The following is a 118,159-nucleotide window of genomic DNA, read 5'->3' as shown; positions in this document are numbered from 1 at the left end:
GTACAATTCTGTTGCAGCCCAGGCTAATGGCACTTGGGAGGCCATTCAGATGGGGAGCAGAGAAGTTGCCTTGCAGAGTGAAGCAGTGCCCATTGGCCCCTTTCCATTCTCCATGGAATGATGGATTTGGGGGAGCCTAATGACCTGAGGGCTCCAGCACTGTGAACACACGGGACTTAGCCCTACTCTCTGGCCCAACACAGGGAGGTGACACTGAAGACACTCCCGCTTCCCCCCACAAAGTGCCCCTGAAAAAGTCTGGGCAACGTGTGTCATACAACTTCAGCTCAAAGGCTTAGATCTAGTCATCCCGATGCTACCTAGATGCTGTTTCCTCCTTGAATATCTTCAGTTCCTTCTGCCTCAGTCCCTGGCAGACCTTTCTCAAGGGGCGGGGGGAAACAGTTCGTTCAGGTTCCTATTTTCACCTTATATTGGGAAACATTAAAGAAATACTTATGGGCTTAGATATTTTCCCCAGATCCTCCTCTTTCCTGAAAACCTCAGCATCCCGAGAGACCAGCTGAGTTGCTCTGGGAGCCCAGCTGAAGCCACCCTTGGCTCTTCTGAGTTGGCCTTCACAGCCCTGGGGGAGGGCTGGCAGCTGCTCAGCAAGGGGGTCTTCTCCTTGGGTGAGGAAGGGGAAGCCACCCTCTAGACTGGAGGAGCGTGACCACCCAACACCCTTTCAGGCTGTGACCCTTCTTTCTCTTAGGCTGAATCAGATGAGGTGGCTGATATCCCCCAGCTAGTCAGAAGGCAGATGCAACAGGCCATCCTGAATAGTGGCCCTTTTCTAGTATCCACGGGCTACAGATCAGGAAGTTGTCCACTTTCCACAGAGACAACAGCAAGGCCTTCCTTTGCATAAAACCATTCTTTCTAACTCTGGAAGGTGAACCCAGTCCTCAAACTGAGCTAAGTCTTCCTAGGCAACATATACCATAATCCCTTTATCCAGAAACTGTTCAGAGTAGATAGTGGGGGTGGGGGGATGGGGGTGGGCTTGGGGACTTTGAACAGAGTCAGAACCCACTTAGGCAGCTTTCTACCAAAAGGAGCTTTATAACTTAGAACCCTGCAATTGACTTAATTTGCCTAAGTTTATATACATACATACCTATCCTACATATCTACTGTACATCAGTACTCCCCTGGCCTCACTCACACATTAAATTCTAATACCTCTTGAAGTATTAATGTTCTGCCTTGCTCTTTGTTAGTCCCAGCCTCTGGTTGGACAGAGAGATGCCTCCTGGCTGCTCCCCTAGGATGTCTCTCCATTCATGTTTGAGGTGAGCTGTCCTCAAGACCAAAGCAACAGAAGCCTGTGGCCACAGAGGAATCTAACAGGAAGAGTCACTCTGCTCTCTTCATTTATTCCACACCTTGCTCCCTGGAGACCTTGGCCTTGGGTGAATCTTCCTGGGCTCCTCTAGACAATGGTTCAGAGGCCAAAATAGAACAAACCCAAGCTCTACTCACCCCATACAGAAAGGGAGGAACAAATAGCCAGGCTAAGACACAGAGTACATCCTCTTGCCCCTTCCAGTTTCTAAGTCTGGCTCAGGGCCTTAAAGAAAGTAGCAGTTGCTACCAAGGTCAGGAGGGTGTGAGATGGTTGGGGTGCTTTCTTATAATCAAGCAGTAGGCCAGTGGGTAGAACTGCTGGGAAGGTAGACTTATCTTCAGGGAAGGCAGTGGCTTGGGTCCAGAAGCCAAGGATTGCCTCCTTCTAGAATCAGCAGGGGGCACTAAGCCACAGGTTCAGGGTGTCAGACTTCATCATGATATCTGCCTTAGAGCTCATGAGGTCTCTGGGCAGGAGCAATGGTGATGTATGGCGAGCAGGTGGCAGGTGGACATCAAACACAGAGCCTGGACATCAGTTACTGGGGTTGGGCGTGGGGGAGCTATATTTGTAGGAGTCTAGATTGTAGGTAGGAATAGTATAGAAAAACTTTGCTCTAGGACACAGAGTTCAGGGTCTTTGAGGCATATGCCTGCCTAAGAGAAAGTGAGGGCCCTGTCCTAGGGCTGTGGAGACTTACCTGCTCAGCTGGTAAAGAGGGCAGAGGTTATGAAACAATCTTACCAGGAAAGTCCTGGAAAATCCTTTTCATAACTGCTACTCCACCCGAGAGATCTTGGGCTGTTGAGGGCCTGTGGCAACTGCAGTGGGCCATGGTAGAGAAGACGTAGATCTCGTTATGTAGGATTTGTGCTATAGGTAGACTGAAGCAGCAAGTCAAGAGTTGAATTCTCAGTAACAGGGTCAATGACACTTGGTGGTCCTGGGTTTACCCTGATGCCCGAGGTGAGTATATCGCTTGAGAGGCCAGTGATAGTCACTGCAGCATGTGTGGACAGTTTTCCCGCAGTGAGGTAAACGGGTCTTTGGGCACTGTGAATTCAAATTAAGGTGGGATTTACTGAGATGTGTTGCATGTTGTTAAGCATCTGTCGTGTATCTTGTCTCCTAGAGGTATCGTGTGTGATGCTGCGTAGTTTTTGGCCCCGTACTGGAAGGTGGTGAAGGGAGTTGCTGGGTAGGCAACCTAATGAAAACCCCTGGCTTGTGGGATTAGCATCAGTGATAAGGAATGTGTTTGCTGGGGTTGTTGTCAAATAGTATCGGGGAACAGTTAGGATTGATAGGTAATGTATTCTCGACAGAATCTGGTAGAGGCCACAAAACCATTATGAGGGTGCCTCTGCTTCTAGTGAGAGCAGAGTGGAGTCAGGTTGACTGGGAAACTATTAAGGAAGGCTGGCTGGCTGGAGGACATCAGGCTGTTTGTTGTATGGTTCCCTAGAGAGAGTCCTACCCAGGAGGATATTCATCCTTCCCTCCAGAATGGAAAGGCCTTCAAATGCCCATTTCCTTCCAGGCCCAAAGTTTGGAGATATTTCCTTGTAGAGAAACCTGTTTGAGTTTGTTGTACTTTAGGAGCTGGCCTGGCAGGCCATGGTAATGCGAAACCCTGAGGCCAAGCAGAGGCAAATCCTGGGAGATGGTTTCCTTCCCGATGAATTTTAGGGAATACCCATGATGCTTGAGGTGTGTGTTTGGGATCTGGGCTCCATAGTCAGCTTTGGGCTAGAGCATTCCTCGAAGAGGCATTCTCAATAGCAGACTCACGGCCTCTGAGACCATTTCAGGCCAAGACTCTCATCAAAGTTCCCTTGACATAGGTGACAGATAACTAAGAAAGTAGCTACCTTAAGATGAACAGTCCTGGAGGAGAAAGTGGGGGCCCTGCCCTAGGGCTGTGGAGACTCACCTGCTCAGCTGGGCAACTCTGTCTCTGGGCCTTCCTGCCCAAATCTGGCCCTGAGAACAAAGGAATACTTCAGCTCCTTCTTGTTCTTTAAACACCAATGACTGTGGGAGAGGGAAAGGCTCAAGGCCAGGGCTCAGCTCCCAGCCTCCATCTCCTCCCACAGCTGCCGCCTTTGGAGGGGCACCTGCTCAATGTCCTTGCTGTCCCCAGGGCAGTCTTGAGGCCAGACCGAAGCCTGCGATGCTGCTCGCTGGCTGCAAGGACTGGTCACAAGGATGGGATTTGGGGAAGTGGCAAGGCTGGTGCACAAGTCTAGAAAAGTTTGGGATGAAGGGGCGGGGCTGGAGACAAATTAGTTAACTTTGCCACTCACTGTGGTGCTTTTCCCCTTTCCCTTAAATTCTGCTTTGAAAAGAATAAATTCGTATTTGTTTACTTTGGTTCCTCTGGTTACACTCTTTGACTCTGACACTCCACATCTTTACCTTATTTGGGTGTGGGAGAAGAGGGTGGGGCCAAGAAGCCACAGCAACACTGCAAAACATAGGCCACCAGAAGAGTCCAACACCTACAGGACAAGAAGACACCCCCACTAGCCCCATCCACCACTGTTACCTGGACTGTTCACCTCTCAAAGCCCCACACAGATTAGCTAGTTATCAGCTCATGGGATGAGCTCTTTATAGCAATTGTTCTTCAACACCATCCTCATCAATCTGAGGAATTTTTTCACCAGCCTAAAGCATTAAGAGAAAAATCTGGACAATGCAGTGAGTTCCCATAAAGTTACATATATTCAATTTAAAAGTCTAGCCTTTATTCTAGATTATGGTTATATATTTGGGGGGGATGTTAAAATGTCCCTGTGAATTGGTGGCGATAGTTTTTTTTTTTTTTAATGCCATTTTCTGGCAAAATAAAACCCTGTCAGTCCCTCCGCCCCAATGCCAATTTTTCTTTCTTCTCTGATCTATAATATCACTGTCCAACAGAAATATAATGTGAATCACATATGCAATTTTAAATTTTCTAGTGGTCATATTAAAAAGGTAAAAATAAACAGGTGAGATTAATTTTACGAATATTTCATTTTACCCAATATAGGCAAAATATTATCATTTCAACATGTAATCAGTATAAAACCATTATTGAGATACTTTAGGTTCTTTTTTTATTAAATCTTAGAAATTGTCAAGTAAGCTGACAGATTCAACTGGTAAAAAAGAACAGGAAACCCACATACATCCAGGCACTTTATTACTTAGAGACAGCAAAAGCAAGACCAGCAATGGGATCTGTTCTGTGTCGCTGTTGCACAGGATGACACTGAAACAAAAGGGGCCAGATGACATGCAACATGAATGGCAGGACACCATGTTGCTGAGTACCAACTCCACACTGCTGCTAAGCAGCTCTATGGCCTGCAGCTGGACCCTCTGGGGCAAGGGCAGGGGAGTGGGGAGGCAGGCAGAAAGTCTCATGCTCACCAGAATGAGGGAGGCAGATGAGAAACTGCCCCATGACAGCCTCCCTCAAAACAGGGAGGTGAGTGAGAAATGGTCTTGTCTCAAATCCTCGTGAGATTGCCCATCTTCCCGGGTTCCAGGAGGATCACAGGGCATTCTGCCAAGGCCTGGGGCCACCTGCAGTTGAGCCTTGCCTGGGTGGAAAGACACACCTCAATTTGGCCTAGCCATATGTCAAGTGCTCAAAAGCCACACATGGCTGGTGGATACCATATTGGACAGTGCAGTTCTGTAACATGCCAAAGTCACAATCACTGGGCTGTAGAAAAGGAAACCTTCATGATACGTGTGTGTGTTGGGGGGAGGGAGGGAGTCAGGGCGGCAATAAGCCTTGGGTGACTGGAGGGCAGTGGTGAAGCAGTTACCCAGGGTTACAAGACGTGGTAGTAGAGGGAACAGAAGGGCACCACAGATACACAAATTTGCTCCTTCCCGTTGTCTTCCCTCCCCCACTGCCTCTCAGCAGAGCTCTGGCTGCTCTTGGGCTCCAGTATTGGACAGAGGCTGGACTAGGGCTCTTCTACTTCTCTGACCCCTGGATGCCACCTGTGGTCTATGTGCCACTCTCTCCGGCCTCAGTCTCTCCAGCCACGTCCCCAGGGTACTTTTTATGTTTTTGCCCCAGTCCTATGCCATCCTTCATCTGGAAAGGTCTTCTTTTCAAACCCTGCCTCTTCCCCCACCTTCTGCCTCTGACAATTCCTTTTCCCTATTCTTTCTTCTCATCTTTTAAATTCTGGGTTTCTGGAAAAAAAAAACTTTAAAAAATCATCTTGGTTTTCAAGCTATCCTCCAACTTTTCTCCTAATCTTGGCTTCATTTTGTTTGTCCATGTCTCTCTCCCTTAGACCCACTTCTTCCCTGCATTTGTCCCCAGCATTCCTTCTGCCTTCATCCCTTCTCCATAGGCCCTGCCCGTGCATACTGACTTCCCCTTCTCTGCCCTTGGCTTATTACCTTCAACTTGGAATGAGAGCACTAAAAGTGGCAGAGAAATCTTGGGGGTTCATTTCCTAGAGTGGCACCGACTTCATCAATTGGGACCAGACCTGGGTCTAGCTGGGCTACTTCCAGAAAACCTTCAGATGTCTCTTGGTGATAAGCATTATCACCCTTGATTTCCAGATAAGGACATACAGGCTCTAAGAGGTGTAGGGACTTGCCCAAGGTAGGTAGCAGAGCCAGGATTCCAACCTTGTGTGCCTTCCACTACAACATAATTCAGTGCAAGTATTGGAGCTGCCATTTTTATTACTTCTCTGTACCTTCTCTCAAAATCCCAATGATTTATGGTGAATATGAGATGATCTGCTTAGTTCATTAGGAGTTATCCTAAGAGCTCTTTAGAAGGATGTCCCAGTGCTGACAGCATCTTCTTTCATTTCCTAACTGCAGAATTTATTGCTTGTCTCACCAGTTTCCTTTTGGATATGAATGTACGTATCATGGGAGCTGTTCAATAAAGTGACAGTAATCCAGTTAAGGAATTTATTTATTGCTTAAAGAATACAGACTAGAAAACCTTAACATAGCTGAAAATCACCAAACTGGTCCAGGGTTTTTAAGGAAGTTTTCACAGGCAATACAAGTATCTGCTTTTTTTTTTTTTTTTTGCCACGAGGCTTATGGGAGTTCCCAGACGAGGGGTTGAACCCAGGCCATGGCAGTGAAAGCCTGGAATCCTAAACACTAGGCAACCAGGGAGCTCCCACAGGTATCTTTTTTCTAACCTTTTCCGATGGGGGTTAGGAAGAAGAGGCTCAGAAGAAAGGTAACAGCTCAGAATTACATCTCTGCTCTAACTAGTCCCATAGCTGCCAAATAACCACCAGACACAATCCTAAAATCATTAACAACAGAACAAAGATAGCAGCAGCAAGAAATCATCCCTGAGCCGGAAAGCAGCCTTTAATGCCTGAACAGAGACAGGATACAATCTAGTATCAACTGCTGCCAGATAGGCACTTAAATCACTGTGGCAGGTCCTAGCCCTTGGTAGAAATGGTTTGACTCTATGTTTTAGGAAATATTTGAAACAAACAGAAGAAGAAAAAGCTAAAAATCTATGCAAACCAGATGGATAGCCTTCAGGTTAGACTGTCCGCCTTTGGCAAGCACGGGTGAATCATCTGAGACACCATAAAAGAGAAACAATTTAAGTTAATTCTCAAACTGATAAAGAGAAGCAAAGTCCCATAGTTGATTTGGGTCTTCAGGTCTACTACTTTTTAATACTTTGTCCCGTTCTACGTGGCTACAAACTTTGAATATAACTAGCAAAAAAAAAAAAAAAAGAAAAAGAAACGTTCAGAGAAAGAAATACAAATGATGCAACATAAGGCAATGAAAGGAGAAGAAACAGGTACAATATCATCTAGGTCTTCAGTCTGGATGGTGAAGCCAAGGTTTGTGTGCCAGGCTGAAGGCTCTCCTCACTCCTTCAGAAAATCGTTCAGTCTTTCCCGTAGAGAAATGATCTGTAGGGAGAGGCAGAAAAACACAAAAAATTCATCTGAAATCTTAAGTTCCATGACTTGATCTAGAATTTACTTATATAAACCAAAAAGACAGACTGTAATTTGGCATTTACAAGGTTATCTTAGTCTTACAATGTTCCAAAGAACAGTGCCACAGTCAAAAACGCAAACACAATGATGCTGTCCTTTATCATGCCAAACTTATAAAAGGAAGCTTCAAATTGAATATACTAAAGAAATTAAATATGCTTGCTGTTAAGAATTTGTACTTCTGGGAAGAGTGTACAGAGGTCACAGCTCACTGTAGGGGCAAAGGAGATGGGATCACTGTAGCCATAGTCTAAGACTCAGTAGATAAGGCAGTTGTGATAGCCTCTTGCCCCACTGAACACACCGTGTCTTAAACCGAGTCTTAGCTGCTGCTTCCTGCCATGTTATGAGACCCTTGAAAACTGGCTCAGAGTCCTAACCAATAACGAGTCTGATGACGTTCTACTTGCTCTGATGCTTTCTAAGTCAGAAGCCCTGAACATTTTGTGATGTAAGATTTAATTGTTTTATTTACTTGAAATGGCAAAGTGACCAATAACACTCAGGTATACCGTCTTTGAGACAAAGACTGTTTTTGAGTATTATTCAGTTTAGCTCGCCCCATATCAGTGTGGATTTTCATTTTGTGGAATGACAGGAATGGAGTATTACAAAATGATCCTGTGCTGGACATGAGCTACCAAACTGCTATAATTGCTAGCTGTAGTAATTGAGAGCATCTTTTCACTCAGATGCTGACCATGATTACGATCACTGACTTCTCCAGTTCTTTATCCTTTACAGGCGCTTTCTCCTCCCACCACCTCCTAAAGGGAGGTTTTTCCTTAGGTTCAGACTTCTTGCTGAACAGTCAACCTGGCTAACTCATCTATCCCCACAGCTTCAATGATCATTTCTATGCATGAGGCACTCTCCGATCTCCCATTTTAAAAAGTGTTTCCAACTCAACTGACCATCTTCTCCATCCCCCACCCCCCAAGAATCCTCTTCAAGTTGTCTTCATTCCTGTTAGTGGCTCACCATTTTCCAGTCACCCAGGCTCTGCACTACTCTTTGTTCCCTTTTTGTCCTGGAAATCCAATCGGTTTTTAAGTTCTGATTCCTTCTGTCACTCGCATCTTCCTCTAGTCTTTCCCCCCTCCAATTTCTCCTATATACTGCTGGCAGAGAACATTTCCTGAGTTACTCCCCAGGTGAAAAAGCTTTTAAGGCTTATTATGACCTACACCAAAAACCTAAACTCTTAAGCCTGGCATCACCACCTCTGAGCCATTGTGAATGCTACTTTCTATACAGAATGCCTTCATTTCTCTCTTTATTAGAACCTTACCCACCTCTTAAGGCCCCAAACACTATCTCTCTATGAAGCTTCCCCTAATCTCCATGGACAAAAGTGATCTCTCATTCCTTTAAATTCCTATCCCTCTCATGTATTTCTCCCCAACTGGAGGCAGAGACTGTGTCATAAGCATTTTGTAGTTCCCTGTGGAACCTAGCTTTAAGTAGGTGCCCAATAAATCTATGTTGAATAAATGAGCTAACATAAAGGGTTCTGAGTGAATAAAGCTTACAGCTGTAGTTCTATGTTGAAAATAGCACTCCCCCAATACTAACTACTTACATGGAGGAAAACAAAGATGTTTAGTGGGTGCTAAAGCAATCCTGGCATTAACTGTGCACATGGCTGTTTATAAGCAGTACTTGGATGAGTGATGTGCTGAGGGGAAGGGAATATACAGAACATAAGAATTCTCCTGGCCTTGTTTGTATGGGGATGAGCATGGGGGATGGCATCACTACCTTAAGAGCTCTATGCTCAGGAATTCCCTGGCGGTCCAGTGGTTAGGACTCCGCACTTTCACTGCTGAAGGTGCGGGTTCCCACAAGATGCGCGGCGTGGCCCCCCCAAAAAAGCCCCATGCTAAGTCCATCCTCATAATACGACCTCCAGTCTCTTTAAAACTGTTACCCTACCCTCAACAGTATAGGGCTGGAACCAGCATACATTTCTATACAGCTACTTGACCCTCACTTATCCCACGCTGCCCTCTTTTCTTTTCACTCTGCTCACTCTCTTGTGGCTTTAAATAATAGTCTTTCAAGTTAGAAATCTGGTATACATCCTTAACGCTCTTTTCTCCTTTGACACCCAGTAATTGGCCCAATTCCCATCAATTCTACCTTTAAAATACATTCTCTCATATATCAATGTTCACAACAGCATTATTCATGGTAACCAAAAAGTGGAAACAACCCAAATGTCGACTGATGGAAGAATGGACAAACAAAATGTTGTATATCTGTACAGTGGAATATTATTCAGCCATGAAGTGGAATGAAGTACTGATACATTCCACAACATGGGTTAACCTTGAAAACACTATGCCAAGTGAAAGAAGCCAGACACAACAGACCTTGTAGTATATGTTTCCTTTTTATATGAAATAACCAGAATAGGCAAAGTAGGCTAGTAGAAAGTAGATCAGTGGTTGCCTAGAACTGGGTGGGGGGGTGGTGAGTGGGAGGGTCAGAAGAAACGGGAAATGACTGCTAATGGGTACAGGTTTCTTTTTTGGGTGATAAAAATGTAAAATTGATTGTGGTGATGGTTGCACACTTCTGTGAATATACTAAAAGTCATTGAATTGTACAATTTAAATGGGTGAATTGTATGGTATATGAATTATATCCCAATAAAGCTGTTATAAAACATTTTTATTGCAGTTAATATATATATATATATATATATATATATATATATATATATATATATATATATATTCTTTCCAAATGAAATAATGTCATTTGAGGCAACATGGATGGACCTAGAGATTATCATATTAAGTGCAGTAAGTCAGAGAAAAACAAATATCATGATATCACTTGCATATGGAATCTAAAAAAAATGATACAAATGAACTTATTTACAAAACAGAAATAGACTCACAGACATAGAAAACAAACTTATGATTACCAAAGGGGATAGCAGGAGGGGGGAGGGGAGATAAATTAGGAGTTTGGGATTAACATATACACACTACTATATATAAAATAGATAAAAAATAAACAACATGGACCAACTGTATAGCACAGGGAAGTATACTCAATATCTTCTAGTAACCTATAATGGAAAGGAATCTGAAAAAGAATACACACACACACACACACATATATATATATAACTGAACCACTTTGCTGTACACTTGAAACACAACATTGTAAATTAACGATATTTCAATAAAAAAAGAAAAAAATATTTATTCTTTCCATCTCCATTGCCACCTCCTTATTTCAAGTTACCATCACCTTTTATTAGATGACCCCACAGCCTCCTAACTGGCCTCCCTGCTTCTAGTCCTGCCCTCCCACAATCCATTCTCCAGATAATAATCAAAGTGATCTTTAAAACTTCTAAATTAAATGTGACTCTCCTGCTTAAAGCTCTCCAGGGGCTCCCCATTGCACTTAAGACTAAAACCCATCCTCCTTATCATGGACTGCAAGGGACCATACAATATGGCCTCTGCCTACTTCTCCAACCTTACGTTAAGTCACTCTCTTCCTCACTTCAAATACTGCAGAGGTCCTCAAAGAAGCCAAGCTCTTTTCCAATGTGGGACCTGGCATACGCTCCACCCAAGAAGCTCTTCATACACTTTTTGCCTGGACTTTTCCTTCAGGTCTCTTAAGTATCACTTCCTCAGAAAGGCTGATTATGATCTCCCCAATTTAATTCAGGACTCTATTCAGATAGCACCACTGACTCTCTCTCCTTCACAGCCCTTCTTTATGATTTGCACCTTTATATTTGTATGATAATTTGTTTGCTGATGATCTTCCCTGCTAGACTGTTAGCTCCATGAGGACAAGTATTGTATGTGTCTTATTCAACACTGTGTGTACATCCAGTGCTTTCCACTTAATAGACATTCAATATCTGCTGAATGAACGAATTTTCACAAAGACTTTGTTCCAACCTGCTACCCTCATTTAGAAGATTTGGCCACTACTGTTCCTGTGAAAAGAACAGCCAGAAATGAGATTGGGGGGGTGGAGTTCTCTGCATCAGATGTTTTCTGGTTGATGTGAAAACACACTTCTCACCTGCTCATTTATTTGTTTTTCCTGTAGCTTAATCTGCTCCAGCACAGACTGTAAATGACCCTGGAAAACGAATTATATAAAAGATGAATGCTGAGTCTCAGAGGAAAAGAGAACCAAGAGAGACAAAGAGTTTGGCAAATAATTTGATAAGTAAGAACACTGTCAGTCGTAACAAAAGAGTACTTTAAAAAAAGGATTTAGAAAAAGAATGTCTCTATGTGTATAACTGAGTCACTTTGTACAGCAGATTGGCCCAACATTGTATATCAACTCTACTTCAATAACAAGACATTTGAAAAAGGATTTAGAGTATAAGAACTATACTCTCCAACTACAGGGCCATTCGATTTGATTTTATACACCCTACGTGGCATTTTTTTTCTTGCTCTAAAACAAAGAGTTAGAATGCCTTCATGTTACCTTTTTCTAGTTTAGCACAAATCCTTTGACTGTGGTGACCTACTTAAAGAGCTGGCTTGGAATCTGGTGCTGATTCCTTCACTCCCCTGCACTAGGGCAGAATATTACCATTCTTAACTAGTACTGCACACGACAACAACCATAATACCATATATCTGTATCTTTCAAAGTATGTCCACATCTATTATCTAACTTGGTTATTCTGAAGGACAACACTCTATATAAGTATAGTTCTGTGTCAAGTTGCTCCCCTTCGATGACAACAGCTCTACAGAAAAAGAAATCTGGCAAGGAATTCTCCAGATGCTTCAGAATTTCCCTCACTGTAAAAAGGGAAGCAAACATGGCCTAAACATACATTTTCCTTTTGCTGATATGTGTATTAATAAAATATGTATTAATGTGTATTAATAAAAGTAAAGCATGATATTAATTTTTGTTCAAGCAGGCATCATAAAAATTTTAAATTAATTTAGTTTCTCTTTCATTGTAATGAATATATTTTGGTACAGAGCAACAGGGTTCAATCTATGCCCGACCACTTACTGTGGTCCTTGGCAAGTTACTTAATCTCTTTGAATTTCAATTTCTTATCTATAAAATGGGAATAGTGCCAGCACCTATATTTCAGGGATGTCAGGATGAAATGAGATAATACACATAAAATGCTTAGCTCTGTATATGCCTTTCACATAGTTAAATGTTCAATATTGGCAATTATTATCTCAAGTCTCCTGGTCCCCTCCCAAAAATGCTTATATAAGATGATCAAAATTACTCAGGTAAAAGGAAATAGGGCTATCTTTTATTAGGGGTATCTAAGAGGTTGTTCAGGTTCATGAATGAAGCAGAATGCTGCACAGAGATGACATGAGTGGAAACACAAAGACGGGATTTTGAAAGTAAGATATCAGGATATATTTATACCAGCCAACCAGAATTTACCTTGAGCATTAGGTTTTCCACTTTCATAATGACCTTCTTCTGTCTTTGTGCTCTGTGCTTAATCTTTCGGAGCTTTTTCTGCATGTAACGAGTCTGCTTCTGAATTTCCATGACTAACAGAGATAGACAAAAACTTCATGTATCTAAACATAGCCTAAAGTAGTGGACCAAGATCCAAATCCACTAAAACTCCACTACACATCTGAGCAATAATTTCTCAAACTTAACTTTGCAACTAACACGTGTTTAGAGTCAGTCTTTAGTACTGCCACCCACTCTGTCCCACCCCTTTGTTTTTCCCTAACTTACCCATTGAGCTGGCTCCCTCCTTTGCCTCATACTGGCCAGATTCAATGAACTTGTCCTGAGGCTCCCTTTCCATATGCACGTCATAATAATCTTCCTCCTCTTCCTTGTCTTTATCCGCATCATCATAGTCATCCTCTCCCTCTTCATCTTCCTCCTTATCATGCTCAACTTCAACACTGTTACTGCTAGAGTCATTGACCATCTCCCGAAACACACCATATTCTATGGGTTTTAAGCACAAGGAAGGTGAAACCATCTGAAGCTTTTCAAATGACTCCCACTCCAGCTGCAATTATACTCCCCCTCAAGTTTACTGGGCAACCAATGAATTTTAAAAATAATTTTTCTCACAGGAAGATTATTCCTTTCATAAAACAAGGACAGGACAGGCAAAACACTGTAACATTCATTCACGTATTCAATGATCAAAATATTCAGAGAATCCAAGGGCCCACAGGAATTTAGAATAGCAGGGATGGATGGGATATTAGAACCCCAATCTAAAACCCCTAAACTTGTGGGACCAATACGAGGGGAGAAGGGGAAAGGCACCCTTTTTCTGTGATTGGCCTGTGAGTTTATGGAGAATGGTCCTACACACAGTCAACACCTGCCCTCTTGAAGCGCCTGCTTTGCCTTTATTAATGCACCTGGTGAAGTATGACGCTGCTTACAGCCACTCATTTCTGAGACTATCTCAAAGCCTGGAATGAAGCCTTCACTTTCTATTTCCTTGGTTTCACCTTCGGCCATGACCACCCATCCTGAAAGGAGAGGCAGTCAAGGAAAAAGCAGAAAGAAAGCAGAAGGCAAACTTGAAAGGGAAGAGGCTCTCTGGCTGAAAGCGCTATTTAATTTAGTCCAACTTCAGGCCATTTGTATGTGGATTCCTAGTATAGAAAAGTGCCTCATACTGAATTACGCAAGTAAATAATTTCTACTACATGAATGTACTGTTCCTAGCTAGAAAGTAACATTTCCAAAAATCATAAGTTCTGTACATTAACATCAGCACACAATATCAGAAATGAGAGCTTGTCACCAAGTGCATTTGGGGTGGAACAGACTACACAGAAAATATTTAGTGTAAAAGGATACGGACACTGATAGCTTCAGCATCTGAGCGCAGCAGTCTTTTCACTTCCTCTTCCACATCAGGAGGTTCAACGTGCTGAACCAAAGTTGGAGAAGAAGGAATACCAGTAGCCTTACTTAACACCTTGAGTCTTGCAGAAATGTCCTCTTCCTACATACAAATGAATTCAAATAATTAGGCCTCTTTAAGATACATCCAATCAAATTTCTACTTTAAACAATGCTATTTATGAAGGAAACTTTGTTCAGGGTCTATATTTTTGTACAGTAAGCTTACTTTTTCCCCAATCGAATTACTTGAGACATTTAATCTTTTCAATCTGCAACTCTATATTAAAGACCTCCTCAGAGGCATGACCCTTAAGCCTCAGTTGTTAATTATTTGCGCTGACCCACACTGGCAAAGAACTATAATTTTTTTGTTACTTGGAAGTAATTTGGTTTAAAGATCCAAAATCCCAGATTCCACTTCTGCACATCTTTATTATTAGAGAGTTTCCTATAAAAACTGGGTCTTAGCCACATATTCTCCCTTAAATCCAGTTTTAGACAATTATCTCCACAGCAACCAATTCATCATGCCACAAATAGAGATTAGAACTTTGAGGGGGAATAAGTAATTGCAAACAACTGCTGGTAAGAGTGAACCCTGGCTTCCAAGAAATGGTTTTTAAAAATAAATATCACAGAAAAGAAGCAGATTAAAATACACAGGGTCACTGATCAAATTGTATCTTTTGCTCTCGGAGTTGTCAGACATTAAACAATGAATTTATTTTTCAGTGAATCAAATTCAGTGTATGTGTATGGGAGTGGGGGTTACAGGTGAGAAGGAAGGCTTGAAAGTAATCTTTGTGATTTTTTTGATTTGTTTGAAATTAAAGAGCTGTGAAATAAAACACAGCATAGGTTAACAATAAAGTTATATTATGATTTGTCTACCTCAGGAGAGCGGACTTCTTCAATCTGTTTGATATCAGTGACCTATGAAATAAAACACAATGAGCAATGAAGTTATATTATAATTGTTCTACTTTACTAAAGCTTGAAGAGTTCTAGAACCATTCTTAATGTAGTTTTATATTTAGTAAGCACTCAATGAATGCTGTTGACTGACAGTATAAAGCCAAAGCAACCATGTTCATAGATTAAACATAGTAAAGCTACTGATCTATAGGTTTAATGCAATTCTTATCAAAATTCCAACAAAGTTTTCTATAGACATAGACAAACTTACTCTAAAATGTATATGGAAAGTTACAGACTCTAGAATGGCTACAACAATCTTGAATACAAAATAAAGTGAGATCAGTCTTCCTGATTTCAAGGCTTATTACAAAGCTACACTGTGGAATCAGTGATCAACACAGATTAATGGAACCCAGAAAAAGAAACTCACACAAATATGCCCAGCTTATTTTTTACAAAGGTGCAGAAGCAATACAATGGACAAAGGGTAGCCTTTTTAACAAATGGCGCTGGAACAACTGGACATGCAAAGGGGAAAAAAAAGAACCACCTTGAACTAACTCTCAAACCTTTTACAAAAATTAACTCAAAAATGGATCGCAGACTTAAATGTAAAACTTTAAAAAGATAGTTAGGAGAAATCTTCAGAATCTGGGCTAGGCAAACAGTTCTTATACTCGACATGAAAAACAAGATCCTTAAAAGGAGAAATCAATAAATCAGACTTCACCAAACAAAAAAACTTCTGCTCTTTGAAAGACCCCGTGATGAACATAAAAAGACAAGTTACAGACTGGGAGAAAATATTTGCAAACCACATATCTGAAAACTAGTATTTGGAATATAAAAAAGAACTCTCAAAACTCAACAATAAAAGCAATCCATTTAGAAAATGGGCAAAAGGCATGAACAGACACTTCACTGAACTGGACATATAGAGGGCAAACAAGCACATGAGAAGATGCTCAACATCTTTAGCCATCAGGGAAATGCAAATTAATACCACAATGAGATCACTACACATCTATCAGAATGGCTAAAATAAAAAATAGCGACAACACCTAATGCTGGTGAAAATGTAGAGAAATTGGATCACACGTACATTTCTGGGGCAAATGTAAAATGGTGCAGCCACCTGGAAAACACTATGGGTAGTTTCTTATAAAACTAAACATGCAACATACCCAGTAGTAATTGCACTCCTGGGCATTTATGTCAAATAGATGAATACTTATGTTCACACAAAAACCTGCTGGCAGCTTTATTTATAACATTCAAAAAATGGAAACAGCCAAGATGTCCTTCTACAAGTGAACAATTAAGCAAACTGTGGTACCTTCATAACATGGCATACCACTCAGCAATAAAAAGGAAGGAACTATTGATACATGCAACAATCCACATAGACCTTAAGGGAATTAATCTGAGTGAAAAAAACAAAGCCAGTCTCAACTGTTATACTTTGTATGATTCCATTTATATGACATTCTCAAAATGACAAAATTATAGAGATGGAGAACATACTAGTGATTAGCAGGGGTTAGAGCCTGGTGGTTTGGGGTGAGGAGGAGATGGGTGTGGCTTTAAAAGGGCAAGATGAGGGATCCTGGTGGTGACAATACTGTTCAGTATCTTGACTGCGTGGGTGGATACACCAACATACACATGGGATAAAATTGCATAGAACTAAACACATGCACACACATACACAGGAGAAAGTAAAACTGGAACAATTTGAATAAGATTAGTGAAGAGTAATAATGTCAGTTTCCTATTTGTGATATTGTACTATAGTTTTGCAAATGTTACAATGGGAAGAACTGGGTAAAGGGTACACAGTACCTCTTTTCTATTGCTAATAGCTGTATGCGGATCTACAATTATTTCAAAATAAAAAATTTAATTAAAAAAGAAGCCAAGGCATAGTACTCCTGTAGTTTGCCCAGGGTTCTACAAGTCTGAGGTAAGGTTAGAAATACAACCACAATTCCCAATTCTCAGGTTCTGGATGGGTTCACTTTAAAACAAGATTTTGCAGTTGGAAACTTTTAAAAGCATTAGCAGAAGTTTCAAGTTCATGACACATCTAGATCCCTAAGTGACTACCCTATAACTTCAAGGGTCAAGTCTGTTTTTGTTTGTTACATATTTCCAATTGTTAGCACACAGTGCCTGGCATGTTGCTCATACTCAGCAAATGTTTATTGGACATATAAATGACTGAACAAATGAATACCCAACTGACTGTCTCCCTTCCCCTCCATTCATAATCCTCTTCCAATCCAACCAGTAGACACAGAAATAGCATGCCACTAACCTTTTCTGTTGTTTTGCAGACGCTTCTCTTTCTGACATTCCTAAGTGGTGGAGTCACTAAAATAAATTCAACATGGTGAAATATATATATGACTGATGGTAGTCACAGATCTATCTGAATTTGATAAGGTCATGCTCTAAGCCACTGGCTCATGACACGACTCGTTCCTTTAAGAGCATCTGGATGTCTACTGAACCAAACACCTAAGTGTGGTAACAGGTCCCTGGCTCACAAGTAATTAGGATCCAGCAGATAAATGTAGTTAGCCAGAATGAGCAAGGGACTGATGACTTACTGCCACGCTTCCAGATATGTTTTTTCTGTCTCTCCTTTTCACTTTTCCTGCTTGCTTTAAGATCAGTAGAGGTAACCGGTTCTTCAGGATCAGAGTGGACATCACCATCAGCAGTGCACACAAGCATCTGCATTTAACAAAGACAAAGAAGTTGACGGTGGCCACAAATCTTGGGTTAGTAATGGATGATGATCATTCTTACCACCAGAAATCCTGGAGCACAAAAGTAAGGAGAATGCTACCTGGCATTTCCAGAAAACCAAGTATTACATACACTCATATGCATTCTCTCTCTATCTCGACAGCACAGCATATGGACTCTGAGGTTATTGTTGTTGTTTTTAGCTCCAGTGCTTACCACTGTGGAAGGAATGTGTTGAAAACAAGATATATCTTAGCACTTTGATTTATAAAGGAAACAAAATATCAACAGTAGAGATGATGAATAAGAACCAATGTAAACCTCCAGAGTTAACAGCACACTGCTTTAACAGGAATTTCAGATGAAGATCCCAGATGCTCATATTTTTCAAAGAATGAAAGGCACTATAAATGGCAAACAGGAGGCTCTAAAAGCTATTTGGATAAAATATAGTAGTGAAAAGTGATGGATCAAACACCAAACCAGAACATGACATTGTATTCCCTGTGCAATTGAGCTGGAAATTAGAAATGACAAGCAGGTGAAAAAAGAATTGAAAGAAAGAAAAGGAGGGAGAAAGGAAATCCTTGAAGGATGTGCGGGCGAGTAGATTAAGAAAACTTGTCCATACCTGGGAAATATCTGCTGTTTTATAAAAAGTTCTTTTATCCAGAGTTTTCAGGCTTTCAATAGCATGAGGCAAATCAACCAGCTTAGCAGATAGTGAGACACCTTCAACCCCAACAACTGCATGACATCCATCAGCTGAACAGAAGTAGAAAAGATTAAATCTGACATCTTCCCAATGTACTCTCAAGACTCCTGGGGTTTGAATAATGAAGACTTATGGGGGACAGACGAGTCTTTCATTGAAACTTACTATTTCTCACAATGTCATAATTGTGTACACAATTAGTAACTTCCCACAGCAAAGAAGGCAGGGTATATGGAGCTCTTTTTTTCTAGTTTATGTCATTCCATCAAAAGTAGCTAAGTTTCTTGGTCATGGTTGTGAACTAAAGTGAATGAAGTGGTAATTGTTTCATTCTCATCTTGAAAGGCCAACTCCATTCATTTAAACCCATTCGTTTGGACACCATTAGGAGCATTCGATCATGTCACTGTACATGGGTGTTTTCAAAGGGTTGGGTAAGGGGAGGGTTGATTCTAGAATAGTACTAATAAGTCTCAAGTTATAATCTCTAGTTAGTTTCACAAAGATAAAATTCTACACAATAGCCAGAGAGAGAGAGAGAGAGAGAGAGAGAGAGAGAGAGAAAGAGAGAGTCAGCCATATACTGACAACTCTGAATCCTGCCCAGATGTCTCAAACATGAATGTCTCTTGATACAAAAGGATTCAAGTGTAATCTTCTAATATTAAGTGAAAAAAGAAAGATGCAGAACTATGTTTGACATGATCCTTTTTGTGTAAATTATCTTTAAAAATATAGAGAGATTATTTATACGTTGGTATTATGCATAAAAGTTTTGTCTATAAGGAAACACAAGGAGAAAAGGCCAATATTAGTTATCCTTGGCATTGGGGTTGAGGCACTGTGAAGGAGAGTTTCACTTCTCCTTTTCAACCTTTCTGTTTTATTTGAGTTTTCTAGCCATGCATTTGTATTCCTTTTTTTTTAAAGTGTCAGTAAGGGCTACCAGAGTGCTGGGATTATGGGCCATTTAAAATTTTATTCTTCATATACTTCTCTGTATTTAAAAATCTAATAAATATTATTTAAAAGAGATAAAGGTATGTCACTTTTGTAAACAAAGAACAGTACATCCACCTGTCATTCCCCCGGACAGTCAGAAATCACAAAAGTTTCATATAGGAGACAATCAGCAGTATGCAAATCCCACAGTTGACCTCCAAGTTCTTCCTTATACACACCATGATAATTACCTCAAGTTGTTTAAGTTCTACTTCCTTTCCTCTAAAAGGAAGAGATGGAAGTGACTGAAGCCTCTCTTTGAGTCCATCAAGACAGAGACCACATTCTATTCTTTGTCACATCCTTGGTATCTAGTATTGTGCCTGACACACAGCAATCCCTTAATAAACTACTGTTCAGTGTACGGTGAATGGATATTAACTACTTACACGAAAAGTCAATGTTCAGTTTATCCTTCATGGCAGCACTTCCAGAACGTATTATCTTCCTGACAGTAGAAGCATGTTCCTAAAAAGGAGGTAGATTGAAAAATCAGAAGGATGTATTGTCTACTTAGCAGGTAATAGAACAGATATGTCAGAGACTGTCCTCCCTTAAATAGAACCTTAAACTTCCCAAACGTTAGGAACAATGCCATGTACCATGAGATACTGTGCACTGGGTAAGTCAAGTTAGGATGAGGTTGACTCTAATGTTATTGTTGTCTTTTAGCAGCTATAGATAATGCCTTCTCCTAGCTGTACATTCCTGTTTCTCACTGTTACCTTTCAAGTTGTAGTTACTAAGGGAAGGCTTAGCTGCAGTTTACTGGCTATATTAATTAACCCTAATTGGGGAAATACCTTTCTGAAGCCCATCCTTAATATACCTTTCTTAGACTAAATAAGACTTAAATACAGGTATCAATAGGGGAAGAGTCCCTAACACAATGCTGAAATGAGCTTCAACAGCCTTGCATGATGATGAATTTGAGGAGACAGTGCTAACCCCTCCATTGCCCCTTTTGAGGTGACAGAAAGGAACTCTCTTTTACAAGAGTCTTATCTTGGCTGTCCAGTGAGCAAGGCTGTTGGCATCTGTGATAAGTGACTGAATCCATCATGGTCCCACCTGTTTGCCAGGAAATCAACCCACACAGTAGGTGGCATGTGCAGGACAAAAGAAATGCTGCTTAAAAGAGTACACACTAGGATAGGACTGCTAAATAGAACACAACTCCTGGGAAACAAATGTTCTTGGTTTTTATAGCCTACCTTAAATAAACAGAAATGCTACAGAATCCAAGCAGGGCTGATACTTATGCACTGAAGATATTTGGCCTGAGATACAAGGGTTTCTTACCGGAGGCAGACGCAATATAAACTGGTCCTCAAGTTCGTAAGGAGGTTCATCCTGGCTTCTACTCATCTCTTGTTTTGAGTGCATGAAAACAAAAACAAAACCAACAGAAAGTTACCAAAAACTCCTCTTGCCCCCTCTAGTGACCACTTCTGGTAGTACTGGTTACATTATACAATATCTTGCTGATAACCCTCACTGCAATGATGTGTGTACAGCTTCAAAACACTTTATTTGACATAACTTGATTATTTATAAAGTCACCTTATGTCCCCTCCCATATGTGCAGATTTTCCAACGTTAATACTAATTACATGATAACAAATGAAGTAAGAGCTGTTACACATGATTTAGTCTTCTTGATATTCTTAGACTCTCCGGTAAAGGATTAACTCATCAATACAGTGGTGACTACCAAAGCAAGTAAGCTACATACCTCTGCAGAGAAGACTGCCAACCAAAGGCCAAAATCAACCCAAAAAACCACTGGCAGAAATGCTCTATGATGATTTGAATGAAACACAGCTTAATTTTCAGTATTTCACCTTAATGATCAATAAAATGGTAGGAATTAAACAGTCCGTGTGAGAGCAGGCAGCTTTTTATGACTCTAAAGCCAACATCAACAGCTCCGAGCTACCTCGGGGAAAAGTTAGGAGTCCCAGTCTTACGGCTGGGCTATCTATATAAGTACATCTAACTTCATGGAATAGACTCATTTCTGAAGGGATGATAATGGAAAAATGTAAAATCTAATTTGATTTATTCATCACTAACATTTACTCCATGTGCCAGGCTCTACATTGAGTGCATAAGGTCTGTTATTTCATTTAATCCTCACAACCACCACTTATTTGAAATACCCCTAAAAGCCATTTGAAGGAATCCTAAGATGAATCCATATATATACATATATATATATTTATATATATATATACACACACACACACACATACATATACACACACACACATATATATAATGCACATTCTGTAAAGTGAATAATCTCCAAGTTGATCTTCATTTTTTCACCTTATTTTCCATCTATTAGGGATATATCTGTAGTGGCTTGCATTTTGAGTTTTAGGGCCCACACTACTTCTGAGCAAATTTTTTCTCAAAAATGGAAAAAAGCGGGCTTCCCTGGTGGTGCAGTGGTTAAGAATCCGCCTGCCAATGCAGAGGATGCGGGTTCGAGCCCTGGTCCAGGAAGATCCCACATGCCGTGGAGCAACTAGGCCCATGTGCCACAACAAGTGAGCCTGCGCTCTAGAGCCCGTGAGCCACAACTACTGAGGCCCGCACACCTGGAACCTGTGCTCCTCAACAGGAGAGGCCACCGTAATGAGAGGACTTTGTGCCACAGCGAGGAGTGGTCCCTGCTCGCCGTAACTAAAATGAAGGTCCTTGCGCAGCAGCAAAGACCCAGCACAGCCATACATAAATAAATAAATAAATGGAAAAAAGCAGTGTACATATATGAAAAACTGACAAAGTTTTCTTACGTTCTAAGGACACTATGTTATACACCAAGTTATAAAATCTTATAATTTAAGTTAGATGAAAAGCTCCAGATAATGTATAGCTCCTAATACTCTGTAAACCATTCATTGAGTTCTGAGTTTTGAATTCGAATCTCACTTAAAAGCACTGGAACCTTTTTTTAAAAACACATACAAGTGAATATAACAAAAAAGAAGCAGACTCACAGATACACAGAACAAACTAGTGGTTACCAGTGGAGAGAGGGAAGGGGGAGCGGAAGTGTAGGGGTAGAGGATTAAGAGGTACAAACCATTAGGTATAAAATAAGCTACAAGGATATATTGTACAACACGAGGAATATAGCCAATATTTTATATTAACAATAAACAGAGCATAACCTTTAAAATTGTGAATCACTATATTGTACACCTGTAACTTATATAACATTGTACCTCAACTATACTTCAATATAAAAAACCGTAAAAAGTGGGGGGAGGACAAAGAATATTTAGCACTACCAGTTAAAATAGAGAAAAGGAAAAACAAACAAACAAAACCTCATACAAGTGAGTCTGAGACCCCTTTACAGGTAAATCATTCACCAGTTATGATTTCAGTCCTTTAGGCTGACTTCAGAAACTACCAGAAAGGCATAGAAAGCACAAGAGAGATCAGGAGTGAAAAATCAGACACCCAGGATGGGAGGGTGGGGCGAGGGTGGGGGAGGAGAGAGAGAGAAAAAGAGAAAAGGAGAAAAAGAGATTGATTATTTGTGATAGCCACCTCTCTCCTTTTCCTGCTTCATACAGTTATACACACATACACACACACACACGCACACACAAATACAAAAACTAGATGTAAAGGTAAGGAGTAAAGTTAATTAAAATAAAATAAATTGAATAAAAAATCTTGGGACTGGGTACACTGCCTAACATAAGAGTAACAAACATTTAAGTTTGGGAGCAGAAATACAGATTTGAAGAACTAGCTGCTAAGCAAGATTTTATCAGATCAGTAGTAACTTTTAGATTCCTCAGCAGAATTAAGACTAAGGCATTTTGTTCATTTCAGTGCCTTTCTGGCAACTCCTCTCTTATGAAGGAAAGAATGTAAGAACTGGAACCATTTCAGAGAAGGTAGACACCCCTGGTAGAAATGAGTTTTAATGATTTTTTAGATTTGCTATCTGCATTTATACAATGAACTGGTTGCATCATATTTCTTTTAAGAAAAGCCATCCACATTTTTCCAGCAAGCACTCTTTGATGCCGAATTAAATTAACAGGACCGCTCTCCACCACTCACCGCCCCCACCCAGCCAGCTCCATCTCACTTCATCAGAATTAGAATTGGAATCAGAATTATAACTAAATGGAGGGCGCCTGACCGCAAGCTCCCAGCACCAGAAGTCACCACAAAACTAAATGGGTAGTTTCTCAAGTTCATAGCCGCTAGCTGCAGTTTGGAGGCAATGACCACTCCATCCTTATCCCAGGGGCACTAAGCTCCCAAGGGAAGACCGCAGCCCTAGGATTTGATTGCATTTCCCTAGAAAACCTCCCACCAGGCCGAGGGGCCCTAAAGCCTTCGCGCCACCCCAGGTGGGCTGGGAAGGGAAGAGCAGCGCGCAGCCCTCGGCGCCAACGAGGCGCCAAGAGCCCTCCGACCGCCGGACTCACACGCTCCTCAGCCGACTGGCGCCGGGACGGCCTCTCTGCACAGGGTGGTCCCAGAGAGAGCGAGTGGGCTCCGGGCGGCCGGCGGACTGTGTGGCGACGGGTAGGAGCCTCGCGCGCCACCCCTCCCCACACTTCCGCCACCGCGGACAGGCAGATGGCCTCGAGGCGGCGGCCAGCTCGCCGCGTGCCCGGGCGGTAGACTCGAAGGGTGCTGATTGCGGCCGCTCGAGTACCTCATGGAGCAACGCTTCAGAACAAATACGCTTTACACAGGCACGACCCTTGGGTCGGCCATGGGAGTTTTACCAGCACACAGTGATAACTGTCAAAGGGGTGGCAGAATCGGTTGCTCTGCAAATCCGTTAGGTTGGACCGATTTGTTCCTTGGTGACGAGACCTCGCCTGGTGACAACTACACCGCCCACGCAAACCCATTAAATAACTAGAATCCGCGCCCAAACTACTCTAATTAGCTGATCTCTTACGGGAAAAAATCTTAAAAACCACTTACCTGTCCCTTCTCGTAAGTTTTCCACAGGGGTTCTGGCAGCAGCCTGGTTGCCGATGGCGGCATCAGTTTGGGCGCCAAGATGGCCGGCAGTTTGCGCGCCCCGACCGCCGGCAGTTTCAGCTCCATGGTCACCGGCAGTTTGGGAATATCGGACGCTCGTTACTTCTGATGTTGAATCTGGTGTTAAATCCTTTTTTGAGGAACGGCGGCGCCGTCCCCCAGGGCACTCCATGGTCTCTCTCGTTGAGATCACAAAATGGCCGCCTATTGAATCATGTGACGTAAACGTTTCCAGAACTTTCCTAAAATGAAACCGTTTAGAAAATGGCGTCCTTAAAGACACAGGGGTAATATTAGAGACATTAAGAGGTGCCTCTTAGAGATTATAGACGTGAAGTCTCTGTTGCCTTCGCTTATCTAAATTTCATGGTAAGGAATAAATATTTTTAGAAGACTAATTGTTGTACAGTCTTTTCTTCTGGATACGTGAGATTTTTTTTTTCCCTTCAGTGAAGCTAAATTGCCAGAGCTTCAGACCGAGGCAAAACCGTTTTTTGTCCCTTTGAGAATTCATCCACTGATCTTTACTTTAGCATAATGTGGTGAGGTACATTGAAGATTATAATACAAAATGGACCAATGAAACTCGTTTTTCATGTACTGTAGAAAATTCTTGATGGCATTTATATCAAAAATAATTCTTTAATAATAACCCAAAGGAAAATTTCTATTCTCAGTAACTGAAATACCCGAGTAATTGTGTCTTTTGAATCATTGGACAATGTGAATTATGTAATTAATTTTCCTTTTGATGGCTGCTGGGAAGCTCAGAATCAGTTTGGCAACCCACCTCTAACAACTGTGAACCTCACTGGCATATGTTGATCTCTTGTTTTGAATCATCACATTGTCTCCCAATCCCTAATTATTTTTATCTGGTGTGGTAAATAACACTGAAAACTGCTTCAAAACTTTTTGTGAAGAGAATCAGATATAAATATTAGATAAATAAAAATAGTGCTCTGACAGAAGTGTCACAAGGAGTATGCCTATGGGTGAAGGAGGGGAGCACAGTAAGTAACTGCTCACTTATAAACTCAATCATCCAACAAATGTTAATTGATAATCTAATATGCCAGACTTGATTTGAAATATTTATTAAATGCTTAAAATATCGTAAGACTTTCATGAAAGGAGGCAAAAATTAAGGCACAAACATACACATATGTAATTTTTTCCTTTACTGCCAGATTTCCAGCCCCTTCTTGAGGAAGAATGGAATGAAAAGTGAAAACAAGAGAAAGGCACGAATTATGGTTTCTCTTGGTAGGGGAGAGCAGAACCAAGAAGTAGCTCTGATGTACAGGTAAAAACCTGTCATATACATACTGTCATATTGTCAGAATATTTTTCTGGGTTTTGTCCTGTCATGTTGCTGTCTTTCTGACATCTTCTTCTGAAACCCCATCCCCTGCAAAGCCTTCCTCTCTCTCCCTTGACTATGGCTTCAGTCAATTTCATCATTATAGGAACTATGCAGTTGCATATATTCCTTCAACAGAAGTATGAGTTATGGGCCAGGAACTGTTCTAAGGTTAATAATCATTAAGCACTTACTAGGTGCTAAGCTTTATTTTTTTTTAACATCTTTATTGGAGTAGAATTGCTTTACAATGGTATGTTAGTTTCTGCTTTATAACAAAGTGAATCAGTTAGACATATACATATGTTCCCATATCTCTTCCCGCTTGCACCTCCCTCCCTCCCACCCTCCCTATCCCACCCTTCTAGGTGGTCACAAAGCACCGAGCTGATCTCCCTGTGCCATGTGACTGCTTCCCACTAGCTATCTATTTTACATTTGGTAGTGTATATATGTCCATGCCTCTCTTTCGCTTTGTCACAGCTTACCCTTCCCCCTCCCCATATCCTCAAGTCCATTCTCAAGTAGGTCTGTGTCTTTATTCCCGTTTTACCCCTAGGTTCTTCATGACATTTTTTTTTAATTCCATATATATGTGTTAGCATACGGTATTTGTCTTTCTCTTTCTGACTTACTTCACTCTGTATGACAGACTCTAGGTCTATCCACCTCATTACAAATAGCTCAGTTTCGTTTCTTTTTATGGCTGAGTAATATGCCATTGTATATATGTGCCACATCTTCTTTATCCATTCATCCAATGATGGACACTTAGGTTGTTTCCAGCTCCGGGCTATTGTGAATAGAGCTGCAATGAACATTTTGGTACATGTTTCTTTTTGAATTATGGTTTTCTCAGGGTATATGCCTAGTAGTGGGATTGCTGGGTCATATGGTAATTCTATTTTTAGCTTTTTAAGGAACCTCCATACCGTTCTCCATAGTGGCTGTACCAATTCACATTCCCACCAGCAGTGCAAGAGTGTTCCATTTTCTCCACACCCTCTCCAGCATTTATTGTTTCTAGATTTCTTGATGATGGCCATTCTGACTGGTGTGAGATGATATCTCATTGTAGTTTTGATTTGCATTTCTCTAATGATTAATGATGTTGAGCATTCTTTCATGTGTTTGTTGGCAGTCTGTATATCTTCTTTGGAGAAATGCCTATTTAAGTCTTCTGCCCATTTTTGGATTGGGTTGTTTGTTTTTTTGCTATTGAGCTGCATGAGCTGCTTATCAATTTTGGAGATTAATCCTTTGTCAGTTGCTTCATTTGAAAATATTTTCTCCCATTCTGAGGGTTGTCTTTTGGTGGTGTTTATGGTTTCCTTTGCTGTGCAAAAGCTTTGAAGTTTCATTAGGTCCCATTTGTTTATCTTTGTTTTTATTTCCATTTCTCTAGGAGGTGGGTCCAAAAGGATCTTGCTGTGATTTATGTCATAGAGTGTTCTACCTATGTTTTCCTCTAAGAGTTTGATAGTTTCTGGCCTTACATTTAGGTCTTTAATCCATTTTGAGCTTATTTTTGTGTATGGTGTTAGGGAATGATCTAATCTCAGACTTTTACATGTCCCTGCCCAGTTTTCCCAGCACCACTTATTGAAGAGGCTGTCCTTTCTCCACTGTACATTCCTGCCTCCTTTATTAAAGATAAGTTGGCCATATGTGCGTGGGTTTATCTCTGGGCTTTCTATCTTGATCCATTGATCTATCTTTCTGTTTTTATGCCAGTACCACACTATCTTAATTACTGTAGCTTTGTAGTATAGTCTGAAGTCAGGGAGCCTGATTCCTCCAGCTCCGTTTTTCGTTCTCAAGATTGCTTTGGCTATTCGGGGTCTTTTGTTTTTCCAAACAAATTTTGAAATTTTTTGTTCTAGTTCTGTGAAAAATGCCAATTGTAGTTTGATAGGGATTGCATTGAATCTGTAGATTGCTTTGGGTAGAAGAGTCATTTTTACAAGGTTGATTCTTCCAATCCATAAACATGGTATATCTCTCCATCTATTTGTATCATCTTTAATTTCTTTCATCAGTGTCTTATAGTTTTCTGCATACAGGTCTTTTGTCTCCTTAGGTAGGTTTATTCTTAGGTATTTTATTCTTTTTGTTGCAGTGGTAAATGGGAGTGTTTACTTAATTTCTCTTTCAGATTTTTCATCATTAGTGTATAGGAATGCAAGAGATTTCTGTGCATTAATTTTGTATCCTGCAATTTTACCAAATTCATTGATTAGCTCTAGTAGTTTTCTGGTAGCATCTTTAGGATTCTCTATGTAGAGTATCATGTCATCAGCAAACTGTGACAGCTTTACTTCTTCTTTTCCAAATTGGATTCCTTTTATTTCTTTCTCTTCTCTGATTGCTGTGGCCAAAACTTCCAAAACTATGTTGAATAATAGTGGTGAGAGTGGGCAACATTGTCTTGATCCTGATCTTAGTGGAAATGGTTTCAGTTTTTCACTATTGAGGACAATGTTGGCTGTGGGTTTGTCATATATGGCCTTTATTATGTTGAGGAAAGTTCCCTCTATGCCTACTTTCTGCAGGGTTTTTATCATAAATGGGTTTTGAATTTTGTCGAAAGCTTTCTCTGCATCTTTTGAGATGATCATATGGTTTTTCTCCTTGAACTTCTTAATGTGGTGTATCACATTGATTGATTTGCGTATACTGAAGAATTGAACTTAAATGTATAAGTTCAGATGTATAAATGGAGGATATGCTTACTGCCTCCCCCTCTTCCTCTCAACTGTTCTCCATCTTGGTAGATCCCATCTACTCTCTTTCCCATCTTTTTATCCCTCTATTCCTGTCTGTTGCTTATCACCCACCCATGCCTCCCCAAACTAAGGGCGAATCAGTAAGAGCCTGAAGGCAATTTCTGTATCAGTTGTTCCTCTTTCCTCTACCCTTCTCTATAACCCCTGCCACCACCCCCCCACACACACACTTTCCCTCTCTATTCCCTATTATCAAAGACCAAGCTCCTGGCTTCTGGTGGGTTCTGGCGGGGATGAAGAGTGTGGAGAAGTTGAAAGAATGCAGGCTCTGGAATCAGACAAACCTGAGTTCAAATCATCACTGTACCAGTGACTTAACTGTGTAACCTTGGACAAATTACTTAACCTCTCTGGGTAATAGCAGTGCCTACCTCACGAGGTTGCTCTGAGAATTAGTGGAAGCAAAAATGTAGGTAAAAGGCTTGGCCCAGGTGGTAGGGATGCAATGACTAGTTAGCACTGTCGGCTGAGGGGAATGGGCTCGATGGATGCACACAGCCTGGGCTGGCCTCTGGCTTCCTACCACTTGGACCTCAGCTCATGGCTCATTTGTGGGGGAAGGCAAGCAAAAGTGATTATGTGGTACCCATTTTCCTCCTTCCATATGTCCAACTTCTAGCCTATGTTGTCCTCATCCTTTGGGACCCCTGGGCTGCTTGTATTTGTATGCAGCCTCACACACGTGCGTGCCCAAACTCAGCCACCTGACACGCCCTTTCCACCTACTTCATCCGCTTCTGCTCAGAAGGCAGCCTCCAAGAAGCCTCTGAGGATGAGCAGCTTGGCATGACTTGAGGTCCTCTAGGACAACAAGGCAGCCAGACAGCTGTCACCTCTAATGGCCTTGCTCAGTTCGCCACCCTTCTCAGCGTGATGCTGAACACTCAACTGAATTAACTGACGTCTGCCAAGTGTTTTGGTACCGTACTCCCTCTGGAGGTGCCTTGGGAGCCTTTGTGGGTGGGTCAGAGGGAGGGCTCCGGGCCTCCTCCCACTTTGATCAGAGCAACACCTCTTTCATCTGTTTATATATTAAGGTTCCACATATGTATTTGTTGGGGAAGAATGTTTTGCAACTTAACAAGAGGATTGAAAATCACTGGTCTTACCATTGTGTGCAGCGCCCGCCTAGAGGCCTTCTCAGATCACAGTGGAAAGCTTCAGCTCCCTCTCCAAGAGATTATTGACTGGCTCAGCCAAAAGGATGAGGAATTGTCAGCTCAGCTGCCCCTACAAGGGGATGTGGCCCTGGTGCAACAGGAGAAGGAGACGCACGCGGTAGGTTAGAGTTACAGAGGCCGTGGTGTGTAGCCTCTCCATCGGGAAGGGATCTCTTCTGCAACACCCTGACTGATGGATGCCCAGTTTCTGCTTAGATGCTTAAAGTCACAGGAAGCTGTGTACAGTCCTACTGGTCTGTGGATAGTACTCCAGAGAATAAGTCAAATCTTTCCCCTCTATTCTTCCCATCAAATATTGACCTCCCTTAAAATTCTGCCCTGATTTGTAATGGGGACATGGGAAAATGAACATAATATAATACTGAGTGAAAAACCACAGGATCCAAAACTATATACAGGTGGATCTTAACTGTATAAAAATAGATATGTATGTATGTATACACATGTATACACACAGAAGAAGAAACTGTTTCAAAATCTTCACAATGGTTAAATCCAAGTGATGAAATCAGGGTTCTTTTTAATTTTCTTCTTCATACTTTTCCGAGATTTCTAAGATTTCTGTGACATATATTACCTCTATAATCAGAAAATAGCAACATGCTTCTTAAAATGAATCCAGAACGCACCAGAAGGAATGATAATCATGTGATGTGACAGAGGTGTTAGCTAATGGCAATCATATTACATAAATGTTTGAAATCAGTGTATTGTGCACCTTCAACGTCTGCAATGTTATAGATCATTTATATCTCAATTTAAAAGATGACTACAGAACGGAATACCATACAACAAGAAAATAGACTATAAATGTGGGCCACAGCGTGGATGCATCTTAAAGACAATATGCTGAGTGAAAAAAGAGCCCAATACAAACAAGAGCACACACTGTATGATTCCATTTATATAAAGTTCAAAAATGGGCAAAATTAATCGGTGGTGTTACACGTCAGGATAGTGGTTACCTTGCGGGAGGGGGGAATGAGAGAGTGACCAGAAGGGGTCATGAGGGAGCCTTCCAGGATGCTGGTGGAGTTCTGTTCCTTTATCTCAGTACTGGTTACAGAGATTGAATCACTTTATGGGAATTCATTGAGCTGTACACTTTTGGTTTGTATACTCTTATTAGTGTATATTTCAACAAAAAAACTTATTAAAATTTTAACATAAATCTTGCCCATCCTGGCTTTGATTTGTCTAAGCCCCTCACAGAGGACTTTCTGAGTCTTCCAGAGAGCCAAGATTCCCAGCACCGAGTCCCCACATTTCACTCTACCTTGTGTCATAGACAGACCCATTTCAGGGTAAATAGACCTTCCAGTGTCAGAGTTATTCTTCTGCCTAAGGAGAAGACTGCTCATCTTCAGTCTGAGTAGCCCAAAGATACAGGATAACGCCAAAGGATCAAGCTGCACTGAGGAGAAGAAAGATTGTCGATTGCAGGATGGATTTCAAAGCAATTGAAAGACTTTCCTTCCCCACTGACCACGTTGCTAACTTCACAGGCCTTTATGGAAGATGTCAAGTCTCGGGGCCCCTATATCTACTCTGTGTTGGAGTCAGCTCAGGCCTTCCTGTCCCAGCACCCATTTGATGAGTTAGAGGAGCCTCACTCTGAGAGCAAAGGTGGGTGATCTTCCCCCCTTTCATCTTCTTCTTGAGCTGTGAACCATTAAACACCTTCCTGCCCTCCCCAAACTCATTTTCTCAACTGTTACCTAGGAGGATAATTTTCTCCTGGGAGTCCAAAGTTGGGAAGAAGCCAGATTCACACTATAAGAAAAAGCAAAGAGAACAGAGCCCGGAGCAGGGGAGATGAGCGTGTGGCCTAAAGCTGTATGTAGCTCTCTGGAGCATCATGTGTGGCCATTTAATAAGGCATGAAAAAGAAAAAAAAAAGACTCAAATGCATTAAAGTAACTCAGTAAGTAAAAGTAGTAGTATGTCCTTTAAAAGCATACTGCTTTATTACAACATAGAGAGGCATGTGGCACTGCTATAATCAACCAGAAAATAAGAACCTTTAAAAAAAATCTAAAAGTTTTGGTGATTGCATTTGAAAAGAGAACTGATCATGACTCTTTAATTCTGACCCTGGTGAGTTCTGGCCCCCTTTCATCAATAGAGCGGGTCACTTTAGGTCTAGGTTTAAATAAGGCAGCAGGGTGGGATCCGTGGTGCTCAGGTCTGAGTGGTGGCCCAGCACGCCCTCTTCTCTAGAAAGAGGCTTCAACCTTCTGAGACTGGTTATGTATAGCCTGAAAGGACCCTTTGTTACTGCAGCCCTTTGTCAGTGCTGTTGACCCTCTCAGTTTACCTTGAGCCCCTCCTACTGAGTACTGACTAGTACTCAATTTACTGTCCAATGGGCCTCAGATAGAACGAGCTCAAGAGAGCAGGACAATTCCAATTAGTCTGGAGTTTGGGGGCTCTGAATCTACGTCTGAGGGGAGGTCTGAGGGAGGAAGAGGAAACTTACAATTTAGGAGCCTAGGTGGAAAGGCTGGGCAAATTATACTAACCTCTCCTTTGTTGGGTCTTCATAAAATACCTCCCTTTTTTGGAAGGAAGTGGGCAGCAGACACTAATGCAAAATCGCATTCCAAGGTCACGTGAATAGGACTCAATGACTTGCCTCACTACACGTCTTAAATATTTTGCTCACTCTTTACCTTGCCCATTTCTTAAGAATATGAGGAAATCCTCATGATATAATAAGTGGAAAACACCTGTATGGTCTCTTGACTGTGGTGGTGAGTCCATGAACCTACACATGTGATAAAATCGTGTATAACAAAACACACACACACACACACACACAGAGAGAGAGAGAGAGAGAGAGAGAGAGAGAGAGGGAGAAATGAGTACAAGTAAAATTGGGGAACTCAACAAAATTGGTGGATTATGTCAATGTCAGTATCCTGGTTGTGATATTATACTATAGTTCTGCAAGTAGTTACTATTTGGGGAAACTTGCTAAAGGGTACATGAGATCTCTGTATTATTTCTTTCTTTCTTTTTTTTTTTTAAGAATTTAGGCAGGAGCTGGAAGTGATGTGAGACCACAGGAAAGCTTTATTTATTTATTTATTTAAATTTATTTTTGGTTGCCTTGGGTCTTTGTTGCTGCGTGCAGGCTTTCTCTAGCTGCAGCGAGTGGGGCCTACTCTTCATTGCGGTGCGCAGGCTCTAGGCACTTGGGTTTCAGTAGTTGTGTCCCGTGGGCTCTAGAGTGCAGGCTCAGTAGTTGTGGTTGGTGCATGGGCTTAGTTGCTCCACGGCATGTGGGATCTTCCTGCACCAGGGATCAAACCCATGTTCCCTGCTTTGGCAGGCGGATTCTTAACCACTGTGCCACCAAGGAAGTCCCTCTGTATTATTTCTTATAATTGCATGTGAATCTACAGCGAACTCAAAATAAAAATTTTAATTTTTTAAAAAGCTGAATCTTCCAAAGGAGCTCAACTATGAAAAAAAATGTATTTGTGTGTGTATGAATATATATACACACGTACATGCACACACACACGCATTTTACAAAGGGCTATCTGTCTCTGTCTTTCCATGGCTATCCTTGCCTGGCTGGCCTGACCTGACTTCGTGCCTGCCCATGCAGATACCTCTCCCAGACAGCGGATCCAGAATCTTAGCCGCTTTGTGTGGAAGCAGGCAACAGTGGCCAGTGAACTATGGGAGAAGCTGACAGCCCGCTGCGTGGACCAGCACCGCCACATTGAACGCACTCTGGAGCAGCTGTTGGAGATCCAAGGGGCAATGGAGGAATTAAGCGCAACTCTGACTCAGGCCGAGGGAGTCCGAGCCACTTGGGAGCCCATTGGGGATCTCTTCATTGATTCACTTCCTGAGCACATCCAGGCTCTTAAGGTATGCAGGCCCCCTCCCGTGGCTACAGTCCACCCCGGGACCAGATGTTCCTCACAGACCCTGACAGTGTTCCTGCTGCTGAGGCTCCATTGTTGCCCTGGACTTCAATAGAGTCTGTCCCAGTTTCTGTGCTAGATCTGGGGGCTGGTTTAGCTGAAGTCTCCTCTGCCCTTCTACTGGCTTCTCTTTCCCCTGGTGTCTTCTGAAAGTAGAAAAGGAAGAGGATAAGGACAATGCCCCCCCACCACGCACACACCTTAGTCTGGTTGCCCTAATAGGCAAGCACTGAGGTTGCGCTATTAAAATGACTAATGGTTCCTCTTTCCTATTTTCTACCTACTGTGGCACTTGGGTTTTGGCTCTATAGCTATTCAAAGAAGAATTCTTCCCCATGAAAGATGGAGTGAAGTTGGTGAATGATCTGGCCCATCAACTTGCCATTTCTGATGTGCACTTGTCAATGGAGAACTCCCGGGCCCTGGAGCAGATCAACATCCGGTGGAAACAGCTACAGGTAAAAGAGAAGCCTGGAATGAGGCATGAGGAAAAGGCTTGGTATAACTAGGCTTGGGGGGCCACTTACCCAGGCCCGAAGGAAGTGAAGGGGCATTGAATTGGAATCTATGTGGGAAAAGAGTTGTGGAGAATTTGGGGCCAGGAAACAGGCTTCTCAACCTCTAAACTGCAGGAAGTGATTAAAATGGTCTGAGAGGGGCCTGTCTGCCCCTCAGGGTAGACAGGGGCAGATGAAGGGTGACTGTGGCCTGGAATTAGGGATGCTCTTCTCTGACCCCTGGGAGTGCCATGGGAAGGCTAGGATTTGGGTGAATGGTGGGAGGATCTGGAGCTGGAGAAGAGGCAGCCTCTGAGGGAATTCACAAAGATTGTCAGAGGCACGTGGAAATCCTACCCTGGATACCTGGAATGAGTCCACTGACTTCTTGCACCTTCTTTCCATAGGTGTCAGTTGGTGAGAGACTTAAGCAGCTCCAGGATGCCCACCGGGACTTTGGGCCTGGGTCACAGTACTTCCTCTCCTGTATGTGAGACAAACTGAGCTTCACTTGGTAGAAACTCAGCCACCTTCCAAGAGGGTCTACTCTTGTCCCTTGGGGGCCTGGTGGGAGCGCAGTGTACCTTGGCATCTAAGAAGCAGTAGGATAAAACAGTGTAGTGTAGTGGTTAAAAGGACAGGCTCTTGAGCCAGAGAGACCTGGATCTGAGTCACAGCTGCTCGACTTTATATCTGTGCAAGCTTGAAAAAAATACCTTAACCTTTTTGAACCTCAATTTTCCCATATGTAAAAAGAGGGAAAATATTACATAGCTGGTAGAGTTATGGGAATTAAATGACTTTATTGTTCCAGCAATATTTCTTGGTGGCCTACTGTGGGCCAGGTACTGTTCTAGGTACTGGGACTACATCAGTGAACAAAATAGACAACAATCCTTGGACGTGGAGAGCTTACATTCTACAGGAGGAAGCCAGACCATAAACAAATAAGGAAAATATATATAAAGTCAATCGGTGACAAGTGCTATGGAGAAAAAAGGAAAGCAGGGAAGACGTGAATTAGGGAGTGCTGGACTTAATGAGGGAGGCAACTGAGTGGAAACCTCAAGGAGGTGAAGGAATGAGCCATGTGGATATCTTAGGGAAGAGCAGAGGGAACAACAACTTCCAGGACCGTAAGGCAGGGGCATACCTGAGGAACAGCAAGGAGGCCAGTGTAGAACTGAGTGACGAGGGGAGAGAGCAAGAGGTCAGAATGGGAGCAGGAGGCCAGAGCATGGAGGGCCTGGAGGGATTGAGCAGAGGGATGACATGATCCGGCTTATGTTTTAACAGAGTGTTGGGGGGCAAGAGTGGGAGGAAGGAGACCTTTCAGGATGCATATTGCATACTGCAACCATCTAGATGAGGGATGATGGTGACCCAGATCAGGGTGGCAGCCGTGGAGATAGTGGGAATGTACAGATATGAAAATTAGATATGCACACAGAGCATTCAGCAGAGTATCTGGCACATAGTAGGAACTTAACCAATGTTAATGGTAATTAGAACTATTGAATTATAATCACTGGCATGCAGATACACCTGCAGAGGGCTCTTGTACCCAGGGAAACTGCAATGAGGAAGTTGGCCAGGTGACTGAGCCTCTCCTGGAGCATCCGTATGTTAAAGACACAGAGCAGAGAGAGACACCTTTTCGAGAGTTCCTCACCGGAGAGGAGTGAGCAGTCCCATTCCCCATTGTCCCACAGGACTGAGAAGCTTGACCTTCTGGGGGAAGGGCTTTGAGCCCCATGAGGAAAGTAGGGTCCACTTCATATACACAGCAGCACACTAGCTGCCTTCTGCTGAATGGATAAAATGGCAGACAGCTCAGGGAGAAGATAGGGTGGCCAAGGCCACCTGTTCATGCCCTTGTCATGTCTCTGGCACATGAGGGTACCAGTGACAACCTCTTCTCCTTCCCTCACCCAAACGTCAGGGAGAGAAGTGTGTTCCTTAAAAGTGTTTACCCCATGCTCAGGGGCTGTTAAGAGCTGGCAATGAGAGTCAGGCATCCCCTTTTGGGCTTAACTATTTCTTTGAGAGGATAGAGCAGGGGAGTAACCAGGGGCCTGAAGAGCATTAGTAGTCAGCTTCTTTCTCTTTCTCTTCTCTCTCACCAGCCTCTGTTCAGGTTCCCTGGGAAAGAGCAATTTCACCCAATAAAGTTCCCTACTATATCAAGTGAGTGATCATCTGAATCGGAAATGGGTCAGTCACCTGCCCACCCCCTCCTTTTCCTGTCTTTTTTTCTATCTATCCCTCTCACCCCTTACCTGTTGGGATTCCTCCATTCACTCCAGTTTTTCCTCCTACTCATCTCAAGAGCTTAAGATTCTACCTGGTAAAGGTGAACCCTTGTGCTTTGGGATCCTCAGGGTTCACCCTCAGATCCTGCTCCTCCTTGCATCCAACCTATCGCTGAGGGGTGTGTGCATGTGTGTTTGAGGGGTTGGGGGGTGGTATAGACCCTGGCACTATTGATGCTTCTGTTTGTAGCCACCAGGCTCAGACCACATGCTGGGACCATCCCAAGATGACTGAGTTATACCAAACCCTAGGTAAGAATTCAAGTTTCCTGTATAGTGTGGAGGTCTATACAGTTGCCTTTGTCCTATAAGAATATAAGGGAGGGCTTCCCTGGTGGCGCAATGGTTGGGAGTCCGCCTGCCGATGTAGGGGACACGGGTTCGTGCCCCGGTCTGGGAGGATCCCACATGCTGCGGAGCGGCTGGGCCCGTGAGCCATGGCCGCTGATCCTGCGCGTCCGGAGCCTGTGCTTTGCAATGGGAGAGGCCACAGCAGTGAGAGGCCCGCGTACCACACACACACACACACAAAAAAAAAAAAAAAAAAAAAGAATATAAGGGAGTAGTATTCCATTGTGTGGAATACACAATTCCATTGTGTGTGTGTGTGTATGTGTGTGTGTGTGTGTGTGTGTGTATATATATATATATATATATATATATATATATATATATATATATATATATATATACCATATCCTATTTATTCATTCATCTGTCTATAGGCACTTAGGTTGTTTTCATGTCTTGGCTATTGTAAATAGTGCTGTGATGAACATAGGAGTGCATATATCCTTTTGAATTAGTGTTTTTATATTCTTTGAATAAATACCCAGAAGTGGGATAGCTGGATCACACACACACACACACACACACACACACACACAGCCATAAGAAAGATGAAATCTTGCCACATGTGACAATACGGATGGACCTTGAGGATATTATGCTGAGTGACATGAGTAGAAAGACAAATACCATATGATTCCATTTATATGTGGAATATAAAAAGAGACAATCAAAATAAATGCACAAAAGAAAAACAAACACATAAATACCGAGAACAGAGTAGTGGTTACCAGAGAGGAAAGGGTAGGGGGAAGTTGAAATGGGTAAAGGGGTTCAACTGTATGGTGACAGATGGAAATTAAATTTTGGTGGTGAGCACTTTGTAGGGTATACAGCAGTAGAAATAAAATGTCGTTCACATGAAAGTTACAAAATGTTATAAACCAATGTTACCTCAATAAAAAATAAATTAAAAAAAATAGAAGGGAATCCTATTCAACAAGCAGGTGAGGGTGGAAGTGAGTCCTTGTGCTTTTTCCAGTAGCCTTCTTTCCTTTCCCCTCTGCACCTCCCTCAACTGGAAGCTCTATACTCTCCCTGAACGATTTTATCATCACATTAGGTAATCATGCTTATAGATGTGTACTAGATCTTCTTTGAAAGATACTATCCAGGCTACAAATATGACTCTCATGCACCTTATCTTTGACTGCCAAGAGAGACTCACTATTATGTGGTAAATTTTACCCATGTTGATGCATGTGACTATAGTTCATTCATTTTCACTGCCATGGAGTGTTCCATTGGATATACCACAGTTTCCTCAGCCATTCTACTACTGATGGACATTTTGGTCGTTTCTAGTTTGGAGCTAACAAGAACTGTGCTGCTTGGTCAAACAAACAAGCAAAACATGAGAAAATCACTGCTCTAGGATATATAGCTGGCTGGGTCATAGAATATATGAATGTTCAATTTTACTAGGTAATACCAAGTTGTTTTCCAGTGTGATTGTATCAGTTTACACTTCCACCAGCAATTCTCATTCATCCACATCTTTGCTGACGCTTGCTATTGTCAGACTTTTACTTTTGCCAATCTGGCAGGTGTAACATGGTATCTTGTTGTGGTTTTAATTTGCATTTCCCTGATATGAGTGGGTCTCCTTCCATTCTCTGCAGCTGATCTGAACAACATTAAGTTCTCAGCTTACCGCACTGCCATGAAGCTACGCAGAGTCCAGAAGGCACTGCGTCGTAAGTCTCCCATTACACTTCCCTTATAGCCTTCACCCCACACCTACCCTTCCTCATCTGTTGACTGTTTCCCACTTTCATCCCACCTGCCCAGTGCTGTAGATTGGCTTTGTGGGGACTCTCCAAAGGCTGAGATATGCTGGCTGTGGGCACCTGATTTTTCCAAGGCCCTTCTATTTTCCCCAACCCCCAGACTTATTTCCAAATTAACCCACAGCTATCCTCTTCCTTGTCCCTTCTTCCCTGCCCAAAACGGATAATCAAGCAAGTGTTTTATGGCAAGAAGTATCCCAGCAAATGGTTTGGAGCCACTGGAGGCTTGTGTTCTTTCACCATCTTGGGGTTATTGGATGTAGCAGCAGAACTGTTGAAGCGAATGCCAGTGGTTAGGGGACAACATGGCTGCATATATAATGTGCCTTCTGTCTTTTCTCTGAGACACTGTCCATTCAGTCTTCCTGGACCAGGTTATCTGGCTAGGCTGATTCCAGCATTGGAGGTAGTTAAAAAAATCCTCCTGGGCTTCTCTGGTGGCGCAGTGGTTGAGAGTCCGCCTGCCGATGCAGGGGACACAGGTTTGTGCCCCAGTCTGGGAGGATCCTGCATGCCGTGGAGTGGCTGGGCCTGTGAGCCGTGGCCGCTGGGCCTGTGCGTCCGGAGCCTGTGCTCCACGGCGGGAGAGGCCACAACAGTGAGAGGCCTGCGTACTGCAAAAAAAAAAAAAAAAATCCTCCTGAGTTATGTCACATTTACCCAGGCATACCTGAGCCTTCATAACCAGTGACTAGGTTTTCAGAACGAGGTTCACAGACCAACTTATTTGCAGTTGAAATGCGTGTAAAGACAAAGAAAGTTAAAAAAAAGTGGTATTCAACCCCTGGGAGTTTACCCAAATCCCACCATCTTCTTGAAACTGATGTCAAGAAACATTTGGGTATAGAAACATTTGGGGTTAATTTAGGGGGCCTTCTGCTGCCTTCTCCTTACTTGGGTTGAGGGTCTTGGTAAAGGGCAAGCTTGTTTCATACTTACAGATGGTTAGTCTGGAGATTGAGTCAGATTTGGTGATGCTGGTGGCCGTATCTTCCTGTCTAGTCCCTGGTGTTCTACTTTTGGCTATAGTTTCTCCTTCTCTCCTTTCCTTCCCAGTGGACCTGGTAACTTTAACCACAGCCCTGGAGATCTTCAATGAGCATGATCTGCAGGCCAGTGAACATGTAATGGATGTGGTGGAGGTCATTCACTGCCTGACTGCCTTATATGAACGGCTGGAGGAGGAAAGAGGCATCCTGGTCAATGTGCCACTCTGTGTGGACATGAGCCTCAACTGGCTCCTCAATGTTTTTGATAGGTAAGGACTTGCAGCCCTGACAGCCTCCATGGTGAAATTCAGTGGGACATCTGGAGTGGGCATGGTGGGAAGGAATTGCTCCCCTGGTGCACTTGGACTCAGCTCAGCTTGGGGCATGGCTGGCACAGAGCCCTGCTGGGATCAACCCTGTGAGGGACATGACTGCCAAGATGTTAACCCTTTACAGATATTCATATTCTCAGTCTCTTCTTTTAAACCTAGTGGTCGCAGTGGAAAGATGCGGGCATTGTCCTTTAAGACTGGCATTGCATGCCTGTGTGGCACAGAAGTGAAGGAAAAACTGCAGTGTGAGTACAACTCCAAAGTTTGGAGTAGAGTTGTGTGGAGGGAGAGGTGTGGTGGGAGGAAGAAAAGTCTAAGATAACCAGAAGATCAGTCTTATGACTCAGCAGAGGGCTACTCAGGCTACCTTGTAATGCTTCCTGGTCCAAGTTATTGCAAAGAATCCACAACAGCCAAAGGCCAAGATGGGTCTAAGGCCTGTTATTATTCCCACTGTTACTCCAAGGGCATTGGTTTCTTCTGATGTGGTGTAATTACTTGATGGGGATCTGAGTTGGGAACCTGGGATACCCAGGACCTGGACTTTCTAGTTCCATTTCCCTTTGGCCTATCAGGCTTAGCCCTCTCCCAATCTGAAGCTCAAACCACATCACACAAATGTGGAAGAGGACAGTTTTATTGTTTACGAGGCAGGTGTGTGCTGGTTTTTATAAATGGAATGGTTTTTACTATATAATACATCACTGAGAATTGTTCAATTTACCCTGACTGTCAAAAGCTTTGAAAGGCATTTATGGTTTTGGGGGTTTCCTGAGAACCTGCATCATCGACACAGCCATCTGAAATAAAATAAAAAGCTATACATTAAAAAAAAAAAAAAACTAGGTCACACATTCTGTTGGAGACTTCCCATGTGATCACGTGGGTGGTGTGCAATAATCCCCATTATCTGGGAGGTGGACAACATGTAATTCTGTAGGTTTGAACCTCTCTGGTGTACAGTACCTTTGCTTTCCCCTCCATCCTCCATCATTTGTACAGCATTTTGCATTTTTCTGCAACAGCATCATTAGTGTCAAGTGTTTAATGTGCGTTGACCACTGTGCTACATGTGGTGAGTACAAGGTCCAGTTAGACATGGTCCCTGCCTCAAGTGGTTTACAGTCCAGAAGAGGATACAGAAGTACACAGAAAGCATTTTTTAGAGTGCTAATTAGAATGATCTGAATGGCAAAGGATATGTACTATATCAGAGCACAGCAGAGTGAGGACAGCGTCTAGGAAAGATTTACAGGGAAAAAGACTTTTCAAAGTATGTTCATAGCTATGATATAATTTATTCCTCCCAATGTTCCTTTGAGACGGGATGGACAGTGATGATTTAGTCTCTGTTTATAAGTAAGGAAACTGCAGCATAGAGAGGTTCATGACTTACCCAAGGTTTTACAAGCTAGTCAGTAATGGATCCAGAAATAAACCCCAGGCCCTCTGTCTTTTGGTTCTGTTCCTTTTCTGGGCCTTAGGTGACGTATGAAACGGACAGACAAGAACCTCTGGAGGAGGTTTTCTAAAGTTGGGGTGGTACGGGGGAGTTCCCACAAGGGCAGATATAGACCATGCTCAAATATATAAGTACCATAGTTTGTTCCACAGTGATTTAGAGTGAATTCTTAGATGATCAAGTGTGTTGAATTATCCCCTTTTTTTGGATTATCCATGCCAGTGTTTCTTTTCATCTGTGTGGATAACTGAGAGATTCCTACATGAACAGGAGGGGAGAGGGCAGACTGACTGCAACTCATATTCAGGCACCCTTGAACCCCACACCCCTTCATCTTGCTTCTTGAGACTGTGTTTTCCCAGCAGTGTCATATCTGTGTCTGGCACCGCTCTCACACACAGCTTGCTCTCTGTCTTCACCCCTCTCTCCCATTGTCTTTCTGATGCTCTCTGTCTTTGTGTCTGACTCACTTTTTTCTCTCTGAACCCAGAGGAATGCTGCTTTTAGAACTCCTGGACTTCTAGAAGGTCAGGGATGGACCTTTAGGTATTCCAGTTTCAAAAGTCATTAGCTAAGTCAATGTGCTCTTTCCCTGTCTTCTTTTTCTGTTCTTTCTCCTCACACCATTCTCTGGCCATCCCTGTATCGGGCTTGGCCATGACTTACGGTGGGGCCAGCAGACCTCTTCAGCCAAGTGGCCAACTCAGGCAGCCAGTGTGACCAGCGCCACCTTGGTGTCCTGCTTCATGAGGCCATTCAGGTGCCCCGTCAGCTGGGGGAAGTGGCGGCCTTTGGGGGCAGCAACGTGGAGCCCAGCGTCCGTAGTTGCTTCCGTTTTGTGAGTATGGAACTGGGGAGGGAGGGAAGGAGGAATGATGGGACAGGGGCTGGGAAGAAGGGAGGGAGGACTGAGAGCTGGGCTTTTGATCTGAAGTACTCAGATGCGAGGGAGTTTGTTGGGCTGGAGCAACAGGGCAGAGGGTTCTCTGGGCTTTTAGGGTCAGAGTCCTGAGGAGAGGGCACCAGGTCAACTAGGACAGGGTAGAAGGTGGACACCTCTGGAGAACAGTCTAACCCAGAGTCCAACCAGGTCTTGCTGTTTCTCCTCCTCCCCTGAGGGCTGCCATTCTAGGCACAAGACACTGGGCCTCCAACATCACTACTGGGCTTCTTGTTTCTCTAGAGCACTGGGAAGCCAGTCATTGAAGCTGCACAGTTCCTGGAATGGGTCAACTTGGAGCCCCAGTCCATGGTGTGGCTGGCTGTTCTGCATCGGGTCACCATTGCTGAACAAGTGAAGCATCAGACCAAGTGCTCTATCTGTAGGCAGTGCCCCATCAAAGGCTTCAGGTAGGGAAAGCAATACCTGCTGGAGTGATACTAATAATAAATAGGCCATGTTACATATAAATCATATATTGCAAAACAGGGCATTCCATAATTATATAATTACAACTAATCTATTGTATGTTGTTATATACTGTTATAATCCTTTCTACTGCAGAATGTTTAATTTTTAAAAAACTCAAAAATGATGAAATTTTTTTCTGTTAGTTGTGTTATGAAGTATTCAGACCTAGAAAAATGTATAGAGAAGCAAAAGGGGGTGGGGTGGGAGAACAGCACAGAGAGGGAAGTAATTTGTTCATTGTTTCCCAGGGAGCATTAAGTAGAACCCAGAAGCCCCCAACATCCTGACATATGAGAACACCTACGCACCAAAAGGTGTGCTGGCGAATGTGCTACTCTCTAGAAAGCAAAAGAGAAACGTGATATAGCATTGGCTAATTTCCATGATGTAAATACTCCCACTGTGGCCAGTGTCAGGCTACCCATAGGAGGTCAGGAAGAGATGCACAGTTGCACACCATTTATAGTATTTCCACCACCAGGTATAACAAATGTAGACAACCTCGAGAGCATAGATAATAGTGAAATAGGAAGTGATGAGTTTGAGTATTTATTACCTTTGTTTTTAATACCATTTGCTTAATTGTGAGTTTATACAATTTAATTTTTAAATAATGGCTATATTTAACAACTGGCTTGGAAAATTCCTGAAATTTTAACAACCAGCTCTCATGAGCTTGTATGAGCAGGCCCCAGTGCCCCACGGTGGGCACCCACCACCAAGCTGAAGAAACAAACAATATTTTACAATATATTTATATATATTATATAATACATTTATATATCTACAAATTTATATATTATATACATATTTTATATACTATATAAAACAATATATTTGAAGTTTCCTTGAGTACATTTCCCTCCTGTCCCCACAAAGGTAGCCGCTATCCTGAATTTGGCTTTCATCATAAAATGCTTGTTTTTACCACTTTAAAGCACTAGCACATACTCTCTTTACAACCACCCTGCTTTTTTTTTTTTTTGCAACTTTATTGGGGTATAATTGCTTTACAATGGTGTGTTAGTTTCTGCTTTTTGACAAAGTGAATCAGTTATACATATACATCTGTTCCCATATCCCTTCCCTCTTGCGTCTCCCTCCCTCCCATCCTCTCTATCCCACCCCTCTAGGTGGTCACAAAGCACCGAGCTGATCTCCCTGTGCTATGCGGCTGCTTCCCACTAGCTATCTACTTTACATTTGGTAGTGTATGTATGTCCATGCCACTCTCTCACTTTGTCACAAGCAAATGAGGCACAGAGGTGGAGTTCACACTGCTGGCTAGTGTAGCTCCAGGATACGATGTCGGATCCTCTGACTGCTCTAAGTCTAGACATTTCACCATACTATGCTATTAGGTCTGGCCAGTCCAATCAGGCTTTGGAATTGGATCTGAAGGGCTAGTCTATATTCAGTTATAATAGAGTTATTATTATAAATAACTTTGGGGAATAATTTTTAGCCCACTTGCCCACGGCTGATAGAATCAGTTGTCTTCATATTGAAAGTGTGCCTTCTCCAAGGAAGGTGGTCATACCTGTGAAACTGGACCCTTTCAGGCCACCTTGGTTGAGAAGGTTATTTGATATAATGAGCTCTTTACCCCGTCCCACCCTCCCTTTTATTTTTTTCATTGAAGTATAGTTGATTTACAATGTTGTGTTCATTTCTGCTGTACAGAAAATTGATTCAGGTATACATATATATATATATATATATATATATATACATTTTTAATATTATTTTCCATTATGGTTTATCATAGGATATTGAATATAGTTCTCTCTGCTATACAGTAGGACCTTGTTGTTTATCCCACCCTTCCTTTTAAAAAAGATGGTAAGACAGGGCTACTTCCCGAACTTCCTGGGATTCTGAGCATGTGATTTCATGGAGATCTGTGGTCTCTGGAGTAAGACTAGTCATCTAGTGAGGACTCTATCACTGCTATGCATAGGAGGTTAAGTGCTCCACGTATAGGAGGTTACTGTTCCATGCCTCACCCCCTTTTAATGTATGTGTATATTTGGATGTTTGGGGGAGGGGGAAGTCATTATAGTATATTGCATCCTCTTTCCTACCACCTGTCCTTTCCCCAAGGTATCGGAGTCTGAAACAATTTAACGTGGACATCTGCCAGACCTGCTTCCTGACAGGCAGGGCCAGCAAGGGCAACAAGCTTCATTATCCCATCATGGAGTATTACACCCCGGTATGGAACCTCTGGGGCGGGCGGGAGGGGCAGGCAACTCTCAGCTTCTGGGTGCTTGATCCATTTTGTCCAGCATTAGCTCACTGTATTCTGCTCTCCGTGGGGGAGCATCCTCCAAACAGGCCTGGTGATTGACCAATTTGGGGGATCCAGGGCTGTCCTTCTAGCAGAGCTTCTCCCTCACCCTCACCGGGGCAGTAGCTGGCTGCAGCAGCCCAGGACATTCTTGGCCATCTAAAAGGCACTCACTATTCTCCTGCAGAGAGAAGTCTCAGGAAAAAGTAGAGACAGCAAGGCAGTTACAGGTGACTAGCCTTCGATCGCTCAATTTAGTTTTTCCTGCTTAGCTTCCTGGATTGTTTCTGTCCCCTGGTCTTCACCTGCTACCTTGTCATTGCTTCCATCCCTTCTAGTCAATACCAATGTTTGTGCTCACCTTCATTACTCAGTCTCCTGTGTGAAAAGGGGGTACGCTCTTTACCTGGGTCCCCCAAATCAACTGGGCTTTCGTTGGAAACTGTGCCCTTCCTAGCTTCCTGAGCCCAGCATCCCTGAACTCCAGCCACAGAATTTCTCCTCTGCTATGTTCAGGACTCAGACCTCCAGGCTTAGCTTCCTGAGCTGACGCTGCGCCTTAAACTCCTTTATTCCTCTCTCCCCACACATACTCCCAAAGTCCCAAGCATGTCCCCAGCTCCCCCCACTGCTCTCTCCCACCTTACCTCCCCATCTCCATAATCCATCTCCCTGAGCTGTCATCTCTTCTCCAAATTCTGTTGACACAGAAGCATGTGTGACCCAATCGGAGCAGTGACCTTGACCTTTATTTTTCTTTTATTATCATTTAGAAATAAACATTATTAACGTCATACATGGGAAACTGGCTAGAGATGGTAGACTGATAAGTGTCTAGCTCCTGCTCATCTTCTACATCCCTAGAATTTCTGTAAAAGATATCTACAAGTTAACAAATATACGGTCATTGTAAAAGATTCAAATTATGTAGAGGCGTTTAAAGTATAAAACAGAGCCCCCTTTCCTCCTCAGTGCGGTCCCCACCCCTCAAGTCTAACTTCCCTGAGGCAAGCAGTGTTCACAGTTTGGCATGTATCCTTCTAGATCTTTTTCTAGGAGCGAGGTGTGGCAAATATGAACAAGAGTGGACTACCAGTCATGGTCCGTGCTCCAGGGGAGTGGCCACACCTCCCTAGAATAGCCCATTAGGGTGAGCCCCTCTATCTTGTCTCCTCCCAGACCACATCCAGTGAGAACATGAGGGACTTTGCCACTACCTTAAAGAACAAATTCCGCTCAAAGCATTATTTCAGCAAACACCCTCAGCGAGGTTATCTGCCTGTGCAATCAGTGCTGGAGGCCGACTACAGTGAGACGTGAGTACCGGTAGCTGAGCAGGGGCTGCAGGCATCCTCACTGAGCCTAGGGATGTGCTGTGAAGGGGCTGAGTCCCACATGGCCTAGGGCCGTCTTCCAGGGCAAAGCCAACTACTGACAGGGCAGTTCAGCTGGGGCCTGACCAGGAATCTGACCTGAGAAACAGACTAGAATCCAGTCTCTATATCTTGTTTCCATCAGCTCTTGGGAGCTCCCTAATTTGGTGGTGGTGTTGCGGGGTGTGGAAGGATGGTGGTGAGGAGACAGGCTGCCCAGCTACCCAGTCTTTGGTCTTCTGAGTCTTTGCTGCTTTCTCCTAGGCCAGCTTCTTCCCCGATGTTGCCACACGCTGACACACACTCCCGCATTGAGCATTTTGCCAGCAGGTACCACCAGATCTGGGGGAGGGGAATTGTAAGGAGTCCAAGGGGGAAAGGGGTTTTCAGGTGGGGCAAAGAGAATGAAGTCAGGGCCAGGGGGACATGCACAGTGGGCTTTGCAGCAGCCAGTGAGGCCTAACGTTTGGGGCGGGGGAGGGGGAAGTGGGACAGCCCCCCAAACCTGATGATCCTCCTGTGGGATTACAGTCCTTGAGATGAAGGCAGTCTTCACATACTGTTTTCCCTTCTGCTCCTGCTCTTTCTTCCTAGGCTTGCTGAGATGGAAAGTCAAAATTGCCCCTTCTTTAATGACAGCTTGTCCCCAGACGACAGCATGTGAGTTTTCACAGATGCATATTTGCCAGGAATAGCTCTCCTTTGGGATCTCTTTCTACCACCACTTGGGGAGGGTGTATCCTCAGTGGGAGGTGGGTTGTGTGTGGATAGCGTCCCTGACACCCTAAGGAAGGAAGTCTGCTTTCTGGGCACAGCATTGAATGAGAGAAGCAGTCTGCCCTCTATCAACCGAGCAGGGTAATGAAGGATGAACTACCTCCCTGCCATCTGCCAAGGTCCCTTTCTATTGCAAGATCCCATCCTTTTATTCCTAACTCTGAGGGAAGAAGAATATGTCCTCAACTAAAGTTGCAGAAATGAGCCATTATCTTATGCTCAAAATGCCAATGCCCCATCTAGTGCCACATCAACCCTGGGGTGATACCAGGGACTTGACTGAAGTGTGGCCAGAGAGATTCCTTGGTGCTATAGCCCAGAGAAGGGCCCCTTCATCTCTAGGGAGGTCCCCGGCCTCCTCAGAGGACCTAGGAACTGTTGGCTACACGGATAAATCCAGCCCTGGGACTGGGACTCAGGCAGGCCACAATTCCCCTGGGGATGGGAAAGCGAAACGGGGTGGGGTGGGGGAACATCACAGAAAGGGAAGTAATTTACTCATGGTTTCCCAGGTCACTATAAGTAGAACCCAGGAGCCTCGGCATCCTGAAAACACTCTCTCCTACTACCCCCAATAATGACCCCTGCCACCTCTGAACACTTTTATCCCTCTTAAACCTGAATACATGGCCTTTTCCCTCTCTATGTATCTTAGAGAGGGAATCCTCCAGCATGTGGCTCTCCTGGGGCTTGAGGTGGGAGCTGAGAACTCACACACTGAGCTGTTTCTCACTTCAGTGCCTGGGCCCCTCTTTCCTCTCCCCACCCCCACACAGAGACGAGGACCAGTACTTGCTGCGGCACTCCAGCCCCATTACAGACCGGGAGCCAGCCTTTGGACAGCAGGCTCCGTGCAGCATGGCCACTGAAAGCAAAGGGGAGCTCGAAAAGATCCTGGCCCACTTAGAGGATGAGAACCGGTAGGTGTGGCAATGGCACAGATCTGTGTGGGTTCTAGAGTCAGACAGCGTAATTCAAGTCCTGAATTTCCACATCCTAGCTATGTGGCCTTGAACAAGTTACTTATATTCTTTGATCTTCCATTTCCTCATCTGTAAAATGGGGATGATGATAAGAGTACCTACCTCTTAAGGTCACTTGTGAAGATCAAATGATCAGGCATATAATGTGTTAGCCAGTGTCTATCTGATTGGAAGTGTTCAGTAAAAGCTAGCTATCCTAATAATTATTTGAATCCTTTTAACTCAACCCAAATATCTCCAAGTACCCAATAGATACAGGCAGAGAGAATGCAAACACAGAGAATACAGAAGAGACGATGCCTCTGCCCTCAAGGAACTTTCAGTTGTTGGAAATGGAAACAGGTCCTTATCACTTAGTGAAAGTAATAAGAGGAGGAGGATGCTGCATAGAGCATTTGAGCACTGGAAGAGGGAAGGTGAAGAAGATTATGGGGATGGCACTGATCTCTGTAAAGCATGGAGGGCAGCAGGAGTCTGAGGAGCATCCAAGACACTTTGGGGGTGTGTAGTAGAATCAGTAACAACCCCCAGAAAAGTAATTCTCAAACATTAGTGTGCATACAAGTCACTTGGGAAGCTTGGTGAAATGCAGATTCTGATTTGAAGGTCTGGGGTGGGGCCGTAGTTCCTGCACTTCTAACCAGCTCCTAAAGGATGCCCATGCCTCAGGCCTACAGACTGTATTTGGATTAGCAAGTCCTTAGAACAGGGCCTATCTGCAAAGTATTTGTTACTGGTTCAAGACAAGATAAATACATAAATAAAGAGTAAACTTTTAGAAATTTTCATAGCAATTTGACATTGCCACAATATCCACACACATAATTAGTGACTTGTCTTCATTGAATTGGGTATAGGCCAGGTTGAGTGTTGTTGCATTTGGGCAGCAAGTCACGTGTGGTGTGAGCTGTGTACTAGCTATGCACATTCAGACCATTTACTGATCCATGATGGATTGAAAAATCCCCCTGTTTTTTTTTGCTATGGATAGTTTGAGAAGCACTGCACTAGAGCAGTGGTGGGGAGGCCCTGGGAAACACTAGGGAGAGAGTGATTCTGTTGCAAAAAAGAAAAAAAAAGTAATGTCCTCCAAAGGAGACCAACTCTTTGGAATCTGTTTCCTTGATGACTCAACATGGGTGTTTAAAGTGGGTCAGAGAGGAGGGTAGTAGAGAGAAGAGGAAAGATGGGTGATCCTTTGTTTATGTTTTATCTTCCCCTGGAATCTAAAAGTCTAAAAAAGGAGTGGGTGAGTCAGTGGCCCTAATGCCTCATTTATTTGCAGACTGTGTTTCTGCCCGATTTTAAGGTCAGAATTAATCCCCGAAGCAGCACATCAAAGCCCTGAGACATTTGTTATATGAAATGTCAGCTCTCTCTGCTCTGTGGCCTAAGGATGGCAAAGTAAATGACATATGTGTTGGAGCGGAAGTGGATATGGCCATTCAAGCAAGAGCATGGCTGGGATGGACTTCCCTGGCCGTCCAGTGGTTGGGACTCCACACTTCCACTGCAGCACTGCAGAGGGCACGGGTTCGATCCCTGGTCAGGGAACTAGGATCCCATATGCTGCGACCAAAAAAAAAAAAAAAAAAGCACAGCTTGGGGGCTGGGGTGGGGGTGGGGATGGGAGAGCAGAGGGATTGCTCACACCTAGGTATGAGGGGACACTGAGCCCTGGACAGTCAATACCCTGTGAAGGTCATTGGCCTTGGCTTCTCCATCCTTGGCAGGATTCTCCAGGGGGAGCTGAGGCGCCTGAAGTGGCAGCATGAGGAGGCTGCTGAGGCACCCACCCTGGCTGAGGGCTCTGCCGAGGTGGCACAGGACCACCGCAATGAGGAGCTGCTGGCTGAGGCCCGGATCCTTCGGCAGCACAAGAGCCGCCTGGAGACACGCATGCAGATTCTTGAAGACCACAACAAGCAACTCGAGTCCCAGCTGCAGCGCTTAAGGGAGCTGCTCCTGCAAGTGAGTCTGGGGCCAGGGGAAGAATCAGAGCAGCCTCCGAGCACAGGCGGGCCAGGGAGAGGTGCTTCTTGCTCCTGGGAGGTGGCTGTTGGAAGACTTTCTGAAGAGAACTGGGCTGGCAATCAGGAAAGTTGGGGGGAGGAATGGGCTGCTATATCACATCGCTTGGCCAATTCTCTTGTACCTAGCTTCCACTCCATCCAAGCCACCGTGGGGCCTAGGGCTCAGGGAGGGCTTTTGAGGGCTCACTTCCCCACAACCCATTTGAATCTGGTATTGGAAGAACAAAGTTCAAAGAATCATCCAAGACGTTGACTTTGCTACTTTGATGTTTGCTGGAAAGAAGCAAGTTTGGACATGCTTGGCAACAGGAAGATTTTTATTGTGAAGGGATCACTTGTTACTTTTTGTCCCTTTCCTCTTTGAGAGGTAGTGTATAGGATGTAGTGTGGTTCTGGAGTTAGACAACCCTGAGTTTGAGTGTAGTGCTGCCGATTAGTGGCTGTGGGACGTTAGGAAAGTTACTTAGCCTCACTAAGCCCCAGTTCCCTCATCTGTAAAACAGGGATAAAAATATACCAACTTCATGGAATTGTGGTGAACGTCAAATGAAATAATGCATTTAAACAATTTGGCATGATGCCAGGACTATAATAAACATTTCATAAATGAATAATTTATGAATAATTATTGTCATTATTCATACCAGGTAATACCACACTATGCCTCTTCCCCAGATCCTCCAAGGGATGGCCTCTAGATGAATTCCTGGAGGTCTTAACATTCGATATTATGTCATGAACCAAGGATCAGGTGTGCAACTCTACATTTCCAGAGGGAATTGAGTTCTAGATAGCTTAATTATAGCTGAAATGACAGCAAGAGATATTTAGGGGCAATGGCATCCTTAGAAGAACTGGGAGCCTTTGATACATGTTGTTGAAGGAAGAGGGTATTCAGTAATTAAATATTCTAAGAAGTTTCGTGAAAGGGGAAACCACTGTTTGGGGCACCACCAAAAGCTTCTTAAAGTCCCAGGGCAAAGGGATGGGCATGATGTCTCTAAGGACCTTTCTGAGCTCGGGAGTCTGTCAAAGTAAGGTCAGGGAGGCAAAGCCACTTAAGTCATGCCTTACCTCTTGCTAGCCACATACTGAATCGGATGGCAATGGCTCCGCAGGCTCGTCCCTGGCTTCCTCTCCGCAGCAGTCAGAAGGCAGTCACCCCCAGGAGAAAGGGCAGACTACTCCAGACACTCAAGCTGCAGGTGAGTTCCCCCAGCCCCTCCAGACCCCTTCCTCCATGGCTTTGTCTTGCCCCAGGTCTCCTGCCTAAGGTTCTGCTAGGGCTGGGACTGGTTTCTCCTCATGGCTTTGAGCTTAGGGTCAGGGATGATTGGCTTATTGACTGATTCATTCATTCCTTTATTCCACAAATGTATGTCGAGTACCTCATATGTACCTAAGCATCGTGCCGGGAAGACACAAATGCTATAGGTTCACCCTTCAGCCGGCAGCATCCTACCTCAGCCCCTTGGCCTCATAAGGGAATTTCTAGTTCTCTTCACACATCTTTCTTCTCCAACTCAGATGATGTGGGGTCAAAGAGCCAAGATGTCAGCCTGTGCTTGGAAGACATTATGGAGAAGCTCCGCCATGCCTTCCCCAGTGTGCGAAGTTCTGATGTGACTACCAACACTCTGCTGGCCTCCTGATGGAACCAGATCCCCATCCTATAGTCCACGGTCCTCTCCCAGTTCTGGTCAAAGCCTTCCCTCAGCCTTCACCTAACCTTTCCAGTCCCCACGGGCCCCACATTCCTCAGCCGGAGTTATCTGGGCTCCAGGCAGCAGCAGGGATTCGATGGTATGCGAGGTGGGTGTGTGAGGGCCGCGGGAGGGAGAGGCATGATTCCTCTGACTCTAGAAATGTGCCCTTTAATCTTCAAGTTTGAGATCAATCCCTTAAGTACAATTCTGTTGCAGCCCAGGCTAATGGCACTTGGAGGCCATTCAGATGGGGAGCAGAGAAGTTGCCTTGCAGAGTGAAGCAGTGCCCATTGGCCCCTTTCCATTCTCCATGGAATGATGGATTTGGGGGAGCCTAATGACCTGAGGGCTCCAGCACTGTGAACACACGGGACTTAGCCCTACTCTCTGGCCCAACACAGGGAGGTGACACTGAAGACACTCCCGCTTCCCCCCACAAAGTGCCCCTGAAAAAGTCTGGGCAACGTGTGTCATACAACTTCAGCTCAAAGGCTTAGATCTAGTCATCCCGATGCTACCTAGATGCTGTTTCCTCCTTGAATATCTTCAGTTCCTTCTGCCTCAGTCCCTGGCAGACCTTTCTCAAGGGGCGGGGGGAAACAGTTCGTTCAGGTTCCTATTTTCACCTTATATTGGGAAACATTAAAGAAATACTTATGGGCTTAGATATTTTCCCCAGATCCTCCTCTTTCCTGAAAACCTCAGCATCCCGAGAGACCAGCTGAGTTGCTCTGGGAGCCCAGCTGAAGCCACCCTTGGCTCTTCTGAGTTGGCCTTCACAGCCCTGGGGGAGGGCTGGCAGCTGCTCAGCAAGGGGGTCTTCTCCTTGGGTGAGGAAGGGGAAGCCACCCTCTAGACTGGAGGAGCGTGACCACCCAACACCCTTTCAGGCTGTGACCCTTCTTTCTCTTAGGCTGAATCAGATGAGGTGGCTGATATCCCCCAGCTAGTCAGAAGGCAGATGCAACAGGCCATCCTGAATAGTGGCCCTTTTCTAGTATCCACGGGCTACAGATCAGGAAGTTGTCCACTTTCCACAGAGACAACAGCAAGGCCTTCCTTTGCATAAAACCATTCTTTCTAACTCTGGAAGGTGAACCCAGTCCTCAAACTGAGCTAAGTCTTCCTAGGCAACATATACCATAATCCCTTTATCCAGAAACTGTTCAGAGTAGATAGTGGGGGTGGGGGGATGGGGGTGGGCTTGGGGACTTTGAACAGAGTCAGAACCCACTTAGGCAGCTTTCTACCAAAAGGAGCTTTATAACTTAGAACCCTGCAATTGACTTAATTTGCCTAAGTTTATATACATACATACCTATCCTACATATCTACTGTACATCAGTACTCCCCTGGCCTCACTCACACATTAAATTCTAATACCTCTTGAAGTATTAATGTTCTGCCTTGCTCTTTGTTAGTCCCAGCCTCTGGTTGGACAGAGAGATGCCTCCTGGCTGCTCCCCTAGGATGTCTCTCCATTCATGTTTGAGGTGAGCTGTCCTCAAGACCAAAGCAACAGAAGCCTGTGGCCACAGAGGAATCTAACAGGAAGAGTCACTCTGCTCTCTTCATTTATTCCACACCTTGCTCCCTGGAGACCTTGGCCTTGGGTGAATCTTCCTGGGCTCCTCTAGACAATGGTTCAGAGGCCAAAATAGAACAAACCCAAGCTCTACTCACCCCATACAGAAAGGGAGGAACAAATAGCCAGGCTAAGACACAGAAGTACATCCTCTTGCCCCTTCCAGTTTCTAAGTCTGGCTCAGGGCCTTAAAGAAAGTAGCAGTTGCTACCAAGGTCAGGAGGGTGTGAGATGGTTGGGGTGCTTTCTTATAATCAAGCAGTAGGCCAGTGGGTAGAACTGCTGGGAAGGTAGACTTATCTTCAGGGAAGGCAGTGGCTTGGGTCCAGAAGCCAAGGATTGCCTCCTTCTAGAATCAGCAGGGGGCACTAAGCCACAGGTTCAGGGTGTCAGACTTCATCATGATATCTGCCTTAGAGCTCATGAGGTCTCTGGGCAGGAGCAATGGTGATGTATGGCGAGCAGGTGGCAGGTGGACATCAAACACAGAGCCTGGACATCAGTTACTGGGGTTGGGCGTGGGGGAGCTATATTTGTAGGAGTCTAGATTGTAGGTAGGAATAGTATAGAAAAACTTTGCTCTAGGACACAGAGTTCAGGGTCTTTGAGGCATATGCCTGCCTAAGAGAAAGTGAGGGCCCTGTCCTAGGGCTGTGGAGACTTACCTGCTCAGCTGGTAAAGAGGGCAGAGGTTATGAAACAATCTTACCAGGAAAGTCCTGGAAAATCCTTTTCATAACTGCTACTCCACCCGAGAGATCTTGGGCTGTTGAGGGCCTGTGGCAACTGCAGTGGGCCATGGTAGAGAAGACGTAGATCTCGTTATGTAGGATTTGTGCTATAGGTAGACTGAAGCAGCAAGTCAAGAGTTGAATTCTCAGTAACAGGGTCAATGACACTTGGTGGTCCTGGGTTTACCCTGATGCCCGAGGTGAGTATATCGCTTGAGAGGCCAGTGATAGTCACTGCAGCATGTGTGGACAGTTTTCCCGCAGTGAGGTAAACGGGTCTTTGGGCACTGTGAATTCAAATTAAGGTGGGATTTACTGAGATGTGTTGCATGTTGTTAAGCATCTGTCGTGTATCTTGTCTCCTAGAGGTATCGTGTGTGATGCTGCGTAGTTTTTGGCCCCGTACTGGAAGGTGGTGAAGGGAGTTGCTGGGTAGGCAACCTAATGAAAACCCCTGGCTTGTGGGATTAGCATCAGTGATAAGGAATGTGTTTGCTGGGGTTGTTGTCAAATAGTATCGGGGAACAGTTAGGATTGATAGGTAATGTATTCTCGACAGAATCTGGTAGAGGCCACAAAACCATTATGAGGGTGCCTCTGCTTCTAGTGAGAGCAGAGTGGAGTCAGGTTGACTGGGAAACTATTAAGGAAGGCTGGCTGGCTGGAGGACATCAGGCTGTTTGTTGTATGGTTCCCTAGAGAGAGTCCTACCCAGGAGGATATTCATCCTTCCCTCCAGAATGGAAAGGCCTTCAAATGCCCATTTCCTTCCAGGCCCAAAGTTTGGAGATATTTCCTTGTAGAGAAACCTGTTTGAGTTTGTTGTACTTTAGGAGCTGGCCTGGCAGGCCATGGTAATGCGAAACCCTGAGGCCAAGCAGAGGCAAATCCTGGGAGATGGTTTCCTTCCCGATGAATTTTAGGGAATACCCATGATGCCTGAGGTGTGTGTTTGGGATCTGGGCTCCATAGTCAGCTTTGGGCTAGAGCATTCCTCGAAGAGGCATTCTCAATAGCAGACTCACGGCCTCTGAGACCATTTCAGGCCAAGACTCTCATCAAAGTTCCCTTGACATAGGTGACAGATAACTAAGAAAGTAGCTACCTTAAGATGAACAGTCCTGGAGGAGAAAGTGGGGGCCCTGCCCTAGGGCTGTGGAGACTCACCTGCTCAGCTGGGCAACTCTGTCTCTGGGCCTTCCTGCCCAAATCTGGCCCTGAGAACAAAGGAATACTTCAGCTCCTTCTTGTTCTTTAAACACCAATGACTGTGGGAGAGGGAAAGGCTCAAGGCCAGGGCTCAGCTCCCAGCCTCCATCTCCTCCCACAGCTGCCGCCTTTGGAGGGGCACCTGCTCAATGTCCTTGCTGTCCCCAGGGCAGTCTTGAGGCCAGACCGAAGCCTGCGATGCTGCTCGCTGGCTGCAAGGACTGGTCACAAGGATGGGATTTGGGGAAGTGGCAAGGCTGGTGCACAAGTCTAGAAAAGTTTGGGATGAAGGGGCGGGGCTGGAGACAAATTAGTTAACTTTGCCACTCACTGTGGTGCTTTTCCCCTTTCCCTTAAATTCTGCTTTGAAAAGAATAAATTCGTATTTGTTTACTTTGGTTCCTCTGGTTACACTCTTTGACTCTGACACTCCACATCTTTACCTTATTTGGGTGTGGGAGAAGAGGGTGGGGCCAAGAAGCCACAGCAACACTGCAAAACATAGGCCACCAGAAGAGTCCAACACCTACAGGACAAGAAGACACCCCCACTAGCCCCATCCACCACTGTTACCTGGACTGTTCACCTCTCAAAGCCCCACACAGATTAGCTAGTTATCAGCTCATGGGATGAGCTCTTTATAGCAATTGTTCTTCAACACCATCCTCATCAATCTGAGGAATTTTTTCACCAGCCTAAAGCATTAAGAGAAAAATCTGGACAATGCAGTGAGTTCCCATAAAGTTACATATATTCAATTTAAAAGTCTAGCCTTTATTCTAGATTATGGTTATATATTTGGGGGGGGATGTTAAAATGTCCCTGTGAATTGGTGGCGATAGTTTTTTTTTTTTTAATGCCATTTTCTGGCAAAATAAAACCCTGTCAGTCCCTCCGCCCCAATGCCAATTTTTCTTTCTTCTCTGATCTATAATATCACTGTCCAACAGAAATATAATGTGAATCACATATGCAATTTTAAATTTTCTAGTGGTCATATTAAAAAGGTAAAAATAAACAGGTGAGATTAATTTTACGAATATTTCATTTTACCCAATATAGGCAAAATATTATCATTTCAACATGTAATCAGTATAAAACCATTATTGAGATACTTTAGGTTCTTTTTTTATTAAATCTTAGAAATTGTCAAGTAAGCTGACAGATTCAACTGGTAAAAAAGAACAGGAAACCCACATACATCCAGGCACTTTATTACTTAGAGACAGCAAAAGCAAGACCAGCAATGGGATCTGTTCTGTGTCGCTGTTGCACAGGATGACACTGAAACAAAAGGGGCCAGATGACATGCAACATGAATGGCAGGACACCATGTTGCTGAGTACCAACTCCACACTGCTGCTAAGCAGCTCTATGGCCTGCAGCTGGACCCTCTGGGGCAAGGGCAGGGGAGTGGGGAGGCAGGCAGAAAGTCTCATGCTCACCAGAATGAGGGAGGCAGATGAGAAACTGCCCCATGACAGCCTCCCTCAAAACAGGGAGGTGAGTGAGAAATGGTCTTGTCTCAAATCCTCGTGAGATTGCCCATCTTCCCGGGTTCCAGGAGGATCACAGGGCATTCTGCCAAGGCCTGGGGCCACCTGCAGTTGAGCCTTGCCTGGGTGGAAAGACACACCTCAATTTGGCCTAGCCATATGTCAAGTGCTCAAAAGCCACACATGGCTGGTGGATACCATATTGGACAGTGCAGTTCTGTAACATGCCAAAGTCACAATCACTGGGCTGTAGAAAAGGAAACCTTCATGATACGTGTGTGTGTTGGGGGGAGGGAGGGAGTCAGGGCGGCAATAAGCCTTGGGTGACTGGAGGGCAGTGGTGAAGCAGTTACCCAGGGTTACAAGACGTGGTAGTAGAGGGAACAGAAGGGCACCACAGATACACAAATTTGCTCCTTCCCGTTGTCTTCCCTCCCCCACTGCCTCTCAGCAGAGCTCTGGCTGCTCTTGGGCTCCAGTATTGGACAGAGGCTGGACTAGGGCTCTTCTACTTCTCTGACCCCTGGATGCCACCTGTGGTCTATGTGCCACTCTCTCCGGCCTCAGTCTCTCCAGCCACGTCCCCAGGGTACTTTTTATGTTTTTGCCCCAGTCCTATGCCATCCTTCATCTGGAAAGGTCTTCTTTTCAAACCCTGCCTCTTCCCCCACCTTCTGCCTCTGACAATTCCTTTTCCCTATTCTTTCTTCTCATCTTTTAAATTCTGGGTTTCTGGGAAAAAAAAACTTTAAAAAATCATCTTGGTTTTCAAGCTATCCTCCAACTTTTCTCCTAATCTTGGCTTCATTTTGTTTGTCCATGTCTCTCTCCCTTAGACCCACTTCTTCCCTGCATTTGTCCCCAGCATTCCTTCTGCCTTCATCCCTTCTCCATAGGCCCTGCCCGTGCATACTGACTTCCCCTTCTCTGCCCTTGGCTTATTACCTTCAACTTGGAATGAGAGCACTAAAAGTGGCAGAGAAATCTTGGGGGTTCATTTCCTAGAGTGGCACCGACTTCATCAATTGGGACCAGACCTGGGTCTAGCTGGGCTACTTCCAGAAAACCTTCAGATGTCTCTTGGTGATAAGCATTATCACCCTTGATTTCCAGATAAGGACATACAGGCTCTAAGAGGTGTAGGGACTTGCCCAAGGTAGGTAGCAGAGCCAGGATTCCAACCTTGTGTGCCTTCCACTACAACATAATTCAGTGCAAGTATTGGAGCTGCCATTTTTGTTACTTCTCTGTACCTTCTCTCAAAATCCCAATGATTTATGGTGAATACGAGATGATCTGCTTAGTTCATTAGGAGTTATCCTAAGAGCTCTTTAGAAGGATGTCCCAGTGCTGACAGCATCTTCTTTCATTTCCTAACTGCAGAATTTATTGCTTGTCTCACCAGTTTCCTTTTGGATATGAATGTACGTATCATGGGAGCTGTTTAATAAAGTGACAGTAATCCAGTTAAGGAATTTATTTATTGCTTAAAGAATACAGACTAGAAAACCTTAACATAGCTGAAAATCACCAAACTGGTCCAGGGTTTTTAAGGAAGTTTTCACAGGCAATACAAGTATCTGCTTTTTTTTTTTTTTTTTGCCACGAGGCTTATGGGAGTTCCCAGACGAGGGGTTGAACCCAGGCCATGGCAGTGAAAGCCTGGAATCCTAAACACTAGGCAACCAGGGAGCTCCCACAGGTATCTTTTTTCTAACCTTTTCCGATGGGGGTTAGGAAGAAGAGGCTCAGAAGAAAGGTAACAGCTCAGAATTACATCTCTGCTCTAACTAGTCCCATAGCTGCCAAATAACCACCAGACACAATCCTAAAATTATTAACAACAGAACAAAGATAGCAGCAGCAAGAAATCATCCCTGAGCCGGAAAGCAGCCTTTAATGCCTGAACAGAGACAGGATACAATCTAGTATCAACTGCTGCCAGATAGGCACTTAAATCACTGTGGCAGGTCCTAGCCCTTGGTAGAAATGGTTTGACTCTATGTTTTAGGAAATATTTGAAACAAACAGAAGAAGAAAAAGCTAAAAATCTATGCAAACCAGATGGATAGCCTTCAGGTTAGACTGTCCGCCTTTGGCAAGCACGGGTGAATCATCTGAGACACCATAAAAGAGAAACAATTTAAGTTAATTCTCAAACTGATAAAGAGAAGCAAAGTCCCATAGTTGATTTGGGTCTTCAGGTCTACTACTTTTTAATACTTTGTCCCGTTCTACGTGGCTACAAACTTTGAATATAACTAGCAAAAAAAAAAAAAAAAAAGAAAAAGAAACGTTCAGAGAAAGAAATACAAATGATGCAACATAAGGCAATGAAAGGAGAAGAAACAGGTACAATATCATCTAGGTCTTCAGTCTGGATGGTGAAGCCAAGGTTTGTGTGCCAGGCTGAAGGCTCTCCTCACTCCTTCAGAAAATCGTTCAGTCTTTCCCGTAGAGAAATGATCTGTAGGGAGAGGCAGAAAAACACAAAAAATTCATCTGAAATCTTAAGTTCCATGACTTGATCTAGAATTTACTTATATAAACCAAAAAGACAGACTGTAATTTGGCATTTACAAGGTTATCTTAGTCTTACAATGTTCCAAAGAACAGTGCCACAGTCAAAAACGCAAACACAATGATGCTGTCCTTTATCATGCCAAACTTATAAAAGGAAGCTTCAAATTGAATATACTAAAGAAATTAAATATGCTTGCTGTTAAGAATCTGTACTTCTGGGAAGAGTGTACAGAGGTCACAGCTCACTGTAGGGGCAAAGGAGATGGGATCACTGTAGCCATAGTCTAAGACTCAGTAGATAAGGCAGTTGTGATAGCCTCTTGCCCCACTGAACACACCGTGTCTTAAACCGAGTCTTAGCTGCTGCTTCCTGCCATGTTATGAGACCCTTGAAAACTGGCTCAGAGTCCTAACCAATAACGAGTCTGATGACGTTCTACTTGCTCTGATGCTTTCTAAGTCAGAAGCCCTGAACATTTTGTGATGTAAGATTTAATTGTTTTATTTACTTGAAATGGCAAAGTGACCAATAACACTCAGGTATACCGTCTTTGAGACAAAGACTGTTTTTGAGTATTATTCAGTTTAGCTCGCCCCATATCAGTGTGGATTTTCATTTTGTGGAATGACAGGAATGGAGTATTACAAAATGATCCTGTGCTGGACATGAGCTACCAAACTGCTATAATTGCTAGCTGTAGTAATTGAGAGCATCTTTTCACTCAGATGCTGACCATGATTACGATCACTGACTTCTCCAGTTCTTTATCCTTTACAGGCGCTTTCTCCTCCCACCACCTCCTAAAGGGAGGTTTTTCCTTAGGTTCAGACTTCTTGCTGAACAGTCAACCTGGCTAACTCATCTATCCCCACAGCTTCAATGATCATTTCTATGCATGAGGCACTCTCCGATCTCCCATTTTAAAAAGTGTTTCCAACTCAACTGACCATCTTCTCCATCCCCCACCCCCCAAGAATCCTCTTCAAGTTGTCTTCATTCCTGTTAGTGGCTCACCATTTTCCAGTCACCCAGGCTCTGCACTACTCTTTGTTCCCTTTTTGTCCTGGAAATCCAATCGGTTTTTAAGTTCTGATTCCTTCTGTCACTCGCATCTTCCTCTAGTCTTTCCCCCCTCCAATTTCTCCTATATACTGCTGGCAGAGAACATTTCCTGAGTTACTCCCCAGGTGAAAAAGCTTTTAAGGCTTATTATGACCTACACCAAAAACCTAAACTCTTAAGCCTGGCATCACCACCTCTGAGCCATTGTGAATGCTACTTTCTATACAGAATGCCTTCATTTCTCTCTTTATTAGAACCTTACCCACCTCTTAAGGCCCCAAACACTATCTCTCTATGAAGCTTCCCCTAATCTCCATGGACAAAAGTGATCTCTCATTCCTTTAAATTCCTATCCCTCTCATGTATTTCTCCCCAACTGGAGGCAGAGACTGTGTCATAAGCATTTTGTAGTTCCCTGTGGAACCTAGCTTTAAGTAGGTGCCCAATAAATCTATGTTGAATAAATGAGCTAACATAAAGGGTTCTGAGTGAATAAAGCTTACAGCTGTAGTTCTATGTTGAAAATAGCACTCCCCCAATACTAACTACTTACATGGAGGAAAACAAAGATGTTTAGTGGGTGCTAAAGCAATCCTGGCATTAACTGTGCACATGGCTGTTTATAAGCAGTACTTGGATGAGTGATGTGCTGAGGGGAAGGGAATATACAGAACATAAGAATTCTCCTGGCCTTGTTTGTATGGGGATGAGCATGGGGGATGGCATCACTACCTTAAGAGCTCTATGCTCAGGAATTCCCTGGCGGTCCAGTGGTTAGGACTCCGCACTTTCACTGCTGAAGGTGCGGGTTCCCACAAGATGCGCGGCGTGGCCCCCCCAAAAAAGCCCCATGCTAAGTCCATCCTCATAATACGACCTCCAGTCTCTTTAAAACTGTTACCCTACCCTCAACAGTATAGGGCTGGAACCAGCATACATTTCTATACAGCTACTTGACCCTCACTTATCCCACGCTGCCCTCTTTTCTTTTCACTCTGCTCACTCTCTTGTGGCTTTAAATAATAGTCTTTCAAGTTAGAAATCTGGTATACATCCTTAACGCTCTTTTCTCCTTTGACACCCAGTAATTGGCCCAATTCCCATCAATTCTACCTTTAAAATACATTCTCTCATATATCAATGTTCACAACAGCATTATTCATGGTAACCAAAAAGTGGAAACAACCCAAATGTCGACTGATGGAAGAATGGACAAACAAAATGTTGTATATCTGTACAGTGGAATATTATTCAGCCATGAAGTGGAATGAAGTACTGATACATTCCACAACATGGGTTAACCTTGAAAACACTATGCCAAGTGAAAGAAGCCAGACACAACAGACCTTGTAGTATATGTTTCCTTTTTATATGAAATAACCAGAATAGGCAAAGTAGGCTAGTAGAAAGTAGATCAGTGGTTGCCTAGAACTGGGTGGGGGGGTGGTGAGTGGGAGGGTCAGAAGAAACGGGAAATGACTGCTAATGGGTACAGGTTTCTTTTTTGGGTGATAAAAATGTAAAATTGATTGTGGTGATGGTTGCACACTTCTGTGAATATACTAAAAGTCATTGAATTGTACAATTTAAATGGGTGAATTGTATGGTATATGAATTATATCCCAATAAAGCTGTTATAAAACATTTTTATTGCAGTTAAATATATATATATATATATATATATATATATATATATATATATATATATATTCTTTCCAAATGAAATAATGTCATTTGAGGCAACATGGATGGACCTAGAGATTATCATATTAAGTGCAGTAAGTCAGAGAAAAACAAATATCATGATATCACTTGCATATGGAATCTAAAAAAAAATGATACAAATGAACTTATTTACAAAACAGAAATAGACTCACAGACATAGAAAACAAACTTATGATTACCAAAGGGGATAGCAGGAGGGGGGAGGGGAGATAAATTAGGAGTTTGGGATTAACATATACACACTACTATATATAAAATAGATAAAAAATAAACAACATGGACCAACTGTATAGCACAGGGAAGTATACTCAATATCTTCTAGTAACCTATAATGGAAAAGAATCTGAAAAAGAATACACACACACACACACACATATATATATATAACTGAACCACTTTGCTGTACACTTGAAACACAACATTGTAAATTAACGATATTTCAATAAAAAAAGAAAAAAATATTTATTCTTTCCATCTCCATTGCCACCTCCTTATTTCAAGTTACCATCACCTTTGATTAGATGACCCCACAGCCTCCTAACTGGCCTCCCTGCTTCTAGTCCTGCCCTCCCACAATCCATTCTCCAGATAATAATCAAAGTGATCTTTAAAACTTCTAAATTAAATGTGACTCTCCTGCTTAAAGCTCTCCAGGGGCTCCCCATTGCACTTAAGACTAAAACCCATCCTCCTTATCATGGACTGCAAGGGACCATACAATATGGCCTCTGCCTACTTCTCCAACCTTACGTTAAGTCACTCTCTTCCTCACTTCAAATACTGCAGAGGTCCTCAAAGAAGCCAAGCTCTTTTCCAATGTGGGACCTGGCATACGCTCCACCCAAGAAGCTCTTCATACACTTTTTGCCTGGACTTTTCCTTCAGGTCTCTTAAGTATCACTTCCTCAGAAAGGCTGATTATGGTCTCCCCAATTTAATTCAGGACTCTATTCAGATAGCACCACTGACTCTCTCTCCTTCACAGCCCTTCTTTATGATTTGCACCTTTATATTTGTATGATAATTTGTTTGCTGATGATCTTCCCTGCTAGACTGTTAGCTCCATGAGGACAAGTATTGTATGTGTCTTATTCAACACTGTGTGTACATCCAGTGCTTTCCACTTAATAGACATTCAATATCTGCTGAATGAACGAATTTTCACAAAGACTTTGTTCCAACCTGCTACCCTCATTTAGAAGATTTGGCCACTACTGTTCCTGTGAAAAGAACAGCCAGAAATGAGATTGGGGGGGTGGGGTTCTCTGCATCAGATGTTTTCTGGTTGATGTGAAAACACACTTCTCACCTGCTCATTTATTTGTTTTTCCTGTAGCTTAATCTGCTCCAGCACAGACTGTAAATGACCCTGGAAAACGAATTATATAAAAGATGAATGCTGAGTCTCAGAGGAAAAGAGAACCAAGAGAGACAAAGAGTTTGGCAAATAATTTGATAAGTAAGAACACTGTCAGTCGTAACAAAAGAGTACTTTAAAAAAAGGATTTAGAAAAAGAATGTCTCTATGTGTATAACTGAGTCACTTTGTACAGCAGATTGGCCCAACCTTGTATATCAACTCTACTTCAATAACAAGACATTTGAAAAAGGATTTAGAGTATAAGAACTATACTCTCCAACTACAGGGCCATTCGATTTGATTTTATACACCCTACGTGGCATTTTTTTTCTTGCTCTAAAACAAAGAGTTAGAATGCCTTCATGTTACCTTTTTCTAGTTTAGCACAAATCCTTTGACTGTGGTGACCTACTTAAAGAGCTGGCTTGGAATCTGGTGCTGATTCCTTCACTCCCCTGCACTAGGGCAGAATATTACCATTCTTAACTAGTACTGCACACGACAACAACCATAATACCATATATCTGTATCTTTCAAAGTATGTCCACATCTATTATCTAACTTGGTTATTCTGAAGGACAACACTCTATATAAGTATAGTTCTGTGTCAAGTTGCTCCCCTTCGATGACAACAGCTCTACAGAAAAAGAAATCTGGCAAGGAATTCTCCAGATGCTTCAGAATTTCCCTCACTGTAAAAAGGGAAGCAAACATGGCCTAAACATACATTTTCCTTTTGCTGATATGTGTATTAATAAAATATGTATTAATGTGTATTAATAAAAGTAAAGCATGATATTAATTTTTGTTCAAGCAGGCATCATAAAAATTTTAAATTAATTTAGTTTCTCTTTCATTGTAATGAATATATTTTGGTACAGAGCAACAGGGTTCAATCTATGCCCTACCACTAACTGTGGTCCTTGGCAAGTTACTTAATCTCTTTGAATTTCAATTTCTTATCTATAAAATGGGAATAGTGCCAGCACCTATATTTCAGGGATGTCAGGATGAAATGAGATAATACACATAAAATGCTTAGCTCTGTATATGCCTTTCACATAGTTAAATGTTCAATATTGGCAATTATTATCTCAAGTCTCCTGGTCCCCTCCCAAAAATGCTTATATAAGATGATCAAAATTACTCAGGTAAAAGGAAATAGGGCTATCTTTTATTAGGGGTATCTAAGAGGTTGTTCAGGTTCATGAATGAAGCAGAATGCTGCACAGAGATGACATGAGTGGAAACACAAAGACGGGATTTTGAAAGTAAGATATCAGGATATATTTATACCAGCCAACAAGAATTTACCTTGAGCATTAGGTTTTCCACTTTCATAATGACCTTCTTCTGTCTTTGTGCTCTGTGCTTAATCTTTCGGAGCTTTTTCTGCATGTAACGAGTCTGCTTCTGAATTTCCATGACTAACAGAGATAGACAAAAACTTCATGTATCTAAACATAGCCTAAAGTAGTGGACCAAGATCCAAATCCACTAAAACTCCACTACACATCTGAGCAATGATTTCTCAAACTTAACTTTGCAACTAACACGTGTTTAGAGTCAGTCTTTAGTACTGCCACCCACTCTGTCCCACCCCTTTGTTTTTCCCTAACTTACCCATTGAGCTGGCTCCCTCCTTTGCCTCATACTGGCCAGATTCAATGAACTTGTCCTGAGGCTCCCTTTCCATATGCACGTCATAATAATCTTCCTCCTCTTCCTTGTCTTTATCCACATCATCATAGTCATCCTCTCCCTCTTCATCTTCCTCCTTATCATGCTCAACTTCAACACTGTTACTGCTAGAGTCATTGACCATCTCCCGAAACACACCATATTCTATGGGTTTTAAGCACAAGGAAGGTGAAACCATCTGAAGCTTTTCAAATGACTCCCACTCCAGCTGCAATTATACTCCCCCTCAAGTTTACTGGGCAACCAATGAATTTTAAAAATAATTTTTCTCACAGGAAGATTATTCCTTTTATAAAACAAGAACAGGAAAGGCAAAACACTGTAACATTCATTCACGTATTCAATGATCAAAATATTCAGAGAATCCAAGGGCCCACAGGAATTTAGAATAGCAGGGATGGATGGGATATTAGAACCCCAATCTAAAACCCCTAAACTTGTGGGACCAATACGAGGGGAGAAGGGCAAAGGCACCCTTTTTCTGTGATTGGCCTGTGAGTTTATGGAGAATGGTCCTACACACAGTCAACACCTGCCCTCTTGAAGCGCCTGCTTTGCCTTTATTAATGCACCTGGTGAAGTATGACGCTGCTTACAGCCACTCATTTCTGAGACTATCTCAAAGCCTGGAATGAAGCCTTCACTTTCTATTTCCTTGGTTTCACCTTCGGCCATGACCACCCATCCTGAAAGGAGAGGCAGTCAAGGAAAAAGCAGAAAGAAAGCAGAAGGCAAACTTGAAAGGGAAGAGGCTCTCTGGCTGAAAGTGCTATTTAATTTAGTCCAACTTCAGGCCATTTGTATGTGGATTCCTAGTATAGAAAAGTGCCTCATACTGAATTACGCAAGTAAATAATTTCTACTACATGAATGTACTGTTCCTAGCTAGAAAGTAACATTTCCAAAAATCGTAAGTTCTGTACATTAACATCAGCACACAATATCAGAAATGAGAGCTTGTCACCAAGTGCATTTGGGGTGGAACAGACTACACAGAAAATATTTAGTGTAAAAGGATACGGACACTGATAGCTTCAGCATCTGAGCGCAGCAGTCTTTTCACTTCCTCTTCCACATCAGGAGGTTCAACGTGCTGAACCAAAGTTGGAGAAGAAGGAATACCAGTAGCCTTACTTAACACCTTGGGTCTTGCAGAAATGTCCTCTTCCTACATACAAATGAATTCAAATAATTAGGCCTCTTTAAGATACATCCAATCAAATTTCTACTTTAAACAATGCTATTTATGAAGGAAACTTTGTTCAGGGTCTATATTTTTGTACAGTAAGCTTACTTTTTCCCCAATCGAATTACTTGAGACATTTAATCTTTTCAATCTGCAACTCTATATTAAAGACCTCCTCAGAGGCATGACCCTTAAGCCTCAGTTGTTAATTATTTGCGCTGACCCACACTGACAAAGAACTATAATTTTTTTGTTACTTGGAAGTAATTTGGTTTAAAGATCCAAAATCCCAGATTCCACTTCTGCACATCTTTATTATTAGAGAGTTTCCTATAAAAACTGGGTCTTAGCCACATATTCTCCCTTAAATCCAGTTTTAGACAATTATCTCCACAGCAACCAATTCATCATGCCACAAATAGAGATTAGAACTTTGAGGGGGAATAAGTAATTGCAAACAACTGCTGGTAAGAGTGAACCCTGGCTTCCAAGAAATGGTTTTTAAAAATAAATATCACAGAAAAGAAGCAGATTAAAATACACAGGGTCACTGATCAAATTGTATCTTTTGCTCTCGGAGTTGTCAGACATTAAACAATGAATTTATTTTTCAGTGAATCAAATTCAGTGTATGTGTATGGGAGTGGGGGTTACAGGTGAGAAGGAAGGCTTGAAAGTAATCTTTGTGATATTTTGATTTGTTTGAAATTAAAGAGCTGTGAAATAAAACACAGCATAGGTTAACAATAAAGTTATATTATGATTTGTCTACCTCAGGAGAGCGGACTTCTTCAATCTGTTTGATATCAGTGACCTATGAAATAAAACACAATGAGCAATGAAGTTATATTATAATTGTTCTACTTTACTAAAGCTTGAAGAGTTCTAGAACCATTCTTAATGTAGTTTTATATTTAGTAAGCACTCAATGAATGCTGTTGACTGACAGTATAAAGCCAAAGCAACCATGTTCATAGATTAAACATAGTAAAGCTACTGATCTATAGGTTTAATGCAATTCTTATCAAAATTCCAACAAAGTTTTCTATAGACATAGACAAACTTACTCTAAAATGTATATGGAAAGTTACAGACTCTAGAATGGCTACAACAATCTTGAATACAAAATAAAGTGAGATCAGTCTTCCTGATTTCAAGGCTTATTACAAAGCTACACTGTGGAATCAGTGATCAACACAGATTAATGGAACCCAGAAAAAGAAACGCACACAAATATGCCCAACTTATTTTTTACAAAGGTGCAGAAGCAATACAATGGACAAAGGGTAGCCTTTTTAACAAATGGCGCTGGAACAACTGGACATGCAAAGGGGAAAAAAAAGAACCACCTTGAACTAACTCTCAAACCTTTTACAAAAATTAACTCAAAAATGGATCGCAGACTTAAATGTAAAACTTTAGAAAGATAGTTAGGAGAAATCTTCAGAATCTGGGCTAGGCAAACAGTTCTTATACTCGACATGAAAAACAAGATCCTTAAAAGGAGAAATCAATAAATCAGACTTCACCAAACAAAAAAACTTCTGCTCTTTGAAAGGCCCCGTGAAGAACATAAAAAGACAAGTTACAGACTGGGAGAAAATATTTGCAAACCACATACCTGAAAACTAGTATTTGGAATATAAAAAAGAACTCTCAAAACTCAACAATAAAAGCAATCCATTTAGAAAATGGGCAAAAGGCATGAACAGACACTTCACTGAACTGGACATATAGAGGGCAAACAAGCACATGAGAAGATGCTCAACATCTTTAGCCATCAGGGAAATGCAAATTAATACCACAATGAGATCACTACACATCTATCAGAATGGCTAAAATAAAAAATAGCGACAACACCTAATGCTGGTGAAAATGTAGAGAAAATGGATCACACGTACATTTCTGGGGCAAATGTAAAATGGTGCAGCCACCTGGAAAACACTATGGGTAGTTTCTTATAAAACTAAACATGCAACATACCCAGTAGTAATTGCACTCCTGGGCATTTATGTCAAATAGATGAATACTTATGTTCACACAAAAACCTGCTGGCAGCTTTATTTATAACATTCAAAAAATGGAAACAGCCAAGATGTCCTTCTACAAGTGAACAATTAAGCAAACTGTGGTACCTTCATAACATGGCATACCACTCAGCAATAAAAAGGAAGGAACTATTGATACATGCAACAATCCACATAGACCTTAAGGGAATTAATCTGAGTGAAAAAAACAAAGCCAGTCTCAACTGTTATACTTTGTATGATTCCATTTATATGACATTCTCAAAATGACAAAATTATAGAGATGGAGAACATACCAGTGATTAGCAGGGGTTAGAGCCTGGTGGTTTGGGGTGAGGAGGAGATGGGTGTGGCTTTAAAAGGGCAAGATGAGGGATCCTGGTGGTGACAATACTGTTCAGTATCTTGACTGCGTGGGTGGATACACCAACATACACATGGGATAAAATTGCATAGAACTAAACACATGCACACACATACACAGGAGAAAGTAAAACTGGAACAATTTGAATAAGATTAGTGAAGAGTAATAATGTCAGTTTCCTATTTGTGATATTGTACTATAGTTTTGCAAATGTTACAGTGGGAAGAACTGGGTAAAGGGTACACAGTACCTCTTTTCTATTGCTAATAGCTGTATGCGGATCTACAATTATTTCAAAATAAAAAATTTAATTAAAAAAGAAGCCAAGGCATAGTACTCCTGTAGTTTGCCCAGGGTTCTACAAGTCTGAGGTAAGGTTAGAAATACAACCACAATTCCCAATTCTCAGGTTCTGGATGGGTTCACTTTAAAACAAGATTTTGCAGTTGGAAACTTTTAAAAGCATTAGCAGAAGTTTCAAGTTCATGACACATCTAGATCCCTAAGTGACTACCCTATAACTTCAAGGGTCAAGTCTGTTTTTGTTTGTTACATATTTCCAATTGTTAGCACACAGTGCCTGGCATGTTGCTCATACTCAGCAAATGTTTATTGGACATATAAATGACTGAACAAATGAATACCCAACTGACTGTCTCCCTTCCCCTCCATTCATAATCCTCTTCCAATCCAACCAGTAGACACAGAAATAGCATGCCACTAACCTTTTCTGTTGTTTTGCAGACGCTTCTCTTTCTGACATTCCTAAGTGGTGGAGTCACTAAAATAAATTCAACATGGTGAAATATATATATGACTGATGGTAGTCACATATCTATCTGAATTTGATAAGGTCATGCTCTAAGCCACTGGCTCATGACACGACTCGTTCCTTTAAGAGCATCTGGATGTCTACTGAACCAAACACCTAAGTGTGGTAACAGGTCCCTGGCTCACAAGTAATTAGGATCCAGCAGATAAATGTAGTTAGCCAGAATGAGCAAGGGACTGATGACTTACTGCCACGCTTCCAGATATGTTTTTTCTGTCTCTCCTTTTCACTTTTCCTGCTTGCTTTAAGATCAGTAGAGGTAACCGGTTCTTCAGGATCAGAGTGGACATCACCACCAGCAGTGCACACAAGCATCTGCATTTAACAAAGACAAAGAAGTTGACGGTGGCCACAAATCTTGGGTTAGTAATGGATGATGATCATTCTTACCACCAGAAATCCTGGAGCACAAAAGTAAGGAGAATGCTACCTGGCATTTCCAGAAAACCAAGTATTACATACACTCATATGCATTCTCTCTCTATCTCGGCAGCACAGCATATGGACTCTGAGGTTATTGTTGTTGTTTTTAGCTCCAGTGCTTACCACTGTGGAAGGAATGTGTTGAAAACAAGATATATCTTAGCACTTTGATTTATAAAGGAAACAAAATATCAACAGTAGAGATGATGAATAAGAACCAATGTAAACCTCCAGAGTTAACAGCACACTGCTTTAACAGGAATTTCAGACGAAGATCCCAGATGCTCATATTTTTCAAAGAATGAAAGGCACTATAAATGGCAAACAGGAGGCTCTAAAAGCTATTTGGATAAAATATAGTAGTGAAAAGTGATGGATCAAACACCAAACCAGAACATGACATTGTATTCCCTGTGCAATTGAGCTGGAAATTAGAAATGACAAGCAGGTGAAAAAAGAATTGAAAGAAAGAAAAGGAGGGAGAAAGGAAATCCTTGAAGGATGTGCGGGCGAGTAGATTAAGAAAACTTGTCCATACCTGGGAAATATCTGCTGTTTTATAAAAAGTTCTTTTATCCAGAGTTTTCAGGCTTTCAATAGCATGAGGCAAATCAACCAGCTTAGCAGATAGTGAGACACCTTCAACCCCAACAACTGCATGACATCCATCAGCTGAACAGAAGTAGAAAAGATTAAATCTGACATCTTCCCAATGTACTCTCAAGACTCCTGGGGTTTGAATAATGAAGACTCATGGGGGACAGACGAGTCTTTCATTGAAACTTACTATTTCTCACAATGTCATAATTGTGTACACAATTAGTAACTTCCCACAGCAAAGAAGGCAGGGTATATGGAGCTCTTTTTTTCTAGTTTATGTCATTCCATCAAAAGTAGCTAAGTTTCTTGGTCATGGTTGTGAACTAAAGTGAATGAAGTGGTAATTGTTTCATTCTCATCTTGAAAGGCCAACTCCATTCATTTAAACCCATTCGTTTGGACACCATTAGGAGCATTCGATCATGTCACTGTACATGGGTGTTTTCAAAGGGTTGGGTAAGGGGAGGGTTGATTCTAGAATAGTACTAATAAGTCTCAAGTTATAATCTCTAGTTAGTTTCACAAAGATAAAATTCTACACAATAGCCAGAGAGAGAGAGAGAGAGAGAGAGAGAGAGAGAAAGAGAGAGTCAGCCATATACTGACAACTCTGAATCCTGCCCAGATGTCTCAAACATGAATGTCTCTTGATACAAAAGGATTCAAGTGTAATCTTCTAATATTAAGTGAAAAAAGAAAGATGCAGAACTATGTTTGACATGATCCTTTTTGTGTAAATTATCTTTAAAAATATAGAGAGATTATTTATACGTTGGTATTATGCATAAAAGTTTTGTCTATAAGGAAACACAAGGAGAAAAGGCCAATATTAGTTATCCTTGGCATTGGGGTTGAGGCACTGTGAAGGAGAGTTTCACTTCTCCTTTTCAACCTTTCTGTTTTATTTGAGTTTTCTAGCCATGCATTTGTATTCCTTTTTTTTAAAAGTGTCAGTAAGGGCTACCAGAGTGCTGGGATTATGGGCCATTTAAAATTTTATTCTTCATATACTTCTCTGTATTTAAAAATCTAATAAATATTATTTAAAAGAGATAAAGGTATGTCACTTTTGTAAACAAAGAACAGTACATCCACCTGTCATTCCCCCGGACAGTCAGAAATCACAAAAGTTTCATATAGGAGACAATCAGCAGTATGCAAATCCCACAGTTGACCTCCAAGTTCTTCCTTATACACACCATGATAATTACCTCAAGTTGTTTAAGTTCTACTTCCTTTCCTCTAAAAGGAAGAGATGGAAGTGACTGAAGCCTCTCTTTGAGTCCATCAAGACAGAGACCACATTCTATTCTTTGTCACATCCTTGGTATCTAGTATTGTGCCTGACACACAGCAATCCCTTAATAAACTACTGTTCAGTGTACGGTGAATGGATATTAACTACTTACACGAAAAGTCAATGTTCAGTTTATCCTTCATGGCAGCACTTCCAGAACGTATTATCTTCCTGACAGTAGAAGCATGTTCCTAAAAAGGAGGTAGATTGAAAAATCAGAAGGATGAATTGTCTACTTAGCAGGTAATAGAACAGATATGTCAGAGACTGTCCTCCCTTAAATAGAACCTTAAACTTCCCAAACGTTAGGAACAATGCCATGTACCATGAGATACTGTGCACTGGGTAAGTCAAGTTAGGATGAGGTTGACTCTAATGTTATTGTTGTCTTTTAGCAGCTATAGATAATGCCTTCTCCTAGCTGTACATTCCTGTTTCTCACTGTTACCTTTCAAGTTGTAGTTACTAAGGGAAGGCTTAGCTGCAGTTTACTGGCTATATTAATTAACCCTAATTGGGGAAATACCTTTCTGAAGCCCATCCTTAATATACCTTTCTTAGACTAAATAAGACTTAAATACAGGTATCAATAGGGGAAGAGTCCCTAACACAATGCTGAAATGAGCTTCAACAGCCTTGCATGATGATGAATTTGAGGAGACAGTGCTAACCCCTCCATTGCCCCTTTTGAGGTGACAGAAAGGAACTCTCTTTTACAAGAGTCTTATCTTGGCTGTCCAGTGAGCAAGGCTGTTGGCATCTGTGATAAGTGACTGAATCCATCATGGTCCCACCTGTTTGCCAGGAAATCAACCCACACAGTAGGTGGCATGTGCAGGACAAAAGAAATGCTGCTTAAAAGAGTACACACTAGGATAGGACTGCTAAATAGAACACAACTCCTGGGAAACAAATGTTCTTGGTTTTTATAGCCTACCTTAAATAAACAGAAATGCTACAGAATCCAAGCAGGGCTGATACTTATGCACTGAAGATATTTGGCCTGAGATACAAGGGTTTCTTACCGGAGGCAGACGCAATATAAACTGGTCCTCAAGTTCGTAAGGAGGTTCATCCTGGCTTCTACTCATCTCTTGTTTTGAGTGCATGAAAACAAAAACAAAACCAACAGAAAGTTACCAAAAACTCCTCTTGCCCCCTCTAGTGACCACTTCTGGTAGTACTGGTTACATTATACAATATCTTGCTGATAACCCTCACTGCAATGATGTGTGTACAGCTTCAAAACACTTTATTTGACATAACTTGATTATTTATAAAGTCACCTTATGTCCCCTCCCATATGTGCAGATTTTCCAACGTTAATACTAATTACATGATAACAAATGAAGTAAGAGCTGTTACACATGATTTAGTCTTCTTGATATTCTTAGACTCTCCGGTAAAGGATTAACTCATCAATACAGTGGTGACTACCAAAGCAAGTAAGCTACATACCTCTGCAGAGAAGACTGCCAACCAAAGGCCAAAATCAACCCAAAAAACCACTGGCAGAAATGCTCTATGATGATTTGAATGAAACACAGCTTAATTTTCAGTATTTCACCTTAATGATCAATAAAATGGTAGGAATTAAACAGTCCGTGTGAGAGCAGGCAGCTTTTTATGACTCTAAAGCCAACATCAACAGCTCCGAGCTACCTCGGGGAAAAGTTAGGAGTCCCAGTCTTACGGCTGGGCTATCTATATAAGTACATCTAACTTCATGGAATAGACTCATTTCTGAAGGGATGATAATGGAAAAATGTAAAATCTAATTTGATTTATTCATCACTAACATTTACTCCATGTGCCAGGCTCTACATTGAGTGCATAAGGTCTGTTATTTCATTTAATCCTCACAACCACCACTTATTTGAAATACCCCTAAAAGCCATTTGAAGGAATCCTAAGATGAATCCATATATATACATATATATATATTTATATATATATATACACACACACACACATACATATACACACACACATATATATAATGCACATTCTGTAAAGTGAATAATCTCCAAGTTGATCTTCATTTTTTCACCTTATTTTCCATCTATTAGGGATATATCTGTAGTGGCTTGCATTTTGAGTTTTAGGGCCCACACTACTTCTGAGCAAATTTTTTCTCAAAAATGGAAAAAAGCGGGCTTCCCTGGTGGTGCAGTGGTTAAGAATCCGCCTGCCAATGCAGAGGATGCGGGTTCGAGCCCTGGTCCAGGAAGATCCCACATGCCGTGGAGCAACTAGGCCCATGTGCCACAACAAGTGAGCCTGCACTCTAGAGCCCGTGAGCCACAACTACTGAGGCCCGCACACCTGGAACCTGTGCTCCTCAACAGGAGAGGCCACCGTAATGAGAGGACTTTGTGCCACAGCGAGGAGTGGTCCCCGCTCACCGTAACTAAAATGAAGGTCCTTGCGCAGCAGCAAAGACCCAGCGCAGCCATACATAAATAAATAAATAAATGGAAAAAAGCAGTGTACATATATGAAAAACTGACAAAGTTTTCTTACGTTCTAAGGACACTATGTTATACACCAAGTTATAAAATCTTATAATTTAAGTTAGATGAAAAGCTCCAGATAATGTATAGCTCCTAATACTCTGTAAACCATTCATTGAGTTCTGAGTTTTGAATTCGAATCTCACTTAAAAGCACTGGAACCTTTTTTTAAAAACACATACAAGTGAATATAACAAAAAAGAAGCAGACTCACAGATACACAGAACAAACTAGTGGTTACCAGTGGAGAGAGGGAAGGGGGAGCGGAAGTGTAGGGGTAGAGGATTAAGAGGTACAAACCATTAGGTATAAAATAAGCTACAAGGATATATTGTACAACACGAGGAATATAGCCAATATTTTATATTAACAATAAACAGAGCATAACCTTTAAAATTGTGAATCACTATATTGTACACCTGTAACTTATATAACATTGTACCTCAACTATACTTCAATATAAAAAACCGTAAAAAGTGGGGGGAGGACAAAGAATATTTACCACTACCAGTTAAAATAGAGAAAAGGAAAAACAAACAAACAAAACCTCATACAAGTGAGTCTGAGACCCCTTTACAGGTAAATCATTCACCAGTTATGATTTCAGTCCTTTAGGCTGACTTCAGAAACTACCAGAAAGGCATAGAAAGCACAAGAGAGATCAGGAGTGAAAAATCAGACACCCAGGATGGGAGGGTGGGGCGAGGGTGGGGGAGGAGAGAGAGAGAAAAAGAGAAAAGGAGAAAAAGAGATTGATTATTTGTGATAGCCACCTCTCTCCTTTTCCTGCTTCATACAGTTATACACACATACACACACACACACACAAATACAAAAACTAGATGTAAAGGTAAGGAGTAAAGTTAATTAAAATAAAATAAATTGAATAAAAAATCTTGGGACTGGGTACACTGCCTAACATAAGAGTAACAAACATTTAAGTTTGGGAGCAGAAATACAGATTTGAAGAACTAGCTGCTAAGCAAGATTTTATCAGATCAGTAGTAACTTTTAGATTCCTCAGCAGAATTAAGACTAAGGCATTTTGTTCATTTCAGTGCCTTTCTGGCAACTCCTCTCTTATGAAGGAAAGAATGTAAGAACTGGAACCATTTCAGAGAAGGTAGACACCCCTGGTAGAAATGAGTTTTAATGATTTTTTAGATTTGCTATCTGCATTTATACAATGAACTGGTTGCATCATATTTCTTTTAAGAAAAGCCATCCACATTTTTCCAGCAAGCACTCTTTGATACCGAATTAAATTAACAGGACCGCTCTCCACCACTCACCGCCCCCACCCAGCCAGCTCCATCTCACTTCATCAGAATTAGAATTGGAATCAGAATTATAACTAAATGGAGGGCGCCTGACCGCAAGCTCCCAGCACCAGAAGTCACCACAAAACTAAATGGGTAGTTTCTCAAGTTCATAGCCGCTAGCTGCAGTTTGGAGGCAATGACCACTCCATCCTTATCCCAGGGGCACTAAGCTCCCAAGGGAAGACCGCAGCCCTAGGATTTGATTGCATTTCCCTAGAAAACCTCCCACCAGGCCGAGGGGCCCTAAAGCCTTCGCGCCACCCCAGGTGGGCTGGGAAGGGAAGAGCAGCGCGCAGCCCTCGGCGCCAACGAGGCGCCAAGAGCCCTCCGGACCGCCGGACTCACACGCTCCTCAGCCGACAGGCGCCGGGACGGCCTCTCTGCACAGGGTGGTCCCAGAGAGAGCGAGTGGGCTCCGGGCGGCCGGCGGACTGTGTGGCGACGGGTAGGAGCCTCGCGCGCCACCCCTCCCCACACTTCCGCCACCGCGGACAGGCAGATGGCCTCGAGGCGGCGGCCAGCTCGCCGCGTGCCCGGGCGGTAGACTCGAAGGGTGCTGATTGCGGCCGCTCGAGTACCTCATGGAGCAACGCTTCAGAACAAATACGCTTTACACAGGCACGACCCTTGGGTCGGCCATGGGAGTTTTACCAGCACACAGTGATAACTGTCAAAGGGGTGGCAGAATCGGTTGCTCTGCAAATCCGTTAGGTTGGACCGATTTGTTCCTTGGTGACGAGACCTCGCCTGGTGACAACTACACCGCCCACGCAAACCCATTAAATAACTAGAATCCGCGCCCAAACTACTCTAATTAGCTGATCTCTTACGGGAAAAAATCTTAAAAACCACTTACCTGTCCCTTCTCGTAAGTTTTCCACAGGGGTTCTGGCAGCAGCCTGGTTGCCGATGGCGGCATCAGTTTGGGCGCCAAGATGGCCGGCAGTTTGCGCGCCCCGACCGCCGGCAGTTTCAGCTCCATGGTCACCGGCAGTTTGGGAATATCGGACGCTCGTTACTTCTGATGTTGAATCTGGTGTTAAATCCTTTTTTGAGGAACGGCGGCGCCGTCCCCCAGGGCACTCCATGGTCTCTCTCGTTGAGATCACAAAATGGCCGCCTATTGAATCATGTGACGTAAACGTTTCCAGAACTTTCCTAAAATGAAACCGTTTAGAAAATGGCGTCCTTAAAGACACAGGGGTAATATTAGAGACATTAAGAGGTGCCTCTTAGAGATTATAGACGTGAAGTCTCTGTTGCCTTCGCTTATCTAAATTTCATGGTAAGGAATAAATATTTTTAGAAGACTAATTGTTGTACAGTCTTTTCTTCTGGATACGTGAGATTTTTTTTTTCCCTTCAGTGAAGCTAAATTGCCAGAGCTTCAGACCGAGGCAAAACCGTTTTTTGTCCCTTTGAGAATTCATCCACTGATCTTTACTTTAGCATAATGTGGTGAGGTACATTGAAGATTATAATACAAAATGGACCAATGAAACTCGTTTTTCATGTACTGTAGAAAATTCTTGATGGCATTTATATCAAAAATAATTCTTTAATAATAACCCAAAGGAAAATTTCTATTCTCAGTAACTGAAATACCCGAGTAATTGTGTCTTTTGAATCATTGGACAATGTGAATTATGTAATTAATTTTCCTTTTGATGGCTGCTGGGAAGCTCAGAATCAGTTTGGCAACCCACCTCTAACAACTGTGAACCTCACTGGCATATGTTGATCTCTTGTTTTGAATCATCACATTGTCTCCCAATCCCTAATTATTTTTATCTGGTGTGGTAAATAACACTGAAAACTGCTTCAAAACTTTTTGTGAAGAGAATCAGATATAAATATTAGATAAATAAAAATAGTGCTCTGACAGAAGTGTCACAAGGAGTATGCCTATGGGTGAAGGAGGGGAGCACAGTAAGTAACTGCTCACTTATAAACTCAATCATCCAACAAATGTTAATTGATAATCTAATATGCCAGACTTGATTTGAAATATTTATTAAATGCTTAAAATATCGTAAGACTTTCATGAAAGGAGGCAAAAATTAAGGCACAAACATACACATATGTAATTTTTTCCTTTACTGCCAGATTTCCAGCCCCTTCTTGAGGAAGAATGGAATGAAAAGTGAAAACAAGAGAAAGGCACGAATTATGGTTTCTCTTGGTAGGGGAGAGCAGAACCAAGAAGTAGCTCTGATGTACAGGTAAAAACCTGTCATATACATACTGTCATATTGTCAGAATATTTTTCTGGGTTTTGTCCTGTCATGTTGCTGTCTTTCTGATATCTTCTTCTGAAACCCCATCCCCTGCAAAGCCTTCCTCTCTCTCCCTTGACTATGGCTTCAGTCAATTTCATCATTATAGGAACTATGCAGTTGCATATATTCCTTCAACAGAAGTATGAGTTATGGGCCAGGAACTGTTCTAAGGTTAATAATCATTAAGCACTTACTAGGTGCTAAGCTTTATTTTTTTTTAACATCTTTATTGGAGTAGAATTGCTTTACAATGGTATGTTAGTTTCTGCTTTATAACAAAGTGAATCAGTTAGACATATACATATGTTCCCATATCTCTTCCCGCTTGCACCTCCCTCCCTCCCACCCTCCCTATCCCACCCTTCTAGGTGGTCACAAAGCACCGAGCTGATCTCCCTGTGCCATGTGACTGCTTCCCACTAGCTATCTATTTTACATTTGGTAGTGTATATATGTCCATGCCTCTCTTTCGCTTTGTCACAGCTTACCCTTCCCCCTCCCCATATCCTCAAGTCCATTCTCAAGTAGGTCTGTGTCTTTATTCCCGTTTTACCCCTAGGTTCTTCATGACATTTTTTTTTAATTCCATATATATGTGTTAGCATACGGTATTTGTCTTTCTCTTTCTGACTTACTTCACTCTGTATGACAGACTCTAGGCCCATCCACCTCATTACAAATAGCTCAATTTCATTTCTTTTTATGGCTGAGTAATATTCCATTGTATATATGTGCCACATCTTCTTTATCCATTCATCCGATGATGGACACTTAGATTGCTTCCATCTCCTGGATATTGTGAATAGAGCTGCAATGAACATTTTGGCACATGACTCTTTTTTTGGGGGTGGTTTGCTTTTATTTTATTTTATTTTATTTTATTTTATTTTATTTTATTTTTTTCCCTTTTTTTATTAGTTTCTGCTTTATAACAAAGTGAATCAGTCATACATATACATCTGTTCCCACATCCCTTCCCTCATGCACCTCCCTCCCTCCCACCCTCCCCATCCCACCACTCCAGGCGGTCACAAAGCACCGAGCTGATCTCCCTGTGCTCTGCGGCTGCTTCCCACTATCTATCTACCTCACGTTTGGTAGTGTATATATGTCCATGCCTCTCTTTCGCTTTGTCACAGCTTACCCTACCCCCTCTCCATATCCTCAAGTCCATTCTCAAGTAGGTCTGTGTCTTTATTCCCGTTTTACCCCTAGGTTCTTCATGACATTTTTTTTTTTAAGATTATTTATTTATTTTTTTAATTAGTTTCTGCTTTATAACAAAGTGAATCAGTCATACATATACATCTGTTCCCACATCCCTTCCCTCATGCATCTCCCTCCCTCCCACCCTCCCCATCCCACCCCTCCAGGCGGTCACAAGCACCGAGCTGATCTCCCTGTGCTCTGCGGCTGCTTCCCACTATCTATCTACCTTACGTTTGGTAGTGTATATATGTCCATGCCTCTCTTTCGCTTTGTCACAGCTTACCCTTCCCCCTCTCCATATCCTCAAGTCCATTCTCAAGTAGGTCTGTGTCTTTATTCCCGTTTTACCCCTAGGTTCTTCATGACATTTTTTTTTAATTCCATATATATGTGTTAGCATACGGTATTTGTCTTTCTCTTTCTGACTTACTTCACTCTGTATGACAGACTCTAGGTCTATCCACCTCATTACAAATAGCTCAGTTTCGTTTCTTTTTATGGCTGAGTAATATGCCATTGTATATATGTGCCACATCTTCTTTATCCATTCATCCAATGATGGACACTTAGGTTGTTTCCAGCTCCGGGCTATTGTGAATAGAGCTGCAATGAACATTTTGGTACATGTTTCTTTTTGAATTATGGTTTTCTCAGGGTATATGCCTAGTAGTGGGATTGCTGGGTCATATGGTAGTTCTATTTTTAGTTTTTTAAGGAGCCTCCATACCATTCTCCATAGTGGCTGTACCAATTCACATTCCCACCAGCAGTGCAAGAGTGTTCCATTTTCTCCACACCCTCTCCAGCATTTATGGTTTCTAGATTTCTTGATGATGGCCATTCTGACTGGTGTGAGATGATATCTCATTGTAGTTTTGATTTGCATTTCTCTAATGATTAATGATGTTGAGCATTCTTTCATGTGTTTGTTGGCAGTCTGTATATCTTCTTTGGAGAAATGCCTATTTAAGTCTTCTGCCCATTTTTGGATTGGGTTGTTTGTTTTTTTGCTATTGAGCTGCATGAGCTGCCTATAAATTTTGGAGATTAATCCTTTGTCAGTTGCTTCATTTGCAAATATTTTCTCCCATTCTGAGGGTTGTCTTTTGGTCTTGTTTATGGTTTCCTTTGCTGTGCAAAAGCTTTGAAGTTTCATTAGGTCCCATTTGTTTATCTTTGTTTTTATTTCCATTTCTCTAGGAGGTGGGTCCAAAAGGATCTTGCTGTGATTTATGTCATAGAGTGTTAGGCCTATGTTTTCCTCTAAGAGTTTGATAGTTTCTGGCCTTACATTTAGGTCTTTAATCCATTTTGAGCTTATTTTTGTGTATGGTGTTAGGGAATGATCTAATCTCAGACTTTTACATGTCCCTGCCCAGTTTTCCCAGCACCACTTATTGAAGAGGCTGTCCTTTCTCCACTGTACATTCCTGCCTCCTTTATTAAAGATAAGTTGGCCATATGTGCGTGGGTTTATCTCTGGGCTTTCTATCCTGATCCATTGATCTATCTTTCTGTTTTTATGCCAGTACCACACTATCTTAATTACTGTAGCTTTGTAGTATAGTCTGAAGTCAGGGAGCCTGATTCCTCCAGCTCCGTTTTTTGTTCTCAAGATTGCTTTGGCTATTCGGGGTCTTTTGTTTTTCCAAACAAATTTTGAAATTTTTTGTTCTAGTCCTGTGAAAAATGCCAATTGTAGTTTGATAGGGATTGCATTGAATCTGTAGATTGCTTTGGGTAGAAGAGTCATTTTTACAAGGTTGATTCTTCCAATCCATAAACATGGTATATCTCTCCATCTATTTGTATCATCTTTAATTTCTTTCATCAGTGTCTTATAGTTTTCTGCATACAGGTCTTTTGTCTCCTTAGGTAGGTTTATTCTTAGGTATTTTATTCTTTTTGTTGCAGTGGTAAATGGGAGTGTTTACTTAATTTCTCTTTCAGATTTTTCATCATTAGTGTATAGGAATGCAAGAGATTTCTGTGCATTAATTTTGTATCCTGCAATTTTACCAAATTCATTGATTAGCTCTAGTAGTTTTCTGGTAGCATCTTTAGGATTCTCTATGTAGAGTATCATGTCATCAGCAAACTGTGACAGCTTTACTTCTTCTTTTCCAAATTGGATTCCTTTTATTTCTTTCTCTTCTCTGATTGCTGTGGCCAAAACTTCCAAAACTATGTTGAATAATAGTGGTGAGAGTGGGCAACATTGTCTTGATCCTGATCTTAGAGGAAATGCTTTCAGTTTTTCACCATTAAGAATGATGTTAGCTGTGGGTTTGTCATATATGGCCTTTATTATGTTGAGGTAGTTTCCCTCTATGCCCACTTTCGGGAGAGTTTTTATCATAAATGGGTGTTGAATTTTGTCAGAAGCTTTTTCTGCATCTATTGAGATGATCATATGGTTTTTCTTCTTCAATTTGTTAATATGGTGTATCTCATTGATTGATTTGTGTATATTGAAGAATCCTTGCATCCCTGGAATAAATCCCACTTGATCATGGTGTATGTTCCTTTTAATGTGTTGTTGGATTCAGTTTGCTAGTACTTTGTTGAGGATTTTTGCATCTATATTCATCAGTGATATTGGTCTGTAATTTTCTCCTTTTGTGGTATATTTGCTGGGTTTTGGTATCATGGTGATGGTGGCCTCATAGAATGAGTTTGGCAGTGTTCCTTCCTCTGCAATTTTCTGGAAGAGTTTGAGAAGGATGGGTATTAGCTCTTCTCTAAATGTTTGATAGAATTCACCTGTGAAGCCATCTGGTCCTGGACTTTTGTTTGCTGGAAGATTTTAATCACAGTTTCAATTTCATTACTTGTGATTGGGTCTGTTCCTATTTCCTGTTTCTTACTGGTTCAGTCTTGGAAGATTATACCTTTCTAAGAATTTGCCCATTTCTTCCAGGTTGTCCATTTTATTGGTATAGAGTTGCTTGTAGTAGTCTCTTAGGAAGCTTTGTATTTTTGCAGTGTCTGTTGTAACTTCTGCTTTTTCATTTCTAGTTTCATTGAGTCCTCTCCCTCTTTTTCTTGATGAGTCTGGCTAATGGTTTATCAATTTTGTTTATCTTCTCAAAGAACCAACTTTTAGTTTTACTGATCTTTGCTATTGTTTTCTTTGTTTCTATTTCATGTATTTCTGCTCTGATTGTTATGATTTCTTTCTTTCTGCTAACTTTGAGTTTTGTTTGTTCTTCTTTCTCTAGTTCCTTTAGGTGTAAGGTTAGATTGTTTATTTGAGATTTTTCTTGTTTCTTGAGGTAGGCCTGTATAGCTCTAAACTTCCCTCTTAGAACTGCTTTTGCTGCATCCCATAGGTTTTGGATCGTCGTGTTTTCATTGCCATTTGTCTCTACGTATTTTTTGATTTCCTCTTTGATTTCTTCAGTGCTCTCTTGGTTATTTAGTAACATATTGTTTTTTATGTTTTTTTCCCTGTAATTCATTTCTAATCTCTTAGCATTGTGGTCAGAAAGATGATTGATATGATTTCAATTTTCTTAAATTTACTGAGGCTTGGTTTGTGACCCAAGATGTGACCTATCCTGGAGAATGTTCTGTGTGCACTTGAGAGGAAAGTGTAATCTGCTGGTTTTGGATGTAATGTCCTATAAATATCAATTAAATCTATCTGGTCTTTTGTGTCATTTAAAGCTTCTGTTTCCTTATTTATTTTCATTTTGGATGATCTGTCCATTGGTGTAAGTGAGGTGTTAAAGTCCCCCACTATTATTGTGTTACTGTTGATTTCCTCTTTTATAGCTGTTAGCAGTTGGCTTATGTATTGAGGTGCTCCTATGTTGGGTGCATATATATTTATAGGTTTTATATCTTCTTCTTGGATTGATCCCTTCAGCATTATGTAGCGTCCTTCCTTGTCTCTTGTAACATTCTTTATTTTAAAGTCTATTTTATCTGATATGAGTATTGCTACTCCAGCTTTCTTTTGATTTCCATTTGCATGGAATATCTTTTTCCATCCCCTCACTTTCAGTCTGTATGTGTCCCTAGGTCTGAAGTGGGTTTCTTTTAGACAGCATATATATGGGTCTTGTTTTTGTATACATTCAGGGAGCCTGTGTCTTTTGGCTGGAGCATTTAACCCGTTCACGTTTAAGGTAATTATCGATATGTATGTTCCTATGACCATTTTCTTAATTGTTTTGGGTTTGTTTTTGTAGGTCCCTTTCTTCTCTTATGTTTCCCGCCTAGAGAAGTTCCTTTAGCATTTGTTGTACAGCTGGTTTGGTGGTGCTGAATTCTCTTAGCTTTTGCTTGTCTGTAAAGCTTTTGATTTCTCCATCAAGTCTGAATGAGATCCTTGCCATGTAGAGTAATCTTGGTTGTAGTTTCTTCCCTTTCATCACTTTAAGTATATCATGCCACTCCCTTCTGGCTTATAGAGTTTCTGCTGAGAAATCAGCTCTTAACCTTATGGGAGTTCTCTTGTATGTTATTTTTCATTTTTCCCTTGCTGCTTTCAATAATTTTTTTTCTTAATTTTTGCCAGTTTGATTACTATGTGTCTCTGCATGTTTTTCCTTGGGTTTATCCTGTATGGGACTTGCTGCGCTTCCTGGACTGGGTGGCTATTTCCTTTCCCATGTTAGGGAAGTTTTTGACTATAATCTCTTCAAATATTTTCTCTGGACCTTTCTCTCTCTCTTCTCCTTCTGGGACCCATATAATGCGAATGTTGCTGCATTTAATGCTGTCCCAGAGGTCTCTTAGGCTGTCTTCATTTCTTTTCATTCTTTTTTCTTTATTCTGTTCTGCAGCAGTGAATTCCACCATTCTGTCTTCCAGGTCACTTATCCGTTCTTCTGCCTCAGTTATTCTGCTGTTGATTCCCTCTAGTGTAGTTTTCATTTCAATTACTGTATTGTTCATCTCTGTTTTTTTGTTCTTTAATTCTTCTAGGTCTTTGTTAAATATTTCCTGCATCTTCTTGATCTTTGCCTCCATTCTTTTTCTGAGGTCCTGGATCATCTTCACTATCATTATTCTGAATTCTTTTTCTGGAAGGTTACCTATCTCCACTTCATTTAGTTGTTTCTCTGGGGTTTTATCTTGTTCCTTCATCTGGTACATATCCCTCTGCCTTTTCATATTGTCTATCTTTCTGTGAATGTGGATTTTGTTCCACAGGCTGCAGGATTATAGTTCTTGCTTCTGTTGTCTGCCCTCTGGTGGATGAGGCTATCTAAGAGGCTTGTGCAAGTTTCCTGATGGGAGGGACTGGCGGTGGGTAGAGCTGACTGTTGCTCTGGTGGGCAGAGCTCAGTAAAACTTTAATTCCCTTGACTGCTGATGGGTGGGGCTGGGTTCCGTACCTCTTGGTTGTTTGGCCTGAGGCAACCCAACACTGGAGCCTACCTGGGCTCTTTGGTGGGGCTAATGTCAGACTCTGGGAGGGCTCACACCAAGGAGTACTTCCCAGAACTTCTGCTGCCAGTGTCCTTGTCCCCATGGTGAGCCACAGCCACCCCCTGCCTCTGTGGGACACCCTCCAACACCAGCAGGTAGGTCTGGTTCAGTTTCCCCTGTGGTCACTGCTCCTTCCCCTGGGTCCTGATGCGCACACTACTTTGTGTGTGCCCTGCAAGAGTTGAGTCTCTGTTTCCCCCAGTCCTGTCAACGTCCTGCAATCAAATCCCACTAGCCTTCAAAGTCGTATTCTCTAGGAATTCCTCCTCTCGTTGCCAGACCCCCAGGTTGGGAAACCTGATGTGGGGCTCAGAACCTTCACTCCAGTGGGTGGACTTCTGTGGCATAAGTGTTCTCCAGTCTGTGAGTCGCCCACCCAGCAGTTATGGGATTTGATTTTAACGTGATTGCACCCCTCCTACTGTCTCATTGTGGCTTCTCCTTTGTCTCTGGATGTGGGATATCTTTTTTGGTGAGTTCCACTGTCTTCCTGTCGATGATTGTCCAGCAGTTAGTTATGATTTTGGCGTTCTCACAAGAGGGTGTGAGAGCACGTCCTTCTACTCCGCCATCTTGGTTCAGGGCTGATATCACCTTCATTGTGGTTTTGATTTGCATTTTGCTAGTGATGTTTGATTTCCCTAGTAATGTTGAGCATTTTTGCATGTGATAACTGGTCATTTGTATGTCTTCTTTGGAGAAATGTCCATTCAAGTCCTTTGCCCATTTTTAAAATTGAGTTGGTTGGTTTTTATCTTTTGCTGTTGTTTAGTTGTAGGCATTCTTTATATATTCTAGAAACTAACAAATTATCGAATATATGCTTTGAAAATATTTTCTCCTATTCTGTGGATTACTAATTCATAATCATGATAGTATCCTTTGATGCACAAAATTTTTGATTTTTATGGCATCTAATGTATTTTTTTTCTTTTTTTCCCTGTACCTTTGGTGTTATATCCAAGAAATTGTTGCCTAAACCGCTATCATGAAGATTTCCCCTATGTTTTTTTCTAAGAGTTTTATAGTTTGGGGTCTTATATTTATGTCTTTGATCCATTTTGAGCTAGTTTTTGTATATGGTGTAAAGTAAGGGTCCAACTTTATTCTTTTGTATGTGGACATCTTATCCAGTTTTCCCAAAACCATTTGTTGAAGAGATTATCCTTTCCCCTATTGAATGGTCTTGGCACCCACATGGAAAATCAACTGACCATATCAATTAATCTATGACAAAGGAGGCAAGAAAGTACAATGGAGAAAAGATAGTCTTTTCAATAAGTGGTGCTGGGAAAAGTGGACAGCTGCATTGTAAAAAAAAATGAAATTAGAACATTCTCTAACACCATATACAAAAATAAACTCCAAATGGATTAAAACTTAAATGTAACACTGGATACTATAAAACTCCTAGAGGAAAACATAGGCAGAACACCCTTTGACATAAATCATAGCAATATTTTTTTGGATCGTCTCCTAAAGTAATGGAAACAAAAATAAACAAATGGGACCTAATTTAAACTTATAAGCTTTTGCACAGCAAAGGAAATCATAAACAAAAAGAAAAGACAACCTATGGAATGGAGAAAATATTCGCAAATGATGCGAGTGACAAGGGATTAATTTCCAAAATATACAAGTAGCTTATATAGCTCAATATCAAAAAAACAAACAACCCAATCAAAAAATGAGAAGACTTAAATAGACATTTCTCCAAAGAAGACATCCAGATGGCAAAGAAGCTGATGAATAGATGCTCAACATCGCTAATTATAAGGGAAATGCAAATCAAAACTACAATGAGGTACTACCTCACGCTGGCCAAAATGGCCATCATCAAAAAGTACAAATAGTAAATGCTGGAGAGGTTGTGGAGAAATGGGAACCCTCCTGTACTGTTGGTGGGAATGTAAGTTGGTGCAGTCACTATGGAGAACAGTATGGAGGTTCCTTTAAAAACTAAAAGTAGAGTTACCATATGATCCAGCAATCCCATTCCTGGATTTATATCTGGAAAAGATGAAAACTCTAATTTGAAAAGATACATGCACCCCAATGTCCATAGCAGCACTATTATAATAGCCAAGACATGGAAGCAACCTAAATGTCCATTGACAGATGTATAGATAAAAAAGATGTGAGAATATATATATATATGTATAAAATGGAGTATTATATATATATAATGGAATGTTACTCAGCCATAAAAAAAGAATGAAATAGTGTCGTTTGCAGAAACAAGGTTGGACCTAGAGATTATCATACTAAGTGAAGTCAGAGAAAGATAAATATCATGATATCACTTATATGTGGACTCTAAAAAAAATACAAAGGAATGTATTTACAAAACAGAAATAGACTCACACACATAGAAAGCAAATTTATAGTTACCAAAGGGCAAAGGGAGGGGGACCCATAAATTAGGAATCTGGGATTAACTGATACACCCTACTGTATGGAAAATAAATAAACAACAAGAACCTACTGTATAGCACAGGGAACTATATTCAATATCTTGTAATAACCTATAATGGAAAAGAATCTGAAAATGAATATATATATGAATATATATATGAATGAATATATATATATATATATATATATATATATAGCATAATACCCTCAAGGTCCATCCATGTTGTCACAAATGGCAGGATTTCAATTTTTTACATATATATAAATAACATCTTCCTTATCCATTCATACATTGATGGACACTTAGGTTGTTTCCATATCTTGGCTATTGTAAATAATGCTGCAATGAACATGAGGGTGCATATATCCTTTTGAATTAGTGTTTTTGTCCTATTTAGAAAATACCCAGAAGTGGAATAGCCAGGTCATATGGTAGTTGTGTTGGTATTTTCTTATATTTTCTATTTCTTTGTTGAGGGTCTTACTGTGTTTCTCCATTCTTTTCCCGAATTTGGTGAACATCTTTATGTCCATTACTTTGAACTCTTTATCAGGTATATTGCTTATCTCCATTTTGTTTAGTGCTTTTTCTGAGGTTTTGTCATGTTCTTTTGATTGGAACAATCTGTTTCCTCTTTTGCCTAACTCTCTGCATTTGTTTCTATGTATTAGGTAAATCAGTTACCTCTCCCAGTCTTGAAGGAATGGCCTTATGTAGGAGATGTCTGTGGGGTTTGGAAGTGCAATCCCACCTAGCCACCAGAGCCAGGCACTCAAGGAATGTCCCATGTGTGGGTTGCTTGCGCCCTCCTGTTGTGCCAGGGCTATGGCTGCACATGACCCCTTCAAGAGTGGGTTTTTCTGTTCCCTGTAGTTCTACAGTTTTCCTGGACTATTACTCATTGGTTTTCAAAGCCAGGTGTTTGAGGGTCTTTTCTTTTCTGTGCAGGATCTAAGAATTGGGGTGCCTGATGTGGAGCTTAAATCCCTTACTCCTCAGGAAAAAAAAAGTGTTTCTGCCATTTTGCTATTTGTTTTCTATGTGTCTTATAGTTTTTTCATCCCTCATTTCCCTTTGTGTTTAGTTGATTTTATGTAGTGACACATTTAGGTTCCCTTCTCATTTCCTTTTGTGGACATTCTATAGATATTTTCTTAGTGGTTACCATGGGGAAGACATTTAATATCCTAAAGTGATAACAGTCTATTGAATTGGCCAAAAAGTGCCTTCAGTTTTTAAGTAAAACTAAAAGACACATTTTTCATTTTCCCCAAGAACTTTATTGAACAATGTATTCACCCTTTTGTTCCACTACATTCTGCCATTTTTCAGGCAACTTCATAATTCCATCTTCCCAAAACTTTTAATTTTTTTTTTAATTTTTTTTTTCTTTTTGCGGTATGCGGGCCTCTCACTCTTGTGGCCTCTCCCGTTGCGGAGCACAGGCTCCAGATGCGCAGGCCCAGCGGCCATGGCTCACGGGCCCAGCCGCTCCGCGGCATATGGGATCCTCCCAGACCGGGGCACGAACCCGTATCCCCTGCATCGGCAGGCGGACTCTCAACCACTGCGCCACCAGGGAGGCCCTAATTTTTTTTTTTTAACAAAGAACTCTTCCAGGTGCCTTTTACAGTCTTCCAGGGAATTGAAATCTTTTCCATTAAGAGAATTTTGTAAAGACTTAAATAAATGGAAATCTGAAGGTGCAATGTCTGGTGAATATGGCAGATGGATCAGAACTTCCCAGCCAGGCTGTAACAGTTTTTGCCTGGTCATCAAAGAAACAAGTGGTCTTGCGTTATCCTGATGAACAATTATGCGTTTTCTGTTGACTAATTCTGGACGCCTTTTGTCGAGTGATGCTTTCAGTTGGTCTAATTGGGAGCTGTACTTGTTGGAATTAATTGTTTGGTTTTCTGGAAGGAGCTCATAATAGAGGACTCCCTTCCAATCCACCATATACACAACATCACCTTCTTTGGATGAAGACTGGCCTTTGGTGTGGTTGGTGGTGGTTCATTTCGCTTGCCCCACGAGCTCTTCTGTTTCATGTTATTGTACATTATCCACTTTTCATTGCCCATCACAATTTGTTTTAAAAACGGAACTTTTCATTATGTTTCAGTAGAGAATCGCATGTGGAAATATAGTCAAGATTTTTTTCACTTAACTTATGTGGAACCCAAACATCAAAGCTATTGACAAAACCAAGTTGGTGCAAATGATTTTCAGTGCTTGATTTGGATATTTTGAGTATGTTGGCTATCTCCCACGTGGTATAACATTGATTGTTCTCAATTAATATGTCAATTTGATCGCTATCCACTTCAGCTGGTCTACCCGACCATGGAGCATCGTCCAGCAAGAAACCTCCAGCACAAAACTTCGCAAACCACTCTTGACACATTCGATCAGTCACGGCACCTTCTCCATATACTGCACAAATCGTTTTTTTGCGTTTCAATTGCATTTTTACCTTTCTTGAAATAATAAAGCATAACATGCTGAAAATGTTGCTTTTTTCCTTCCATCTTCTATATTAAAATGACTACACAAAAATTCACCAATTTTGATGTCTTTTTTCAAATGCACGCTGATATGACAGCTGTCACAACAATCTAGCAAAATTGTTTCTAACGAAGTTAAAGACAACGATGTGCTACTAGAGTCATCTAACAGAAAAAAAAAACAAATGAAAATTTTGGCCAACCCAATAATTTGAATTGATATCAATAATTTAAATGGCATACAATAACCCTATGCCTGTGTAGCCCTGTCCCCCACTCTTTATGTTATTAATGTCACAAATTACACTTTTATATATTGTGTGTCCAATAACATAGATTTATAATTATTTTTAGGTATTTGTCTTTTAAATACTATAGAAAAAAAGGAGTTAAAAACATAAAATGCAATAATACTGGCCTATACATTTACCTCTGTAGCTATCTTTGTGTTGTTCATTATTTCTTCATATGGCTTTGAGTTACTGTCTAGTGTCATTTCAGCCTGAAGAACCCCCTTTAGCATTTCTTGCAGGGCAAGTCTACTAGTAACAAACTACCTCAGCTTTTGTTTACCTGGGAATATCTTAATTTCTACTTTGTTTTTGAAGCATAGTTTTACCACATATAGGATTCTTGCTTGACAGTTTTTTTCTTTCAGCACTTTGAATATGTGACCCCATTGCCTTGTGGCCTCCATGGCTTCTGAAGAGAAATAGGCTGTTTATTTATCGAGGCTCTAATGTACATGATGAGTCACTTCTTCATTATTTCAAAATTCTCTCTTTGGCTTTGTATTTTGACCATTTGACTATAATGTGTCTCAGTGTGGATGACTTGAATTTACCCTACTTGGAGGTTGTTAGCTTCTTTGTGTATATATAGGTTCATGTCTTTCATCAAATTTGGGAAGTTATCAGTTATTATTTCTTTAAATATTTTTTATTCCCTTTTCTCTCTCTTCCCTCCCTCCAGGAATCCCATTTGCATATGTTAGTATGATTGATAGTGTCTTATCAGTCTCTTAGGCTCTATTAATTTTTCTTTATTCCTTTTTCTTCCTGCTCCTCAGACCAGGTAATATGGATTAATCTATCTTCAAGTTCATTGATTCTTTCTTCTCCTTGCTCAAATCTTGCTCAAAACTCTCTCCTCTAGTGAATTTTTTATTTCAGTTATTATACTTTTCAGCTCCAGAATTTCTTTTTGGTTCCTTTTTATAATTTATATCTCTTTATTGATATTCTCTGCTTGGTGTGACATTGTTCCACTCTTTCCTTTAGTTCTTTGTTTTTGGTTTCCTTTAGCTCTTTGGGCATATTTAAGACAATTGATTTAAACTCTTTGTCTAGTAAATCCAATGTCTCAGCTTCTTTAGGGACAGTTTCTATTAATTTCTATTTTTCCTGTGAATGTGCCATTCTTTCTTCTTTCTTTGGCTGCCTTTAATTTTTGTTGAAAACTGGATATTTTGAATGTTATAATATGGCAACTTTTGAAATACGATCGTTCCTCTTCCTCAGGGTGTGTTTTGCTTCTTATTGTGGCCTGTGTTTGTTTAATAACTTTTCTAAATTATTTTTATAAAATCTCTACAGTAGTACCCCCTTATTCTGTTTCACTTTCCATGGTTTCAGTTACCCACAATCAACTATGGTCTGAAAATATTAAATGGAAAATTCCAGAAATAAACAATTCATAGGTTTTAAATTGTGTACTGTTCTGAGTAGCATGATGAAATCTCATTGTCCCACTCTGTCCCACTTGAGACATGAATCATCCCTTTGTCCAGCATATCCTGCCTGTTAGTCACTTAGTAACCATCTTGGTTATTAGATCAACTGTCACAGTATTGCAGTGCTTGTGTTCAAATAAGCCTTATTTTACTTAATAATGGCCCTAAAGCATAAGAGGAGTGATGCTAGCAATTCACATATGCCAAAGAGAAGCTTTAAAGCGCTTCCTTTAAATGAAAAGGTGAAAGTTCTTGACTCAATAAGGAAAGAAAAAAATTGTTTGCTGAGGTTGCTAAGATCTACAGTAAGAAAGAATCTTCTCTCTGTGAAATCAGGAAGAAGGAAAAAGAAATTCATGATATTTTCCTGTTGCACCTCAAACTACAAGAGCTATGGCCACAGTGCATGATTAGTGTTTGGTTAAGATGGAAAATGCATTAAGTTTGTACAATATGATATTTTGAGAGAGAGAGTGAAAGAGAGAGACCACATTCACATTACTTTTATTACAGCATACTGTTATAATTGTTCAGTGTTATTATTATTACTATTGTTAGTCTCTCACTGTGCCTAATTTATAAATTAAACTTTATCATAAGTATGTATGTATAGGAAAAAACACAGTATTCATACATATAGAATTTGGTACTATCTTCAGTTTCAGGTATCCACTGGAGGTCTTGGAACGTATCCTTCATAGGTAAGGGGAGACTACTGTATTGTGTAATGTGGCCAGTTAGGTTTGTATTCCATTAGATTAGTGGTCAACTAGTATTTTGATGGAATTTTCTTAAATGCTTAGAGCCAAGAAAAGAAATACAGAAAGGAAAAAGAAAGAGAAAAGTACTCTCCCAATGTTTGTAGATTGCCTCTGCATTGGAGGACTCTGTAAATGCTTAGCCAGTTCCTTTACAACTCTGCCTTAACCTTCAGTTCCTGCTTGGACAAATCCTGAAGATCAGGCAGAGGTGAAAGCTTAGATCTTCTCAGGCCTTTTCTGAACATGTGTCAAACACTTGGCATGCATGAAGCTTTCTCAATTCCCTGGTATACATGAGAGCTATTGGAAGGCTTCCTTTCCCAACTCCCTTTTTCCAGGGCTTTTCAGGCTGTCTATTTCTTGTCTCTACTGTTATCCCCTTCCCCAGGCTGCTCCAGACAATACTTTTGCTTTTAAATGCTTTTTGCAAAAGCCACTGAGGAAGCCCTGAGAATGCTCTAATTCAGGTGAAATAAAGGCAGGCCATTATACCAGTCCTTGAGGGAGCCACTAGTCAGGTTGAAAGAAACAATCACAATCCTTGGGAACAAGGTCTGTATTGCTCACTCTGGCTATATCAAGCTGTGCCAAGAGTGCAGGATGTCATCTTCATGGCTGCCACTGACCTGGGGAGTGAAGAATTGGTAGGTAGGTGATTAAAAACACCACAGCACTCTTTTTTTTAATTTTTCTTTATTTTTGTTTTTGCTTTATAACAAATTTAATCAGTTATACATATACATATGTTCCAATATCCCCTCCCTTTTGCGTCCCCCTCCCACCCTCCCTATCCCACCCCTCCAGGCGGTCACAAAGCACCGAGCTGATCTCCCTGTGCTATGTGGCTGATTCCCACTATCTATCTACCTTACATTTGGTACTGTATATATGTCCATGCCTCTCTTACGCTTTGTCACAGCTTACCATTCCCCCTCCCCATATCCTCAAGTCCATTCTCTAGTAGGTCTGTGTCTTTATTCCTGTCTTACCCCTATGTTCTTCATGACATTTTTTCCTTAAATTCCATATATATGTGTCAGCATACAGTATTTGTCTTTCTCTTTCTGACTTACTTCACTCTGTATGACAGACTCTAGGTCCATCCACCTCATTACAAATAGCTCAATTTCGTTTCTTTTTATGGCTGAGTAATATTCCATTGTATATATGTGCCACATCTTCTTTATCCATTCATCCGATGATGGACACTTAGGTTGTTTCCATCTCCGAGCTATTGTAAATAGGGCTGCTATGAACATTTTGGTACATGTTTCTTTTTGAATTATGGTTTTCTCAGGGTATATGCCCAGTAGTGGGATTGCTGGGTCATATGGTAGTTCTATTGGTAGTTTATTAAGGAACCTCCATACCATTCTCCATAGTGGCTGTACTAATTCACATTCCCACCAGCAGTGCAAGAGTGTTCCCTTTTTTCCACACCCTCTCCAGCATTTATTGTTTCTAGATTATTTGATGATGGCCATTCTGACTGGTGTGAGATGATATCTCATTGTAGTTTTGATTTGCATTTCTCTAATGAGTAAAGATGTTGAGCATCCTTTCATGTGTTTGTTGGCAGTCTGTATATCTTCTGTGGAGAAATGTCTATTTAGGTCTTCTGCCCATTTTTGGATTGGGTTGTTTGGTTTTTTGTTATTGAGCTGCATGAGCTGCTTATAAATTTTGGAGATTAATCCTTTGTCAGTTGCTTCATTTGCAAATATTTTCTCCCATTCTGAGGGTTGATTTTGGTCTTGTTTATGGTTTCCTTTGCTGTGCAAAAGCTTTTAAGTTTCATTAGGTCCCATGTGTTTATTTTCGTCTTTATTTCCATTTGTCTAGGAGGTGGGTCAAAAAGGATCTTGCTGTGATTTATGTCATAGAGTGTTCTGCCTATGTTTTCCTCTAAGAGTTTGATAGTGTCTGGCCTTACATTTAGGTCCTTAATCCATTTTGAGCTTATTTTTGTGTATGGTGTTAGGGAGTGATCTAATCTCATACTTTTACATGTTCCTGTCCAGTTTTCCCAGCACCAATTATTGAAGAGACTGTCCTTTCTCCACTGTACATCCCTGCTCCTTTATCAAAGATAAGTTGGCCATATGTGCGTGGGTTTATCTCTGGGCTTTCTATCCTGTTCCATTGATCTATCTTTCTGTTTTTGTGCCAGTACCATACTGTCTTGATTATTGTAGCCTTGTAGTATAGTCTAAAGTCAGGGAGCCTGATTCCTCCAGCTCCGTTTTTCGTTCTCAAGATTGCTTTGGCTATTCGGGGTCTTTTGTGTTTCCATACAAATTGTGAAATTTTTTGTTCTAGTTCTGTGAAAAATGCCAGTGGTAGTTTGATAGGGATTGCATTGAATCTGTAGATTGCTTTGGGTAGTAGAGTCATTTTCACAATGTTGATTCTTCCAATCCAAGAACATGGTACATCTCTCCATCTATTTGTATCATCTTTAATTTCTTTCATCAGTGTCTTATAGTTTTCTGCATACAGGTCTTTTGTCTCCTTAGGTAGGTTTATTCCTAGATATTTTATTCTTTTTGTTGCAATGGTAAATGGGAGTGTTTCCTTGATTTCACTTTCAGATTTTTCATCATTAGTATATAGGAATGCCAGAGATTTCTGTGCATTAATTTTGTATCCTGCTACTTTACCAAATTCATCGATTAGCTCTAGTAGTTTTCTGGTAGCATCTTTAGGATTCTCTATGTATGGTAGGTATCATGTCATCTACAAACAGTGACAGCTTTACTTCTTCTTTTCCAATTTGGATTCCTTTTATTTCCTTTTCTTCTCTGATTGCTGTGGCTAAAACTTCCAAAACTATGTTGAATAAGAGTGGTGAGAGTGGGCAACCTTGTCTTGTTCCTGATCTTAGTGGAAATGGTTTCAGTTTTTCACCATTGAGGACGATGTTGGCTGTGGGTTTGTCATATATGGCCTTTATTATGTTGAGGAAATTTCCCTCTATGCCTACTTTCTGCAGGGTTTTTATCATAAATGGGTGTTGAATTTTGTCGAAAGCTTTCTCTGCATCTATTGAGATGATCATATGGTTTTTCTCCTTCAATTTGTTAATATGGTGTATCACGTTGATTGATTTGCGTATATTGAAGAATCCTTGCATTCCTGGAATAAACCCCACTTGATCATGGTGTATGATCCTTTTAATGTGCTGTTGGATTCTGTTTGCTAGTATTTTGTTGAAGATTTTTGCATCTAAGTGCATCAGTGATATTGGCCTGTAGTTTTCTTTCTTTGTGACAACCTTGTCTGGTTTTGGTATCAAGGTGATGGTGGCCTTGTAGAATGAGTTTGGGAGTGTTCCTCCCTCTGCTATATTTTGGAGGAGTTTGAGAAGGATAGGTGTTAGCTCTTCTCTAAATGCTTGATAGAATTCACCTGTGAAGCCATCTGGTCCTGGGCTTTTGTTTGTTGGAAGATTTTTAATCACAGTTTCAATTTCAGTGCTTGTGATTGGTCTATTCATATTTTCTATTTCTTCCTGATTCAGTCTTGGCAGGTTGTGCATTTCTAAGAATTTGTCCATTTCTTCCAGGTTGTCCATTTTATTGGCATAGAGTTGCTTGTAGTAATCTCTCATGATCTTTTGTATTTCTGCAGTGTCAGTTGTTACTTCTCCTTTTTCATTTCTAATTCTATTGATTTCAGTCTTCTCCCTTTTTTTCTTGATGAGTCTGGCTAATGGTTTATCAATTTTGTATATCTTCTCAAAGAACCAGCTTTTAGTTTTATTGATCTTTGCTATCATTTCCTTCATTTCTTTTTCATTTATTTCTGATCTGATCTTTATGATTTCTTTCCTTCTGCTAATTTTGGGATGTTTTTGTTCTTCTTTCTCTAATTGCTTTAGGTGCAAGGTTAGGTTGTTTATTCGATATGTTTCCTGTTTCTTAAGGTAGGATTGTATTGCTATAAAGATCCCTCTTAGAACTGCTTTTGCTGCATCCCATAGGTTTTGCGTCGTCGTGTCTCCATTGTCATTTGTTTCTAGGTATTTTTTAATTTCCTCTTTGACTTCTTCAGTCATCACTTTGTTATTAAGTAGTGTATTGTTTAGCCTCCATGTGTTTCTATTTTTTACTGCTCTCTTCCTGTAATTGATATCTAGTCTCATAGCATTGTGGTCGGAAAAGATACTTGATACAATTTCAATTTTCTTAAATTTACCAAGGCTTGATTTGTGACCCAAGATATGATCTATCCTGGAGAATGTTCCATGAGCACTTGAGAAAAGTGTGTATTCTGTTGTTTTTGGACGGAATGTCCTATAAATATCAATTAGGTCCATCTTGTTTAATGTATCATTTAAAGCTTGTGTTTCCTTATTTATTTTCATTTTGGATGATCTGTCCATTGGTGAAAGTGGGGTGTTAAAGTCCCCTACTATGAGTGTGTTACTGTCGATTTCCCCTTTTATGGCTGTTAGTACTTGCCTTATGTATTGAGGTGCTCCTATGTTGGGTGCGTAAATATTTACAACTGTTATATCTTCTTCTTGGATAGATCCCTTGATCATTATGTAGTGTCCTTCTTTGTGTCTTCTAATAGTCTTTATTTTAAAGTCTATTTTGTCTGATATAAGAATTGCTACTCCAGCTTTCTTTTGATTTCCATTTGCATGGAATATCTTTTTCCATCCCCTTACTTTCAGTCTGTATGTGTCTCTAGGTCTGAAGTGGGTCTCTTGTAGACAGCATATATATGGGTCTTATTTTTGTATCCATTCAGCCAATCTGTGTCTTTTGGTGGGAGCATTTAGTCCATTGACATTTAAGGTAATTATTGATATGTATGTTCCTATTCCCATTTCCTTAATTGTTTTGGGTTCGTTATTGTAGGTCTTTTCCTTCTGTTGTGTTTCTTGCCTAGAGAAGTTCCTTTAGCATTTGTTGTAAAGCTGGTTTGGTGGTGCTGAACTCTCTCAGCTTTTGCTTGTCTGTAAACGTTTTAATTTCTCCATCAAATCTGAATGAGATCCTTGCTGGGTAGAGTAATCTTGGTTGCAGGTTTTTCTCCTTCATCACTTTAATTATGTCCTGCCACTCCCTTCTGGCTTGTAGAGTTTCTGCTGAGAGATCAGCTGTTAACCTGATGGGGATTCCCTTGTGTGTTATTTGTTGTTTTTGCCTTGCTGCTTTTAATATGATTTCTTTGTGTTTAATTTTTGACAGTTTGATTAATATGTGTCTTGGCGTATTTCTCCTTGGATTTATTCTGTATGGGACTCTCTGTGCCTCCTGGACTTGATGAACTATTTCCTTTCCCATATTAGGGAAGTTTTCAACTATAATCTCTTCAAATATTTTCTCAGTCCCTTTCTTTTTCTCTTCTTCTTTTGGAACCCCTATAATTTGAATGTTGGTGTGTTTAAAGTTGTCCCAGAGGTCTCTGAGACTGTCCTCTGTTCTTTTCATTCTTTTTTTTCTTTATTTTGCTCTGCAGCAGTTATTTCCACTATTTTATCTTCCACCTCACTTATCCGTTCTTCTGCCTCAGTTATTCTGCTATGGATCCCATCTAGAGTATTTTTCATTTCATTTATTGTGTTTTTAATCGATGCTTGATTCATCTTTAGTTCTTCTAGGTCCTTGTTAACTGTTTCTTGCATTTTGTCCATTCTATTTCCAAGATTTTGGATCTGGGAAATAGAATCTTGGATCATCTTTACTATCATTATTCTGAATTCTTTTTCAGGTAGGCTGCCTATTACCTCTTCATTTGTTAGGTCTGGTGGGTTTTTACCTTGCTCCTTCTCCTGCTGTTTGTTTTTCTGTCTTCTCATTTTGCTTATGTTACTGTGTTTGGGGTCTCCTTTTTGCAGGCTGCAGGTTCGTATTTCCCGTTGTTTTTGGTGTCTGTCCCCTGTGGCTAAGGTTGTTTCAGTAGGTTGTGTAGGCTTCCTGGTGGAGGGGACTAGTGCCTGTGTTCTGGTGGATGAGGCTGGATCTTGTCTTTCTGGTGGGCAGGTCCACGTCTGGTGGTGTGTTTTGGGGTGTCTGTGGACTTTTTATGATTTTAGGCAGCCTCTCTGCTAATGGGTGGCATTGTGTTCCTGTCTTGCTTGTTGTTTGGCATAGGGTGTCCAGCACTGTAGCTTGCTGGTCGTTGAGTGAAGCTGGGTGCTGGTGTTGAGATGGAGATCTCTGGAAGATTTTTGCCGTTTGATATTATGTGGAGCTGGGAGGTCTCTTGTGGACCCGTGTTCTGAAGTTGGCTCTCCCACCTCAGAGGCACAGCACTTACTCCTGGCTCCTCAATTTGGGATGATTTGTTGTCTCTTCATGTATTCCACAGATGCAGGGTACGTCAAGTTGATTGTGGAGCTTTAATCCGCTGCTGCTGAGGCTGCTGGGAGAGATTTCCCTTTCTCTTCTTTGTTCTCACAGCTCCCGGGTCTCAGCTTTGGATTTGGCGCTGCCTCTGCGTGTAGGTTGCAGGAGGGCGTCTGTTCTTCACTCAGACAGGATAGGGTTAAAGGAGCAGCCGCTTCGGGGACTCTGGCTCACTCAGGCCGGAGGGGAGGGAGGGGCACGGAGTGCGGGGCGAGCCTGCAGCAGCAGAGGCCGGCGTGACATTGCACCAGCCCGAGGCGCGCCGTGCGTTCTCCCAGGGAAGCCGCCCCTGGATCCCGGGACCCCGGCAGTGGCGGGCTGCACAGGCTCCCGGAAGGGTGGTATGGACAGTGACCTGCACTCGCACACAGGCTTCTTGGCGACGGCAGCAGCAGCCCCAGCATCCCACGCCCGTCTCTGGGCTCCACGCTTTCAGCCGCGACTCGCGCCTGTCTGTGGAGCTCCTTTAAGCAGCACTCTTAATCCCCTGTCCTCACGCATCAGGAAACCAAGAGGGAAGAAAAAGTCTCTTGCCTCTTTGGCAGCTCCAGAGTTTTCCCGGACTCCTTCCCGGCTAGCTGTGGCACATTAGCCCCCTTCAGGCTGAGTTCTCGCCACCAGCCCCAGTCCTCTCCCTGCGCTCTGACCAAAGCCCGAGCCTCAGCTTTCAGCGCTGCCCGCTCCGGCGGGCGAGCAGACAAGCCTCTCGGGCTGGTGAGTGCCGCTCGCCACCGATCGTCTGTGCGGGAATCTCTCCGCTTTGCCCTACCCAGGTACGTGGGGAGTTTCTTGCCTTTTGGGAGGTCTGGGGTCTTCTGCCAGCGTTCAGTAGGTGTTCTGTAGGAGTTGTTCCATGTGTAGCTGTATTTCTGGTGTATCTGTGGGGAGGAAGGTGATCTCCGTGTCTACTCTTCCGCCATCTTCAGCTGGTCTCCACAGCACTCTTTTACTGCAGTGTAGCCAATTTTTTCCTCATTAAACTTTCCACTGCTTGTATTTTTAAAATTAGATTCCAGAATTCTGAAAAAATTGACAGTTTTTGACCACTTATTAGTTGTTTTCATGGAGATGGAACCCTGGAGTTCCCTGCTCTGCCATTTTTGGTGATGTCACTCAACAAGTATAGTTGCTATAAACTTTTGATTTGTTTCCAGAGTTCTTATAAAGTTGATTTTTTTTTTTTGGTGGTACGTGGGCCTCTCACTGTTGTGGCCTCTCCCGTTGCGGAGCACAGGCTCCGGATGCGCAGGCTCAGTGGCCATGGCTCACGGGCCCAGCTGCTCCGCGGCAAGTGGGATCTTCCCGGACCGGGGCACGAACCCATGTCCCCTACATCGGCAGGCGGACTCTCAACCACTGCGCCACCAGGGAAGCCCCATAAAGTTGATTTTGACAGTGTTTTTTTCATGGATCACAGCCAGGTTTAGAATAAGCCAACAAGCATTCAGGGTTTCTCTTTTTCACAGATATTTTCAGTAAAACCTCATTTCTGCCCATAATTACATGCACACTCACATACACAGTTACATAAGCATAGATACATATTTACTTTTATATAATAAAAAAATTATCTCAAGAGTATATTTCTGTCTCTGCCCTACATTCAGATCCATTTCTGTGTGGCTAAGCAGAAGCAAATTTAACTTCAGCTCCTGTTGCCTTTGCCTAGAGTTACAGTTGAGTCTCACTTCTCAAGGCCTGCATTATAAGGAAGCAACTTCTTTTAAGGAAGGGAGGGAGGAAGTAAAAGAGAGATCTGTCCCAGTCTTTGCAGATTGGCTCTATGTTGGGGATGAATCAACTTCTCTAGGAAAATTATCTAAATTATGGAGGCATCCTGGGAACAAATAACGTAAGGAGATGAGGATAAAGTTGATGTCAGATTCTAGAAACTGAGGCTGTCTGTGAGCTTTTCAATAAAATCCTGCCTTTTCAGTCTTCCGTTCTGGCAGAAGCACAGTTTTCTTAATCACAGTAAAATATAAATCAAATGCTTATTGGCTGCTCATTTCTCTGGAAACATGATGCATTTGCTCCTTGTTTACCAGTCATTTGTGCACATTTACTGATACTTTGATTAGTGGGTCATAACGTATTAGAAGCTATCAACTTAAAAAAAACTATCGGGGGCTTCCCTGGTGGCACAGTGGTTGAGAGTCTGCCTGCCGATGCAGGGGACACGGGTTCGTGCCCCGGTCGGGGAAAATCCCACATGCCGCGGAGTGGCTGGGCCTGTGAGCCATGGCCACTGAGCCTGCGTGTCCGGAGCCTGTGCTCCGCAACGGGAGAGGCCACAACAGTGAGAGGCCCATGTACCGCAAAAAAAAAAAAAAAAAAAACTATCAACCTTGGCTCACTGGAATAATGATAAAAATTACTAGGGCATCAGTAAGAACTGTCTTATTTTATAGCTGCTTAGTCATATTTTTTAGTCATGAGAAAAGGTAGTGCTGAGCTGGAATTTGGTAGAAGTTCAGAGTTTATACAGCACAAGTGGATGTATAAGAGCTTTTGATTCTTTACGTGGGCTGGACTTAACTTTAAGAAGTGTAGTATATGTAAAAAATAGTACAGATATGCCAAGTTTGGTTTATACATAGTCATGATCCCTCATGTAACCACGAACTTTGTGTCTCCTTTGAAGTGGGAATCAGAGAAGCTTCCAATTCTGTAGCCTGTGTCTTTGCCCTAGCAACGCTTGGGTGCATTGAGGGTATTAGGTAGGCAGAATGAAGGTGCTTTATCTGGGATGTCCATTAGTATCATCATAATTTTTACTCTATCATCTTTCTCATTTTTAATTGTTATACTCCCAAATTAGTTCTAACTGATAGTATTTTACTTCTGCCAAAGATGGTCTTTTATTTCACTTGTCCCTTTATTTGGTAGAAGTTTTAATTTTTAGAGTATTTAGAAGATACTATATATTTCAGTGAATATTTGCCTGTATATAAAGCTCACCAACTGTAACTTTGCTTAAATTGTTACTTCTGCAATCATTTTCTTTAGTTTAATTTATCTGTCTTACATGCCCCTTGCTGCCTTTTTACTTTGTTCCTGGGAACTGCCCACTAGATTTAAATTAATCAGCCAGTTTTTATTCCTATTGATACACTAGAAAAAAAATCTATGTGGTAAAAGGAATAGTAATCAACTTGGTCATTTTTACCATTTTTTTCCAAGAACTGCCTAGTCTAAGTCTAGAGAAGGAATTTTAGGTTTATTTACCTTTTATCTGTTTTCCCCTAGTCCAATTCTATTTTCTTACCTTTTGAATAAGTAATTGAATATGCATATGAAGATGAGCTGCATCCTAAGTGATCTGAGCTCTACAGAAATGGTGATCTATGCTCAACAGGGGGAGCAGAGTTCTACCTTGTCACAGCAGAGAAATAGAAAGATCTAGGTACTCTTGAAGAAAATAGAGCTACTATAGAGCACAGGGAACTCTGCTCAATATTCTGTAATAACCTAAATGAGAAAAGAATCTGAAAAATAATGGATATATGTACATGTATAACTGAATCACTTTGCTGTACACCTGAAACAAAGACAACATTGTTAATCAACTATACTCCAATATAAAATAAAAATTACAAAAAGAAATAACATAATTTCTAGTTAAAATCACGTTAAATTTTTATTTTAAAATAATTTAATAACAAATTAGACTATGACTAAATATGGGTTATTCCAGGAATGAGAGTGGTTAGACATAAGAAAATCTATCATCATAATCCATTATACCACCAAGTTAAAGGAAAAAGCCCTATGATCACATAAATAAACAGTAAAAGTAATTTGATAAAATTCAGCGGGAATTCCTAATAAAAACTCTAAGTAAAATAAGAATAGAAAAAATCCCTAAATATAACAGCCTGTTTACCAAAAACCAAGACAAAGAGTATCCTAAGTAGCAAAAGTTAAAACCATTTTGATTAAAAGCAGGGACTATAAAGACATACCTACTATTGTTATTATTTAACATTATTTTAGATAATATAGACCTGTGCTGTTCGATATGGTAGCTACTAGTCACATGTAGCTATTTACATTTAAGTTAATTTGTAGCTATTTACATTTAAGTTAATTAAGATTAAATACAAACTTAAATGTGGTTAATCTTAAGTGTTCTCACACACACAAAAAAATAATAACTATGTGAAGTGAGGGATATGTTAATTCGTTTAATTGTGGTAATAATTTAACAATATATAGGTATATCAAAACATCACGTTGTACACCTTAAATATATACAATTTTTATTTGTCAAGTATATATACCTCAATAAAGCTGGAAAAAAAACTTTTTCAAGAACCTATAAAATACTTTGGAATATATTTAGCCAGAAAGTCATAGGACCTATATGAAGAAACGTATAAAATTTCATTATAAATATTTTATAAATATAAGGCAATCTTGTGAGCTAATGAAAAGGCACATGCAGTGTTCTTGAATGGGGAGACCTAATGGGAAAATGTCAGTTATCCCAGAATTAATATATAAATGTAATGCAATTCCAAATAAAATCCCAACAAGATTTTTTAGGGAGAATTGGATAAAATGAGTAGTCAAGAAAAGTCTGAAAAATAAGAACACTGAAGGAGGATTTGTCTTGCTAGGTATTAGGAAATGCTATTAAGCCATTGTGATCAAATCAACATAATATTAATATAAGATTAGACAAAAAGATCAGTGTAACAGAATAATAAATCCAAAATGAGACACGAGGATATGTGAAAAGTTAATGTATGACCAAGATAATAGTTCAGTTCAGTGGGAAAAGTATAGATTATTTGATAATTGATACTGGCACAATTGGCTATCCATTTGGAAGAAAATAAAAATGTATTCTTATCTTATACATTTTTGAAAAATAAATTCCAGATAGTTTAATACTTAATATAAAAGTAAAATGGTAAACATGGAAAGTCTGGTAGACTGTGAGTACAGTGCAGGGGTAGAAGAAATCTTTCTAATAAAGGCTGTATATCTGGAAGTTATATAAAAGAAGAGATAAATGTATTCAACTATAAAACATTAAAAGTATATTTTTAGAAAGAGAAAAATAAATCAGTTCATTCTGATATTTTCAGCTCAAAATTGAAATTACAGAATTTGTTCTCAACTGCTTTGATTTTATATTTGTGTCCCTTTTCTCATGGTGAAATCTCAGTTGCTAATGACATTAACATAATTATTTATTTACTCTACTCTACAATACATACCTTATAGTTTTAAAATAACAATTCCAGTACTATTGCTAACAAATATGGTTATTGAAAGTAATTTGATTTCTTTGTGATTTTTTTTCTCTTTGGGGTCTATCCCACCAGTTGAGTCAAATTACTGTGCCTTAAAGAAACATGGAATAATTCTGTGTTGCTCTGCCAACAACTGATATATATGTAATTTGTTGTATTCATTTTGTTTTCAAATTTTAGGGAGTTTTTTTTTTTTTTCCGGTACGCGGGCCTCTCACTGTTGTGGCCTCTCCCACTGCGGAGCACAGGCTCCGGACGCGCAGGCTCAGCGGCCATGGCTCACGGCCCCAGCCGCTCCACGGCATGTGGGATTTTCCCGGACTGGGGCACGAACCCGCGTCTCCTGCATCGGCAGGCGGACTCTCAACCACTGCGCCACCAGGGAAGCCCCTTTAGGGAGTTTTTTGTTTAATTTTTGTTATAATTGTGAAAAACATTTACATGATTCCAAAGTCAAAACTAGAGACACATTCAGAGAAGTTTAGCTTTCATTCCTGACCCCCAATAGACTGTTCCTTCATCTTCTTAGAGGTAACAATCTTTATTAGCTCTTAGTTTATACTTCCATTATTTATTTTTGAAAACATAAACAAACTTGTATATGTTCTTATTTTCCCACTTTCTTTCATAATACTGTTGTATGCCTTGCTTTTTCACTTAACGGAGATCACTCCATAGCAGTATATAGAAACTTCCTAATTTCTTTTTACAGCTGCATGGTATTCCATTGTTCCAGTGTGCCATATTTTACCCAGCAAATCTCCTATGATGGACATTTGGGTGGTTTAGGAGCGGCAAAAATATATTGCTGGTGGATATGTGGGGAAAGGAATATTGTGAAATAATAGAAAAAAATATATATTGGTCTCTGCCCCCAGTTCCTGGCACAGAGCTCCTGAAACCCTTGTAACTTTCCTAAGTGATAAGAGCACCAGTAGCATCTTTTGTTCTAATAGTTGGTCTTTGCCCCTGGTTCCTGACACAGAGTTCCTAAATCCCCTGTAATTTCCTGGGCAATAGGAATGTCTTTTGTTCTAATGAGGCAACTCTTAGTGGGCTCCTGAATAACTTCAGGATGGGAAGTCGTCAACAGAAAGACCAAACCATGATTAGAAGTTTGGGAGGGTGCCGCATCCCAAATCCAAGAGGACAGAAGCCCCTGTGTTCACTGCCCTTCTGGACCTTGCCCTATGTATCTCTTCATCTGGCTGTACATTCATATCTTTTATTATATACTTTATCATAAACTGGTAAACATAAAATTATCGATATTAAACCCAAGGAGGGGTCATCAGAACCCCGATTTCTAGCTGGTCAGTGAGAAGTACAGGTGACAAGCTGGGACTTTCAACTGGTGTCTGAAGTAGGGGTAGTCTTGTGGGACTGAACCCTTAATTTGTGAGATCTGACACTAAGTAGATAGCGTTAGGACTGAATTGAATTGTAGGACACCCATCTGGTGTCAGAGAATTGCTTGATGTGTGGAAAAACCACACATCTGGTGTCAGAGATATTGTGTGGTAGTAGTGTGAGAGTAAAGGAGAAACACAGGAGAAGGAGTACTTTTTCCCATACAGGTGTTCTTACACATTGATGATAGAAATATTTAGTATTATAGCCGTGGTAAAAAATCTGGAAATATCTACTGATGTATATAATATGATTCCATTTTTAAAAATCAATGACTGCTGCATAGCACAGGGAGATCAGCTCGATGCCTTGTGACCACCTAGAGGGGTAGGATAGGGAGGGTGGGAGAGAGGCCCAAGAGGAAGGGGATATGGGGATATATGTATACATATAGCTGATTCACTTTGTTATACAGCAACAACTAACACAACATTGTAAAGCAATTATACTCCAATAGAGATGTTAAAAATAAATAAAAGTACACAAAAAAATCAATGACCAAAAAACATATTTACCTATCTATCGTCTATCATCTATCTACCTACCTATCTATCTATCTATCTATCATCTATCATCTATCTATATCTATCTGTATAGATTTCTCTAAGTATGGGGAAAACGGAAAGATACATATTAGGTTATTAACGTGTGTGGCAGGGGTAGAAGTGGAGAAGAGTTGGGGTAGCCAAGCAAAAAACAAAAGAAAAAAAAGGCTGTGGTTAATAAATAAAGCATGTGTATAATTCACATTTATGCATTGAAGTAAAATTGTGTGGATATACATAAAAAAATTTTTAAAATTATTTAGAAAATATAATGGAGGAAAAAAGATCCCATTTAATATAGCAGTGCAAAATTTTAGATTGCCTAGGAATTAAATATATGTAAGGGCCTATATGAAAGAACTTCGAATCTTTGATAAGAAACATGCAAGAAGACTTGAGAGAGGTGTTCCATATTGCATGAGAAGACTCAATATTGCAAAAATGTCTGTCCTCAAATTATTTGTAACTGTAATGCAGTCCCACTAGAATTTTTATTTTGGGATTTGGTAAAATATTCTGAATTTCATCTAGAAGGAGAAACAATCAATTTTTGGAGAGAACAGTGAGGGGTACTTGCTCTATTAGATATTAAGATGTATTATAAAGCAACAGTAAATAAGACAGCATAGCAATGGCACAAGAAAAGACAGTGGATACGTTGACCAACCACTCTATCCAATTGGGGGTTTGCCCAGGACTGAGGGGTAGCCCAGGACATGGGACTTTTGGTGCTAAAACTGAGACGGGGGCTTCCCTGGTGGTGCAGTGGTTGAGAGTCCGCCTGCCGATGCAGGGGACACGTGTTCGTGCCCCGGTCTGGGAAGATCCCACATGCCGTGCAGCGGCTGGGCCCGGGAGCCATGGCCGCTGAGCCTGCGCGTCCGGAGCCTGTGCTCTGCAGTGGGAGAGACCACAACAATGAGAGGCCCGTGTACCGCAAAAAAAAAAAAAAAAAAAATGGGGGTATTGGTGTAAAAATAATACTAATAAAAACTTAAAAAAAGAACTGAGATGGTCCTGAGCAAACTGGGATGATTGGTCATCCTAACAGTAGAAAAGAATAGACAGCCCAGAAACAAACCTTAATAGGTAATAGAGAATCACAAATCAGTGGGAAAAGGAAGGAATTTATAAGAGATGGTGCTCAGAGAAATGGTAATTATTTGGGAAAAAGTAAATTAGACTGCCTCCTTCATACCATATACCAAAATAAATTCCATGTGGACTAGTGAGTTAGATATAAATATAAAAGTGTAAGTATGAAACAGTAAGAAATTATATAGGTAAACACTTTCCTCAATCTGATATGGGGAAGAACTTCCTAAGTATAAATACAGGAGAAGATATCACAGAAGAAAATACTGATATATTTGAATATACAATTTACCTTTTATATGCATCAGAAAAAAACACATACATGAGAAAGGCAAATTATAAATTGGAAGTAAAACATTTGCAAAAAAATGTTAACAGGCAAAAACAGCCACAGCAAAAGGAGCCTAAGAAGACATGATGACTAAATGTACTGTGGTATCCTGGATGATAAAGGACATTAGGTTAAAAAAAATAAGGAAACCTGAATAAAGTATGAACTTTAGTTAATAATGTATTGGTTCATTAGTTGTGACAACTGTACCATACTAATGTAAGGTGAAAGGTGTAAGGTGTAACAACAGGGGAAGCAGGGTGTGGAGTATATTAAAACTCTGTACTGTCTTCACAACTTTTCTGAACGTCTAAAGCTATTCTAAAATAAAAAGTTTATTAAAAATTTTTATGATAAAACTGGCTAATATCCATACTATATAACTATAAAACATATAACTATATATTATATATAACATGTAAATATATACATATAACATATAATGTATATACCATAACATAATATATAACTATTTAGCATACAAACAAATTAGAAAAATGAACATCTTTGAAGAAACATGGTCCAAGCATATAAACAGGTGGTCAATATATGAAAAAATATTTAACCTTATTCTCATAAACTACCAAAGTTCTGGAAAGCAGTTCGCCAGCTTATATTAAGAGCCTTAAAATGTTCATACTTAGTCTAAGTCCACTTCAGAATAACTACCCTAAGGGGTTTATCTGAAGTTCACACAATATTTTATGGGCAAAGATGTTCTTCACTGGGTTATTTGTAATAGGAAATGAATGGAAAAGATCTAAATGTGCAACATTTGGGGAATATTATGATGAGCTTTATGATCTCTACATACCATGAAGCCATTCAAACATATTGAAGAAGAAAGCGTGTAGCATGACAATCAAGAGTATAGGTTTTGGAGACATCTGAATTCAAGTTGAAGCACCATCACTGGCTATGTGATTTTGGGCAAATCACTTAGTCTTTCTAAGCCCCACTTTTCTCATCTGTAAAATAGGGGCAATAACAGTTTTAACCCACAGGGATTTTGTGAAGATTAAATGAGATTATTCATGCGTCTAGCACAGTGCCTGGCAGATAGCTTAGTTAATAGTAACTTGTAATAACTCTAGGATGTAGGTTCTTACAGAGGAGAAAATGGGACCAGAGAGAGGATGAGTCACTTACCCAAGGTCACACAGCTAGTAAGTGGTGAGCTGGGATTCAAACACAGAAAGTTTGACTTCAAAACCCATGTTCATAGCCACGACACTAAAATGTTAGCTGTTATTTGTGCCTTTGTTGTTGCTGCTGCTGCTTAATGACATAAGAAAATGCTTATGGAAAGATGTTGAGTAAAAAAATAGAAATTTTTGTATATGTACATAAACATGCATGGATAAAAGACTGGAAGAAAAATATGCCAATATATTAAAATGATTGTCTTTTGAGTAAAGTGTTGAGAACAATCCTGGCACACAGGAAATGTTAAGTATTATCATTATGATGATTTGTTTTGATGTTCTGAAGATACACCAAAATGGTCTAAATGTGAATTTAGTTTGTATTTTTCCTGCTCAGGACTCATACTTCCTGAATCTGAGAATTCACATCTTTAATTCTTCAGTTCTGGAACACTCTCAGCCATTACTTCTTTGAATATTACTTTTTTTTCCATTTGTCCTCTATGTCTCTTTACCGCTCTTTCATATTTTTAATTCTTTTTTTTAATTTTATTTATTTATTTATGGCTGTGTTGGGTCTTCGTTTCTGTGCAAGGGCTTTCTCTAGTTGTGGCAAGTGGGGGCCACTCCTCATCGCGGTGCGCGGGCCTCTCACTATCGCAGCCTCTCTTGTTGCGGAGCACAGGGTCCAGACGCACAGGCTCAGTAATTGTGGCTCACGGGGCTAGCTGCTCCGCGGCATGTGGGATCCTCCCAGACCAGGGCTCGAACCCCTGGCCCCTGCATTGGCAGGCAGACTCTCAACCACTGCACCACCAGGGAAGCCCCATATTTTTAATTCTTTATCTATCTCTCTGTGTTATATTTTGTATATGTGTTCCAGTTTACCACTTTTTAGCTGTGCCCAATCTATGGTTTAATCTATCCATTGAATTTTTAATATTAAAACTTTGTTTTTTAATTTCTAGAATTCTCTTTCAAAACTACTTGGTCTTTTTAAAAAAAATAGCGTCTTGTTTTTTCTCATGTTTCACTTATGTCTTTAATCTTAAGTGTAGTTATTTTACAGTGTGCATTAGATGATTCTATTATCTGAAGATTTGGGGTCTAATCCTGCTGTTGTATCTTGAGACATTGGCTTATGGCGGGGTGTTTCTTCATGTGTTTTATAATTTTTTATTCTAAGTCATGTTCAGTGTAGGTTTACCTGTGGGGATCTTGTGGAGGATATGTCCCTTAGAGCTGTTTTATGTTGCTTCTGCCAAGTAGTTTGAGGGATATCAACAGCTACGACCCACTTTGTGCTAATTTTTGGATTTTGACTTCTTGGACTTTGCAAGAAGTATACATTTTGAATCTCAAACCCACGTGAAAGAAGGCTTGAGGATACAAATCCTCGTGGGAAGAACTTTTTTCCACCTTCCCAGATCCCAGGTTGTTTCTCGATACTAGTGAATGGATTTTTTTGTCTAGTTCACCCTTACTGAGGATGTAGTCCTTTGAAAGTTCCAACTTTCTACAGGTGTCCCAGATCCAATTCTCTGCCTTACTTAAGCCCAAGGCTCTGTCTTCTGCCTCTACATGGGCATCAGAATCTAAGCACCCTACTTTGTGAGATAACCAAGCCACTTGCACCACACCATCAGAGCAGCTAAAACTTCAACATTCACTAAATGTCCTTGTGTTCAGTTTTCCATTTTGTGTTTCGACCCCTAGTGATTTCCTTTACTTACCTGTAAACTCAGCTATACATTTAAAAGGATGTTATATTTTATTCTGTATTTCTAAGTGTTTTGTAATGTGGTTGGACTTTCAGGTTATTTTGGCCACCACATTACTGAAAATGGATATCAAAGATTATTTTTAAAGGTAAGTAATCCTAGAATGGCAGGCAGCATTGTCTTAGATGTTAGATACAAACTACTATGCATAAAATAAATAAGCAACAAGGATATATTGTACCACACAGGGAATTACAGCCATTATCTTGTACTAACTTTTAATGGAGTATAATCTGTAAAAATACTGAATCACTGTGCTGTACACCTGAAACTAGTATAATATTGTAAATCAACTATACTTCAATTTTAAAAATTCTTATTTAGAAGGTCATCCTCCTTTCTTTCATGGAAGAATGTAAATGGATTTTTCTGCCCTATTTCATCATCTTTAAATACTTCTGCTTGCCTAAAAAAGAAAACAAAACTGTCAACCTACCAGTTATCTGAGGCCTGCTGCCTTTTATCTTTTATCCTAATCTTGGCATATTTGGTAGAATACCAGATTTTGTGCCAGTTTCTTGAAAAGAACTTTGTTGAAAAGGACTATAGTGAGGGTGAGAAGGATACATTTCACATATGTCATATATATATATATATATATATATATATATATAAAAAATGGATGGGTCATTTTTAATATGAGAAAATTGACCAGATTAATGATCCTGAACTTTTTTGGTGAGTTCAGCTACAAAAATAAAAGGTGCTTGGCATGCTTCTTAGAAAGCAGAGAGTAATATATTCCCTTTCACACATTTCAAGAACAAATGTGTAATACGGATACACAACAGGTGGTAAATGGGCGAATCTTGAATGGTGGATCATCCTCATTTTTTCCCTTTTGCTCCTCTTTTTTTTTTTTTTTGGCCACACCGCGCAGCATGCGGGATCTTAGTTCCCCGACCAGGGATCAAACCCGCACCCCCTGCAGTGGAAGCGTGGCGTCTTAACCACTGGACCACCAGGGAAGTCCCTTGCTCCTCTTATTTAGTCATCAAAACTTACCCTATCTACCTTGGAATTACACTTCTGACTTAAAATCTATCAGGTCCCTACTTCCAGTCTTGTCCTTTTTCAGTCCTTGGCACTGGTGTGATTGTAATCTTCCTAAAACATGTGCTTGAAATACTTTAGAGGTTCACCATCACCTTCAAAATAAAATCTAAACTCCTTAACATGGCATAACTAAATAGTACATATCTACCTTGTGATCCTTATTTCCAGAGATTCTCCAATATCCACCATGCATTATTTATTTTTATAAATTTATTTTATTTATTTAAAAAAAATTTTGGCTGCATTGGGTCTTCGGTGCTGCGCGTGGGTTTCCTCTAGTTGCGGCAAGCGGGGGCTACTCTTCATTGCTATGCGCGGGCTTGCGGTGGCTTCTCTTGTTGCAGAGCATGGGCTCTAGGCACGCGGGCTTCAGTAGCTGTGGCACACGGGCTCAGCAGTTGTGGCTCGCGGGCTCCAGAGTGCAGGCTCAGCAGCCGTGGTGCATGGGCCCAGTTGCTCCATGGCATGTGGGATCTTCCCCGACCAGGGCTCGAACCCGTGTCCCCTGAACTGGCAGGCAGATTCCCAACCACTGTGCCAGGGAAGCCCCTACATTGCATATAAATCCCACTAGATTACTAGCACTTCCCCCAAATTCTATATATTCTTATTAGGCCTAAGAAAATATTTAATGAGACTATTATTGGTTTTAATGAAAATATTATTGATGAATTTGCTTCCATTAAAGGCAGGAAAGTAAAATTTAATTCTGCTTTTAGTGTTGATAAAATATTTAAACTTAATGCTGTGAGTTGTAATGAATCTACTTTTCAATTTTCCCAACATTTTTTCAACTGCTTTAATGTTCTGGAAAAAATTAACCATTCAAGAATACACAAAAACACGTATATGGGGCCCACATTTTTCCTTTTTCCTCACACTCCAGTATGGCTCAGTATGGCATTGTCTTTATTTAAAATTTTGACGTTTTGTTCATCATGAATTTTTGCACTAATTTTGATTTTTAAAACATTGCATTAAAGTATTTATCTTGATCACTGAGTTTTTTGGCATCCCCTTAAATTTTGCACACAAGGTGAATGCCTTACTCACTACCCCCCACTTATCCCATCCCTACTTGAGGTCCTTAGATATATAAATAATCTATTTGCAACTAGTGGGCATCTGAAATTACTGTAGCTGAGATATAGGATTTTTATTCCTGGAAGTGGTTTCCATCACCTCTCCGCTTCTTAGTACAGAGCTCAGAGTTCTGAAGTGGGGAGAAATTTTATTTTTAATATAATATTAATTTTTTAGAAGAGCGAATAGAAGAGTCAGGAAGATGACAAGGATGCTGACCAGCACTGCTTCTACTCACTACTGTACTGGAAGCCCGTGAATAAAGCAAAACAAACCGAAAAGTGTAAGGCTTAGAAAGAAACAAAAGCAATGTTGTTACAGATGATATGTTTTTTTAATTTTCTACTAGAAAAATCCAAGAGGATCTACAAACTACTGGGTACAAGAATATATAAAAATGAGAGTTTGATTTTTCTTCCAAAAATAATATTAATTTTTGAATAAGTAATACAGTCACATGCTTCAAAATTCAAAAGGCATAGAGAAAAGATATATAGTAAAAAGTCTCCCTCTCACTCCTACTTTCTAACCACCCAGTTCCTCTCCCTGCAAGCAATCAATGTTAACTATATCCTTCAAGAGATAATTTATGCTTATTCAAGCAAATGTGTACATGTATTTTAATCCCCTTTTGCACAAATGGTAGCAAATTATGTCTTAAATACTGCTGTTTTAATTTAACAATATGTATTGGAGCTCATTCCATATCAGTATATAAAGAGGTTCCTCATTTTGTACATGTGAGTATATCTGCAGGATGAGTTTCTAGAAGTCAGATTTCTGGAATAGGTTTATACATCTATCAGTTTGGTAGATATTGCTAAACTGCTGTCCATGGAGGTGGTACCAGTTTACATTCTGACCAGTAAAGAGTACCTGCTTCCTTGCACCCACAAAGATGATATCTCAGGGCAGGTTTTTAAAATTTCTCTTAAATATAAACATCTTTTCATATGTTCAAGAGCCATTTGCATTTCTATTTCTTTGTGCTGTCTCTTCATATCCTTTGCCCATCTATTGAGTGACTGTTCTTTTATTATTGACTTGTAGGAGCCCTTTATATAAGAAGTAAATTAGGTCCTTTGTAGAAAAGTTTCAAATATTTGTTTCCCATTTGTTTTTCTTTTAACTTTTCTTATGGAAGAAGATAAGTTAATCTTGCTGTTCATAATTTTTTATGTAGACAAAATTAATAACCCTTTCTTTTTTCACTTCCGAGTTTTGTGTGAAGTGGGGAAGCTGAAAGCCCACTAAAGAATAAAGACCGAAGGAGATCTTGGTAATCACTGTATCAGTAAGGAAGGGAATATGAATCAGAGTTGATTGTTAGAAATTTGTAAAATTCTGTAACCTCTGTAACTTCCCTGTATTTATTCTGCATGTTGTCCCATGTCTATTCTCCCATGGTGATTCAAAGCAAAACCCTTACTATGCTAAGAGCCTATATGCTTGTCTTGTGGAGAATGGAGTGATTAGGAATTATAGTTAATCTGATGGGAAGAACCTCAAAGTGTTGGCAGCTTCAAGAAAAAAAGAAGAAAATAAAGCATCCCTGGGACCTGCCTAAGGGAAAGAAAAAAAAAGAAAGTGCTTGAAAAATGGGGACCAGCTCTTTCAACCTGGTGGTGTATGCTGCCACATAATGATGGATAGCTGTTGAGAAAAACAACTAAGCCGTGTTGATAATGTTTCCTTTGTAGTGACAAGGTACATCTAGCAATATCATGACCACCTGAGATTTTTAATTTGAACAATACTGGTTTAGTACACAGGTCAGTCATGTTATGTAGCAAATGGTTTAAGCTTTAAGGAAATAACTATAGGTCTGAAGGACAGCTTAACAAATACAGTAGGCCCTCTGTATCCACAGGTTCCACATCTGTGGATTTAACCAACCACAGATTGAAAATATTTGGAAAAAAATCCAGAAAGTTCCAATTAATTTTCTGAACTCTGGCAACTATTTACATGGCACTTACATTGTATTGTATTGGGCATTACACGTAATCTAGAGGTGATTTAAAATATACATACAGTAGGATGTGTAAGTTATATGCAAATACTACATTTTATATAAGGGACTCGAGCACCTGCATATTTTGGTATCTGCAGGGGTGGGGGGTGTCCTGGAACCAGTCCCCCTGTAGGGATGACTGTACTGCTGACTCCCTGCCTCCCCACTTTTTTTCCTTTCTGTCTTTCTACTCATTCCTCCTTACCTCATCAGAATACAGTGTTAAAACTCAAATGATATTTTATTGTTTTTTCCCTCTTGGCTTGTTTCTAACTTTTCCCGTGATAAGTTTATAGAACATTGTGAGTAATCTTGTGACTTTGGCGATATGCTTATGTTCCTCAAATTGGAGGGCAGCAATAAATTCCAGGGGTTACCCATGGGGATGGCCATTTGTGTAACTTCCTCTCTGAAGCCTGTTCAACGTTATCAGTTGTGTTATCTCCCTCTATTCCCAGTCACTTTTGCTGCCCTTTGAGTCCCAAGGCATAGTCTCACTGGCACATTATTCTATCCCCTACCTCTTTCCCTATAATATGTTTTACTCCCTCTCCACTTTACTCCAGATTTCTCTCACAGCTCCCTCATATTCCTAACATGTCCCCTCCTGCCCATCCCCACTTCCACTATCTGAATTCAATCCTCCACAGTCTCTTGCCTGAACTAACGAAATACCCTTACTATTCTCCTAGTCTTAATCCAACTACCATATAGCTGTGAAAATGATCTTTCTAAATGCATATATGAGGGTAAGGGGAGGACTTTCATTTATCGTAAGCAATTCTATATTGTTTGAAAGTTTTAAAACATGCAGGTAGTACTTTTGTCATGAAACAAGTACAAATATTATATTATTCCACTTTAAAATTCTCCAACAGCTATCCATTGATTGCAACATAAAACTCAAAACTTCTTAACATTACATGCTCCTTTAGCTCTGCCACTTTATCAACTAGTTAGCTTCATGAAGTGACTTCTTACTTTTTTCTTGTTCTCCCAGAAAACAACTCTGCCAGGAGGATCAAAGATGCTCAGTTCTGAATAATAATAATAAATAATAGCTACATTAAAGTACCTACAGTGTGCCAAGCACTTCACACGCACTCTCATTTTTCAACCCTGTGAGGTAGGCATTACCATCTAACTTTTTTATAAAGAAACTGAGGATCAGAGGTTAAGTGACTTCCCTAATGTCACGCAGGTACTGGCCGAGTCAAGATTTGAACACAGTTCTGCCTAACTCTAAAACTCCGGCTCTTTCCACTCTACGATGGCATCTCTAGAATGAAATGTTCGCGTCATTCTGGCCCCACCTTCTAGAGAAACATTACTTCCTACCTTTAAACACTTTAGGAGGCAGTTTAGTATAGTATTTCAGTCCGTGAGCTCTGGAGTCAAACTGCCTGGGCTCAAATCCTATTCCTATAACTTATTAGCTGTGTAACCTTGAATAATTTCTCCAAGCTTCAGCTTCTCCATCTGTAAAATGAATATAATAGCTCCTCTCACACAGAATTGTTAACTTTTTAAAAAGATGATACAATGTAAAATATTTAGTACATTGTGTGGCAAGCAGTATGCATACCCTCAATAAAGCATAGCTATTATTATTATATTGCAGCTACATCTCAAAATTCTGTTGGCCCATTTGCTCATCTGGAGTTCCTGGTCAGTACCTCTGAATCCTGGTTTGCCATATCCTAATTATCCCTTCTATGTATTTCTGTGTAGCACAGTTATATTGTATAGGCTTTGCCTTTTTGAGGGATTTTTCCAAGACTTAGCTTTAGATACACAACTTTTAATTCATAGATTAAACAGCTAATTGCTCAAATGTTGCTCACTTGTTAAGGTGTTAAGAATGTAATGATTTGTCAAATAGCTTTAGCATTTCTTATATAAGTGCTAAAATAGTAATTCAATTCTTTTATTGCAGGATTCATCTTTTTTGCCCTGTATGTTGTGATCAGTTCCACTTACTTGTCTTCATACTGGGACCTCGGGATGACCAGAGTAACCTCGGGTGTATATTCTCATCTGCTCTTCTGTTGGCTCACGTTCTGTGTCAGGTATCAAGTTTGGATACTGCCTTGAGCAGCTGTTTTAGGGAAGCCAATCACAAAACCAGCCCTGGGCTGGATACTCTTGATTTGCCTTGTGATTTGTGTAAGCCTTCAGATAAACTATCTGAACAGGGCCTTGGATATTTTCAGTACTTATGCAGTCATTCCCTCGTAGTTATTTCCTTTTCCCTACTGCTGTTATGACATGCCCTGCCATTCTTTTCAAGAAATGGCAGCATATGGCCCTCAACAATTTTAGTGGTACCTCCTGTGGTTTCCTTTCCATAGCTCTTGGCCATTTTTCCTCTATAGCTTTTGAGATATCCCTTTTGGTCCATACCTACTGTCATTTAACTTAAGATCAATAAATGTAAACAATACCCTTACTCCTCCATGGAATGAAAATGAAGGTTACCAGACTTTTCTCTATCAACCTCTTTTGAGTCCAGAAGATGCCAACAACAAAAAAAATGAGGCTGAGAGGGAGCATGAGGACTGTGGGCTAAAATCTCCCTAGGCCAAAATTTTGTACTAAGGTATTGATATAAGGAAAAATTGGTTTAAAAAGGACCATCAATTGTTTTCCATGTAAAGGCTATTTTACATGGGGTTTATTGACTTTTTAATTCACACTCCTCTTGGAGATTTGTTAGCATAAATAAATATCAAGTTCTTGCTTGATTTCCTTGTATCCATTACCCCTAATGTTCATTCATGGGCAGGGGCCTTAGGGATAGTCTGGTTCCAGTTTTCACAGTATGCTTGCATAAACCCTAGAGGTCCTGAGACAGTGCCTTAGGAACCAGGGGGAGGTGGTGCATAGGGATGGGCAGGAGACAATAGCAAGCAGGCCTCCAGACACCTCCACCACCAGAGCAGCTTTGTATTTGTATTTTATATCTTAGGCTTCTTTTCATTTCAGGAAGAGTCTGCTAATCCAATCCTTTAATTTTATGAGTCTTGAATTTTCTACCCTGAATATTTGAAATGAGGACTTTGAATGTCATTAGGGCTGACAGTACCCTTTCTATCAAGGTTCTGAAAATAAATTTCTTAGGCTGACAAAACAAACAAGAGCTCAAATTGTTGCTCTGGTATGTAACCTCCAAGAGGATGCAGGCAAATGGTCTACCTTTTCGTTCCCTTTGTCCTGTGTCTAGTAGAGTCGAAAATATACTTGGTGCTCAAGCGTATTGCATGAATCTGACAGATCCTCTTTCTCATTATGTATGTTAGCTAAGCAAGCAATAATACTTTGTAAAACAGACATATCAGTTTGTGTCTAAAGGTAATGAGAATACTTTAACAGGTAATGAAGAATAAGAAATAATGATACAGTAAAAAAATATAATAAGTAATATATAATAAAAAGGAAGAAGTAAGACTATGGAAAAGACTAAAGGATCCTTCCTTTATGACTTGAGGTGTTACATGAACACTTAAAT

General features: G+C 41.1%; 3 protein-coding genes across 4 annotated transcripts; 1 reads left to right on the top strand and 2 right to left on the bottom strand.

The window, feature by feature from the left end:
* Window positions 1-1,741: 1,741 nt before the first annotated feature.
* Window positions 1,742-21,019, bottom strand: LOC308609336 (transcription initiation factor TFIID subunit 7-like; the record flags this gene model as incomplete). The annotated part of the gene is made up of 14 exons (XM_081223026.1): window positions 1,742-1,878; window positions 2,096-2,235; window positions 3,285-3,385; window positions 11,443-11,502; window positions 12,808-12,920; window positions 13,117-13,338; window positions 13,767-13,880; window positions 14,215-14,362; window positions 15,154-15,195; window positions 17,498-17,553; window positions 17,793-17,919; window positions 18,566-18,699; window positions 20,041-20,119; window positions 20,954-21,019. The coding sequence occupies 14 exons, from the start codon at window positions 21,017-21,019 to the stop codon at window positions 1,742-1,744; spliced, it is 1,539 nt and encodes a 512-aa protein (XP_081079152.1).
* An 8,946-nt stretch (window positions 21,020-29,965) lies between these two features.
* Window positions 29,966-52,208, top strand: LOC308609041 (dystrophin-related protein 2-like; the record flags this gene model as incomplete). 2 transcript variants are annotated; one of them, XM_081222522.1, is made up of 20 exons in its annotated part: window positions 29,966-30,115; window positions 31,524-31,644; window positions 33,635-33,903; window positions 34,271-34,417; window positions 34,864-34,942; window positions 36,583-36,643; window positions 36,959-37,020; window positions 38,739-38,813; window positions 39,963-40,121; window positions 40,368-40,472; window positions 42,370-42,527; window positions 42,873-43,039; window positions 45,204-45,315; window positions 46,570-46,706; window positions 47,028-47,093; window positions 47,358-47,423; window positions 48,317-48,460; window positions 50,257-50,494; window positions 51,641-51,761; window positions 52,084-52,208. In XM_081222522.1, the coding sequence occupies exons 2-20, from the start codon at window positions 31,530-31,532 to the stop codon at window positions 52,206-52,208; spliced, it is 2,406 nt and encodes an 801-aa protein (XP_081078648.1). In that variant the 5' UTR covers window positions 29,966-30,115; window positions 31,524-31,529. The 2 variants fall into 2 exon arrangements, with proteins under 2 accessions (XP_081078648.1, XP_081078647.1); XM_081222521.1 differs by having other exon boundaries at window positions 39,963-40,164; window positions 40,387-40,472.
* Window positions 52,209-54,202: 1,994 nt separating this feature from the next.
* LOC308609335 (transcription initiation factor TFIID subunit 7-like) lies at window positions 54,203-73,475 on the bottom strand (the record flags this gene model as incomplete). The annotated part of the gene is made up of 14 exons (XM_081223025.1): window positions 54,203-54,339; window positions 54,557-54,696; window positions 55,746-55,846; window positions 63,904-63,963; window positions 65,269-65,381; window positions 65,578-65,799; window positions 66,228-66,341; window positions 66,676-66,823; window positions 67,614-67,655; window positions 68,825-68,889; window positions 70,253-70,379; window positions 71,026-71,159; window positions 72,497-72,575; window positions 73,410-73,475. The coding sequence occupies 14 exons, from the start codon at window positions 73,473-73,475 to the stop codon at window positions 54,203-54,205; spliced, it is 1,548 nt and encodes a 515-aa protein (XP_081079151.1).
* Window positions 73,476-118,159: the final 44,684 nt, after the last annotated feature.

Source organism: Mesoplodon bidens (assembly GCF_964165515.1).
Source record: "Mesoplodon bidens genome assembly, chromosome: X".
In the NCBI taxonomy this organism is placed as follows: Eukaryota; Metazoa; Chordata; class Mammalia; order Artiodactyla; family Ziphiidae; genus Mesoplodon; species Mesoplodon bidens.
Note: the sequence above shows the minus strand (reverse complement) of the source record. Positions and strands in the feature narration are given on the sequence as shown.